Genomic DNA, 144179 nt, shown 5'->3' with positions numbered 1-144179 from the left:
TGCCAGGTTTGCAGAAGTGCCGCCCCGCGCGGGCACAGTCTATGTGGTCCGGACACTTATCCCCAGCTAAATGGAAAGAGAGAGGGCAGAAAAAGAGACATACGTTAGACGACACACTCTATTGCTCACATCCTCTGACAGCATATACTGAATCATGGTTTTCATGATTCGTATGGAGTGTGCGTGAGACATTATCCCCCAGGTGCCATGACAAAAGAGGCTGCTTGGAGATAACAAGACGACATGTAGACGCACCAGTCAGTGGCAGACTTACTTTTACTATGTACACTGATCAAAAAAATATAAACCAACATGTAAAGCGTTGGTCCCATGTTTCATGAGCTGAAATAAAAGATCCCAGATATTTTCCACATCCACAAAAAGCTTACTTCTTTCAAGTTTTGTGCACAAATTTGTTTACATTCCTGTTAGTGACCATTTCTCCTTTGCCAACATAATCCATCCACCTGACAGGTGTGGCATATCAAGAAGCTGATTAAACAGCATGATCATTACACTGGTGCATCTTGTGCTGGGGACAATAAAAGGCCACTCTAAAATGTGCAGTTTTGTCACACAACACAATGCCACAGATGTCTCAGGTTTTGAGAGAGCGTGCAATTGGCATGATTGCAGGAATGTCCACCAGAGCTGTTGTTCATTTCTTTACCATAAGCAGCCTCGTCCAACCTGCCTGAGAACCGCAGACCATGTGTATGGCGTCGTGTGGGCGAGTGGTTTGCTGATGTCAACGTCACAGAAGGCTGCTGATGGGAGAAGGACTCATAATAACGGCCAGAACGGAGCAAATGGAATGGCATCAAACACCTGGAAACCATGTGTTTGATGTATTTTATACCATTCCACCTATTCCGCTCCAGCCAATACCACAAGCCAGTCCTCCCCAATTAAGGTGCCACCAACCTCCTGTGGTCAACGTTGTGAAAATAATGCCCCATGGTGGCGGTGGGGTTATGGTATGGGCAGGCATAAGCTATGGACATCGAACACAATTGCATTTTATTGATGGCAATTTGAATGCATAGAGATACCGTGACGAGATCCTGAGGTCCATTGTCGTGCCATTCATCTGCCGCCATCACCTCATGTTTCAGCATGATAATGAACTGCCCCATGTAGCAAGGATCTGTACACAATTCCTGGAAGCAGAAAATGTCCCAGTTCTTCCATGGCCTGCATACTCACCAGACATGTCACCCATTGAGCATGTTTGGGATGCTCTGGATCGACGTGTACGACAGCGTGTTCCAGTTCCCACCAATATCTAGAAGCTTCGCACAGCCATTGATGAGGAGTGGGACAACATTCCACAGACCACAATCAACAGCCTTATCAACTATGCGAAGGACATGTGTCGCGCTGCATGAGGCAAATGGTGGTCACACCAGATACTGTCTGGTTTTCTGATCCACGCCCCTACTTTTTTTAAAAGGTATCTGTGACCAACAGATGCATATCTATATTCCCAGTCATGTGAAATCCATAGTTTAGGGCCTGATGAATTTATTTCAATTGACTGATTTCCTTATATGAACTGTAACTTGTTGCATGTTGCGTTTATATTTTTGGTCAGTATACAATTTACAGGGATTTCTAATAGCAAAAAACTACTTACTGAGCGTGCTGTTGTTTCCATTGCCTCTGCACATTGAAAAAGCAGTCTTTCAAACCAGCATTGTCATCTATCAAAATCAATGTAGGAATATACAACTGCACCTTCAAGGCCTAGATCGTGAAGTTCTGCTGACGTCAGAATTATACAGTATGACAGGTTGAATGACAGCCTGAGTGATTGAGTGATTCTCCAATCTGTGACAGACACACACACACACAAACACACACAAACACACACACACACACACACACACACACACACACACACACACACACACACACACACACACACTGAGAAAGTGGGTCACCAGGTGTGTTTTGTTGCCGAGGCACACTAGGCTCTTTGCAGGAGGAATAATAATGGACTTAGCAGCCTATCAGGGCTTAAAGAGGCAGAGTGGTACAGTAAGCATGGGCAGGTAGGAGGGCATAGTACAGAAGGAGGGTATTCATAGAAACTCATGCCCCCTAGGCTGCTGCAGAGCTACAGCATTTGTTGCTATAACGACCTCCATGGCAACCGGAGGCTGTAGCAGAACTACACGGTGGATGGATTATCTTGGTAAAGGAGAAATGCTCACTAATAGGGATGTAAAAAAAAAATTGCACAGAATTTGAGAGAAATAAGCTTTTTGTGTGTATGTAACAGTTCTGGGATCTTTTATTCAAGCTCGTGAAACATGGGAACCAACACTTTACATGTAGCGTTTATATTTTTGTTCAGTTTAAGACAGACATAAACAGACTCTGTCAGGAACTGATGTGGATGTGGTGTGAGAGTCAGGCGGAGGACACAGAGGCTTAGTCCAACAGACTTTACTAGTCATCAAGTGATCAAATACAAAACACGGGCCTCGAACAAACAGAGGCGAGCGATTACGCAAACAAAATAAACAGAGCAGAAACACGCAGCTCCTACCGACAGGCGGACAATAACACACAACACAAGACTAACCAAACGAGAAACTTATAGGAGACATAATCAACCAAACAGGAAACAGGTGTACACAATCAGACAAAACCAAACAGACATCGAAAACATCAAACGGTGATAGCTAGTACTCCGGGGACGACGACCGCCGAAACCTGCCCGAACAAGGAGGAGGAGCAGCCTCGGCCGAAACCGTGACACTCTCTCTCTCTCTCTCTCTCTCTCTCTCTCTCTCTCTCTCTCTCTCTCTCTCTCTCTCTCTCTCTCTCTCTCTCTCTCTCTCTCTCTCTCTCTCTCTCTCTCTCTCTCTCTCTCTCTCTCTCTCTCTCTCTCTCTCTCTCTCTCTCTCTCTCTCTCTCTCTCTCTCTCTCTCTCTCTCTCTCTCTCATTGATCCTGTTGCCTGTATGGGATGTGTGTCTGAGTGATGCAAGTGTCATCTGAAAGGTTGGATGTGTATGTTTGAGAGTATGATCATGCTTGTGTATGCATGTTAGTATGTGTGCATGTGCCTGTGTCACAAGACCAATTCAGAACATAGGGCTAGGTACTCGTGATAAACCAAGGTGATACCATTTGGTATCATACAAAAAAGGACCACACACAGAATGACAATAGACAATCACACACATTTCCTCACCCTCTTCTGGTATTCTGGCATTGTCTCAAAATTATAAAGTCTCTGAAATGTATTCTTAATTGTTTCGATAATGAAAGGTAACCTAGCAATGTTGTCTCCCCTGCTCTCACCGATCCTGCCAAATTACTCAGTATCACAATAGCCTTTGGATGCACATGTGCAAGCCTCCTCCATCCCTCCATCCTGGATTAAATTAATATTATCCTCCTCCCTCCCTCTCTTTGTCATCTCTCGTATTTTGGCCTGGCATGTGCCACTCTCCCTAATGTTCCTCTCCTCTGATCCTTCCACATCTCATCTATCAAACTCCCTATTGTAGAAGATCATGTCTAGGTGGTGTGTATGTGAGATGATGTCTGTATGTGATAGAATTTGAGTGTATGTAAATTCCCTCATGGGAAAAAGAGAGAGAAAGATAAATATATTCTGTATATCTGCTCATATGATCGTATTAGTCTGGATTTGTATATGATGGTGTGTGTGTGTGTGCACGTGCGGGTGAGAGAGTCTGAGTATGTGTTTATGTCAGTGTGTATGTGTGTATAAATCTGATTATTAAGTGTGTGTGTATGAAATAATTGTATATTGGTGTCTTCTCTCAAGGAGTGCCCTACTGAGCCGCCCAACTCCAGCCTGTCTGTCAGCCCTTCTCAGTGTCCTGTCTGTCACGGTTTCGGCCGAGGCTGCTCCTCCTCCTGGTTCGGGCAGGCTTCGGCGTTCGCCGTCCCCGGAGTACTAGCTGCCACCGCTCTATGTTTCTGTGTTCCATTGCTTTTGTCTGTCTGTCACACCTGTGTTTGTTTTAGTGTTGATTACGTGTCTTATAAGTTCCATGTTGTAATCTAGGGGTTTTGTGTGTTGTTGTCCGTTGCCACGTTGTTTGATATGTGTTTATTTTTCCGTGTCTATTTTGCCTTGTTGAAGTGTTTTACGCGTGTGCGTAATGTTCCTCGCCTCTTCGTGTTTTCTAGGTCGGGGCTTGTACACTTACTTTGGACACTATTAAAAGTCTTGTTGGACTAACCTCTGCTTCCTGCACTTGACTCCTCCACCACATCCACGACGGCTCATGACAGAACAACACACCATCATGGAGTCAGCAGGATCAGCGGCGTCTCCCGAATCCCTGCTGGACCGGATCAATTTCCAGGACGCCATGATCCAGCAACTCGGGACCGCTATGGACAAGGTGTCCAACACCCTGCGCCGTTTGGTGAACTCTGAGGACCCTTACAACATCGCATCACCAACGGCCAGTCCTCCTCTCTCAGTACCGGAACCCAGTGGCATTCGGCTCTCACTCCCGAGGGCATATGACGGTTCTGCAGCCGGGTGTCAGGGATTCCTTCTGCAGGTAGAACTGTACCTTGCCACTATACACCCGGCGCCCTCGGGATACGAGAGCGTCTCCGCCCTCATCTCCTGTCTCTCCGGCAAAGCGTTGGAATGGGCCAACGCCGAATGGAGGGGAATAGACGCCGCTACCATCACCTACGCGGAGTTCTCTCGCCGCTTCAGGACTGTTTTCGATCATCCCCCTGAGGGGAGAGCGGCGGGAGAGCGTCTATTCCACCTCCGACAGGGGAGGAGGAGCGCACAGGAGTTCTCACTGGAGTTCCGGACACTAGCGGCGGATGCGGGGTGGAATGAGAGGGCCCTCATCGACCAGTACCGATGTAGTCTACGCGAGGACGTTCGTAGGGAGCTGGCCTGCAGGGACACCAACCTGTCGTTTGACCAGTTGGTGGACGTTTCCATCCGTCTGGATACCCTGCTGGCTACCCGCGGACGTCCCGAGTGGGGGTCGTCCAGTCCACCCTCCAGCGCCCCCGAGCCGATTCCCATGGAGCTAGGGGGTGCTGGCGCTAGAGAGAGGAGGAGAGGGAACCCGAGGGGGGCCATCCACTGCACCACCTGCGGTCGTGGAGGACACACTGCGGCCAGGTGCTGGGGAGGGTCTCCTGGGAGAGGTGACAACAGGCCCCGCACTGGGGAGTCATTTCAGGTGAGTAGACGCTCCACTCACCCAGAGCTCTCTGTTGGTCACATGAGCATTCCTGTGAGGTTTCCACAGGTGGCACCTCATTCCCAGCATAAGGCGCTAGTAGATTCAGGCGCAGCTGGGAACTTTATTGATCGGGCATTTTGTAGTAGGTTAAGGATTCCCCTTCGGCCGGTAGACAATCCATTTCCTGTCCACGCACTAGACAGCCGGCCGTTGGGGTCGGGCCTAATCAGGGAGGTCACAGCACCACTGACTATGACGACGCAGGGGGGTCATGAGGAGAGCATTCAGTTTTATCTGATTGACTCTCCTGCGTATCCCGTGGTGTTGGGCCTTCCCTGGTTGAGCACCCATGATCCTACTATAGCGTGGCAACAGAGGGCTCTTATGGAGTGGTCTGCTCAGTGTGTAGGGAGATGTCTAGGTGTTTCCGTAGGGGCGACCTCGGTAGAGAGTCCGAACCAAGGGCCCGCACTGCGCATTTCCCCCGAGTATGAGGATTTAGCACTCGTGTTTAGCAAATCGAGGGCAGCACGGCTACCTCCTCATAGACAGGGGGACTGTGCGATAAATCTCCAAACAGGAGCGGCTCTTCCTCGGAGTCATGTGTATCCCCTGTCTCAAGAGGAGACAGCGGCTATGGAGACATACATAGCCGAGTCCTTGGCACAGGGATACATACGGCCCTCTACTTCCCCAGTCTCCTCGAGTTTCTTCTTTGTGAAGAAGAAGGACGGGGGATTGCGCCCGTGTATTGATTATCGTAGTCTCAATCAGATCACAGTTAAATACAGCTACCCACTGCCACTGATTGCGACGATGACGGAATCATTACGCGGAGCGCGATTCTTCACAAAGTTGGATCTCAGGAGCGCGTACAATCTGGTGCGCATTAGGGAGGGGGATGAATGGAAGACAGCATTTAGCACCACCTCGGGTCATTACGAGTATCTCGTCATGCCATACGGGTTAATGAATGCTCCGTCTGTCACGCCCTGGCTCTGGGGACAATGTTATGTTGAGCCAGGGTGTGAAATTCTATGTTTGATATTTCTATGTTGGGCTGAGTGACTCCCAATCAGAGGCAACGAGTGTCTGCTGGGTGTCTCTGATTGGGAGCCATATTTAACTATCTGTCTTTCACGTGGTGTTTGTGGTTTCTTGTTCTAGTTGGGTTGTGTTAAACTGTAGACGTCACGTTTTCGTTTGTTATTTTGATCGTGTGATCATTTATATAATAAAAGATGTTCGCCTTCAACGCTGCGCATTGGTCCTCATCCTTAGACGATCGTGACAGAAGAAACCACCAAGATATGACCAAGCAGCGTGTCCAGGAGCCATCGCCAGGGAGATCCCTCACAGATCTCCTTCGCCTCCTGGACTGGGTCAAGCCGAGTGAGGAAGAGAAGGGCTTGACATTATGGCAGAAGGGCGAGAGGCTGGCGAGGGACATGGAGACCTGGTCCACGGGTAGGAGAGACGCCCCGAAAATTTTTAGGGGGGGGCTCACGACGTCGGACCAGCAGGAGGCCGCGATAGAGCGGCCCAGTGGGTTGCCGGAGAAGGCCGCCGGGTTACGGGGGCCACTGGTCGAAGAGGGGATGGAGGAAGTAGAGGCACGGCGAGAGGTACTGGCGTGTGTTGCCAGTCCGGTCCGGCCCGTTCCAGATCCCGGTGTAGGGCCAGTGGTGTGTGTCCCCAGTACAGTCCGGCCCATCCAAGCTTCCCGCACCAAGCCAGTGGTGTGCGTCGTCAGTCCGGCACGGCCCGTGCCTGCTCTCCGCACCAAGTCTATGGTGCGTTTCGTCAGTCCGGCACGGCCCGTTCCTGCTCCCCGCACCAGGTCTGTGGTGCGCGTCGCCAGCCCAGTCCGGCCCATTCCTGCTCCCCGCATGAAGTCTGTGGTGCGTCTCGTCAGCCCGGCTCTGCCCGTTCCTGCTCTCCGCACCAGGTCTGTGGTGCGCGTCGCCAGCCCGGTCCGGCCCATTCCTGCTCTCCGCACCAAGTCTATGGTGCGTTTCGTCAGCCCTGTCCGGCCCGTTCCTGCTCTCCGCACCAAGTCTGTGGTGCGCGTCGCCAGCCCAGTCCGGCCCATCCAAGCTCCCCGCACCAGGTCAGTGGTGCGCGTCGTCAGCCCGGTCCGGCTCATTCCTGCTCCCCGCACAAAGTCAGGGGTGCGCTTCGTCAGCCCGGTCCGGCCCGTTCCTCCTCCACGCATCAAGCCAGGGGTGTGCGTCGTCAGTCCAGCACAACCCGTGCCTGGGTCATATCCGGAGCCGGATCCGCCGCCGAGGCGGAGTGCCCACCCGGTCCCTCCCCTGTTGTGGTTGTTTGGCGCGGCCGGAGTCCGCGCCTTTAGGGGGGGGGGTACTGTCACGCCCTGGCTCTGGGGACAATGTTATGTTGAGCCAGGGTGTGAAATTCTATGTTTGATATTTCTATGTTGGGCTGAGTGACTCCCAATCAGAGGCAACGAGTGTTTGCTGGGTGTCTCTGATCGGGAGCCATATTTAACTATCTGTCTTTCACGTGGTGTTTGTGGTTTCTTGTTCTAGTTGGGTTGTGTTAAACTGTAGACGTCACGTTTTCGTTTGTTATTTTGATCGTGTGATCATTTATATAATAAAAGATGTTCGCCTTCAACGCTGCGCATTGGTCCTCATCCTTAGACGATCGTGACACCGTCAGTCTTCCAATCCTTTGTTGACGAGATTTTCCGGGACATGCATGGGCAGGGTGTAGTAGTTTACATCGACGACATCCTGGTGTACTCTTCTACACGAGCCGAGCATGTAGCCCAGGTGCGCCAAGTATTGAGAAGACTGTTGGAGCATGACTTGTATGTCAAGGCAGAGAAATGCCTGTTCTTCCAGGAGTCCGTCTCCTTTTTGGGTTATCGGTTGTCCTCGGCTGGTGTGGAGATAGAGGTAGACCGGGTATCGGCCGTGCGTAATTGGCAAACTCCAACCACTGTAAAAGAGGTGCAGCAGTTCTTGGGTTTTGCTAATTACTACCGGAGGTTTATTCGGGGTTTTGGACAGGTTGCAGCTCCCATTACGTCCCTGCTAAAGGGGGGTCCGGTTCGTTTGCGGTGGTCGGCTGAGGCGGACAGGGCATTTATCAAGCTTAAGAACCTGTTCACCTCGGCTCCGGTGCTGGCGCATCCGGATCCCTCTTTACCATTCCAGGTTGAGGTGGACGCGTCCGAGACCGGTATTGGGGCAGTCCTGTCACAGCGGTCCGGCGCGCCACCTAAACTCCGCCCCTGTGCTTTCTACTCGAAGAAGCTCAGCTCGGCGGAGCGCAACTATGATGTTGGGGATAGGGAGTTGTTAGCCGTAGTCCAAGCCCTAAAGGTGTGGAGGCATTGGCTTGAGGGGGCTCAACACCCTTTTCTCATTCTAACTGATCACCGTAACCTGGAGTACATCCGGGCAGCTAGGAGATTGAACCCTCGTCAGGCTAGGTGGAATATGTTCCTAACCCGATTTGTTTTTAAGATCACATACATCCCTGGGTCCCAGAATGTTAAGGCAGACGCACTGTCCCGGCGGTATGACACGGAGGAGAGGTCCAACGAGCCTACTTCCATATTGCCGGAATCTTGTTTGGTGGCTCCGGTAGTATGGGAGGTCGATGCGGAAATCGAGCGGGCACTGCGTACCGACCCTACTCCCCCCGCGTGTCCTGTGGGGCGGACGTACGTTCCGCTCGAGGTCCGCAATCGTCTTATTTATTGGGCTCATACATCACCCTCCTCTGGACATCCAGGTATTGGCCGGACCGTGCACTGTCTTAGCATGAAATACTGGTGGCCAACGTTAGCCAGGGATGTGAGGGTTTATGTCTCCTCCTGCTCGGTGTGTGCCCAGTGTAAGGCGCCTAGACATTTGCCCAGGGGTAAGCTACATCCCCTGCCCGTTCCACAACGACCATGGTCCCACCTATCGGTGGATTTCGTAACTGACCTACCCCCCTCCCAGGGAAATACCACCATATTGGTCGTTGTGGATCGGTTTTCTAAGGCCTGTCGTCTCCTTCCCATGCCGGGTCTCCCTACTGCCCTACAAACCGCTGAGGCTCTCTTTACCCATGTGTTCCGGCACTATGGGGTCCCCGAGGATATTGTGTCTGACCGAGGTCCCCAGTTCACTTCCAGAGTTTGGGGAGCGTTCATGGAACGGTTGGGGGTCTCGGTAAGCCTTACCTCGGGGTACCACCCAGAGAGTAATGGGCAGGTGGAACGAGTCAACCAGGATGTGGGTAGGTTTTTGAGGTCCTATTGCCGGGACCGGCCGGAGGAGTGGTCGAGGTTCATCCCCTGGGCAGAGATGGCCCAGAACTCTCTCCGCCACTCCTCCACCAACTTAACACCTTTCCAGTGTGTTTTAGGTTATCAGCCGGTCCTGGCTCCGTGGCACGAGAGCCAGATCGAGGCCCCTGCGGTGGACGAGTGGATTCGGCGCTCGGAAGAGACGTGGGACGCTGCCCATGTCCATCTGCAGCGTGCCATCCGTCACCAAAAGGCGAGCGCCGACCGTCACCGCAGTGAGGCACCGGTGTACGCACCGGGAGATCGAGTCTGGCTCTCGACTCGAAACCTGCCCCTCCGCCTGCCCTGCCGGAAGCTGGGTCGGCGGTTTGTGGGGCCCTTCAACGTCCTGAGAAGATTGAACGAGGTGTGTTACAGATTACAACTGCCTATAGAGTATAAAAATATTAACCCCTCGTTCCATGTGTCTCTTCTCAGGCCGGTGGTAGCTGGCCCACTCCAAGAGGATGAGATAGGAGAGACCCCTCCGCCCCCTTTGGACATCGAGGGGGCCCGGGCGTACAGAGTCCGGACCATCTTGGACTCGAGACGCCGGATGAGTGGTCTCCAGTATCTCGTGGAGTGGGAGGGGTACGGTCCGGAGGAACGGTGCTGGGTGCCCAGGAGGGACATACTAGATCCATCCCTCCTGACTGAGTTTCACCATGGGCATCCCACGCGCCCGGGTCCGCGTCCTCCTGGCCGTCCCCGAGGCCGGGGTCGGCGCGCGGCTGGGGCCGCGCGTCAAGGGGGGGGTACTGTCACGGTTTCGGCCGAGGCTGCTCCTCCTCCTGGTTCGGGCAGGCTTCGGCGTTCGCCGTCCCCGGAGTACTAGCTGCCACCGCTCTATGTTTCTGTGTTCCATTGCTTTTGTCTGTCTGTCACACCTGTGTTTGTTTTAGTGTTGATTACGTGTCTTATAAGTTCCATGTTGTAATCTAGGGGTTTTGTGTGTTGTTGTCCGTTGCCTCGTTGTTTGATACGTGTTTATTTTTCCGTGTCTATTTTGCCTTGTTGAAGTGTTTTACGCGTGTGCGTAATGTTCCTCGCCTCTTCGTGTTTTCTAGGTCGGGGCTTGTACACTTACTTTGGACACTATTAAAAGTCTTGTTGGACTAACCTCTGCTTCCTGCACTTGACTCCTCCACCACATCCACAACGGCTCATGACACTGTCCTGAAGGCTACAGCTCGCCAGTTGTCCTGCCCACTGGAGTAAGCCAGTCTGTCACAGTGGAGCCACCTACATGTTGATCCTCATAACTCAATACACTGCAGGAGGCCACGTATCCTGCCCTTTGAAGTATTTTAATCCCTCCTTCCCTCCATGTATCTCTGTTTGTCCACCTCTCTCCATCCATGGTTCCTTTCATCAAACTGTGGCAGATAATTTGTCTTCTCAGACTCTTTGATCAAACAAATCTATAGATCAAGGAAGAGCAGAGCACCAAGATGACCCAGATAAGGTGTCACACAATGGCACCTGGATCAGTGTAACACAATAGGACCCGGATCATGGCACAACAATGCAGTGCGTCTTTAGACAAGGAACTATTTCCTTGATCAAATGACACACCCATTACTCTCTACTGCTCCATGTCTCCTCTTTCTGTCTGGCTTGGTTTAGGTCATTATGGTTAGCAAATCATAGTTTTACTTAGAATAGATATGGTACCAAATAAATATACAGTGAGCTCCAAAAGTATTGGGACACAGAATTATTATTTTTTTGTCTCTACTCCAGAACTTTGAAATTATACAATGACTATGAAGATAAAGTGCAGACTGTCAGCTTTAATCTGGGGGTATTTGTGTGTTTGTAACTTTTTCACTCATCATTATTCACGATTAATTCAGGAATTCATCCATAATCATGGTAGCATCCATATTAATGTAGAAGCGTTTAGAAACATTTTCTATTATTATTTACAATAAAAGTGACTCCAAAATGACACAATACATTATTTACCATTCATTTCTATTGGGCACAAAATAATCTGAAAAGCAACCAAAACAAACAGCAAACGCATCCAAGTTTTTAGAGTCACAAGCTTGATGTAATCATTGTGTGCTAGGAATATAGGCCAAATACTAAACTTTTCACTACTTTAAGAAACATATAAATGAATTTGTCCTAATACTTTTGGTGGGGGGGGGGGCTATGTACAAAAAGTGCTGTAATTTCTAAACGGTTCACCCGATATGGATGAAAATACCCCCAGATTAAAGCAGACAGTCTGCACGTTAACTTCATAGTCATTGTATCATTTCAAATCCAAAGTGCTAGAGTACAGAGCCAAAACAACAAAACATGTGTCACTGTCCCAATACTTTGGAGCTCACTGTATCTAAATGCATTGTTCGAATCATATGATCTGTTCTGTCTCTGTACGTTCTGTGGCATAAGCATAGTTAGCCTACACTGCTGCATGTGGTTTTCCCATAATGTGGGAAGTTAATGTTGCACAGACAATTGCAGCCCCAGGGACTGTGATCTTTACGCTTAACACATATACACACACACAGGCATGCACAAGGGCACAAGGGCACGCAGGCATGCACAAGGGCACAAGGGCACGCAGGCATGCACAAGGGCACAAGGGCACGCAGGCATGCACGAGCATATACACGTGCACACACCCCACACACAGTCACGCCTCCAAGTGCATCTTCCCCAGCTGTGAATTATTCACTGTAATGGAGATAGTGAATTAAGAGATAAGTGCATGATCAGCCCAAGGTACTGCAGCATAAAACAAATAAAGGAGAATAGTATGAATCATCACCCCTAAGGCACTTAATTGAACCTGCGACAGAAGAGGTAGTTGGAAAGAAAGAATGGTGAGAGAGAGAGAGGCTTTAAACAGCGCTCCAACCAAAATATTGCTACAGCATCAATATCAAAAGATGCTCATCATCACTATTAGACATCGCCCTACACACTTTCCCTTTTTAGTCCTCATTTTGTTGATGGCCACAAACACAATGTGATTACAGAAGGAGGGAATGTCAAGAAACAATAGGAGGTCACGTCACCTCACCATGCCTCCCACACCACTCACTCATGAAGATGCAAAATAAAAAAATGTGTTTCCCCTTAAACTACTCGAGTGTTGCTTTAGCAGTATTCTTAGGTCATGGTGTTCTCGGGGTGATGAGAAGTGTTGGGTTTGTGCCAGACAGCGTTTTCCTTGATGGCCAAAAAGCTCAATTTTAGTCTCATCTGACCAGAGTACCATATGTACTCTTTTAGTCTCCCACATGCCTTTTGGCGAACACCAAACGTATTTGCTTATTTTTTTCTTTAAGCAATGGCTTTTTTCTGGCCACTCTTCCATAAAGCCCAGCTCTGTGGAGTGTACGGCTTAAAGTGGTCCTATGGACAGATACTATGACTGTGATATGTTGTTGTCTCACCTAGCTACCGTAAAATGAACGCACTAACTGTAATTCGCTCTGGATTGGTGCCATTTCCCAGCTTTTCTCATGACTTCTGATCATGCCTCATTAAGTCAATAAAAAGTAAACACTGCCACGTCAGTGCCTTTTCCCATCTGTGGTACAATAGAATGCCATGGCACTGTTTGCTTCTCTGCCCTTCTTGGAACTGTTTATGATTGCACAGCCTGGCAGGCAGCAGATGGCTTGAATAGCCATTTTTCATGTCTTACATTGACTTTCTGGCGTTACATACAGTGCCTTGTAAAAGTATTCATCCCCCTTGGTGTTTGTTGCATTACAACCTGTAATTTCATGTCATGGACACACAAAATAGTCCAAATTGGTGAAGTGAAATGAAAAAAATAACTTGTTTCTAAAACATAAACATCGGAAAAGTGGTGCATGCATATGTATTCACCCCCTTTGCTATGAAGCCCCTAAATAAGATCTGGTGCAACCAATTACCTTCAGAAGTCACATAATTAGTTAAGTAAAGTCCACCTTTGTGCAATCTAAGTGTCACATGATCTGTCACATGATCTCAGTATATATACACCTGTTCTGAAAGGCTCTGAGTCTGCAACACCACTAAGCAAGGGGCACCACCAAGCAAGCGGCACCATGAAGACCAAGGAGCTCTCCAAACAGGTCAGGGACAAAGTTGTGGAGAAGTACAGATCAGGGTTGGGTTATAAAAAAATATCTGAAACTTTGAACATCCCACGGAGCACCATTAAATCCATTATTAAAAAATGGAAAGAATATGGCACCACAACAAACCTGCCAAGAGAGGGCCGCCCAACAAAACTCACGGACCAGGCAAGGAGGGCATTAATCAGAGGCAACAAAGATACCAAAGATAACCCTGAAGGAGCTGTAAAGCTCCACAGCGGAGATTGGAGTATCTGTCCATAGGACCATTTTAAGCCGTACACTCCACAGAGCTGGGCTTTATGGAAGAGTGGCCAGAAAAAAGCCATTGCTTAATAAGCAAACACGTTTGGTGTTCGCCAAAAGGCATGTGGGAGACTCCCCAAACATATGGAAGAAGGTACTCTGGTCAGATGAGACTAAAATTGAGTTTTTTGGCAATCAAGGAAAACGCTATGTCTGGCGTAAACCCAACACCTCTCATCACCCTGAGAACACCATCCCCAGAGTGAAGCATGGTGGTGGCAGCATCATGCTGTGGGGATGTTTTTCATCGGCAGGGACTGGGAAACTGGTCAGAATTGAAGGAATGATGGATGGCGCTAAATACAGGGAAATTCTTGAGGGAAACCTGTTTCAGTCTTCCAGAGATTTGAGACTGGGACGGAGGTTCGCCTTCCAACAGGACAATGACCCTAAGCATACTGCACTCGAGTTGTTTAAAGGGAAACATTTAAATGTCTTGGAATGGCCTAGTCAAAGCCCAGACCTCAATCCAATTGAGAATCTGTGGTATGACTTAAAGATTGCTGTACACCAGCAGAACCCATCCAACTTGAAGGAGCTGGGGCAGTTTTGCCTTGAAGAATGGGCAAAAATCCCAGTGGCTAGATGTGCCAAGCTTATAGAGACATACCCCAAGAGACTTGCAGCTGTAATTGCTGCAAAAGGTGGCTCTACAAAGTATTGACTGGGGGGGGTGAATAGTTATGCACACTCAAGTTTTCCGTTTTGTTGTCTTATTACTTGTTTGTTTCACAAGAACAAATATTTTGCATCTTCAAAGTGGTAGGCATGTTGTGTAAATCAAATGATACAAACCCCCAAAAAATCAATTTTAATTCCAGGTTGTAAGGCAACAAAATAGGAAAAATGCCAAGGGGGGTGAATACTTTCGCAAGCCACTGTAGTTAGAGCTGGCCGTCTACACTCATCATATTAATGGAAGCCTGGACAATGTATCGTGGGATGGGTACCAAATGGCACCAGGGCCCACAGGGTTAAAAGTATAGTGCACTATAAAGGAAGTGGCGTGCAATTTGGAATGAAACCATGGTTTACTTTATTTGTTTTTGTTTTTTTTGAGTGGAAAAAAGTCCCTATCAGACCAAGCTGTTCCTATTCTCAGGATACAGGTTCAGTCTGGTGATTCAACCATGACCCTGATACAGGTGAACAAATACCTTATCAGCGTTCAACACCATTGTGCCCTCCAAGCTCATCACTAAGCTAAAGACCCTGGGATTAAACACCTCCCTCTGCTACTGGACCCTGGACTTCGTGACAGGCCGACTCCAGGTGGTGAGGGTAGTCAACAACACATCTGCCACGCTGACCCTCAACACAGGGGCCCCTCAGAGGTGAGTGCTTAGTCCCCTCCTGTACTCCCTGTTCACCCACCACTGTGTGGCCGTGCATGACTCCAACACCATCATTAAGTTTGCAGACGACACGACGGTGGTAGGCCTGATCACAGACGTCGATTAGACAGCCTATAGGGAGGAGGTCAGAGACCTGGCAATGCGGTGCCAGAACAACAAGCTCTAACTCAACTTCAGCAAGACAAAGGAGCTGATTGTGGACTACAGGAAATGGAGGGGCTGTTGTTGAGCAGGTCGGGAGCTTCAAGTTCCTCTGTGTCCACATCACTAAGGAACTATCATGGTCCACACACATCAACACAGTTCTGAAGAAGGCATGACAACGCCTCTTCTCCCTCATGAGGTTGAAAAGATTGGGCATGGGCCCTCAGATCCTCAAAACGTTCTACAGCTGCACCATTGAGAGCATCTTGACTGGCTGCATCACCGCTTGGTACGGCAACTGCTTGGCATCTGACCACAAGGCACTACAGAGGGTAGAGGGTACGGTATAGAGGTCCTGCCATCCAGGACCTCTATACCAGGCGGTGTCAAAGACTCCAGCCACCCATACACTGTTCTCTCTGCTACCACACGGCAAGCGGTACCGATGCACCAAATCTGGAACCAACAGGACCCTGAACAGCTTCTACCCCGAAGCTATAAGACTGCTAAATAGGTAGTTAAATAGTTAACCAATAGCTGCCCGGACTATCTACATTTACCCCTTATCTATTTAAAAATGTTTACCCCCAATTTCGATCTTGTCTCATCGCTGCAACTCCCCAATGGGCTTGGGAGGCGAAGGTCGAGTCATGCGTCCTCCTAAAGATGACCTGCCAAACCGCACTTCTTAACACCCGCCCGCTTATCCCAGAAGCACCAATGTGTGGCAGGAAAAACTGTTTAACTGACGACCGCTAGAGCGCGATGAGCCAAGTAAAGTCCCACCAGTCAAACCCTCCCCTAACCCAGATGATGCTGGGCCAATTGTGCGCCGCCCTATGGGACTCCCGATCACGGCCAGTTGTGATACAGCCTGGGATTGAACCCGGGTCTGTGGTGATGCCTCTAGCACTGCGATGCATTGCCTTAGACCGCTGCGCCACTCAGGAGGCCCTGCACTAACTATTTTGACTCATCACATATGATGCTGTTACTGTTTATTATCTATCCCGTTGCCTAGTCACTTTATTCCTACCTATATGTACATATCTACCTCAATTACCTTGTACCCCTGCACATCGACTCGATACTGGTACCCCGTGTATATAGCCAAGTTATTGTTACTCATTGTGTATTTATTCCTTGTGTTATTATTTTTCTATTTATTCCTTGTGTTATTATTTTTCTACTATTTCATTTTTTTCTCTCTCTGCATTGTTGGGAAGGGCCTGTAAGCATTTCACTGTTAGTCTGTACATGTTGTTTACGAAGCATGTGACAGATACAATTTGATTTGATTTATCTTCAGTGAAAAAAGCCTGACAAGAGACTCTGTCGCAATAGCACTTTCTTGTTAAGTACTTCAAAACTGTCAGAGGCATAGATAGCCCTTGAGGCTCACACAGCACATTTACAGTGTAAGCAGATGCACTCACAGTCACACACAACCTCACAACTACACTGAACAAAAATATAAATGCAACATGCAACAATTTCAAAGATTTTACTGAGTTACAGTTCATTAGACTGTAAACTCTCCTTCCAGACTCACATTAAGAATCTCCAATCCAAAGTTAAATCTAGAATCGGCTTCCTATTTAGCAACAAAGCCTCCTTCACTCATGCTGCCAAACATGCCCTCGTAAAAATGACTATCCTACCGATTCTTGACTTCGGCGATGTCATTTACAAAATAGCCTCCAACACTAGCAAATTGGATGTAGTCTATCACAGTGCCATCCGTTTTGTAACCAAAGCCCCATATACTACCCACCACTGTGACCTGTACGCTCTTGTTGGCTGGTCCTCACTACATATTCGTCACCAAACCCACTGGCTCCAGGCCAACTATAAATCACTGCTAGGCAAATCCCCGCCTAATCTCAGTTTATTGGTCACCATAGCAACATCCACCCGTAGTATGCACTCCAGCAGGTATATCTCACTGGTCATCCCCAAAGCCAACACCTCCTTTGGCCGCCATTCCTTCCAGTTCTCTACTGCCAATGACTGGAACGAATTGCAAAAATCTCTGAAGCTGGAGACTCTTATCTCCCTCACTAACTTTAAGCATCAGTTGTCTGTCACGCCCTGACTCAGGGGACGTTTATTTGTTGAGTCAGGGTGTGTATGTTCCGTGTGAGGTATGTTGTTTGTCTACCTTGGACTTCATGTTTCGTTTCATTTGTTGTTTTGTCGGTTGTTTATTCATATAAATAAACATGTATGCATATATCGCTGCGCCTTGGTCCGTCCCGTCTATAAACGATTGTGACAGAAGATCCCACCAAACGAGGACCAAGCAGCATGCCCAGGAAGAGAGAATAGCCATGTCACAGGTGGGTAAATTGTGGTCATGGGAAGAGATATTCGCGGGGAAAGGGCCATGGGCGAAGGTAAATACCTAGGCAGGAAAGGAACGATGGCAACACGGAAGCCGGCCGAGGAGGAGGCCTGAGAAGCAGCCCCAAGAAAAACAAATTGGGGGGCTAAAGGGGTGGTCGGGGAGCGATAGAGAAGAGCCCCGACCACTGCACCCGGTTGGGTTTCGGATTGGGTCCCTATGACCTTGGGAAGAGGAGTGGGAACAGTATTACACTGAGGAGTCGGAGGATGACGACGACGACGAGTATCTGTTCCCTAACTCGTGGGGGCTCCCGGAGGAGTCCTCACGGGAAGAGGAATGCCGACGACGGAGACCCGAGAGGCAACCCCAAGGACATTTTTTGGGGGGGCACACGGTGTGGACGACGAGGCAGCAGGAGGCAGCGACAGGGCGGATCTGCAGGTTAGGAGAGGAGGCCAACATGTTACGGGGGCTATTGGTTCAGAGGGAGCAGGAGTTATTCGGTCAGAGGGAGGAGCTACAGGAGGCTAAAAGGGAGAAAAAAGGTGTAGAGGCACGGCGAGAGGAGCTGATTAGGCAGCAGAAGGAGCGGGGGTTAATAAAGGAACCCAGTCCCGCTCCTCGCACCAAGAAAGTGGTGCGTGTCGCCAGTCCGGTCCGGCCCGTTCCTGCTCCCCGCACTAAGCCAGTGGTGCGTGTTCCCAGTACGGCCCGACCCGTTCCTGCTTCCCGCACTAACACAGTGGTGCATGTTCCCAGTACGGTCCGGCCCGTTCCTGCTCCTTGCATCAAGCCAGTGGTGCGCATCGCCAGCCCGGTCCAGCCTGTTCCTGCCCCTCGCACCAAGCCAGTGGTGCGCGTCGCCAGCCCTGTCCGGCCTGTTCCTGTCCCTCGCACCAAGCCAGTGGTGCGCGTCGCCAGCCCGGTCCGGCCTGTTCCTGCCCCTCGCACCAAGCCAGTGGTGCGCGTCGCCAGCCCGGTCCGGCCTGTTCCTGTCCCTCGCACCAAGCCAGTGGTGCGCGTCGCAAGCCCGGTCCGGCCTGTTCCTGTCCCTCGCACCAAGCCAGTGGTGCGCGTCGCCAGCCCGGTCCGGCCTGTTCCTGACCCTCGCACCAAGCCAGTGGTGCGCGTCGCCAGCCCGGCCCGGCCTGTTCCTGCCCCTCGCACCAAGCCAGTGGTGCACGTCGCCAGCCCGGTCCGGCCTGTTCCTGCCCCTTGCACCAAGCCAGTGGTGCGCGTCGCCAGCCCGGCCCGGCCTGTTCCTGCCCCTCGCACCAAGCCAGTGGTGCGCGTCGCCAGCCCGGTCCGGCCTGTTCCTGTCCCTCGCACCAAGCCAGTGGTGCGCGTCGCAAGCCCGGTCCGGCCTGTTCCTGTCCCTCGCACCAAGCCAGTGGTGCGCGTCGCCAGCCCGGTCCGGCCTGTTCCTGACCCTCACACCAAGCCAGTGGTGCGCGTCGCCAGCCCGGCCCGGCCTGTTCCTGCCCCTCGCACCAAGCCAGTGGTGCACGTCGCCAGCCCGGTCCGGCCTGTTCCTGCCCCTTGCACCAAGCCAGTGGTGCGCGTCACCAGCCCGGTCCGGCCTGTTCCTGCCCCTCGCACCAAGCCAGTGGTGCGCGTCGCCAGCCCGGTCCGGCCTGTTCCTGTCCCTCGCACCAAGCCAGTGATTCGCGTCGCCGGCCCGGCCTGTTCCTGCCCCTCGCACCAAGCCAGTGGTGCGCGTCGCCAGCCCGGTCCGGCCTGTTCCTGTCCCTTGCAGCAAGCCAGTGGTGCGCGTCGCCATCCCGGTCCGGCCTGTTCCTGCCCCTCGCACCAAACCAGTGGTGCGCGTCGCCAGCCCGGCCCGGCCTGTTCCTGCCCCTTGCACCAAGCCAGTGGTGCGCGTCGCCAGCCCGGTCCGGCCTGTTCCTGTCCCTCGCACCAAGCCAGTGGTGCGCGTCGCAAGCCCGGTCCGGCCTGTTCCTGTCCCTCGCACCAAGCCAGTGGTGCGCGTCGCCAGCCCGGTCCGGCCTGTTCCTGTCCCTCGCACCAAGCCAGTGGTGCGCGTCGCCAGCCCGGCCCGGCCTGTTCCTGCCCCTCGCACCAAGCCAGTGGTGCACGTCGCCAGCCCGGTCCGGCCTGTTCCTGCCCCTTGCACCAAGCCAGTGGTGCGCGTCGCCAGCCCGGTCCGGCCTGTTCCTGCCCCTCGCACCAAGCCAGTGGTGCGCGTCGCCAGCCCGGTCCGGCCTGTTCCTGCCCCTCGCACCAAGTCAGTGGTGCGTGTGTCCAGTCCGGCACGGCCCGTGCCTGTCCCAATATATATATACAGTGGGGAGAACAAGTATTTCATACACTGCCGATTTTGCAGGTTTTCCTACTTACAAAGCATGTAGAGGTCTGTAATTTTTATCATAGGTACACTTCAACTGTGAGAGACGGAATCTAAAACAAAAATCCAGAAAATCACATTGTATGATTTTTAAGTAATTAATTTGCATTTTATTGCTTGACATAAGTATTTGATCACCTACCAACCAGTAAGAATTCCGGCTCTCACAGACCAGTATAATATTAATACTTATATTTTGGAGAAATTATTTGCCTTCTGTCGTCTGGTGGTCAAAGTAAGACTATCAAAACAGTCTGGATAACCCCTCACTCTCTCTCTCTCTCTCTCTCTCTCTCTCTCTCTCTCTCTCTCTCTCTCTCTCTCTCTCTCTCTCTCTCTCTCTCTCTCTCTCTCTCTCTGTCTCTGTCTCTGTCTCTGTCTCTCTCTCTCTCTCTCTCTCTCTACCCCATAATGACAAAGCAAAAACAGGTTTTTATAAAATTTTGCAAATTTATAAAAAATGAAAGACTAAAATATCACAAGTATTCAGACCCTTTACTCAGTGCTTTGTTGAAACACCTTTGACAGTGATTACAGACTCGAGTCTTCTTGGGTATGACGCTTCAAGTCCGGGCTCTGGCTGGGCCACTCAAGGACATTCAGAGACTTGTCCCGAAGCCACTCCTGCGTTGTCTTGGCTGTGTGCTCAGGGTCGTTGTCCTGTTGGAAGATGAACCTTCACCCCAGTCTGAGGTCCTGAGGCTCTGGAGCAGGTTTTCATCAAGGATCTCTCTGTACTTTGCTCCGTTCATCTTTCCCTCGATCCTGACTAGTCTCCCAGTCCCTACAGCTGAAACACATCTCCACAGAATGATGCTGCCACCACCATGCTTCACTGTAGGTGGCAGGTTTCCTCCAGACGTGACGCTTGGCATTCAGGTTAAAGAGTTCAATCTTGGTTTCATCAGACCAGATAATCTTGTTTCTCATGGTCTGAGAGTCTTTAGGTGCCTTTTGGCAAACTCCAAGTGGGCTGTCATGTGCCTTTTACTGAAGAGTGGCTTCCGTCTGGCAACTCTACCATAAAGGCCTGATTGGTGGAGTGCTGCAGAGATGGTTGTCCTTCTGGAAGGTTATCCCATCTCCACAGAGGAACTCATCTCCCTGACCAAGGCCCTTCTCCCCCGATTGCTCAGTTTGGCCGGGCAGCCAGCTCTAGGAAGAGTCTTGGTGGTGCCACTGTGTTCTTGGGGACCTTCAATGCTGCAGACATTTTTTGGTACCCTTCCCCAGATCTGTGCCTCGACACAATCCTGTCTCTGAGCTCTACGGACAATTCCTTCGACCTCATGGCTTGGTTTTTGCTCTGACATGCACTGTCAACGGTGGGACCTTATATAGACAGGTGTGTGCCTTTCCAAATCATGTCCAATCAATTGAATTTACCACAGGTGGACTCCAGTCAAGTTGTAGAAGCATCTCAAGGATTATCAATGGAAACAGGATGCACCTGAGCTCAATTTCGAGTCTCATAGCAAAGGGTCGGAATACTTATGTAAATAAGGTATTCCTGTTTTTTATTTTTTATACATTTGCAAAAAATTCTAAAAACCTGTTTTTCGCTTTGTCATTGTCGAGTATTGTGTGTAGGTTAATTAGGAAAAAAAATTATTTATCCATTTTAGAATGAGGCTGTAACGTAACAAAATGTGGAAAAAGTCAAGGGGTCTTAATACTTTCCGAATGCACTGTACATATCAGGGACCCATGATGTAATTCCGTTACCGTAATTACAGGGAGAATCAGCATAGAAGGAAGAAGTTAAAGAAGGGGCAGAGAGAGGATAATGCTTATTATGTGGTGTTGTTCATCAGAAAAAGCCAGGTGAATAAGACAGCAGGCATATTTACAGTGGAGTGGCTCTCAGAATACAAAAGTGGTGCCTGACAGTAGCGCTGCGTGGGTAAAATCACTGGGAAAGCCAATCCAGAAAACAATCCCATATTACAACCTATGTGTTGTGATAATTGCATTGTTTGCTCTATAACCTGTTAGTTCATATTCCTTGACACCGTGATATATAGGCCTAAGGCCGAGACAATAAGACGACACAGTGGCAGAATAAATTCAACCACACATTTGTTTCATTACAAAACCAGAGAGCATCCCCTGTCCGGTGAAGTCCACAAAGCATATTGCATGTAACAAACAATTACATGACCTACAGCATGGTCAAGCAAGGTAATGTTTCTGACATTTTTGGACTACAAAACAACTATTGATTTAGAACCAAGGAGAGTTACCGCAAGTCCCAAAGAAAACAGGAGCTGCCTCCACTATTCCAGCACCATTTCAACTTCAACATTTCACATCACCTCTGCTTAGTCTAATACAGTGACAACTAAAACATACCAAAAACTATTTAGTCCAATCAACGTAAGCTAAATATGATGTGGCTGTCCATGGTATTGATTTCTGTCTGTGTGTTTGTGTGTGTGTGTGTGTGTGTGTGTGTGTGTGTGTGTGTGTGTGTGTGTGTGTGTGTGTATGTGTGTGTGTGTGTGTGTGTGTGCGTGCGAGCAAGTAGGAAAAACATGTTGACTCCAGTGGAGGCTGCTGAAGTGTCACGCCCTGACCTAGAGAACTTTTGTTGGTTGGGTCAGGGTGTGAGTTTCAGTTGAGATCTATGTGATTGGTTGCCTACCTTAGTTGTGGGATCTTGTTTGTGTTCCTGTTAGGCTTGTTGTGTGTATAGCCCATAGGACTTCACGTTTTGTTATTTTGTCAAGTGTTTATTCGTCTTCATAAACATGTACGCATACCACGCTCCACCTTGGTCTGACCCGTCTCTCAACGAGCGTGACAGAAGATCCCACCAAACAAGGACCAAGCAGCGTGCCCAGGAGGAGCAGAAATCATGGACTTGGGAGGAGATATTAAATGGTAAGGGATCATGGACATGGGAAGAGATCCAGGCTGGGATGGATCACCTTCCTTGGGAGCAGACAGAGGCAGCAAGGGAGGAGAAACGGCGACTTAAAAGGACTCGGTCACGAAGAAAGACCTTGGCGGAGCCAGGGTTCAGAGCAGAGCCAACTCCCCGTATTCACGCTAAGAAGCGTGTGACCATGCAGGCTCCGTGTTGTGCGGAGATACGCAGTGTCGCCAGTGTGCCTGCACAGTCCAGTGCGTCCTGTGCTAGCGCCACGCACGTGCCATGCAAAAATGGTCATCCAGCCAGGACGGGTTGTGCCGGCTCAACGCTCCTGGTCTCCAGTACGCCTCCTCGGTCCAGCATATCCTGCGCCGGTTCTGCGTACTGTGTCTCCAGTGCGCGTTTACAGCCCAGTGCGTCCTGTGCTAACGCCACGCACGTACCGTGCGGAAGTGGGCATCCAGCCAGGACGGGTTGTGCCAGCTCTACGCTCCAGACCTCCAGTGTGCCTCCACAGCCTGGTACGGCCTGTGCCAGCTCCTCACACCAAACCAGTGGTGCCTGTCGCCAGCCCGGTACGCCCCGTACCTACTCCCCGCACCAAACCAGTGGTGCGTGTATCCAGTCCAGTACGGCCCGTATCTGCTCCCCGCACCAAACCAGTGGTGCGTGTCGCCAGCCCGGTACGCCCCATACCTGCTCCCCGCACCAAACCAGTGGTGCGCGTATCCAGTACGGTACGGCCCGTACCTGCTCCCCGCACCAAACCAGTGGTGTGTGTCGCCAGCCCGGTACGCCCCGTACCTGCTCCCCGCAACAAACCAGTGGTGCGCGTATCCAGTCCGGTACGGCCCGTACCTGCTCCCCGCACCAAACCAGTGGTGCGCGTATCCAGTCCGGTACGGCCCGTACCTGCTCCCCGCACCAAACCAGTGGTGCGTGTCGCCAGCCCGGTACGCCCCGTACCTGCTCCCCGCAACAAACCAGTGGTGCGCGTATCCAGTCCGGTACGGCCCGTACCTGCTCCCCGCACCAAACCAGTGGTGCGCGTATCCAGTCCGGTACGGCCCGTACCTGCTCCCCGCACCAAACCAGTGGTGCGTGTCGCCAGCCCGGTACGCCCCGTACCTGCTCCCCGCACCAAACCAGTGGTGCGTGTATCCAGTCCGGCACGGCCCGTGCCTCCTCCTCGCACCAAACCAGTGGTGCGTGTCTCCAGTCCGGCACGACCCGTGCCTGCTCCTCGCACCAGACCAGTGGTGCCCAGTCCAGCTCCGGTCAGCGGCTCCACTCCGGAGCCAGGACAGTCCACGCCACCGGGGTCCAGTTCAGCTCCGGTCAGCGGCTCTACTCCGGAGCCAGAGCAGTCCGCTCCACCGGTGCCCAGTCCAGCTCCGGTCAGCGGATCTACTCCGGAGCCAGAGCAGTCCGCTCCACCGGTGCCCAGTCCAGCTCCGGTCAGCGGCTCCACTCCGGAGCCAGAGCAGTCCGCTCCACCGGGGTCCAGTTCAGCTCCGGTCAGCGGCTCCACTCCAGGCCCAGACAAATAAACTATTTGGTACATTCTTAAAAAGAAAGAACGCACTGGTGAGCTCAGGAACACCAAAAGGCCCGGAAGACCACGGAAAACCACTGTGGTGGATGACAGAATAATTATTTCCCTGGTGAAGAAAAACCCCTTCACAACAGTTGGCCAGATCAAGAACACCCTCCAGGAGGTAGGCGTATCTGTGTCAAAGTAAACAATCAAGAGAAGACTACAGAGGGTAAATACAGAGGGTTTACCACAAGATGTAAACCATTGCTAAGCCTCAAAAACAGGAAGACCAGATTAGAGTTTGCCAAAAAAACATCTAAAAAAGCCTGTACAGTTCTGGAACAACATCCTGTGGATAGATGAGACAAAGATCAACTTGTACCAGAATGATGGGAAGAGAAGAGTATGGAGAAGGAAAGGAACTGCTCATGATCCGAAGCATACCACCTCTTCTGTGAAGCATGGTGGAGGTAGTGTTATTGCGTGAGCATGTATGGCTGCCAATGGAACTGGTTCCCTTGTATTTATTGATGATGTGACTGCTGACAAAAGCAGCAGGATAAATTCTGTATTATCTGCTCAGATTCAGCCAAATGCTTCAAAACTCATTGGACGGCGCTTCACAGTGCAGATGGACAATGACCCGAAGCATACTGCGAAAGCAACCCAATACTTTTTTAAGGCAAAGAAGTGGAATGTTCTGCAATGGCCAAGTCAACCACCTGACCTGAATCCAATTGAGCATGCATTTCATTTGCTGAAGGCAAAACTAAAGGCAAAACGCCCCAAGAACAAGCAGGAACTGAAGACAGCTGCAATAAAGGCCTAGCAGAGCATCACCAGGGAAGAAACCCAGCATCTGGTGATGTCTATGGGTTCCAGACTTCAGGCAGTCATTGACTGCAAAGGATTTGCAACCAAGTATTAAAACTCACAATTTAATTTATGATTATGTTAGATTGTCCAATTACTTTTGAGCCCCTAAAATTGGGGGGCTATATATAAAAATGGTTGTAATTCCTACACGATTCATAAAATAATTTTGACAAAACCCTTAAATTAAAGATGAGTCTACAATTAAAGGACATCTTGATTGTTTCCTTTCAAATCCATTGTGGTGGCGTACAGAGCCAAAATGATGCAAATTGTGTCACTGTCCAACTACTTATGGACCTGACTGTATATACTGAACAAAAATATTAACCCAACATGCAACAATTTCAAAGATTTTACTGAGTTACAGTTCATAGAAGGATATCAGTCAACTGAAATAAATTCATTAGGCCCTAATCTATGGATTTCACATGACTGGGCAGGGGTGCAGCCATGGGTAGGCCTAGGAGGGCACAAGCCTACCCACTTGGGAGCCAGGCCCACCCACTGGGGAGCCAGGCCCAGCCAATCAGAATGAGTTTTTCCGCACAAAAGGGCTTTATTACAGACAGAAATACAGTATCTGGTGTGACCACCATTTGCCTCATGCAGTGCGACACATCTCCTTTGCATAGTTGGTCAGGCTGTTGATTGTGGCATGTGGAATGTTGTCCCACTCCTCTTCAATGGCTGTGCAAAGTTGCTTGATATTGGCGGGAACTGGAACACGCTGTCGTAAACGTCGATCATCCTGTGGTTGGCAGTTGCAGTAAGAAAATAATAAATATATGTTGTTGTTTCTTTACTTTTTTTTTGCTGCCTCTTGGGCCCCCCACGGGCCTGGGTCCAGGGGCTTCAGCCCCGTTAAGCCCCTGCATTAAGCTGGCCCTGCACAATCCATGTCTCAATTGTCTCGAGGCTTAAAAATCCTTCTTTAACTTGTCTCTTCCCCTTCATCTACATTGTTTGAAGTGGATTTAACGGGTGACACCAATAAGGAATCATAGGTTTCACCTGGATTCACGTGGTCAGTCTAGGTCGTGGAAAAAGCGGGTGTTCCTAATGTTTTGTACACTCATTTTACATTTGACATTTTAGTCATTTAGCAGACACTCTTATCCAGAGCGACTTACAGTTGGAATTTTTACATGTTGGAGTAGAGCGTGTCAGCAAGTGGAACAGCATGTGTGAATGAGATTTAAAGAGGGAATGTATGCTGCTGCTAATGTATGCCACTGCTAACTGGTCTACGCAGAGTTCTTGCCTGGTTTAGATCTTATCTGTTGGAAAGGTATCACTTTGTTTCTGTGGATGTTTTTTTCCACAATTCGAAGGTAATTTCCTGTGTTCCTCAAGGTTCAGTTTTAGGACCTCTACTGTGCCAACCCTTGCTGTCTCTGCCTGGCTATCCACTCGCCACTGGGATTCTCTGCCTCTGACCCTATGACGGGGTCTGAGTCACTGGCTTGTAAAAAGAATGGACAAAGTCATCCATGACGTAACTCCATTGTTTCCTATGTGAAGTCTCCGTGGCGCATTTGAAGATCGGGAAGTGTCATTTTAGCGTATCACCATCTTGCTTCTTGGAGGAGTTTTTGGAAACATTGCATGTGCAGTTTGAGCTGCTCTAGGAAGTGACGTTGCAGGCTAGCTCAGTGCTGCCCCCTCTCATTGAGTATCTCAAGTTGAAGGCCGACCGGGGTACTGCAGGCTGCAAATGATCCTTCTAACTTCTTCTGTGTGTGATTCGGAAAAATAATATATATAATATAGCTAAGGTGTTTGGTGCAGTATTTCCTAAGTAAAAAAGTAAGTTGCTGCTGGCTGTGCTCAGGACTGCTGTTTTTCAGTGCCCAAAATCACTAGCTAACTAAGTTCCATCTCTGTGTTTTTTCAATTAAGATAGCTAGTAGTAGCTAGCAGGCACATTGAGCAGGCAGGCCACGTTAGCTAAATCAGCTTATAAAGTCACTGGTGAGTGGCGACGTGTGTGCTTCAGTGCTGTTTCATTTTTTACAACTTTCTCACTATCTATTACCAGAGTGTGCATCTGACTGGCAGTGTTTCATAGGGAATCATGTTATAAAATAGGTCACAGGGGGACACAAGAAACTCGCGAATGGATTTAGAATTTTAGAATATTGACAAGTGGCAGTTGGGATGCTAGTGTACATCATCTCAATTCTCATTTTGTCCATAACAGTGGCAGACTCAAGTGAACACTATCATAAAGGGGTTAGGGGCCAAGTGTACTTTCAACATAATATTGGGAGAAGTGTTGTCTTATGTAAACAAGTGCGAGGCGCTGCTTAATGGGCAGGTCTGTCTCACTGTCTGGAGGTTCTACTGCTACGATTAGATAGAACACAATCAGCACAGTTGTTTCTCGGCCAAGCACCGAGAGTTCTGCTAATTATCACCATCTACATGGGAGGTGTGAATTGCAGGATTTTACCATGTGCTCAGGTAGAACAATTAGCCTACCCATTAGCCCAAACAAAGAAAACCATGTTTCAAAGTTGATACATGTGCATCAGGTAGGCTATACTTATGTGGGTGAGTCAACTTATTTGAATGACATTATTTCATATGATTTAATACACGTTATTAACAAAGTGTGCTCCGTTTGAACAAAACACACTTTATTACAAGAAACAAAACTTTAATCATTTTGAGACTACAGGAAATAGGTTGACTGCTATGTTAAACAACTGCAGTCATGGCTGCTTTGGTTGTCAACAGCCTTGTGGCTATTGTAGTCTTTTGACTGTAGAAAAACAGGAATCTCTGAAGTTGTCCCAGAACAGGCAAGCACGCGAGGGAAGGGGCAACTGCGAATGCGCAATTAACCATATTAGCAAAGGAACACGGCCAGTATCCGGGGTGCTGCTTTTCAAACAGGTTTGTAATTATTTTAATTCAGTTTACTAAATAGTTTTTCAGGATTAGCTTTAGTTTTAGTTTCTGTTTTAGTTTACTATAATAACATTGGTGGGTTGAGTCACTGACATGATATTCCTGTCCGGTTTTGCGCCCCCTTGGGCTCGTGAGGTGGGGGAGATCTTCGTGGGCTATACTCGGCCTTGTCTCAGGGTAGTAAGTTAGTGGTCTGTTGATTTCTCTTTGGTGGTGTGGGGGCTGTGCTTTGGCGAAGTGGGTGGGGTTATTTCCTGCCTGGTTGCCCCCCATTCTCTGTCCCCAGTATCTAAGCAGCAATAGCCTATGTGCTGAGGGGCTAGGGTCAGTCTGTCCTATCTGGTGTACTGTGTGATGTCAAACTCTCTTGTCCTATCTGGTGCCCTGTGTGATCTTAGACATGCTCCCTCTAATGCTCCCGAGTGTCTCTCTGTCTCTCTCTCTCTTCCTCCCAGAGGACCTGAGCCCTAAGGACCATGCATCAGGACTACCTAGCTTGACGTTTCCTGTCTGAAACAGCAGGTCCAGGCCAAGGTAGTTCCATAGCCGCAGGCAAAAAAAGCAGAACTGGAACTGAGACTCGGACGTGCTACTTTGTCCCAGCCCTTCTGTTTTCGACATGCTCCCTCTTAAGGCGTCAGCATGCTTCAGTTCGGCTGGCGCCTAGCCGAACTCGGCTAGCCGAACCAAACGAGCGTGCTCACATACTCCCTTAAAAGACCTTCGCTTGAAAAAGCGGCAATAGTAGTTTGTCCATTTTGAGATGCCGTAGCCAGTATACACTTCCTCAAAAGTCTGAATTAATCTAAGATAACTCAAGAAATCGGTCATTAATTTTGACGTTTTTGCCGAGGAGATCTTAGTCGCGCAATTTTACATCTAACTAAGATGTTTGGTGCAGTATTTCAATGAAAAGATGTGCATGAAAATGAGTCGTCTCTCGTTGAATGACAACGGAGACTTTATTGAAGAATCCCTACTGTTGACCAATCACAGACGAAGGGGCGTAGACTTCAGCTCCGAACTTCGGCTTGCCCCCCAAAAAATTTTGTGTGCCCGAACAGCCGTAAAAAACCCTCACCGAAGTCCAAAATGAACAAAAACATCACAAAATGTCGTCATAATATATGCATGAACTCTTCCGAAATGTTTCGGCTGGGAAGCATGCGGACGCCTTAATGCTCCCGAGTCGCTCTCTCTCTCTGAACCTCTGAATGCTTGGCTATGAAAATCCAACTGACATTTACTCCTGAGGTGTTATACTGTTGCACCCTCTATAACCACTGTTGTTATTATCTGAACCTGATGGTCATCTATGAATGTTTAAACGTCTTGAAGAACGATCTGGCCTAAATGGCACAGCCAGAGGAGGACTGTCCAAACCTCGGAGCCTGGTTCCTCTCTAGGTTTCTTCCTAGGTTCCTGTCTTTGGAGAGAGTTTTTCCTAGCCACTATGGTTCTACATCTGCATTGCTTGCTCTTTGGGTTTTTAGGCTGGGTGACTTTGTGACAGCTGCTGTTGTAAAATGGGCTTTATAAAATACATTTGATTGATTGAGTGGTGTGAGTGGTCAGTGAGATAATGATCATGTCTGTGTGTGTGTGTGTCCAGCGAGATGAAGAGGTTATGTGTGTAAGAGTGTCCAGCTGTTGTGATTCTCATAGGGCCTCAGTATGGAGAGCTTAGGAGAGATTATCTCTAATCACCAGTCAGTCAGTACATCTCATCTTTGGCACCAGATATCATCACACAGCGGGGGGATAGCCTCGCAGACACTACTATTCAAGATGCACTTTGGGATCTTACATATCACACGAATTGCAAAATGTGTATAATATACAAATTACTAAATTTGTAACATATCACATGAAATGGGTGACATAGTACACAATTGGATGAGGTGGCACACAAAAAACGGGGACCACTTTTGGCTCATGAGCACCACTTTCAAAACTACTGGCTAAAATTATATGAGAATGCATCTTTAATTCTCTAATTCATCCTTTTCAACCTCGTCTGATTCTTATATATGGGTGATTTAAATGAGGCCTACATGTTCGATATTTTCATGGAAATAACATTTGAATTAAAATCACTCAGTGTGTTTGATTAGATTTACCCAATGTGAAGTGTTTTTCCAATAACAATATGCAGTATAGGCTAAAACTGCGCATAATGATTTACTTAAAAAGTATAGATTGTTATATGAATGACAACACATGTCAAACAATATAGTACTACGTCCATTTGCTAGTGTATACACTATATTGAGAAGGCCATTTCCTGGATCCCTTTTCTTGGTTTGCGCTGTTACTTATCACAACACCTAGTGAAGCTAAATTTCACCGTCACGCACTAAGCAGTAAGCAAAGTGAGCGTTACATAAAAACAATTGATCTAACATATGCAATAGACATCTCAATTTAAGTGCGCTTTAGACAATTTTCAACCCAAAATGATCGGCCAAATAATGTTATTGTATATGTTATGTTTGCTGTTGTTTTTACATTGAATGCAGGCTGTTTTGAGAATCTGAAGACATTATAATAAGGCATAATCATCATAACTTTATACGAGACAGAACAAAACTATATATCTGTATTTTTTTTCTTTTTAAACAGTTTCACTTGTGCTGTAATAAAACGATATGCTTACCTGGCATGCTTGCACTGACAGTGGCGAGAATGACACACAGGAGAACCCCTGGCAGGAGCGAGGCCCGGGGTTGTCGTTCGATCCGATTCGAAGGCAGCATCCTTGAGAGGACTTCTTTAGGAACGGTGAGCCAGACACCGGGACATAGGCTTGGTCATCATTCCCCCTACTCGTTTTCCGTGACAAATAAATCCTGCGCTTGTGGGCAGTCCGGTTCACCGCCTATGAGCCGCTCATTAATCCGTGGCACTGCTAAAGATCGCCGTGCGCAAGTTGAAGCAAGGGGAGGTGTGGAATTCTGCAACAGAGAGGAGAGATCAGATGGAGAGGCACGGGTGAACTACTTCAAATATTGGTGTCTGCGTCATTACGCGGTTAGAAAACAGGCTTGGACTTTGCCAAATTCACAGACAGAGCGCAGGCAGGTAGGTGAAATCCAGGTGTATCCTGCTGTAGCCTCCAATGTTTGACCAAAACCGGTTTATTACATTGTCTCTGGTTTAACCACTATCAGTCACACAAAAATTGACGTAGGCTTTAATTCATGTTTTACCATCGCCAATGTTTTCATCACTGTAGCAAGGTAACCGCTGTAAATGATGTGCCCTGGAAACAAGATATAAGAGGATTTAGCCTAATCAGAAGGGGGAGGGGGGGGGGGGGGTGTTCCTGATGCATATTTGTTGGCAAGATAAGAAACGCAATGGAAAGTCCATGATTATAATGCCATAGAAAGGTTTTATGCATGTCTAAGCAGCTAGTTTGAATTTCCACTATTACCATGGTATTAAGTAAAGTCATGGTATTAAGTAAAGTGCTACCACAATATAAGCCAACCTGTTTATTTTCTTAGAAAATAACATTGATAACATTTGCATATTTTCATGCTTTGACAGTGTAAGTACCAGAAAGTGAGCACAGCATCAGTGCGTATTGGTGACTTCCTTATCAAATGGGTGTCAGTTGGAGCACTCCACATCTAGAGTTCCACTGTCAGGGCTGATGCAGCTGAATGTCTTCAGGCCTTCTCGCATCTGCTGGTAGCAAAAGGGGATATCTTTATTGCAGCCAGCCATACCGTACATACAGGGCTGGTTTCTCGGACGCAGATTTAAAGGCGCTGATTTAAAGGCGCTGCATAGTCAATCTGATGTCTGCATTGGCTGTGCAGCATTTACGGTGATACGGCTTCTGCAGAAGTCAGGGCATTCATACTCCGCAATTGCGTCACACCATCCATAAGGCGCCTCCGACCACATTTTCGGATCAAGCATAAATTGGCTCTAAGCCTAGTCCTGGACTAACAAGCAGGCTCAAAGGAAATTCTCCATTGAAATAGATTTCCAGTCCATAAATAGGCTTAATCTGTGTCCGGGAAACTGGCCCACATAGTTTCCGTAGCTGTATGGCTCATTGGGTGTGAGAATCATTATCAAAAGAACCCTATTCCCATGGCTACATATGACCTCCAAGATTTTACCCCTTTTACCTCAGAGTACTCTTATGATATAAAGTGTGAGTAGTGGTCTTCCTCATGGCGTGTAGGCCTGTCCGGCTGTTCCAGTGCTCTCCTCTTAGCAGAGTTCCTCTGGGAGTGACGGGAATGCTCAGACTGGGCTGAAAATATGTTGGCACTCTGGAGGACCACTGAGAAAACTGAAAAACATGATGGACTGGAGACAATGTGTGCATCGCTCAGTCTAAAGTGGCTTCTTTTCTTCATCTCCTTCCCTTCACCTGCACTGATGTGAAAGAGTGGAAACTATACTGTTTTCAGATCATTGCAGATGAAGGAGAGGACAGAGGAGAGGAAGCCACTTCAAAATTCAGCCGTTTGGACATTGGTCAAATTGAAGGCTCACATCTGATGGGGTGCTTCTTCTTTGAGGTGAGGGGCTTGGAGTGACCCAGACTGGGCAGGGAGAATGAGTGGGTCAGGGAGGACATCTGGGATCGTGTGAGAGAGCGCACCCTACTGATCAGTGTAGGGAGCAGAAGCTGCAATACAGATATTATTACTGATGTATTAGTAAAACCATCACCACAGTACTTATAGGAGTAGCAGTTTGCAAGGTTTCAAATATGATCAGAGGTAAATAAGCGCTTGACTTTGGCAGAAGCTCACCGGATGGGAGTACCGGCACCTAAAATGTTCTACTGCTTGAGCTCCTGCACCTCTTCTAGAATATTAGCTCTAAAGTATTGTGGAGCTCCTGCACCTAAATATAAACAGTACCGGCACCCAAAATGAGTACCGGCACTTATTTCAGTCCAAGTCAAGCACTGGAGTTAATATAAATATCAAACATATCTTTTTTGGTCACAGTCATTTGGGTGCGAAATAAAGTTGCATACCAAATCAAGCAATTGTAATATAGGCCTATGTTCCGCCAATTGTAGTACAGGCCCCATGTTCCTCCAGGAATGATGAGGATTAAGTAAGTAAATAACATAGGCCTAACGCTAATAGTTTGGTAAATAAGTCAAAAATAACACTTTTTTTTAACCTTACGTCCAGTGTCCTTGTGTGAGACCAGGTCAGTATACTGGGCCTGGCATAAAGCCTGTGGTTGGTCACCACTCTCCTCTGAAAGGAGAGGATTTTATCAGTCTCCAAACCTTACTACAAAGCAGTGAAACAAGTACTGAACTAAATGAAAAATCTACCTGGATCCTGGCTCATTGAGAAGCTACGAAGCACGCAGTCTTGTAATTTACTCTTGAAAGCAACATCTATGGTTAGAGTAAACCTTAATCCACACACATGCATCTGTAAAGTCAAAAGTCTGTTTTTGTTCTGTGTAAGGAAAAGTGATATATTGTTTGCATCCCAAATGGCACCCTATTCCCTATATAGTGTAATACGGTAGATGGGCCTTGGTCGAAAGTGGAGCACAAAATAGGGGATAGGGTGTCATTTGGGACACAAATTGTTGGGGCTCCCAGTAGTTTGAGCGGATACTCGGCTCCAAATTTGGTCTCTTTCATACAAAAATCCACGTCGGAGTGTGGTTGAATCCCCACAAACAAAAGGTGGTGGTTGTCGTCATTTAAAAAAAACATTTTAGTCATTTTAGCAGACGCTCTTATCCAGAGCGACTTACAGTTAGTGAATACATCTTTTTTTATACTGCCCCCCCCGTGGGAATCGAACCCACAACCCTGGCATTGCAAACGCTACATCCCTGCCGGCCATTCCCTCCCCTACCCTGGACGACGCTGGGCCAATTGTGCGCCGCCCATGAGTCTCCCGGTCGCGGCCGGCTGCGACAGAGTCTGGATTCGAACCAGGATCTCTAGTGGCACAGTTAGCACTGCGATGCAGTGCCTTAGACCACTGCGCCACTCATGACCACAAATGACACTCAATGGCCATTGACGTCATCCTGGAATAAAATGTGCGTTACATCACTAAGACCTCCTTTACAAATATACAGTACCAGTCAAAAGTTTGGACACACCTACTCATTCAAGGGTTTTTCTTTATTTTTACTATTTTCTACATTGGAGAATAATAGTGAAGACATCAAAACTATGAAATAACACATATGGAATCATGTAGTAACCAAAAAAGTGTTAATCAAATGAAAATATATTTAATATTTGAGATTCTTCAAATAGCCACCCTTTGCCTTGATGACAGCTTTGCACACTCTTGGCATTCTCTCAACCAGCTTCCCCTGGAATGCTTTTCCAACAGTCTTGAAGGAGTTCCCACATATGCTGAGCACTTGTTGGCTACTTTTCCTTCACTCTGCCGTCCGACTCATCCCAAACCATCTCAATTGGATTGAGGTTAGAGGATTGTGGAGGCCAGGTCATATGATGCAGCACTCCATCACTCTCCTTCTTGGTAAAATAGCCCTTACACAGCCTGGAGGTGTGTTGGGTATATTGTCCTGTTGAAAAACAAATGATAGTCCCACTAAGCCCAAACCACATGGGATAGCGTATCGCTGCAAAGTGTGCCTTGAATTCTAAATAAATCACTGACAGTGTCACCAGCAAAGCACACCCACACCATAACACCTCCTCCTCCATGCTTTACGGTGGGAACTACAGAGATACTACTAGAGATCATCCGTTCACCCACACCGCGTCTGACAAAGACAAAGTGGTTGGAACCAAAAATCAATTTGCTGTTGGCTGGGCTCCCTGCCTGTGCCATTAAACCCCTACAACTAATCCAGAATGCCGCAGCCCATCTGGTGTTCAACCTTCCCAAGTTATCTCACGTCACCCCGCTCCTCCGCACACTCCACTGGCTTCCAGTTGAAGCTCGCATCTGCTACAAGACCATGGTGCTTGCCTACGGAGCTGTAAGGGGAACGGCACCTCCGTACCATCAGGCTCTGATCAGTCCCTACACCCAAACGAGGGCATTGCGTTCATCCACCTCTGGCCTGCTGGCCCCCCTACCTCTGCGGAAGCACATTTCCCGCTCAGCCCAGTCAAAACTGTTCGCTGCTCTGGCACCCCAATGGTGGAACAAGCTCCCTCACGACGCCAGGACAGCGGAGTCACTCACCACCTTCCGGAGACACTTGAAACCCCACCTCTTTAAGGAATACCTGGGATAGGATAAAGTAATCCTTCTACCCCCCCTTATCCCACCCCCCAAAAAAAAAAACATATTGTAAAGTGGTTATCCCACTGGCTAAAAGGTGAATGCACCAATTTGTAAGTCGCTCTGGATAAGAGCGTCTGCTAAATGACGTAAATGTAATATGGACTTGGTCTTTTACCAAATAGGGCTATCTTCTGTATACTCCCCCTACCTTGTCACAACACAACTGATTGGCTCACACATTAAGAAGGAAATAAATTCCACAAATTAACTTTTAAGAAGGCACACCTGTCAATTGAAATGCATTCCAGGTGACTACCTCATGAAGCTGGTTGAGAGAATGCCAAGAGTGTGCAAAGCTGTCTTCAAGGCAAAGAGTGGCTATTTGAAGAATGTCAAATATAAAATATGTTTTCCTTTAACACTTTTTTGGTTACTACATGATTCCATTTGTGTTATTTCATAGTTTTAATGTTTTCACTATTATTCTACAATGTAAAAAAATAGTAAAAATAAAGAAAAACCCTTGAGTAGGTGTGTCCAAACTTTTGACTGGTAGTGTAGAATGAATTAAAAGTTATAGAGCCATTACTAGTTCATAAACCTACCTAGATACCTATTTATGAAGAAATGTGATCATTGAAAACATCCACATCGTAATATTTTGTTGAGGGATATGACTACACAAATGACTCACAAAAGAACAGAGATCATGATTCTTAATTTATTGAAAAGATCAGGTCACTTCAGCTCTCAAATAATACTTCTCAAAAAACAAAGTACATTAGAATCTGATACTGCGATCAGAAATAATCACTTTGGCACTTTTTGGAGCTACAGTTATCCCTATCGGTCAACATTTCCAAAAGGCAAATAAAATTTCCATAATAAATACCCCAAAAGACAACTACTTTTTAATGTCCCTTTCCTCTCTGAGTGAACAGTAATGGTCATAGAGGCCAGATACAGATTGACTTTGCCTTGAAATACACAAGTACTGTATATAGGCGGCCATGTTGGATTAAGACTTCAAATGAAGTGAGCAGCAACAATGGGAGGTCTACTACACTAATGTTAACTGTGAAGAAATCATATATTCTGTCATGACAAAACACTGCTTCTCTATACAAAACATTCCCATGTTTCCACAGGGATCATGGGTATATAAACCACTTTTACACCTTAAAATACATGTAATATAAAACCCATGCAAAAATGATTAAACATTTGGCAGATCAATATTGAGACTCAGGAATGAATGACACAATACGCCGATGTGAGTGACTACATCTGATCATACAAATTGAAATGTTATGGCTGCTGCATCTTAACTGTTCTTAGTACACACACACTCATGCCCAGGTAATATCATACGGAAAAAAAAAGATGAATGGAAAGAGACAAATAAGAACAGTCTGATGTTCTTACACTGTCCACACACAATCATACAAAGGCTGTTTGCAATGAGAAGACACCAACCAAAACACAGACAGACCGTGTGTTTGATGTGCTGTGAGCTGCTTGGGAAGCAGTCCCTGGGTGCATGCTCCGGCCATGATGATAGCTCTAGGAGGAACATGCCTGTGTGCTGAAGTGCATGGCACTATAGGAATCTGGTGGCACAGGGGCAATGGTGAAGATAGGCAGAGTACCAACCTAGAGGAAAAGACCTAGGAGGCAGTGTAGACAACTTAAAAGGTAGACTCAGCGTCATGACATTGCCACGAGCAGCTCTGCAAAAATGATGATAAGTGCAGTGCAAGACTTTCTCCTCACACAGTATCTGCGCATGAGCACGGGTGCGCTTCATGCTGTTACAACGTGGTGTATATACGGGACTAAAACAGTGGAAATCGGACCGATATATTGTATTTACCTAACCAACTGACATTTGAAAAATGAAATATGCATGACTAAGGTCTATAAAAGGTCTTGATTCGGTAGTGTAGTAATGATCACACACACGACACACATTCAAGTCTTTTTCACTCTTAAATTTCCCTGATGTAGCTACCAGTACAATATAAATAAGACTGAACTCATCGGTTCACCCAAACTGGCCCCTTATCCTTTGTCTAAAAGCATTCTTGTGAGTGATCACACATCCCTTTGGTCAGGAGAGCCCATTCCTCACCTATTCATCTTCAAACAACACTACTAGCTACACTGTAAATTAACACACACACACACACACACACACGTCACTGAATTGACAGGACACCATCTTGTTACAGGGGACAGTAAAGCGATCCCCTTGACATTGCAGCAGCTCAACACAGACTCAAACACAAGGCCTCAGACAAAGGTGCCCTTTAGCAGCCCAATATCCCCTCCTATGCTTACCTCAGCTATTTCTCTGAAATGTGCAAGTCATCAATTCTCGCCTACAATCATCTGACTAAATCTATGTCATCAACACAATACAACTGGGGATGAGGCTTGCGGCTACAGTAGCAAGGTAAGACTAACTAGCTATATTTGTGTAGCAATGCCCATCCCTTCCTATACATTAATACATACTGCAGTTCCAATAACTATCAACTATACGAGACCACCGTCAGGTTTTAGAAGGGGTAGTGAGTCAGTCAGTGGGATTGACTGTCACACTGCTATGCTCCCCTCTTGGTTAAAACTATCAGTCCAGTCCAGAGCGTGCAGAAGGGCAGAGAGGGCTCTCTCTGGCACAGCAACGTGCCTCTGGACACTGATTAGGGATCAGTGCTGGGGAGCCCAGGCCCTTGGTCAGTGGAAGGGTGTTGAGGAACCTGACTGTTCTGAGATCAGGGGTCTGTATTGGGGTCGTTGGGGCTGTGGGAGGGTGGCGAGGCAGCAGTTTGTCCGTTGGAACATGGCATATGATCGTCTCCAGGTGTTAAGCAGCTGTCTGCTTGCTGTTTGTACTCCTCTTCCTCCAACACTACCTCTCCCTTCTCCAGGAAAAACTGCAGGGTGGGGCCTCTGGCCTCCCCCTCCCCCAGCTCCCCCTCTTCCGCCAGGCGGAACTTGATGTTCATCTTCCCCAGGGGCTTGTCTGTTTTGTCTGGAGAATAAATCAGGAGGAAGACAGAGAGAGAACAAGAAAGAGAAAGGAAGACAGAGGGAGAGAACGAGAGTGGCAAACATGTAATCTGTTACACCTCAAACATCTAGCACACATTTAAAAGTTACCCAAACAACTGATACTAGAGTTCAACATGAAATGTCAGTTAGGCTTTTGGGCTGTTTCACCTTTGCTCAATTTAGAACTCTTCCCCCGCATAATGAACCCCTTTAGCTTCAGTCCCATTGGCAGGCCACCTCTTTTTTTACATTTTGTTTTGTACATTTTACGCTTGATTTAGACTGCTTGAAACAGAGGGGGAGTCAGGCAAGTGGGAGAACAGTATGATAGACGCAGGGATTGAACCCTGGTCTCCGGTGGGGAGCAGTATATGTGACTGACCGCTAGACCACGGGCCCTGCACAGGCCCCCTCTCTTACCTGTTGTCTTACCTAGCTGTCTCTCTTTGGGCAGCATCAGTACGTCTACGTTGCTGTGGTCCTCCAGAGCAGAGGTGAGCAGCGCCCCCTCCTGGCTGAATAGGAACACCAGGGGGATGGTGATGTCAGCCCTGGACGCGCCGTCTCCCACCATCTGGAACAGGGGCGTGTCTGCGCTGTTACTCCCCTCCCGGTGGTCTAGGAGGGACAGAGGAAATATGGGAAATTGAGTTTTTTAGAACACAAGTGGGGAGGGCTTGTGAGTGATATCAATCAAAGAGGAATGCCATATCAATCAAAGCCCTTTTGGGAACCAACTGATCTTAAGAGGTAAAACGCAGAGCTACTGTAAGCTCACAATAATAAAGTAGGTGATGGTACCCCAAAATCAACCATTTGGGATCTTTACTTCAGTAAGTAGTACACTGTAACAATGCAGACCGATACGTCCTTCTCAAACTAGGTTAGGCCCCACTAATCTCTTTCCCTAAGCTCCTCTTACAGCAGAGTAACAGGCGGTGTGCTGATATTATGGGCTATGAGTGGGTGTGTTGAGCAATGTTCCCTCTAATTGTTTTTGGCACTGAGCAAATTTCAGGTCTGCTGAGTGGAAACTTGAACATTGTGAAAATTCTGTACACACTTTAAGTTACAGTTCTAAGGCTGTACACACGAAGTTAGTGGCCAAGCAGGCTAGTGTGGCTATTTGATCATAATGTAGGCCTACCAGGGTGGCCTACCATCAAAAACTATTGAAAAAATGCATCCCATAAAATGTTCACATGGAAATAGCTATAGCAATAGCTATTCTATAATACAGCCTACATTAGCAGCCATGTGGGGTGTTCAATGTAGGTCTACATTCCATGGGACTTTTTAAAAAACATTATGCATGGGCTTGACATTAATATTGTCCTTCAGACAAGTCGGTGACTGAAAATGTTGTATTGTGTGATGCAAGAAACCACTTTACAAAGTAAAATGCATTATTATTCCCATACCATTAATATTACAGAGAATCAGATGAAAATGTAGGCTTTGCTACCCTCCGCCTTTTGGCTTCTTAGCTTATTCAAGCCTGTCTCTTAATACAACACTGCACCTTTAAAACATAGAAAAGCACTGTAGTCTTTTGCTGCGTTCACGTCATGTCGGAAACTTTGGACCTCCGAGTTAAAATGAACGTAAGTTATTTGCGTAAAGATTCCTATTGGTTGATTCTGACACTTCCCAAGTGGGATACTCGGGTATCATCTTTCTACAATGAGTAAGCAAGTCAGAAATGTCAGAGTTACCGACATGACAAGAACGCAGCATTTACCTGACTCGCTTTTGAAAGATGGATAGAAATGTGCACATTTTGTGCTCTTGTAGGAAGCAACCACTCAACTATTGCTGACTAGAAATGAGCTATTACTAGGCTAATAACTCACTAACTAGGAAAGAATATCAACAAATGTGCACACGCGGCTTCATGTGGCTCTGATCGCAAAACAAGCACATCACTTGTGACCACTCGTGCCTGTAAATGCAATAGAATCCCCCGACGATGTGCTCTGCCTACAACAAAATCACAGACTAAGTCTTGAATAGTTAGATTTGTTTTGGTATGTTGCATTGAAAGGGGCTAATATGTTAATTCGATAACAATACCCACAGTAGAGGGAAACATTGATAGTGTAAACTAACAGGTCAAAACTAGTAAAGTTGAGTGAAGTTCAATCTTGTGCTTCTCTGCGCGGGCTGGTGTTTCTTTTGCGCGGCAGTTCTGGGGGAGCTGCGCGGTGTTGAGGCGTGAGGGGGCATGAGAGAGCGAGAGAGAGGGTGACAGGCAGAATGTGTGTGTGTGTTCCATTCCCTCACCTATGAAGATGACTCCGATAGCCCCAGCCTCCTGTAGCCTGTGGGCCTTGGCAGCAAACATGCAGTCGCCACGCAGTGCCAGGGCAATGTGCCCGCTCAGCTCCTCAGCATTCTCTATGGGACCACACGCTGTGTAGGGGGAGGTCTTCACGATGCTGCCCTTCACCTGGGAGAGGAACAGGGTGTGTGTGCGAGAGAGAGAGAGGGAGAGAGAAGGGAAGAGAAATTCCTGTAAATACTCTGTACAGTATTGACACAGGCAGACATCCATTTGGGTCCTAAATGTAAGGGGACAAACAGGTGCATGCCCATCTCTTATAGTATCAATATTTTGAGTGACATAAAAAACGAATAGAAGTGAATGCAAGATTCAATAAAGCTCACCCCGTGCTCCTGCTTGGTAAGGTCCATTCCAAACTTGGCTGGTCCTGCAGTTAGGACCGTTCTACCCAGAAACGGGGGGGATATGAGCTGAACGACGAGGGGCTCTACTTCTTCCTCCTCTGTGGTCTGGGTCACCTCTGCCACCAGTTTCACCCTGTAAACACCTTTATGTGCCTCCTGAAAATAAGTACACTGGTGTTATTAATTACACAGGAGCATTAATGAGACAGGGCAATGTTGCTCCGCTAAACAATAGTCTGCATCCCAAATGGCACCCTATTCCCTAAATAGTGCAATACTTTTGATAGGACCCTGGTCAAAAATAGTGCATAGGGAATAAGGTGCCATTTGGGACACAGTCAGACAATAGAGAGCTAGAAATCAAATAGCTGCCCACCCTTCTTACCCCCTGTGTCCCTGTGTCCCCAGCCTCGTTCAGTGGGGTGAGGGAGATGCCCATGCTCTTCAGAAACTCCACAGGCTCCATACCGTGGTCGTGAAGTGGCAGCTCGATGCCCCTGCAAACACACACAAACTCATCAGTGACATACAGTGGCTAGGTCAGAGTCACCTAGCAGGGTTAACATAAAGAATGTGTTTCCATCAATCGGTTTTAGTGAATGTGTAGGTCTTTACAGCCACACAACATGAACGACCATATACAGTGCCTTCGGAAAGTATTCAGACCCCTTGACTTTTTCCACATTTTGTTACGTTACAGCCTTATTCTAAAATTGATTAAATAGTTTTTTTCCCCCTCATCAATCTACACACAATACCCCATAATGACAAAGAAAAAACAGGTTTTCACATATTTTCTGAAATATAACATTTACATAAGTATTCAGACCCTTTACTCAGTACTTTGTTGAAACACCTTTGGCAGCGATTACAGCATCGAGTCTTCTTGTGTATGACTCTACAAGCTTGGCACACCTGTATTTGGGGAGTTTCTCCCATTCTTCTCTGCAGATTCTCTCAAGCTCTGTCAGGTGGGATGGGGAGCGTTGCTGCACAGCTATTTTAAGGTCTCTCCAGAGATGTTCGATCGGGTTCAAGTCCAGGCTCTGGCTGGGCCACTCAAGGACATTCAGAGACTTGTCCCGAAGCCACTCCTGCGTTGTCTTGGCTGTGTGCTTAGGGTCGTTGTCCTGTTGGAAGGTGAACCTTCACCCCAGTCTGAGGTCCTGAGTGCTCTGGAGCAGGTTTTCATCAAGGATCTCTCTGTACTTTGCTCCGTTAATCTTTGCTTTCAAAACTAGTCTCCCAGTCCCTGCCGCTGAAAAACATCCCCACAGCATGATGCTGCCACCACCATGCTTCACTGTAGGGATGGTGCCAGGTTTCCTCCCGACGTGACGCTTGGCATTCAGGCCGAAGAGTTCAATCTTGGTTACATCAGACCAGAGAATCTTATTTCTCATGGTCTGAGAGTCTTTAGGTGCCTTTTGGCAAACTTCAAGCGGGCTGTCATGTGCCTTTTACTGAGGAGTGGCTTCTGTCTGGCCACTCTACAATAAAGGCCTGATTGGTGGAGTGCTGCAGATATGGTTGTCCTTTTTGGAAGGTTCTCCCATCTCCACAGAGGAACTCTAGAGCTCTGTCAGAGTGACCATTGGGATCTTGGTCACCTCCCGAACCAAGGCCCTTCTCCCCCAATTGCTCAGTTTGGCAGGGGTCGGCCAGCTCTAGGAAGAGTCTTGGTGGTTTCAAACTTCTTCCATTTAAGAAGTATGGAGGCAAATGTGTTCTTCCTTTGACCTCATGGCTTGGTTTTTGCTCTGACATGCACTGTCAACTGTGGGACCTTATATAGACAGGTGTATGCCTTTCCAAATCATGTCCAATCAATTGAATTTACCACCTGTGGACTCCAACCAAGTTGTAAAAACATCTCAAGGATGATCAATGGCAACAGGATGCACCTGAGCTCAATTTCGAGTCTAATAGCAAAGGGTCTGACTACTATGTAAATAAGTTATTTTTTATACATTTGAAACAATGTTTTTGCTTTGTCATTATGGGGTATTGTGTGTAGATTGCTGAGGATAATTTTATTTGTAATCAATTTTAGAATAAGGCTGTAACGTAAAAAAATGCGGAAAAAGTCAAGGGGTCTGAATACTTTCCAAAGGCACTGTACGCTCTCATAATGAAATCTACAAACACACACACAAACCTGACAGGCGAAGCGTGGAAGGCCCGGCCCACCCCAGTCAGGTACTTGTAGCTGTCCCTGATGGTCTTGGCGAAGGAGGGGTTGTTGGGAAACAGGGTCTGGGTGCTGGGGCAGGAGTAGGTAAACAGGTCCTCCTCCACGGCAGTGGCCGCTTCCTGGAACATATAGACACAAAATGGCGGATCAGTTTCAGCTCTTCTGACCATAACATAACTGGACAGCTGGTTCAAATAGACTCCATATGGCGGATCAGTTTCAGCTCTTCTGACCATAACGCAACACAACTGTTGGTAACTGACTGAGCCTCACCGTGTTGTTGCCCCGACAGGGGGGCTGTGAAGTGGACAGGGAGACAGGCAGCAGGTGGGCCTCGGTGGTGAAGATGTAGTCGTCGATGTCAAAGTGAAGCTGGTTCTTCTCAGAGAACAGAAGGTACAGGTACTTAAACATCTCCGCCAGGAAGAACGAGTCCATTCTACAAAGAAGGGGGAATGTTTGAAATCACTTGAACAGAGCAAATAATGTGCCAAGTAATGTTACGTAATTTGGGCTCTCTTACTCAAAGAGCACTATTTTCTTAAGACCAACACTTTCATTAGTCATATTGGCAAGCTGGAGTGAGAAGGAATCAGTGGATATGACCTGAGGTTTCAGATTTGAATCCATATGATTCGCTGCGATCCCCTACCTGTCCTCGTGGGCCCCTGTGCGGACGTCCTGCACAGCTGCAAATCCACAAGGCACCCTGGCATGGGCATTGAGCTTCTCCACTATGGACTGGCCCACCCTGAGGTAGTACGGATCGCCTGTGGCCTGTGGAAGGGAAAACATGGTCTATCCCATTCACAACCCCTTTCTCAACCAGTTCACTCATGTACACAGAGTATACCATTACTATGCACCTTTGGCTTTTCCCATTGGGAACTCAAACCAAACTGCATTACCTTGTAGAGGTAGTAGGTGCTTTCTGCAAACTCTGGCCTTAGAGGGTGTTGACCCCAGTGAACTCTGAACTCGGTGGTGAAAGCCTGCAACGTTAGGAAAAACACAGTCAAGCAAAGCTGAGAGCAGATATTATCATCTTGACTCAAATTTCAAATGTCACTTTGTCTTACCTCGGGGAGAAACTTGTGCTGCTTGGTGACTTGGTAGAGCATCTCATGGGTCTCTATGGCTGGCTTTAAGTCTCCTCTCAGAACCTATGACCAAGGGTTGATAACGCAGTCTTTATTATGAACGATTCACTTTCATAGCGTATACCTGTTCATACAGCTGATAGAAACTCAATAAAAAAAGTAAAAAAACAGAACTGTCTTCTGCTGTAGTGGATAGATCTGTGGTCATGAAGATGTCATGATACAAGCAGAGGGTCTCATGAATTTATGTGATATTAGCATACAAAAGTAGTGCACTATATAGGGAATAGGATGCCATTTGGAATGCAGCCTATGTCATATTGTTAGAGGCAGAGGGGCTAACCATGACAAGTGGTGGCGATAGAGGCTGTGTTAATGGGACTCACCTGCAGGCCGGGGAAGAACGCGAGTAGGGAGTCCATCCAGCTGCGGACGCTCACCGTGGGGTTGTGCATGTGCACGTTGAGCAGCAGCGGAGGCTGGCTGATGTACTTCATGATGGCGCTGTAATGCTGTAGGAGACACACCAGACAGCAGGTGTCACTAAATACACTTACATTATGTATGATGTGTAGAGTTGATATGGGGGGTTAGATCAGTGATGTGACTGAAACACCGTTTACACTCCATAATCAGTGTTTCCCCTAGGATTTTCCCTCAGCAGCGGTGGTAAAGGGGTGGGAGCGTGGTAGTGTCCGTGGCCAATGACACGGTTTAAGAGTCCCTCCTCTTGGCCGCAGAAACAAAATGTTTCTGTTTTAAAGATAATTTCATGCAATTCTACACATTTTGTCATGGGGCTGAGAGAAAAATTGCAGTTTCAAAGCTAATTCCGCCGCTGCTAAATGCCTATAGGGGAAACACTGACAATAATATAGGCCTTGTGATATCTGATTACTTCCATCTGATCACCATCTGACCACAGAGCATTTACATTTGAAATGAACATGCATGTATTTGTTATCTGGTTCTGCAATCTGGATGCAGGTAGCATTTAAATGGAAAACGTAAAAACGCTGTCTGACAAATTGGAGTGTTCTCTACAAGCATAGAGCAATGCATTGTAATATATCAGCAGCTAGTGAGAGTAAAGTAGAGAGAGTGGGTCTCACAGTGTTGAACCTCTCCAAGTAAACGTTGTCTCCCAGTAGAACGTAAGCCTTCATCAGGTACTCATAGTAGGAGTCAATGCCAGCACCCACACCACTGTCTGGAGACGCAAGGGAGAGAGGAGGAATACACTGTTAATATAGAATCTGACTGAGCTAATTGGGAATAACAACCAGGCAGAGACACACGTATTCAAAACCAAACCAAGCTAGTAGTATTGGAAGTGACTAATGGCTGATATAAAGGAACTGAGTGGGACGATGTGTTATCACATGATGCGAGGTGATAAAATGTTTGTTCCTACTGCAACATTTTGACTTTTAAACGTGAGAGTTGGTGACCATGTGTGCTGGTGTAGGTGAGTGTGTGTTGTCTGAGTGGTTGAGTGTGACAGTGGAGTTCTGGCTCACCCCTGCGTACCCAGTCTCCATTGTGGATATTAATGACTGTGCCCACAAGGTCACTTCCTCTCTGTCTCTTCTCCCACAGGACGTCCAGTGCTTTCCTAGCATTCTCCTGTTGGTCACAGAAACACATCTTCATACACACAGGTTAATAAGTACAAAACAACACTATTCATTATTAATGGAATTACTAATGTACCTCGAACACAGCCTCCCCAGACAGCCGACTGAGAGCAGCAAACTCTAGAATCATGGTCCCTGCACAGGCTGTACAGGTGTCCGACTCAGTGCCTGTGCGTGACAGGGGATTAAGGACACCGTACCTCAGGTTTACCTGCATACAAACAGAAGTAGTAAGTATTTTGTAAGCATATTATTGTGGCCCTGGCGGCACAGAATAATGAAACGGTCTGACTGCTCAGAGGTGCTTGGGAAGATGGGTCACAACGGGGGACCAGCGTGTGTGGGTATCCAAGCTCCATCTTCCCGTTCCTGCTCAATTTGGCATGCCTTCTTAAACAACCAAACTGTATACGCATTCACACATCAAGTCTTCTCTTGAGTTGGATTCAGGGATGGAACAACTGTTAAACATTTGAGCTTGTGGTTATGTGTGTGTGAGCAGCGTGTGTGTGTGTGTAGGTCGATCTATGGGTGGAAGGGGAGAGAGGGGCAGAGGTGTTTGTTTGGGAGGGGTGGGGTCAGTGTATGCATCCCACATCTGTTGACAAAAATGTAGAATTCGTACTACCAGCCCTTGTTATAGGTGTCATATGTGTTATAATCCTTCGTAGAAGTGCTTATATAATTACACATATTATTAGTCAATTAAGATATGCAAAATGTGTATATACAGTGGGGAGAACAAGTATTTGATACACTGCCGATTTTGCAGGTTTTCCTACAAAGCATGTAGAGGTCTGTAATTTTTATCATAGGTACACTTCAACTGTGAGAGACTGAATCTAAAACAAAAATCCAGAAAATCACATTGTATGATTTTTAAGTAATTAATTTGCATTTTATTGCATGACATAAGTATTTGATAACCTACCAACCAGTAAGAATTCCGGCTCTCACAGACCTGTTAGTTTTTCTTTAAGAAGCCCTCCTGTTCTCCACTCATTACCTGTATTAACTGCACCCGTTTGAACTCGTTACCTGTATAAAAGACACCTGTCCACACACTCAATCAAACAGACTCCAACCTCTCCACAATGGCCAAGACCAGAGAGCTGTGTAAGGACATCAGGGATAAAATTGTAGACCTGCACAGGGCTGGGATGGGCTACAGGACAATAGGCAAGCGGCTTGGTGAGAAGGCAACAACTGTTGGCGCAATTATTAGAAAATGGAAGAAGTTCAAGATGACGGTCAATCACCCTCGGTCTGGGGCTCCATGCAAGATCTCACCTCATGGGGCATCAATGATCATGAGGAAGTTGAGGGATCAGCCCAGAACTACACGGCAGGACCTGGTCAATGACCTGAAGAGAGCTGGGACCACAGTCTCAAAGAAAACCATTAGTAACACACTACGCCGTCATGGATTAAAATCCTGCAGCGCACGCAAGGTCCCCCTGCTCAAGCCAGCGCATATCCAGGCCCATCTGAAGTTTGCCAATGACCATCTGGATGATCCAGAGGAGGAATGGGAGAAGGTCATGTGGTCTGATGAGACAAAAATAGAGCTTTTTGGTCTAAACTCCACTCGCCGTGTTTGGAGGAAGAAGGATGAGTTCAACCCCAAGAACACCATCCCAACCGTGAAGCATGGAGGTGGAAACATCATTCTTTGGGGATGCTTTTCTGCAAAGGGGACAGGACGACTGCACCGTATTGAGGGGAGGATGGATGGGGCCATGTATCGCGAGATCTTGGTCAACAACCTCCTTCCCTCAGTAAGAACATTGAAGATGGGTCGTGGCTGGGTCTTCCAGCATGACAACGACCCGAAACACACAGCCAGGGCAACTAACATGCTCCGTAAGAAGCATCTCAAGGTCCTGGAGTGGCCTAGCCAGTCTCCAGACCTGAACCCAATAGAAAATCTTTGGAGGGAGCTGAAAGTCCGTATTGCCCAGCAACAGCCCCGAAACCTGAAGGATCTGGAGAAGGTCTGTATGGAGGAGTGGGCCAAAATCCCTGCTGCAGTGTGTGCAAACCTGGTCAAGACCTACAGGAAACGTATGATCTCTGTAATTGCAAACAAAGGCTTCGGTACCAAATATTAAGTTCTGCTTTTCTAATGTATCAAATACTTATGTTATGCAATAAAATGCAAATGATTTACTTAAAAATCATACAATGTGATTTTCTGGATTTTTGAGTATCTAGTTGAGTATCTTGAGCATCAGCAATTGTGGGTTCGATTACAGGCTCAAAATAGCCAGAAACAAATAACTTTATTTTGAAACTCGTCAGTCTATTCTTGTTCTGAGAAATGAAGGCTATTCCATGCGAGAAATTGCCAAGAAACTGAAGATCTCATAGAATGCTGTGTACTACTCACTGAACAGCGCAAACTGTCTCTAACCAGAATAGAAAGAGGAGTGGGAGGCCCCGGTGCACAACTGAGCAAGAGGACAAATACATTAGAGTGTCTAGTTTGAGAAACAGGCGCCTCACAGGTCCTCAACTGGCAGCTTCATTAAATAGTACCCGCAAAACACCAGTCTCAACGTCAACAGTGAAGAGGCGACTCCGGGATGCTGACCTTCTAGGCAGAGTTGCAAAGAAAAAGCCATATCTCAGATTGCCCATCTTAATCTTTTATTTTTATTGGCCAGTCTGAGATATGGCTTTTGCTGATTGCTGATGCTCCAGCTACTCAACTAGTCTCAAGAAGGCCAGTTTTATTGCTTCTTTAATCAGCACAACAGTTTTCAGCTGTGCTAACATATTTGCAAAAGGGTTTTCTAATGATCAATTAGCCTTTTAAAAATGATCAACTTGGATTAACAAACAACGTGCCATTGGAACACAGGACTGATGGTTGCTGATAATGGACCTCTGTATGCCTATGTAGATATTCCATTTTAAAAAAAATCAGCCGTTTCTACCTACAATAGCCATTTACAACATTAACAATGTCTACACTGTATTTCTGATCAATTTGATGTTATCTTAATGGACAAAAAAATAGCTTTTCTTTCGAAAACAAGGACATTTCTAAGTGACCCCAAACTTTTGAACGATAGTATATTGTATGTACTACATGCATATTGTCAGATAATTATAAGACTACAACGCCATCTTGAATCTTCTATTCATATTCAGCTTGACAGTCCTTTCAGAACTGAATCTTTTGGCATTTTTCCGACATTGTAGAAAAAACGAGTTCTGATAAACAAGGCTTTGCACCCAGGGGTACCGCAAAAAAGAGAAATGTGGAGAGTGAGGCGTGTTACCCTGGGGTAGGGAAGGCCACTGGTGGTGTTAAAGGCAGGGAGCAGTCTGTGGCCCAGCTCCTTGGCCATGTGGAGCAGCTCATCTCCGTACCACTGCATCCTCTCCCCCCGCTGACGGAGCATGTCCGCCATCACATGCGCCCCCAGCAGTCCCCTGTAGTGACAGCAAGATTATGGTGTGGTGAGCATGTGGCAATGCCCAGACAATTTCCTACTCATCTAAACACTGACAGCACTATATTATAAAGTCATACAGTTATTAGATCATAATGTCAATTAGACATTTGAACCAGTATCATACACGATCTTGGAGAAGTTCTGTGTAGTAGTGAGACAATGCATTGTATTGGTTTGTACCCCAGGACTCGGATGTTGGTCTCAAACACAGACACCACCACATCGTTGTCCAGCCTGACATCCCTCAATGTCCTCCTCACTGCATCCTCAAACTCGTCCAGCTTGTTCAACACCTGGAAACACGGACAAGCAACATTTGTTAATAGGGGAAAAGACTAAAGAAATAGGTGTTTAAACACTTAGACTAAACAAATGATAAACATGAATTATTCCTGTGAATTACTACATTTCAATGATTTTTGCTAGGGTTTCCATTACCATTAGAAAGAAGGGCTATCCATTTTGTCTATACTGCCATTTACTTTATGTGTGTGGCTCTGAGGTGTTGTCGGGAAAATGGATCCCATTTGCTCATTGATTTCTCTATAGACATTTGTGGTACTATAGCTGACAACGATTATAGCCACACAGACAGGATCAGATACTCACCACCAGAGTATCCAGGGTGTCGATCAGTGTGAGGGAGAACCTAGGAGAAAACAAGGTTATATTTGTTAGGGCACACCATATCAAAAATGTTTGCAACAAAACCCTGAAAACAGACGTTTCTTATTTGGCAAGTTCAGATAGTCCATCCCTGTTTCAGCCAGTCTTCTTCCATTTGGTGCTTAATGAATATGACCCAGGTCAGGAGGATGGCCTTCTGCACACACACAACACAGAAACTAGATTCTGCTCCATGTCAGCTTTATCATAGTCATCATCTATTGTGTTTCCAGGCTAAGTGTGTTATATAGAAGGTCTTAAGGAAGAACCAGAGAGGGTTCGGATAGGTCACGTCAAACAGAGTATAACAGGCTTTCCCACATCATCTCACAACACGTCCAAATTAATTTCATTTTCCTATGAGCATTACATATTGAGAAACGTGGGGTTGTACTCACTTCCCCAAAGAGTCATCGATGTCTCCCCTGTTTGGCTCCAGGCCACGCACCCTCCCCCTGCAGCTCAGGGGCATCAGCTCGTCCGCTGGGTATGCATATTTCTGTGGCAGAATCAGGGAACAGGTGCAGTCAGGGTACGGTACACATACTAATTAGGAGGGACATTTGTTTAGATACCTTTCGACTTAGAAGTATAGGCCGAGTGGATGGCACACAGTCAAGTCAGAGAGCCGTTTGAGCAATAATAAGATATCAACAAAACAGTAAACAGCAGCATGCCCTGCTACATGGTCAGTAACAGGCTGACAGCCATAGCTATGGGCTGAAACATCCAATTTTGCCCAATGTAGTTGATAGTGACAATAATAATGTAAATGGCATACATATGATATATTACTATAAATGATGTGGTCAGACAGACTTACCATATAGCTGCCATAGGCATGATCGAACATCTCAACGATCTGGTCCCTGTAACAGAAAGAAATATACTACATCTACATAACCAAGTAATTTCTAACAGACAAGAGGATAGATGGGTAAAGCGCTGGTGTGTTCAATGATTTAGTCCCTTCGTCTTCACAGTATGGACTTTGCCACTCAGTAAAGGTGGGCATTGCGCAATACTGGAGTGTGATCACACACAGTTGATATCTCACCTGATTTTGGTCTTTTCTTCAGGTAACATGGCCTGACCTTCCTGGCCATTGGCCCAGCTAAGAAGGCTTGTGAGCAGTAGGGCTCTCAGCATCATGGAAATGCCAGGAGAACCCTGTGGCCAGCAAAACAGCTTTGCGCCCATTTAATCTTTGACACGTCTGTACACAAGTGGCTGTTCCTGTGCTCTCAATGACGTCCCTGAAAAATCATAGTCCAATGCATTTCTTCTCCCGGAACGTGCATGGGGTGGCCTCATGGACAAGCACAAGAGTTCAGAGAGTTGACAACTGGTTGTCTCCACTACAGTTGATGGGTTTAGCTGTCAAACTAGTTGTCAAAATAGCTAATTGACAACAACGTGTTACATAAAACTATACCAAGACTGGAAATAATTATCAGGTTACTTGGCATGTTACCCCTGGCAGGATCAATAATTAGCGAGCCTCACGAGAGAACCACTGGGTACGTTAGAGATAGTTGACAATTGACATCTGTAGGTGTAACTAGCTTGTTAGCTATCTAACAGTAGCTATGTCCATATACTTTGAATCACACACGAAGCTCCTCTTCTGTTCACTAGCGTGATTTCCCAGTCTATAATCAGGCGTATACTCAACAGGACAGGAAGGAACTCCATCAGCTTAGCTGGCTAGCAGCTAGTTAGCGAACTTAGCTAGCTAATGAACAAAGAGGAGCCGGTGGTGGTCTTCTTTCGTATTGCAACACATCCCTCTTCTTCCGTGTCAGTAGTCCCAGTCACACGGACAACGCCTATCTCCAGACCCAAAGAGTTTTTTCAATCAAACCGTCGATGGGAGAAACCAGCTCAGCTTCTTTGGTGCTACTTATTTAGCTAGCAGTCTACTAAACAACAAGCTTTGAGGGTACCTCTTGATGCTATTGGTCGAGGCAGAAGAAGTATAAGGAAGACATTGGCCGTGTTCGAGAGGATCAAAACCGTCATGTATCATGGGTCAATTCTGACAGACTGATCTACAAATAATAATGAGTAGTTATTTATGATACAAGGTTCGTTTTTTTCTTTTTTAGGGGGTAGATCAGCTTTAATATTGCAGATAGATTGTAACTTCCATCAATGTAATTGTCTGCATCACTTCCAATCCCCCATGTTTTTTTCTCTCGCAAATATATATACATACATATACATACATACACATACATACATATAAATACATATACATACATATATAAACACGTGTATGTGACGAATATAATTTCATATATATATACATATCCTTTAAAAATATATATATTTCCCTTTATTACTTTCCAACCCCACCACCCCTTCCCTAATTTGAGTAAACTAGTGAACAACAATGCTTAGGCCTCTACCTCCAGTTTATACATACTATATACATTTTATGGACAGAGTCAATTTTACAATAATTCTATTTTGTTTGTTTTTACTCATGAACTTCCTCTACCCTCAACCTCTCTGATCATTTTCATGATGTCCATCCGGTTTGCTTCTATATGCCATATCTTTCTAACTGTGCTCTTTCACAAAAGCTCTCAATCTATAACCTATATACTTATTATGGACACAGTATGCTTTACATTAGTTATCTTGTTGTTATTAGTTGTTGTTAGTTGTTATTAGTCCCATCCTTCAACTCCATTCAACACCACCCACTATCTCTTAACTCCATCCATATTGGATTTCTATTTGCCATATATTTTTCAACTGTACTGTGATGTTTTACAAAAGTTCTGAACCCTTCTATTCTCATTGTTTCTACAGATTGTAAATTGAAAATAAACATTTTTGCTAAATGTATTATTATATTATTGATCGATTGACTATGACTTTTTAGATCACCCAGTAGTGCTATCTGCAGGGTTAGCTCCAGGTAAATATTGCAATCCCTAGCCATTCCTGAACCTGTGTCCAAAAACAAGCTACAAATGGACAGTACCAAAACAAATGATCTAATGATTCTGTCTCTTTGCAGCAAAATCTGCAGAGCTGGGAAGATTGTATCCCCCATATAAATAACATTCTATTGGTAGCAATAATTTTATAGAATAATTTAAATGGAATCCGGCGTCGTTTTGCGCATCAGTTCATAAACACTATGCCATGGAATCAGTACATAAAAAATTTCTTCCCAACTAATTTGCAATCTATATGGGACGGTTGTCAATCCTTTGGTCCTTAAATGAAACTGGTATACTTTTTTATTTATCACAATTTTCTTTAACCAATTATGTTCTTTAATGCAGGGCCGACAGACAAGTTCCTTACTTTTTCCCCCTTCCACTTTCCTCTTCCATTTTTGCGGTAATGCTGCAATTATTTGGTTGTAATTTTGGGTAGAGCAGACATTTCCATATGTTTTTGTTAGTTGCATGTGCGACATAACTCCACCAGTCCTATTTATGATATAATTTACGAAGATTATACCTTTTTAAACATTTTTTTCCAAAAATAATGTTTTTTTAAAATCTATTATTATATTTGAGTTTAACCACAATATTTGTTGCATTATTTGTTCTGTCATTTCTGGAGGATCAAATTGAAATTGCAATCAACTTTCTATGGCTTGTTTTAGAAATAGTGATATTTGGGAGATTATTTCCTTTTCAAATTACTGAAAGTGAGAGGTTGTAATCTGAATAAAGGGGAAAAGGCCATTATTGAACATTGGGTGAGACAATTTTACTAATTTGCTAGAGAACCAATTCGGATTTAAGTATAACTTTTGTATGACTGAAGCTTTTAGTGACAGTTCTAATGCTTTAATATTTAATCATTTCTGTCCTCCGAATTCATATTCATTATATAAATAGGCCGGTTTAATTTTGTCTGGTTTGCCATTCCAAATAAAATTGAATATTTTATTCTCATATAATTTAAAAAACTGTTCGCTAGGCGTAGGCAAGACCATAAGCAAATAGGTAAACTGGGATAAGACTAAAGAGTTAATCAGGGTGATTTTTCAACAAATTGACAGGTATTTACCTTTCCATGGTAGCAATATTTTATCTATTTTTGCTAACTTTCTATTAAAATGTATTTGAGTGAGTGTGCTCCTCTGTAGCTCAGCTGATAGAGCACGGCGCTTGTAACGCCAAGGTAGTGGGTTCGGTCCCCGGGACCACCCATACACAAAAATACATGCACGCATGACTGTAAATCGCTTTGGATGAAAGCGTCTGCTAAATGACATATTTATTTAATTTGGGATATGTATTCCGAGTATATCCACATCACCATACATAATATAGTACATTTATCATAATTTGGTTGTAATCCAGAGAGGTTAGAAAACAAGGTTCTTTGTGTATTAGTCAATCGGCAGTCGCCTGCAATGTCGAACAAGCCCAATTTGCGTCGTTTGTATCACGATAAGAATGGTGACATCAAATGTTGCAGGTTTCCAAAGTTACATTGTTATCAGTTATGGCCATAATATTGAGTTACAATGTAGGCCTATCCATAAACCTACTTTTATAATTTGAATATTTTAAGTAGCTAGATCAACCGGAGAAGCATGGTCATTTTAAAACAACACTTTGCAATATGCCTTTCCTTTCATATGCATGAATTATTAGACTATTAATTATGCCTAAATGTAGGTTCACATCCCTCAACCTGCCTTTCTCTCACCGGACACCTCTGATCTCCAGCACCATGGGTACCCTTACAGTTTACACACACAACTTTTTCCACCGATTCTACACATCTAGGAATCTCCCTCCTACACATCTATCGTTGCAACCCAGTGCTAATTTGTACATATAGTACATAATTAATGAGAGACTGGGTTGCAACTTAATGACGTGCACGAGACTACATCTACCATCTGCCCTTGCGGCATTTTATAACGTCATGTTGTGCGGCGGCTTCATCATCGTCACGCTGTGCAGAGCAGAAGTATGTTGATGGTAGCCTGCTGCCCTGCGATCAGAAACGAGAAGAAGTGGAATGCAACTAAATCCCGTCAAAACAACGACTGCAGTTCGCTGTCGTCGGTGATGGGGAGTCAAAGGGCCTGAGGATACCCCCCAAAATCTCTTATTTGTCTGCTCATGTTGATCAATCATGTCTGTAAGTAGTTTCTTCGCATAGTCTTCTATTGTTGTGTTGCATTTGTTTTTTGTTGTTTTGGTGAAAAAACAATCATATGTAGGTCATATTTTCGCAGAGCATTACACAATTTAACTGTTTTGCATAACAGAGTGAGAGCAAACGAACATGTTGTAGACTACTGTAATGTGAGTGCTGCTGGCACTCATGATACTTTATCATATGGAAAGTGACCTGCTATGTTATGGAAGAGGCTGAATGCTTGGAGCCATACATAGACCAAATGCCTAATTGTATGTCCACAATTTCTCTTATGTCACTACATATTAAAATCTGATAATGGATCATGGGCTATATGTTTCCATAAATCACAGGCAAAGGCTCCTACTGAGTATTTCAAGAAGAAAAAAGTGTATGTGTGCACCTATCTCACTGAACCACGTTTCCCTTCACTGGCCTTGAGACACTGCATCCAGTTTAGCAAACAGTACGCTCTCTTGACAATCAAATTGTCTGATAAGCTCACATGGGACTGCAGGGCTGTCTTTCCATAGTACTGCTACTGTATGTCAGTACAAGCAGCAACTGTGCTCTAAGAATGGTGGTCATTGTCTTTAATTGCCACAAACTACTTGGTCTATTGGTTTTGGTTGGAAGAACGAGAACACCATTGTCTTGGAATGCAAAATCTGTTGTGGTTGCTTCCTATGGAAAGACACATTTACAGTATGTCCTCCAGGGGAAACTTGATGAGTTTCTGCGAGCCCTGTAGTTAAGTTTTATAGGAGATGTGCAAATATGTTATTGATAATTATGTTATTCTGTAGCCTGTAAATCCGTACTATTTTGTAACCTTTAAGTGAAAATGAATACATACAGGAATTTGTGTGGGTGGTAGGGAGAGTAGGGAGGGGGTGGAAAAGGATGTACATTGAGAACTCTTATATATACATTTTCACTCTTATTTTTTGGAAGATGTTGGATTATTTGCCAGGAAAACTATAAAAACGAATTGTCAAAAATAAAATAACAATTTAGAAGAGTAATGAGCTGAGTATAATTAAATTATATTATTTGCTTGTAACATCTTTGACTTTTTTTTTTTTAGAAGAACTCGATATCACTGTTGCTTTGTGCTATGTATTTTGTGTGTTTTGTGTATTGTATTGTTTTATATTGTTGGTGGTGATTGTGTGTTTTACGTATATGTGGTTTGTTGTTGTTGGTGACAGATATATTAAAAATATAAAATAAAATCATTGAAAGGATTGCAAAACCTGACAAAGGTAGGTAGATGGGCATATAAGGAGAGGTTTTGAGATTGTACAGCTTGCTTTAGTGTGTCTGTGTTTGTATATTTGTTTGTTTCTGTTTATTTTTTTACATTTGAGTAATTTAGCAGACACTCTTATCCAGAGCGACTTACAGTTAGTGAGTGCATACATTTTCAGATAGATAGGCGAGACAACCCAATTGAGATGATTTGGGATGAGTCGCATGAAATTCATAGAATGGACCTATCCCCTCATACCACTGCAATTTAGCTGGTACACCATTGAAATTGAAATATAATTTTCAGGTTTCAATTACTACCAGAAAGAGGCCACTCCACCCACCGCCGAATGTCAACTTGAATGGGAATGTCTATTCTATTATCAAAATGTCTATGATTTCAATATGTTTCCTATGGAAGATTTACAGTTTAATTTAAAACAATGGATATTCCCACTCAAGTCAACATTATCTGATGTATGGACCTCTAACCATCTTTATGGTACCATTTGAAAGTTGATGTTTCAATTTTGACATTTTAGTTAATTTATCAGCCAAAACATGACAACCACCCTGTATTCAAGAGCATGTTGTGTCTCAACCAATGGCGGGCACAATACAAAATCCTCTGATTATATAAAATAGGGTCTAAGCTAAAACATATATGAACAAGTTTACATATTTTGATGTTAAAGGTTAAACAAAAAAACATTATTAAACAATTTGACAACCCTGTTTGTAAGCTTTCAAATGATATCAAACTCAAACATGTATCTTTTCCAGTGATGAAGACATGGATGTCTCATGGTAGAGTGGGGTATGCAAAATGGGTCAACTTTGAGCACCTCTTCTGAATGTTTTGGCATTCAAGTCCAAAAAGTTACTTTCTGACCACTTCTACCATGGGCAAACATTAATGGAAGGTTTCATTCAAATCAAAAGGGGTGCAGTCAGAAAGTGATTGAAATCATCTGGAACGACCCATTAGTATTTTTATTTTTACAGCTTACTAATCAATTGGATTGGCATACTGTGTTGTCATTATCTACCTGACCAAGCTTTATAGATTATATTTCACATACGTGGATGTCCACGTAACCACTCTTAATTGGTTAAGGATTTGCTGCACAGGTCCCATATCTGGTCTGCTTCCTTGCAGTATATTGCTGCTTTACTCATGCATATTCTTTATTGTAGTTCAATTGCTTTTTTCTCATACAGATGACATTCGAGGCAGGGAGCAGCGTGACGCTGCTGTTTGACTTCTGGGATGTGCAAGGACCTGCAGGTAGGCTAACACTGATGACAGACCTGTGTCCTCAGGATAATCTAAATCATATATTTTAGAACCTGTTTGTCTGGTTGACTCTATTGTATTTTTCAAGTACAGTTCAGCCCCTCCATTCTGCATAGTGCGTTTCAGGTAACAACAAATTAACTTGTTGCAAATTAGTACTTAGTTGCTTATTTAGACCTGTTTCAATATGGGCCCCTAGCGATGCATGCACTGGTTTCTTACACTCTTAAATCAGGTCACTGTTGTTGTCTGTACAGTACGATAAGTATAGCAGACACTGTGGTGACTTCACTGAGTTCCAGACTGACACAATTGGGGTCACTGTTGATGACCATCATTGCTATCAGCCATGATAAGCTCTGTGGTCAATGTGTTATGTGTTTGCAGGGATGGTGCTGTCTGTGTTCGTGGTCCTCCTGTTGACCGTGTTCTACGAGCTGCTGAAGGTGTGGAGGGTCTGGCTGGGGAAGCGCCCCACTCCCTTCCCCTCCTCAGACTGCCAGGGAAGCAGCGCCGCATTAGCCAGTAGCCTGTCAGAGTCCTCTCTGGCCCCCATGGAACAAACTGGCCCCACTCCCTCCCCCATGAACAGGTAGGATTCACACAGGAGCAGCCCTGCCCATGTAGTTGTCTGTGATTACCATGTTCCAGGGATGCTGGCTTTCATCTACCAGGTCACAAATTGGCCAGAGAGTGCATGCACCTGGTTTCACAGGCCTACACAAAGCACTGATCAATTATAAGAAGAAAGACGAGCAGGTCATTTAGATCCATGAGAACCTGAACTGTGCACCTGTATATAATGACTCCAGAGAGACTACTGCAATAACACTGTTCTCTCTGTCTCATTTCCCCCAGATGGCTACTCCGTGGGATCCAGACAGCCCTGCACATCCTGCAGGTAACCCTTGGCTACATGTTGATGTTGTGCGTCATGTCCTACAACACCTGGATCTTCCTGGGGGTCATCTTGGGCTCTGTCCTGGGATACTTCATAGGGTTCCCTCTACTGGGTCAAATCTGATCAAACAGAGGAATCAACAGAAAGAGAAGAATCCTTTTCCTGGACTATAGATCTATAGGCACTAGTTATCCTGTACCTGTTGGTTAAAGATGTGCTCTGAAGAACATATCATAGCACCTCTCATGGTTTTGTCATTCTGAACCTGTTGTGCACTCAATGTGCAATAGATCTCCCTGTGACTGTGTCGCTTTTCAAGTTACCTGAAGTGGAAGGTGGTTCCAGTATTTCTTCCCTACTTCTACAGTCTCTTAAAGCAGATGTGTGAGAAGTAAAAAGCAAGATGGGGACTTCCATAGTGTGACACAGATGTACAAAGAGTACAGCATGGTAGATGAGTGATCGAGCACACCCATTGTACCTTATTATCACAAGAGAAGTCTCATGAAGTTAATGCTTTTTTGTGTTCAAGACATTGTGCTACACTGTATGACCTACTGTACTATGCATATCCACCATCTATGTGGTCCCAAGTTTGAGTATGGCCCTCGAGTTCAACCTGTGGCTGCTTGACCTGAGGTCTCATTCTACCATCTCACTCCAAGGTCAGACTACTTGCAGAGGGAACTGAGATTATGCATTCCCAGTCATAAGACAACATTTTCTGGAATTTCCACTTTGACAGCACAGAAGCATGTGATTGAGTGTTGTAACTCCATAGATACTGTATGTCAGGCTCAGTGGGTAACAGTTTGTTTAATTGCTCTCAAGTACATAAGAGGAGAACTGAAAGTGTGGGTCATGTGGCTTTTGTTAATCATTTGTGAGAGAGAGAGACACTTGAGATAGTATCCACCAACCTTTTAGTGCCTTTGATATCCAAAATACATTTGAGACATATTTTCAGTAGAATTATGCAGTAACCTAATCATGTGAAATCATGAACGTAAAGCTTTTTTTCATACGCTATTGATCTAAAGTAAACTGAAAGTAGATAATGGCCTACTCATACAAGGCTTTTAAACTTTTCATCTGAACCACTTTTAGAATGGTGCTTCTCAATAGGGACTTTATATGAACATGTGCTTACTACTGTTGTATTTTAGTGTTTTATTATAACTATCAATAAAATACCACTAACCTTTGTTAACATAATTTGATAAAAAAATATATGATTTGATTGGCTTAAAAACAGTTTATACCATTTGTCTAGATACAGAGGAGAAATAGGAAAACCATATCAAATCAATGTATTTATTAATCCATAAGTATACTCTGTCATACATATAGCAAAATACAATCATAAAAAGCTCTTGCATAGGGCTTTACACAAAATAAAGAATATAGCTGAGGATAGTGCATTGGGCACCATACACACATACAGTATTTGTCATAAATAGAGGAAGGAAACAGAAGGACTCCGTCTTAAAGGAATAGTTCACTGATAGTTTGATTGAACTATCCCTTTAAGTCATGGAGATACATGGACCTATTTTCCCCAAGACTACAAACGCAGCCTGGTTAAGAACAAATATATACAGTGGCCATAGCATGGATAGAAAATAATCATAATTCAATTTCCCTCATTTTGTAGAGTGGGGGAAAATTAACAAATATAGACTTGGTTATATTCCCTTAGTGTGGCCAGAGGAGACTGTGGACAAAGAGTAAGGTGTGATGGGTCCGCACTCATTTTTCAATGTTTTTAGATTGTGACACAGAGGCCTCTTCATGACAAGGTACATGAAGTCAGTCATCTATGTGGTCCCATGTAGCTCAGTTGGTAGAGCATGGCGTTTGCAACGCCAGGGTTGTGGGTTCGATTCCCACGGGGGGCCAGTATGAAAAAGTATGAAAATGTATGCACTCTGGATAAGAGCGTCTGCTAAATGACTAAAATGTCAAATGTAAATCTAGACAACACACTCCCACACGCACACTGAGCATCCCATCTTAATGAGAGATTCTGATGCGTCACAGTCAAGACAAGATATCAGCAGAGCAAGTCCCTTTAGTAATAACTAAGCATGCCCATGGCAGTGGCTTGTCAGTAGCACTGTGGCTGACATAGGACCTCTAGCATCTATAATAAGACTAGCAACTGCTACCATTTGAGCAGCTCCGCTCACACTAAATAAGGGTTAGACTAACACACAGAAAAGTAAGCAAGTGCCTTGTCATGCTGACGTCATGCACTGTAAAAAGATAGTGTTGAAACCATAAGGCCGCTTGTGAAAATAAAAAGATAATTGTTCAAAAGAAGGCTTAACATACACTTATTTCAAGACAAAATCTCTCTGGCTGGTTTTATACAATCGTGTGACAAGTCATTGTTAAAATATGTTAAAAAGCAGATCTCCCAGACCCTGAATGCAATGATAGCTGAATCACTATAATGATATGTTATACAACAATGCCCATTACAGTAAGATGTCATGACAAAGAAGTAAAACAGAGCCGTTTGTGTCAAGAGCCAGCTTACAGTGCCCCCTAGTGCTCAGTAAGAGGTCATGCAATGACCAGTGAGTGTGACCATACCCATGCACCATAGAGTTACCTCTATCATGCCATGCATCTCTGTGAACATATCCTTAGGGCCCTTGCAGATGGTCATCTGTAGTGTAATGTGTATCTTCTGCGCCTACAATCCTCCCCACATCCCTTATCCAATTATGACCTTTAAAAAGGGCAATTCCGCCACTTTTCAACCTCAGTTCATTACCTCCATCACCATACCAGTGTCTACATGGGAAAACAGTGGGTTTCTATGAGCTGTGGTTAAAAAGATAAGGTCCTAAAAAAATGCTTCTCTGTGACATCACAGGGTAGGATTAAAAGTAAAAAACAGTGATTTTTCAAAACCTGCAATAAGTTTCTAACCCAAGGGAGGGTATTTTCTTGCTCCGCACGTCACTGCGAATCTCAGTGTTTTTTTCCTTCCACTTTTATTTTAAACTTTTGATGATGTCATCGGGTAGAACGTTATATATTTTTTTTATGTCTTCCCATTCAAATCTCATATAGAATTTCGGTCTCGTACTCCTCTGTTTTCCCAGCAAAGTCTTCCCCGGTCTCAGAGTCGTCGTGAAGTGCAGTGTTTCCCTGCTCTACAACCACCACCACCTCACCTGGGTCGGTTAGAGAGTCCTCTGTTTTCAGAGCATCCATCATTGGCTGAGCTTCGCCCTCATCCAAGGCCTCATTGGTAAGTGACTGGAAGCCGCTGTCGTTGTGGTGCCGGGGGATGGAGTCTACGGCACACTCCGTTATCCTCTCTTCGTCCTCTTCCTGTACAGCCATCTCTATTTCCAGTATGGCGTTCTCAATAGCCTCCTCCTCTTCTCCCTCGATGGATGACTCACCCTCAATGGCTGCCTCCACCTCCTCCTGCCTCTCCTCCTGTAAATCTCCGACCTCTTCCTGTATCACTATTTCCTGTAAGGTGTTCTCAATGGCCGCCTCGCCCTCCTCCCCCTTGCCCTCAATAGCTGCCTCCCCCTTTTCCTGAAGCTCCCCCTCAGCTTCCTGGTTTGGACCTGTTTCTATCAGCTGCTCGCTCACTTCCTGTGGGGCACTTTTCCACTGCAGTGACTTACTGTGCACCTCCTCCACCACGGTGGTGATGAGTGTCACCTCCTCCTCCCCATCCTCCAGAGTCAGCATCCTCGGCTCTGTCCCATTGGTGAGAACAGCCAAGTCCTCCTCTGAGGCCGGGACTACCATCTCCACCACCGGGTTGATGAGGAAACGGATCTGCTGCACGCTGTCTGGGGAATCAGGCTCCTTGGGGGGGTCTAGTTCCGTGGGGGTCTTTGGATCTGGTTCCATGGGGGTCGCTCCCACCTCCTCCATCTCCCCCTCCTCGGGGATGAAATCCACTCCCGGCACCTCCAAGCACGACTCGTAGGGCATCGGGCCCATCCCGTCCAGCTGGATCATGGAGACCACTTGCCTGCGCCGCCAGTTGGACCGGCCACCTCCTCCCAGGGACCCGTCAGGCTCCTCATCCCCACCACCGAACTGGGCGGCCCAGTCTACCGAAGGGCTCTCCCCCAGCAGGTGGAGGTTGGGGTCGCTGTTGGTCAGGATCATGCTGTCTCTGTACAGGTTGTGTCTCTTCTGGACCGCCGCCTCTTTCACAGCTGTAGGCACACAGAGGGGAGAGAGAATCACTACCATGCTATGATTATAACAGTTCAGTTGTATCAGATTTACATCAGAGCCGTATTCACAAATCGCCTCAGAAAAGCACTGCTGAATCTGCTGATCTAAGATCAGGTCCTCCCTGATATAATCATATTCCGTGTGCTCTAAAAAACAAAAATGATCCTAGATTAGCAGTCCTACCCTGCGATACTTTACGAATAGTCTAGTCTATGCCAGGCCAGTGTCTCCAATGCTTGTCCAGTGTCCACCACTCACCCATCATGATGTCCTTGGTGACAGACTGCAGCACCACCTCCTCAAACACGTTCTCCACCAGGATGAACCGGGAGAAGTCCTCAAAGATCATCTCCTGGAAGGAAGGGAAGTCCTGAGAGAGAGGAGAGGAGAGGTTACAGACTAATGCACTAGACATAGGTAACGTCCCAAGTGGCACCCCAGTCCCTATATAGTGCACTACCAGAGCCTGGGTCGTAAGTTGTGCACTACATCGACTATAGGGTTCCATATGAGACTGAACCATAGAGTAAAGGGGTGGCTAGAGTCTGAGGGGTATCTGTCTTAGGGAGACGAGGATAGCTGGTAAAAGACTATAATCAGTGAGCCTCACCGGATGGCAGGAGGGAGTGAGCTGCTTCAGCATGTAGGGGATGATGATCTGTAGCAGGGCCTCTCTGAAGAACTTCTTACGCACCGTGCTACTGTCATAGTCATATTTCTGACAGGGACAGACAGAGGGACGCAGACAGAAGACATTAGACTCTTTTATCCTTGATGGCAAGGGTTGCAAAATTGCGGTACATTTCCAAAAATGTCCAGGGTTTCCGGCCTCCTGATTGGAATATTCCCGGAATCAGAATAAGCAGGAAATCTGAAATCCTCCAACCAATATTATTTAGGGAAAAACTTTTGCAACCGTATTAAATGGGCAATCTATTCTTAATCAATCATTCAATCAAATCAGTCATTCTCCTTCATCCTAATCCACCCTCAGTCTAACTAACTAACCTTGAGCACTCTGTCCTGACAGCATTGGATGGTCTTACAAAGGTTCTCTCCTCTCTGGCCCTTTCCCTCCAGACTCTGGTGCAGCAGCTGTTCAAACGTGTACACAGCGTTGTCCATTTGCTGTTACACAGAGGAGAGAGGTTATTAGTGATACATTGGGGAAAAAGACAGATTGTCACTGATCTCACGTAGCCCATATAGACATTGGGTGGTTCCATTTTATGCTACATAAGTTCCTATGGTGTTCCTGAAATACCCTCTCACGCCACCAGATGGGGCCACTACAATCCGTCACAAAGTGCAGTAAGAAAAAGAATGTCAAAGTGCAGTAAGAACAATAACTACAGTGTTGGTGGTCTGGTGTGGCAGAGCAGATCCATGCCTACCAGGTAGTGGGATTTGTGGGTTAAGATCTCACCTCTCTCATGAGGATCTGAGCCCTTTGGATGAACACGGAGGGGCTGGACACATCAAATCTCTGCTGCAGCCCTTCCAGACTCAGCTGCTCCACCTTCTCATAGCAGCTCTGCATCTTCACCGGGTGGAATGCCAGCATAGAGATCTTCTCCATGTGCTGAGAGAGAGAGAGAGAGAGAGAGAGAGAGCGAGAGAGCGAGAGAGAGGGGAAAGAAAGGAATGGGGGGGGGGGGGGGGGGGGTAGAGAGAGGGTAGAGAGTAGGGAGAGCGGATGAGGACATGGCAACACCGAGCACTTAAATAGATCCTCCAAGACAGAGCTACAGTACATTTTATGGAACAGTCACAGAGGTCACCAAGGAGTGAACTCCAACTTGTGTTTTCAAGCCCTCCGGTCGTCCACTCACCTCCCCCAGTTTGTCCTTGCCCTCTCCGTTGAGCGTGTTCTTGCTGACCTCCACCAGCTCTCTGAAGAAGACGTCTCGGACCTCTGAGAAGCCTCTGCTGGTGGGCTCCATCAAGGCTTCCAGGATGGAGCTGAGGTAGGGCTGGACGCTGCCCCGCAGGAGCTGCTCTGCCCTGGGCAACACCAGAGCTACGAAGGGGGGGAGACAAGGAGGAGTACGGTTAGTCACCATGGTGAGTAGACAGTAAACACCCACACTTCCAGACCACAGTAATACCAAGCATTACCCAGAGACAGACTGAAAAGTCTGGTTAAAAGGAACCAAAATATCATTAGCCATCAAACCGGTGACTGTGAAATAATGCAGCCATGACCTAAAGCAACCCTACTAACCTGGCTGCTATTGTAGGCCTAACAATGTCCAACTAACAAAGTCATGAACAGTTTTCAGTCATTTACACACAAAACATGTAGGTATTTTAGTCAGATCCCAATCAACTGTTCTGGCACAGAGGCAACCATGACAAAGTGAAGGTGGAACAGAGAGACTACTATGCCAATCGTGGGTACAGAGTAAGCATTGCCAAACCGCTGGTAATAACTACATCAGTCGATCAATCACATTTATTTATAAAGCCCTTTTTACATCAGCAGATGTCACAAAGTACTTATAGAAACCCAGCCTAAAACCCCAAACAGCAAGCAATGCAGATGTAGAAGCACGGTGGCTAGGAAAAACTCCCTAGAAAGGCAGGAACCTAGGAAGAAACCTAGAGAGGAACCAGGCTCTGAGGGGTGGCCAGTCCTCTTCTGGCTGTGCCGGGTGGAGATTATAAGAGAACACTGCCATTAACGCCAGAGTATTATGTCAAAGTGGAATTATGTTTTTCGAAATGTTTACAAATTAATAAAAAATTCAAAGCTGAAATGTCTTGAGTCAATAAGTATTCAACCCCTTTGTTATGGCAAGCCTAAATAAGTTCAGGAGTAAAAATGTGCTTAACAAGTCACATAAGTTGCATGGACTTACTCTGTGTGCAATAATAGTGTTTAACATGATTTTTGAACGACTACATCTGTACCAAACACATACAATGATCTATAAAGGTCCCTCAGTTGAGCAGTGAATTTCAAACACAGATTCAACCATAAAGACCAGGGAGATTTTCCAATGCCTCGCAAAGAAGGGCACCTATTGATAGATGGGTAAAAATTAAAAAAGCAGACATTGAATATGCCTTTGAGCATGGTTAAGTTATTAATTACACTTTGTATGGTATATCAATACACCCAGTCACTACAAAGATACAGGCGTCCTTCCTAACTCAGTTGCCGTAGAGGAAGGAAACCGCTCAGGGATTTCACCATGGGGCCAATAGTGAATTTAAAACAGTTACAAAGTTTAATGGCTGTGATAGTCGAAAACTGAGGATGGATCAACAACATTGTAGTTACTCCACAATACTAACCTAATTGACAAGAGTGAAAAGAAGGAAGCCTGTGCAGAATACAAAATATTCCAAAACGGGCGGCAGGTAGTTTAGTGGTTAAGAGCGTTGTGCCAGTAACTGAAAGGTCGCTGGTTCTAATCCCCGAGCTGACTAGGTGAAAAATCTGTCGATGTGCCCTTGAGCAAGGCACTTAACCCTAATTGCTCCTGTAAGTCGCTCTGGATAAGAGCGTCTTCTAAATGACTAAAATGTAAATATATTCTGTTTGCCCAAGGCACTAAAGTAATACTGCAAAAAATGAAAACAAAGTGTTATGTTTGGGGCAAATCCAATACAACACATTACTAAGTACCACTTTCCATATTTTCAAGCATAGTGGTGGCTGCATCATGTTATGGGTACTAGGCTTGGGTGGTATACTATATATACACCGTATACCGGGGTATTTGGGAAAAGTCATGGGATGGTTTTTCAATACCGTCAAAACTGTTTTATTTGAAGTTTAATACTTTCGAATATTTGTAGCTACTTCTTAAGTAAATACCTGCAGTCAACTTGTGCAATATCTTTGGAGATAAAGAACATTGCGTTCTTAATTTCACCTGCCACATTATTATCAATCATACGGTAGTCCCCAGTCACGTGGTGTTTGTTTACCAGCACAGAACGACGAGAGACCGGAGCCTTGTGAGTCATTCACTGTTGTGCAGCATGTGCCAGGTGATCTAATTACAGTATGGAATTCACAACTCAAATAAAATAAAATAAAATAGTATTGGTCGCATACACATATGTAGCAGATGTTATTGCGGGTGTAGCGAAATGCTTGTGTTCCTAGCTCCAACAGTGCAGTAGTATCTAACATTACGCAACAATACACACAAATCTCAAAGTAAAATAATGGAATTAAGAAATATTGAAATATTAGTAACAGCAAAGCCGGAGTCCGGAGTATGTATGTATGTACTGTGACTTCGGAAAGTATTCAGACCCCTTGACTTTTTCCACATTTTGTTACGTTACAGCCTTATTCTAAAATTTATTAAATAAATGTTTTTTGTCAGCAATCTACACACAATACCCCATAGATTGATGAGAGAGAAAAAAATGTTTTAATCAATTTTAGAATAAGGCTGTAACGTAACAAAATGTGGAAAAAGTCAAGGGGTCTGAATACTTTCCGAAGGCACTATATGTCTGTGTATGTAAATGTATGTATGCATGCGCACACACATGTGCGCACACACACACACACACATATGTATATACATACAGTGGGGAAAAAAAGTATTTAGTCAGCCACCAATTGTGCAAGTTCTCCCACTTAAAAAGATGAGGCCTGTAATTTTCATCATAGGTACACGTCAACTATGACAGACAAATTGAGAAGAAAAAAAATCCAGAAAATCACATTGTAGGATTTTTAATGAATTTATTTGCAAATTATGGTGGAAAATAAGTATTTGGTCACCTACAAACAAGCAAGATTTCTGGCTCTCACAGACCTGTAACTTCTTCTTTAAGAGGCTCCTCTGTCCTCCACTCGTTACCTGTATTGATGGCACCTGTTTGAACTTGTTATCAGTATAAAAGACACCTGTCCACAACCTCAAACAGTCACACTCCAAACTCCACTATGGCCAAGACCAAAGAGCTGTCAAAGGACACCAGAAACAAAATTGTAGACCTGCACCAGGCTGGGAAGACTGAATCTGCAATAGGTAAGCAGCTTGGTTTGAAGAAATCAACTGTGGGAGCAATTATTAGGAAATGGAAGACATACAAGACCACTGATAATCTCCCTCGATCTGGGGCTCCACGCAAGATCTCACCCCGTGGGGTCAAAATGATCACAAGAACGGTGAGCAAAAATCCCAGAACCACACGGGGGGACCTAGTGAATGACCTGCAGAGAGCTGGGACCAAAGTAACAAAGCCTACCATCAGTAACACACTACGCCGCCAGGGACTCAAATCCTGCAGTGCCAGACGTGTCCCCCTGCTTAAGCCAGTACATGTCCAGGCCCGTCTGAAGTTTGCTAGAGTGCATTTGGATGATCCAGAAGAGGATTGGGAGAAAGTCATATGGTCAGATGAAACCAAAATAGAACTTTTTGGTAAAAACTCAACTTGTCGTGTTTGGAGGACAAAGAATGCTGAGTTGCATCCAAAGAACACCATACCTACTGTGAAGCATGGGGGTGGAAACATCATGCTTTGGGGCTGTTTTTCTGCAAAGGGACCAGGACGACTGATCCGTGTAAAGGAAAGAATGAATGGGGCCATGTATCGTGAGATTTTGAGTGAAAACCTCCTTCCATCAGCAAGGGCATTGAAGATGAAACGTGGCTGGGTCTTTCAGCATGACAATGATCCCAAACACACCGCCCGGGCAACGAAGGAGTGGCTTCGTAAGAAGCATTTCAAGGTCCTGGAGTGGCCTAGCCAGTCTCCAGATTTCAACCCCATAGAAAATCTTTGGAGGGAGTTGAAAGTCCGTGTTGCCCAGCGACAGCCCCAAAACGTCACTGCTCTAGAGGAGATCTGCATGGAGGAATGGGCCAAAATACCAGCAACAGTGTGTGAAAACCTTGTGAAGACTTACAGAAAACGTTTGACCTGTGTCATTGCCAACAAAGGGTATATAACAAAGTAGAGAAACGTTTGTTATTGACCAAATACTTATTTTCCACCATAATTTGCAAATAAATTCATAAAAAATCCTACAATGTGATTTTCTGGATTTTTTCCCCTCATTTTGTCTGTCATAGTTGACATGTACCTATGATGAAAATTACAGGCCTCTCTCATCTTTTTAAGTGGGAGAACTTGCACAATTGGTGGCTGACTAAATACTTTTTCCCCCCACTGTATATACACATATATATATACACATACATATATACATATATACATATATACATATATATATATATATATATATATATATACACACATACATATATACATATATACATATATATATATACACACACACACACACACAAAACCGGTCAAACATTTTAGAACACATATTATGGCAAGAACAGCTCAAATAAGCAAAGAGAAACAACAGTCCATAATACTTTAAGACATGAAGGTCAGTCAATACGGAACATTTCAAGAACATTGAACGTTTCTTCAAGTGCAATCGCAAAAACCATCAAGCGCTATGTTGAAACTGGCTCTCATGAGGACCGCCACAGGAATGGAAGACCAAGAGTTACCTCTACTGCAGAGGATAAGTTCATTAGAGTTAACAGCCACAGAAATTGCAGCCCAAATAAATGCTTCACAGAGTTCAAGTAACAGACACATCTCAACATCAACTGTTCAGAGGAGACTGTGTGAATCACGCCTTCATGGTCGAATTGCTGCAAAGAAACCACTCCTAAAGGACACCAATAAGAAGAAGAGACTTGCTTGGGCCAAGAAACACGAGCAATGGACATTAGACCAGTGGAAATGTGTGCTTTGGTCTGGAGTCCAAATTTGAGATTTTTGGTTCCAACCGCCGTGTCTTTGTGAGACGTGGTGTGGGTGAACGGATGATCTCCGCATGTGTAGTTCCCACCGTAAAGCATGATGGAGGAGGTGTTATGGTGTGGGAGTGCTTTGCTGGTGACACTGTCTGTGATTTATTTAAAATTCAAGGTACACTTAACCAGCATGGCTACCACAGCATTCTTGCAGCGATAAGCCATCCCATCTGTTTGGCCTTAGTGGGACTATAATTTGTTTTTCAACAGGACAATGACCCAACACACCTCCAGGCTGTGTAAGGGCTATTTTACCAAGAAGGAGAGTGATGGAGTGCTGCATCAGATGACCTGGCCTCCACAATCCCCCGACCTCAACCGGACTATTTGCACTGCCCCCCCACCCCATCCTTTTTACGCTGCTGCTACTCTGTTAAGTATTTATGCATAGTCACTTTAACTCTACCCACATGTACATATTACCTCAACTACCTCAACTAGCCGGTGCCCCCGCACATTGACTCTGCAACGGTACCCCCCTGTATATATAGCCTCCCTACTGTCATTTTATTTTACTGTATATATAGCCTCCCTACTGTCACTTTATTTTACTTCTGCTCTTTTTTTCTCAACACTTTTTTTGTTGTTGTTTTATTCTTACTTTTTTTGGTTAAAATAAATGCACTGTTGGTTAAGGGCTGTAAGTAAGCATTTCACTGCAATGTCTGCACCTGTTGTATTCGGCGCATGTGACCAATAAAATTTGATTTGATTTGATTTGATTTGAATTGCGATGCTTTGGAATGAGTCAGACCGTAGAGTGAAGGAAAAGCAGCCAACAAGTGCTCAGCATATGTGGGAACTCCTTCAAGACTGTTGGAAAAGCATTCCAGGTGAAGCTGGTTGAGAGAATGCCAAGAGTGTGCAAAGCTGTCATCAAGGCAAAAGGTGGCTATTTAAAGAATCTCAAATATATTTTTATTTGTTTAACACTTTTTTGGTTACTACATGATTCCATATGTGTTATTTCATAGTGTTGACATCTTCACTATTATTCTACAATGTAGAAAATAGTAAAAATAAAGAAAAACCCTTGAATGAGTAGGTGATTTAAAACTTTTGACCGGTAGTGTATACACATTCACACTGAACAAAAATATAAACGCAACATGTTATGTGTTGGTCCCATGTTTCATGAGCTGAATAAAAGATCCCAGAAATGTTCCATTTGCACAAAAAGCTTATTTCTCTCTTATTTTGTGCACACATTTGTTTACATCCCTGTGAGTGAGTATTTTAGCCTTTGTCAAGATAATCCATCCACCTGACAAGTGTGGCATTTCAAGAAGCTGATTAAACAGCATGATCATTACACAGGTGCACCTTGTGCTGGGGACAAAAGGCCACTCTAAAATGTGCCGTTTTTTCACTCAACACAATACCACAGATGTCTCAGGTTTTGAGGGAGCGTGCAATTGTCATGATGACTGCAGGAATGTCCACCAGAGCTGTTGCCAGATAATTCAATGTTAATTTCTCTACCATTTCCCTGCCCTCCCAGGCCCACCCATGGCTGCGCCCCTGCCCAGTCATGTGAAATCCATTGATTAGGGCCTAACACATTTATTTCAATTAACTGATTTCCTTATATGAACTGCAATTGTTGCATTTATATTTTTGTTCAGTATATATACATTTAACATTTACATTTTAGTCATTTAGCAGACACTCGTATCCAGAGCGACTTACAGTTAGTGAGTGCATACATTTTTTTTCAAATTTTTAGTTTTTTCATAAATATACAGTGCCTTCAGAAAGTATTCAGACCCCTCGACTTTTTCCACATTTTGTTATGTTACAGCCTTATTCTAAAATTGATTAAATAAAAAAAATCCTCAGCAGTCTATACACAATACCCCATAATGACAAAGTAAAAACAGATTCTTAGAAAGTTTTGCAAATGTATTAAAAAAAAAAAAAAACAGAAATACCTTATTTACATAAGTATTCAGACCCTTTGTTATGAGACTCGAAATTGAGCTCAGGTGCATCCTGTTTCCAATGATCATCCTTGAGATGTTTCTACAACATGATTGGTGTCCTCCTGTGGTAAATTCAATTGATTGGACATGATTTGGAAAGGCACACACCTGTCTATATAAGGTCCCACAGTTGACAGTGTATGACAGAGAAAATAACCAAGCCAGGAGATCGAAGGAATTGTCCGTAGAGCTCCGAGACAGGATTGTGTTGAGGAACAGATCTGGGGAAGGGTACCAAAAAATGTCTGCAGCATTGAAGGTCCCCAAGAACACAATGGCCTCCATCATTCTTCAATGGAAGAAGTTTGCAACCACCAAGACTCTTCCTAGAGCTGGCCGCCCGGCCAAACTGAGCAGTCGGGGAAGAAGGGCCTTGGTCAGGGAGGTGACCAAGAACCTGATGGTCACTCTGACATAGCTCCAGAGTTCCTCTGTGGAGATGGGAGAACCTTCCAGAAGGACAACCATCTCTGCAGCACTCCACCAATCAGGCCTTTATGGTAGGGTGGCCAGACGGAAGCCTCTCCTCAGTAAAAGGCACATGACAGCCCGCATGGAGTTTGCCAAAAGGGACCTAAAGGACTCTCAGACCATGAGAAATAAGATTCTCTGGTCTGATGAAAACAAGATTGAACTCTTTGCCCTGAATACCAAGTGTCACGTCTGGAGAAAACCTGGCACCATCCCTACGGTGAAGCATGGTGGTGGCGATGTTTTTCAGCGGCAGGGACTGGGAGACTAGTCATGATCGAGGGAAAGATGAACGGAGCAAAGTAAAGAGAGATCCTTGATGAAAACATGCTCCAGAGCGCTCAAGACCTCAGACTGGGGTGAAGGTACACCTTCCAACAGGACAACAACCCTAAGCACACAGCCAAGACAACGCAGGAGTGGCTTCAGGACAAGTCTCTGAATGTTCTTGAGTGGCCCAGCCAGAGCCCGGACTTTAACCCGATTTAACATCTCTGGAGAGACCTGAAAATAGCTGTGCAGCGACGCTCCCCATCCAACCCGACAGAGCTTGAGAGGATGTGCAGAGAAGAATGGGAGAAACTCCCCAAATACAGGTGTGCCAAGCTTGTAGTGTCATACCCAAGAATACTTGAGGCTCTAATCGCTGCCAAAGATGCTTCAACAAAGTACTGAGTAAAGGGTCTGAATACTTATGTAAATGTTATTTCAGTTTTATAATTTGAATAAATTAGCAAAAATGTGTAAAAACATGTGAGGGAAAAAAAACAATGTAATACATTTTAGAATAAGGCTGTAACCTAACAATATGTGGGAAGAGTCAAGGGGTCTGAATACTTTCTGAAGGCACTGTGTGTGTGTGTGTGTATATATATATATATATATATATATATATATATATATATATATATATATATATATATATATATATATACACATACACACACACACACACACACACACACTGTATATGTGATGGGATGTATAGACAATATGGACAGTATGTGGATAGAATGTAGTATATCTGAAGAATACATAGGATATAATAGTATATGTACAGCAATAGCGAAATAGGATGGTCTTGACTAGAATACAGTATACATATTAAATGGGTAAAACAGTATGTAAACATTATTAAAGTGACCAGTGTTCCATGTCTATGTACATAGGGCAGCAGCCTCTAAGGTGCAGGGTTAAGTAATCGGGTGGTAGCCGGCTAGTGACAGTGACTAAATTCAGGGCAGGGTACTGGGTGGAGGCCGTCTAGTGATGGCTATTTAACAGCCTAATGGCCTTGAGATAAAATCAGTTTTTCAGTCTCTCGGTCCCAGCTTTGATGCACCAGTACTGACCTCACCTTCTGGATGATAGCGGGGCGAACAGGCCGTGGCTCGGGTGCTGAGGTCCTTGATGATCTTCTTGGACTTCCTGTGACACCGGGTGCTGTAGATGTCCTGGAGGGCAGGCAGTGTGCTCCCGGTGATGTGTTGGGCAGACTGCACCACACTCTGGAGAGCCCTGAGGTTGCGGACGGTGCAGTTGCCATACCAGGCGGTGATACAGCCTGACAGGATGCTCTCAATGGTGCATCTGTAAAAGTTTGTGAAGGTCTTAGGGGCCAAGCCAAATTTATTAATGTGTACGCCGAGGAACTTGAAGCTTTTCACCTTCTCCACTGCAGCCCCGTGGGCGTGCTCCCTCTGCGGTCTCCTGAAGTCCACGATCAGCTCCTTTTTGTTGACGTTGAGGGAGAGGTTATTTTCCTGGCAACACTCTGCCAGGGCCCTCACCTCCTCCCTGTAGGCTGTTGTGTCATCTGCAAACTTGATGATTGAGTTGGAGGCGTGCTTGGCCACGCAGTCATGGGTGAACAGGGAGTACAGGACGGGGCTGAGCATGCACCATTGTGGGGCCCCTGTGTTGAGGATCAGCGTAGTGGAGGTGTTGCTGCCAACCTTCACCACCTGGGGGCGGCCGTCAGAAAGTCCAGGACCCAGTTGCACAGGGCGGGATTCAGACCCAGGGCCCTGAGCTTAATGATGAGCTTGGAGGGCACTATGGTGTTGAAGGCTGAGCTGTAGTCAATGAACAGCATACATAGGTATTTCCTCTTGTCCAGATGGGATAGGGCAGTGTGCAGTGCGATGGCGATTGCATCATCCATGGATCTATTGGGGCGGTTGGCAAATTGCAGTGGGTCTAGGGTGACAGGTAAGGTGGAGGTGATATGATCCTTAACTAACCTCTCAAAGCACTTCATGATGACAGAAGTGAGTGCAACGGGGCGATAGTCATTTAGTTCAGTTACCTTCGCTTTCTTGGGTAAATGTTTGCCAGCTAGATATCTTATAACTATTGACTGTCTAAAATGTGCTAAATGCTCTGTAGTTGTGCATTTGGTTTGCTAATTTAGTAGCTAGTTAGCTATCTAGCTAAGTGGTTAACTTCTTCCAAAATCAAGTATTCGCTTGGTAACAGCAGAGAATCCTCTACAGGATCAGGAACCTTGCCGGCTAATATTTGTTTTGTGCGGGCAGCAAACCGTGAGTATCATTTTTTAGTTACTTGGACACTTGTATAGTTTAGGTCAGAAACTGTACAAAATGTTTGCATTGCGCTCGTTAGAATTTAGTTAGCATTCTCTATGGGATTTGACATGTACTTGTCAGCATTGCTAACATTCGGATTACAGAGTATCTGTAGGGTTTGAAAACAGTGCCCCTTGTGTTCAGTATGGCACAAGGTTGGTATGAAGGTATGACAATCTGGATACCGCCCAAGCCTAATGGGTATGCTTGTAATCGATAAGGACTGGGGAGTTTTTCAGGATTAAAAAGAAAGCGCAGGCAAAATCCTAAAGGAAAACCTGGTTCAGTATGCTTTCCACCAGACACAGAGATTAATTCACCTTTCAGCGGGACAATAACCTAAAACACAAGGCCAAATCTACACTGGAGTTGCTTACCAAGAAGAAAGTGAATGTTCCTGAGTGGCTGAGTTACAGTTTTGACTTAAATCTACTTGAAAATCTGGCAGGACCTGAAAATGGTTGTCTAGCAATGATCAACAACCAATTTGACTGAGCTTGAAGAATTTTCAAAAGAATAATGGACAAATGTTGCACAATCCAGTGTGAAGAGCTCTTAGAGACTTACCCAGAATGACTCACAGCTGTAATTGCTGCCAAAGGTGCTTCTACAAAGCATTGACTCGGGGGTGAATACTTATGTAAATGAGATACGTCTGTATTTCATTTTCAATAAATGTGCAATATATTCTAAAAACATGTTTATACTTTGTCATTATGGGGTATTGTGTGTAGATGGGTGAGAAAAACAATCTACTTAATCAATTTTGAATTCAGGCTGTAACACAACAAAATGTGGAATAAGTCAAGGGGCATGAATGCTTTCTGTAGGCACTGTATGCTGTATATGACCAGTTCCTGAAGAGTAACTACATACAAAACCTAATAAAAACACAGTAATGGACTAAAATCGTCCTGATTATTCCATACACACACACACACACACACTAATACACACACACACACACACACACACACACCAATCATCACATAGTGGACCTGTGAGCCCTGGCCTCCAGTGACATCCAAGGAATGCAGTCCTTCAACATTGTCTCCATTGGAAACAAAACACGAGAGAGAAAAGGTTAGAGCAGGCAGGCAGACGAGAGAAAGTGAGGAGGTGAAGAATGACAAAGAGAGGGAGAGAGATGAGAGTAAGGGATGAGAGTAAGGGATGAGAGAGAGATGAGAGTAAGGGATGAGTGTAAGGGATGAGAGAGAGATGAGAGTAAGGGATGAGTGTAAGGGATGAGTGTAAGGGATGAGAGAGAGATGAGAGTAAGGGATGAGTGTAAGGGATGAGAGAGAGATGAGAGTAAGGGATGAGTGTAAGGGATGAGTGTAAGGGATGAGAGAGAGATGAGAGTAAGGGATGAGAGAGAGATGAGTAAGGGATGAGTGTAAGGGATGAGAGAGAGATGAGTGTAAGGGATGAGAGAGAGATATGAGTAAGGGATGAGTGTAAGGGATGAGAGAGAGAGATGAGTAATGGATGAGTGTAAGGGATGAGAGAGAGATGAGTGTAAGGGATGAGAGAGAGATGAGTAAGGGATGAGTGTAAGGGATGAGAGAGAGATGAGTGTAAGGGATGAGAGAGAGATGAGTAAGGGATGAGAGAGAGATGAGTAAGGGATGAGTGTAAGGGATGAGAGAGAGAGATGAGTAATGGATGAGTGTAAGGGATGAGAGAGAGATGAGAGTAAGGGATGAGAGAGAGAGAGAGAGATGAGAGTAAGGGATGAGAGTAAGGGATGAGAGAGAGATGAGAGTAAGGGATGAGAGAGAGAGAGAGATGAGTAAGGGATGAGTGTAAGGGATGAGAGAGAGAAAGTGGCATAAAAGTAAAGAAAGGAGAGGTTTGAAACGTGAAAAGGAAAGGGAGAGTCGGTTACAGTAGAGGACCCCTCTAATGCCAAGTGGCCATAGAAATTCACCAGTAACATGATGCCATAGGCTACTACCATAGTAGTATTCAATGGGTATATCCCAAATGGCACCCTATTCCCTACATAATGCACTACTTTTGACTAAGGCCCATAGGGATTGTCAAAAGTAGTGCACTATGTAGGGAATAGGTGCCGTTGGGGATGCAATCAATGACTGGTCTGACTGCTTTACTGTGCAAATAAAGCCCTTAGCTCTGAACTCAACAAACCACAACCACTAGAAATGACAAACAGTAGCTAACAATTGCCCCTCCGTTGGGGATCATTACAGCATTGCTAATATTACAGCATCAACACATCGGTAATTCACCTGACTATACTATACAGACGCTTGGACAGAAAAAGTGCCATGGTTGAGAGAACTAATGCACTGTGATTAAGTCGACATACTGTATATCAGCCTATGTGAAAAGTGTAAGGAGTGCTTCTGTGTCACAACATCTGAGGTGAGAGGGTGTGTCAGGACCCAAAAAATGTGCGTGCATATGTGTGCGCACGGAGGCGCCTCTCACCGCGGATCTTGCCGCTGATGTGTTCCTTGGAGGTGACAATCTGGTCCATGTCTGTGCGTAGCGCGGCGTCTAGCTGGGGCATCTCTACCTCACAGGCCTGGACTAGAGCCTCGTAGTGGGCCTGGGTCTGAGACAACACCTGCTTATACACTGCCTCAGAGATCTGGAGAGGGACAGGAAGAGAGAGAATGGGTTGAATACACCGGCGGTGTCCCAAATGGCATCCTATTCACTACATAGTGCACTACCTTTGACCAGGGCACATAATGCACTATGTAGGCTGGTCAAAAATAGTGCACTATGAAGGGAATAGGGTGCCATTTGGGATGCAGCCGCAATCAGCAATATGATCAGGAATGGTAGGGCCAGGAGTTTTCCAGACTATGTGACCTGAACAGGAAAAACTGAGTGTGCTCAGGGAAAACTCTGGGTCCTAGGAAAGTGCAGCACGTAGGTAGAATGACTCACCAGCATCCAGTTCCTCTGTCTCTGTTGCATCTTCCCCTTCAGACGAGGACCAATCAGATTCCTCAGCTCTGGGTAGAGGGTCTCCATCACTAGGTTGGCTAGGATCTAAAACACACACACACACCGAAACACTGCATTAATCACTTACACAATCTTTAAAGTGTGTGTATAGGATGTACCTGTATAAGTAACCAAGAGAAGTAACTAGTGGTTGGCAGAACTTGGCACTAAGTTAAAGAATATGAGACTTGAGAGGCTTTGTTGTTTGAGTTCGGTGTTTCCACAATCTTAATCTTTGTGGCACTACAAACAGAACGGCAACAAACACACAACTAACTGTCAACCTGTGGAGTGCAGGAACCACTTCAGAGTCACCTATATGAATGGGTTGAGTGGTGTGTGCACATGAGTATGCAGGTTCAGTACATGAGTCTATGGGTATGTCCCAAATGGCACCATATTCCCTATATAGTGCACTACTTTTGACCAGGGCCCACAGTAATATGTGGCTCCTCTACACAATATAATGTTCCTATTTTGTATGTTGTATTTATTATGGATCCCCATTAGTTCCTGCCAAGGCAGCAGCTACTCTTTCTGGGGTCCAGCAAAATTAAGGCAGTTTTACAATATTATAATACATTTCATAACAGATTTCATAACACATTAAGTGTGTGCCCTCAGGCCACTATTCTACTACCACATATCTACAGTGCATTTGGAAAGTATTAAGACCCCTTGACTTTTTCCACATTTTGTTCCGTTACAGCCTTATTCTAAAATGGGTAAACAAAATTTTAAAAAAGTATACAGTGGGGAAAAAAAGTATTTAGTCAGCCACCAATTGTGCAAGTTCTCCCACTTAAAAAGGTGAGAGAGGCCTGTAATTTTCATCATAGGTACACGTCAACTATGACAGACAAAATGAGGAAAAAAAATCCAGAAAATCACATTGTAGGATTTTTAATGATTTTATTTGCAAATTATGGTGGAAAATAAGTATTTGGTCAATAACAAAAGTTTCTCAATACTTTGTTATATACCTTTTGTTGGCAATGACACAGGTCAAAGTTTTCTGTAAGTCTTCACAAGGTTTTCACACACTGTTGCTGGTTTTTTGGCCCATTCCTCCATGCAGATCTCCTCTAGAGCAGAGATGTTTTGGGGCTGTCGCTGGGCAAAACGGACTTTCAACTCCCTCCAAAGATTTTCTATGGGGTTGAGATCTGGAGACTGGCTAGGCCACTCCAGGACCCTTGAAATGCTTCTTACGAAGCCACTCCTTCGTTGCCCGGGCGGTGTGTTTGGGATCATTGTCATGCTGAAAGACCCAGCCACGTTTCATCTTCAATGCCCTTGCTGATGGAAGGAGGTTTTCACTCAAAATCTCACGATACATGGCCCCATTCATTCTTTCCTTTACACGGATCAGTCGTCCTGGTCCCTTTGCAGAAAAACAGCCCCAAAGCATGATGTTTCTACCCCCATGCTTCACAGTAGGTATGGTGTTCTTTGGATGCAACTCATCATTCTTTGTCCTCCAAACACGACGAGTTGAGTTTTTACCAAAAAGTTCTATTTTGGTTTCATCTGACCATATGACATTCTCCCAATCCTCTTCTGGATCATCCAAATGCATTCTAGCAAACTTCAGACGGGCCTGGACATGTACTGGCTTAAGCAGGGGGACACGTCTGGCACTGCAGGATTTGAGTCCCTGGCGGCGTAGTGTGTTACTGATGGTAGGCTTTGTTACTTTGGTCCCAGCTCTCTGCAGGTCATTCACTAGGTCCCCGCGTGTGGTTCTGGGATTTTTGCTCACCGTTCTTGTGATCATTTTGACCCCACGGGGTGAGATCTTGCGTGGAGCCCCAGATCGAGGGAGATTATCAGTGGTCTTGTATGTCTTCCATTTCCTAATAATTGCTCCCACAGTTGATTTCTTCATACCAAGCTGCTTACCTATTGCAGATTCAGTCTTCCCAGCCTGGTGCAGGTCTACAATTTTGTTTCTGGTGTCCTTTGACAGCTCTTTGGTCTTGGCCATAGTAAAGTTTGGAGTGTGACTGTTTGAGGTTGTGGACAGGTGTCTTTTATACTGATAACAAGTTCAAACAGGTGCCATTAATACAGGTAATGAGTGGAGGACAGAGGAGCCTCTTAAAGAAGAAGTTACAGGTCTGTGAGAGCCAGAAATCTTGCTTGTTTGTAGGTGACCAAATACTTATTTTCCACCAAATTTGCAAATAAATTCATTAAAAATCCTACAATATGATTTTCTGGATTCTTTTTTCTCAATTTATCTGTCATAGTTGACGTGTACCTATGATGAAAATTACAGGCCTCTCTCATCTTTTTAAGTGGGAGAACTTGCACAATTGGTGGCTGACTAAATACTTTTTTCCCCCACTGTATATATATATATATATATATATATATATATATTATATACAGTGAGGGAAAAAAGTATTTCATCCCCTGCTGATTTTGTACGTTTGCCCAATGACAAAGACATGATCAGTCTATAATTTCAATGGTAGGTTTATTTGAATAGTGAGAGACAGAATAACAACAAAAAAATCCTGAAAAACGCATGTCAAAAATGTTATGAATTGATTTGCATTTTAATGAGGGAAATAAGTATTTTACCCCTCTGCAAAACATGACTTAGTACTTGGTGGCAAAACCCTTGTTGGCAATCACAGAGGTCAGACGTTTCTTATAGTTGGCCACCAGGTTTGCACACATCTCAGGAGAGATTTTGTTCCACTCCTCTTTGCAGATCTTCTCCAAGTCATTAAGGTTTCGAGGCTGACGTTTGCCAACTCGAACCTTCAGCTCGTTCCACAGATTTTCTATGGGATTAAAGTCTGGAGACTGGCTAGGCCACTCCAGGACCTTAATGTGCTTCTTCTTGAGCCACTCCTTTGTTGCCTTGGCTGTGTGTTTTGGGTCATTGTCATGCTGGAATACCCATCCACGACCCATTTTCAATGCCCTGGCTGAGGGAAGTAGGTTCTCACCCAAGATTTGACAGTACATGGCCCCGTCCATCATCCCTTTGATGCGGTGTAGTTGTCCTGTCCCCTTAGCATAAAAACACACCCAAAGCATAATGTTTCCACCTCCATGTTTGACGGTGGAGGTGGTGTTCTTGGGGTCATAGGCAGTATTCCTCCTCCTCCAAACACGGCGAGTTGAGTTGATGCCAAAGAGCTCGATTTTGGTCTCATCTGACCACAACACTTTCACCCAGTTCTCCTCTGAATCATTCAGATGTTCATTGGCAATCTTCAGACGGCATGTATATGTGCTTTCTTGAGCAGGGGGACCTTGCGGGCGCTGCAGGATTTCAGTCCTTCACGGCGTAGTGTGTTACCAATTGTTTTCTTGGTGACTATGGTCCCAGCTGCCTTGAGATCATTGACAAGATCCTCCCGTGTAGTTCTGGGCTGTTTCCTCACCGTTCTCATGATCATTGCAACTCCACGAGGTGAGATCTTGCATGGAGCCCCAGGCCGAGGGAGATTGACAGTTATTTTGTGTTTCTTCCATTTGCGAATAAATCGCACCAACTGTTGTCACCTTCTCACCAAGCTGCTTGGCGATGGTCTTGTAGCCCATTCCAGCCTTGTGTAGGTCTACAATCTTGTCCCTGACATCCTTGGAGAGCTCTTTGGTCTTGGCCATGGTGGAGAGTTTGGAATCTGATTGATTGATTGCTTCTGTGGACAGGTCTCTTTTATACAGGTAACAAACAGATTAGGAGCACTCCCTTTAAGAGTGTGCTCCTAATCTCAGCTCGTTACCTGTATAAAAGAGACCTGGGAGATGGGGTCAAATACTTATTTCCCTCATTAAAATGCAAATCAATTTATAACATTTTTGACATGCGTTTTTCTGTATTTTTTTGTTGTTATTCTGTCTCTCACTGTTCAAATAAACCTACCATTAAAATTATAGACTGATCATTTCTTTGTCAGTGGGCAAACGTACAAAATCAGCAGGGGATGAAATACTTTTTTCCCTCACTGTATATATCTATATATATATATATATATATATATATATATATATATATATATATATCGACACACAATATCCCATAATGACAAAGTGAAAACAGGTTTTATTACAAATAAAAAACAGAAATACCTTATTTACATAAGTATTCAGACCCTTTGCTATGAGACTCAAAATTGAGCTCAGGTGCATCCTGTTTCCATTGATCATCCTTGAGATGTTTCTACAATTTGATTGGAGTCCACCTGTGGTAAATTCAATTGATTGAACATGATTTGGAAAGGCACACACCTGTCTATATAAAGGTCCCACAGTTGACAGTGCATATCAGACCAAAAACCAAGCCATGACGTCGAAGGAATTATCCATAGAGCTCCGAGACAGGATTGTGTCGAGGCACAGATCTGGGGAAGGGTACAAAAACATTTCTGCAGCATTGAAGGTCCCCAAGAACACAGTGGCCTCCATCATTCTTCCTAGAGCTGGCCGCCCAGCCAAACTGAGCAATCGGGGGAGAAGGGCCTTGGTCAGGGAGGTGACCAAGAACCCGATGGTCACTCTGACAGAGCTCCAGAGTTCCTCTGTGGAGATGGGAGAACCTTCCAGAAGGACAACCGTCTCTGCAGCAATCCACCAATCTGGGCTTTACGGTATAGTGGCCAGATGGAAGCGACTTCTCAGTCAAAGGCACGACAGCCTGCATGGAGTTTGCCAAAAGGCACCTAAAGGATTGTCAGACCATAAGAAACAAGATTCTCTGGTCTGATGAAATAGAGATTTAACACTTTGGCCTGAATGCCAAGCATCACGTCTGGAGGGAACCTGCACCATCCCTACGGTGAAGCATGGTGGTGGCAGCATCATGCTGAGGGGATGTTTTTCAGCGGCAGGGACTGGGAGACTAGTCAGGATCGAGGGAAAGATGAACGGAGTGAAGTACAGAGAGATCCTTGATGAAAACCTGCCCCAGAGCACTCAGGACCTCAGACTGGGGTGAAGGTTGACCTTCAAACACGACAACAACCCTAAGCACACAGCCAAGCCAACGCAGGTGTAGCTTTGGGACAAGTCTTTGAAAGTCCTTGAGTGGCCCAGCCAGAGTCCGGACTCAAACCCGATCGAACATCTGAAAATAGCTGTGCAGTGACGCTCCCCATCCAAACTGACAGAGCTTGAGAGGATCTGCAGAGAAGAATTGGAGAAACTCCCCAAATACAGGTGTGCCAAGCTTGTATCGTCATACCGTAGAAGACTTGAGGCTGTAATTGCTGCCAAAGGTGCTTCAACAAAGTACTGAGTAAAGGGTCTGAATACTTATTTAAATGTTATATCAGTTTTGTATTTGTAATACATTTGCAACAAATTCTAAAAACCTGTTTTTGCTTTGTTATTATGGGGTATTGTGTGTAGATTGCTGAGAAAAAATATATATTTTAGAATAAGGCTGTAACGTAACAAAATGTGGAAAAAGTCAATGGGTCTGAATACTTTCCGAAGGCACTGTATAACACAACATCCATCCAGGGTTAACCTTAAAGAAACATTGAGGTCAGAGTCTCTGAGAAAAGATTTAGTTTGATCACTATGATAACTGTAATATCATGTGTAATTAATTAATTAATCCATTAATTCTGCATTAATTAATTAAGTAATGTAATATCGTATGTATTCATCCCAATGGTGGAACAAGCTCCCTCACGACGCCAGGACAGCGGAGTCACTCACCACCTTCCGGAGACACTTGAAACCCTACCTCTTTAAGGAATACCTGGGATAGGATAAAGTAATCCTTCTACCCCCCCCTTACCCCACACCCCCCCAAAAAAAAAATGTGTAAAGTGGTTGTCCCACTTGCTATCATAAGGTGAATGCACCAATTTGTATGTCGCTCTGGATAAGAGCGTCTGCTAAATGACGAAAATGTAAATGTTAATGTATTCATATACAGTATTATGTTATTTTACTCCCTAATCTCTCACCCAGAACCAGAATGTCATGAGACTATTTTCTCCCTAACATGCAGTAAAATACTCACACTCCAAACACACATAAATCTGCTGGGATTGGGTTTGTCAGAGGGCCAGTTCTCCATTTCCCTATGCTCATTAGTGGGCCTGCATTATAAGGTACCAACAGGCACACACGCACACTAGCCTGCTTTTTATCTGCAGTGCATCCAGCAAACATTTAAAGGCAAGCACTCAAACACTGAACACACACGCCTCAGTCCACCCCTCCTCCAACCCAACCCATCATACACAGTCACTCACTTGAATTGCCATTTAAAGAGATTCTCTTGTATTGTTGGATCATGTTCTTGTTTGATAGAAGAAATTATCGAAGAAAGGGAGTACTAGACAGTACTGTACTAATAGTACACCTCACCCGTCTAGTTGCTCTCGGTTCTTAGTCAGAATCACATGGGGGTATATTCAAAACATATTCCAGCATACATTTCACTGGCAACAACTGCCAATAAATGCCCCCATAGTCGGCTTTCATTTCTATGCCAACATATGTGGGAGGGGTTGTCACAGGTGTAGGCCAAAATGATCCTGAACCCTAAGAAAAACAAGCAAGCAGCCCCCGCCCTGCAGCACAAACACTGGCCTATGGCCCCCTTATCCTGTGTTGCGTGTGTGTAGATACACTGGGGGCGATTGAAACTAGCCGGAGGGAGACAGGAAAGGTGGTTACTGCCCCTACCCAGGACCCAGCCCATGCACACACTCTGACAAACATCTCTCTGTGCTCAATAACTCTTTATTTACCTCCCCAAAGCTCCTCCAATAAGTCTCAACTGGGATTCATTCATTAGGAACTAAAACGGAAGAAAGAAGACAAACAGGGTGGGACTACCAAAAAAATACTCATTTTGTTTTTCCATTGCAAAACGTTTTGCTACCACGTAGCCTAATGAATACGACCCTAGACTAAACACTCAAAAATGTCACCTGACGGCTAGTGATCATTCTAAACACACTGTTGGTTCATTCACATGGGGATGACCAAATCTATGGATAAAACACACACAAGCCAGAGTTCAAGTGAAATCATAAGAGAAACTGAAAACAAACAAGCTTGGCATGATGATAGTTCTGAGGAAATCCATCTCTAAAGAGGGCAACAGGGATACAGGATGGGGCACTCAAAGCTGCCAACAAGTCGGCTAGGAGGAGACTTTAAAACTGCCATACCTTGACATTGCCTGCGGCTTGATCTGTGTAATGACATTGAGCACAATACACAGCTCTCCCAAGAGTAAATAATAGTAAATGGAAAATAATTCTGGGTATAAGATATTAATAATAAACACAGCATTTCAGTCAGTATCCATCTAAATGTGCAGTAGCCTTGGCTGCAGAATATAAAACCATAACTCAAGTTTGAATATGATTTAATATACTTGGACCAGGGCTCGACTTGGCCCTCTCTGCTTTAGACATACTTGAATAATCATCTCAATGCGGTCCAGGCAGCATATTGGAGCTGAACACAGCGGCTAGCTACATGACATTCTGACGTTTTTTTCCTTGTCTCTAGACTTTCATAGAAGCCTACTGTGTGGTTGGTGAGGTACATGCTTTAGGAGGCCTGTGATTCTCTGGGCAAACTCTACCTAGTCTATGAAGGCTAGAAACACACTACTACTCCTTCCAGGACAGCTGTTATTACATATGGTGCCCATCTGAATAGCACCCTATTCCTTATACAGTGCACTACTTTTGACCAGGGTCCGCATAGGGTGCACTATATAGGGAATAGGGTGCCATTTCAGATGCGGGCCTACTGTCTTACTGGGTAAGTCAGATCACTTCAGGACTTCAGAGTAACAGTGTCTGTGTCCCAAATGGCACCCTATTCCATTTACAGTGCAATACTTTTGACCAGGGCCCGTAGGAATTAGGTGCACCCAGAGCGATGTGATTCAGGGCATGACACCACTTAGGCTGCGTTTACACAGGCAGCCAAATTCTGATATTTTTTCCACTAATTGGTCTTTTGACCAAGCACATCAGATCTTTTCACATTAGATATTTTTCAGAACTGGTCTGATTGGTCAAAAGACCAATTAGTGGAAAAAAATCATAATTGGGCTGCATGTGTAAACAAAGCCTTAGTCCCTACTGCTACCTTTACACCAAGCAGAAACACCATTCCCAGTCCCACAAACAGATCTACAAAGACAGAGGGAAGAGAGGGAGAGAGCTCTGAAAAGCCATCTTTCCCTTCATCTGTGTTTATGAGAATCGGGAGGACAATGAGTGAAATGGAGCTAGTGAGAAAGAACCCAGACTATTTGAAAGGAAGGCCACCCAGGCAGGGCCACACCTGAGCCTGATTAGGGGACTGTTCCTACCCAAGCAGGGGTAAGTAACAGAGAGAGGGGGAATTTGAAAAAGTCTCTTTCAGAGGAGACCCCACCCAGATGAGCAGGGGTCTGACCAAACTGTGACAGTGGGAGGGGGTGAGGCACAAGAGGTGCTCTACACTGTTCTCTTTCAATTATTCGTTTTGATATCGCACATGAGGGATTCACCAGATTCTCATAAGCTCGAAGAACCAAATCACACACGTCTGTCGGAGACTTGGGTGACTTTACCGAAAGGAAAATATTTGCGTCGGATAAGAATGAGCTTTTGCGATTTTTCTTCCCTTTGTCTCCTGTATTGGCTAGCGTCACACAGCTAGCTACTGAGACGTGGCTAGCTTAGCTGCAAGGCTTAGCTAACCTGGCTAGCTTGCCACAAGGCTAGCTATCCTAACAACTGTTTTTTCTACCTGGAAGGGTAGATTTACTAGCTCGCTCTCATTTAGCTCAACCCACTACCGTGCAGCGTTGACTAGACCGACCGTACTAGCGTCACTGCTTATCAGTCGAGAGCCACGCTTTTGTTCATTGCAAGACTAACATAGCACAATGTTAGCTAAAGGAAAGTAGCGCTAACTAGCTAGGCTACTAGCCCACGAAGCGAATACTAGCGACGCTCACATTGTTAACGGATTAGCTTCTCAGGCTAGCACTGTGCTAACTAGCTAGGCTATTAGCCCACGTGGCGAACGCTAGTTACGTTTCGCTTTGATCTCAGATTAGCTGTTTTTTGGAGCCATGGAGCCTGCTATCTCAGCCCAAGGAGTACTGAGCAAGTACCCCAGCACATCCATGTCCATGCGGGGCAATCATATTAGGCAAGGACACACGCAAGCAACGTTCGACAGTCATGTGTCCATTGTAGGGATTTTCCTGCTAATACCATATTTTGAGTTGACTGTATAGGTTACTATACTAAAGATCTATCCGAGTTCAACTTTAAGGCATCTTTTAAAACTATTTTTATACTCACTTCATGTCTTGATAATATGAGAATGTAGTCGACTTTGTTTTGAAATCAGTATTTGTCCATCTCGCCCATTGTTCCCATTTTCAAAAAAAAAATATGCATGACAGATTCACAATACTATAACATTTGAATGTTGTAAAGTGCTGCCCTACCCTGGCTGGCTAGGACACAGGTACAGTGCCTTGCAAAAGTATTCATCCCCCTTGTTGTTTTTCCTGTTTTGTTGCATTACAACCTGTAATTTAAATTGATTTTTATTTGGATTTCATGTAATGGACATACACAAAATAGTCCAAATTGGTGAAGTGAAATAAAAAACATTACTTGTTTCAAAACATTCTAAAAAATAAATAATTGAAAAGTGGTGCGTGCATATGTATTCCCCCCCTTTGCTGTGAAGCCCCTAAATAAGATCTGGTGCAACCAATTACCTTCAGAAGTCACATAATTAGTTAAATAAAGTCCACCTGTGTGCAATCTAAGTGTCACATGATCTCAGTATACATACACCTGTTCTGAACGGCCCCAGAGTCTGCAACACCACTAAGGAAGGGGCACCACCAAGCAAGCGGCACCATGAAGACCAAGGAGCTCTCCAAACAGGTCAGGGACAAAGTTGTAGAGAAGTACAGATCAGGGTTGGGTTATAAAAAAATATCAGAAACTTTGAACATCCCACGGAGCACAATTAAATCCATTATTAAAAAATGGAAAGAATATGGCCCACCAAAACCCACAGACCAGGCAAGGAGGGCATTAATCAGAGGCAACAAAGAGACCAAAGAAAACCCTGAAGGAGCTGCAAAGCTCCACAGCAGAGATTGGAGTATCTGTCCATAGGACCACTTTAAGCCGTACACCCCACAGAGCTGGGCTTTACGGAAGAGTGGCCAGAAAACAGCCATTGCTTAAAGAAAAAAATTATCAAACACGTTTGGTGTTCGCCAAAAGGCATGTGGGAGACTCCCCAAACCTATGGAAGAAGGTACTCTTGTCAGATGAGACTAAAATTGAGCTTTTTGGCCATCAACCCAGCACCTCTCATCACCCCGAGAACACCATCCCCACAGTGAAGCATGGTGGTGGCAGCATCACATCATGCTGTGGGGATGTTTTTCATCGGCAGGGACTGGGAAACTGGTCAGAATTGAAGGAATGATGGATGGCGCTAAATACAGGGAAATTCTTGAGGGAAACCGGTTTCAGTCTTCCAGAGATTTGAGACTGGGACGGAGGTTCACCTTCCAGCAGGACAATGACCCTAAGCATACTGCTAAAGCAACACTCAAGTGATTTAAGGGGAAACATTTAAATGTCTTGGAATGGCCTAGTCAAAGCCCAGACCTCAATCCAATTGAAAATCTGTGGTATGACTTAAAGATTGCTGTACACCAGCAGAACCCATCCAACTTGAAGGAGCTGGAGCAGTTTTGCCTTGAAGAATGGGCAAAAATCCCAGTGAAGTGTTATGCACGCTCAAGTTCTGTTTTTTTGTCTTACTTCTTGTTTGTTTCACCCCAAAAAATATTTTGCATCTTCAAAGTGATAGGCATGTTGTGTAAATCAAATGATACAAACCCCCCAAAAATCAATTTTAATTCCAGGTTGTAAGGCAACAAAATAGGTAAAATGCCAAGAGGGGGTGAATACTTTCGCAAGCCACTGTAAAGCCATTGAATAAAATGTATTACGTGGAAATAACTATTTGTAGATTTTGAACCGGTTTTAAAAATGCTTTAGGCCTATATTTGTAGCCTGTATAGTTTGGACAATCCTTTTCCTGACATGTGAGACATCAAAACATTCTAGAAAAACTTTGCTTGCTATCACCACAGCTGTTCACTTTACTGTCATTCTGAATTTTTTTTATCTGAAATAGCTGATGATTGTTGAAACAGGGTTTAAGTTCAATGTCTAATTTCACAGATAAACGCTTATTATATTGATAGGCAAACAACACTGCCATTAATACAAGGAACTCCCAAGACTGTTCTAGTTTTAGGTCATACTTAAATGTAAAATAATAATAGGCACAAAAACTAAAGTACGCTGCTAATGAACAGTAAACTAGGCCCAATTGATTACCTTTGAAACTATCCTCTTTGAACTGCCGGATCTGAATAAATGGGTTGGATGGATGGCTTCGATAGTCCAGCAATCGAATTGCAAGTCATTCATATGCTAATAATCCAAATATTCTGCTTAAAAAGATCTTGCTCTGCTATCCTCAGCATTCATTATTCTTAGAGGAGGTCAGAACAAGCAATGGAACCCAAACGTATCCCCTCTGTGCATGGAAAAAATATCCTGGAGCATGAAGGCTACACCTACAGACGGGAACGACAGACGGCAAATAAGTCCTTCTGGAAGTGCACCGAATATAATGCTTTCGAAAGCAGACGTCGCATAACCCTCACTGATGGGGTTATCTCCAAGTTATCTGGAGAACACAACCATATCCCAGACAATGCTCGGATTCGGATCCGAAAGGTGATGAATGGCCTGAAGGAGAGAAGTCAGTATCTGGTGTGACCATTTGCCTCATGCAGTGCGACACATCTCCTTCGCATAAAGTTGATCAGGCTTTTGATTGTGGCCTGTGGAATGTTGTCTCACTCCTCTTCAATGACTGTGCCAAGTTGCTGGATATTTGAAGGAACTGGAACACGCTGTCATACACGTCAATCCAGAGCATCCCAAACATGCTCAATGGGTGACATGTCTGGTGAGTATGCAGGCCATTGAAGAACTGGGACATTTTCAGCTTCCAGGAATTGTGTACAGATCCTTGCGACATGGGGCAGTGCATTATCATGCTGAAACATGAGGTGATGGCGGCAGATGAATGGCATGACAATGGGTCTCGTCATGGTATTGCTGTGCATTCAAATTGCCATCGATAAAATGCGATTGTGGTTGTTGTCTGTAGATTATGCCTGCCCATACCATAACCCCCGCCACCATGGGGCACTCTGTTCACAACAGTGACATCAGCAAACCGCTCGCCCACTTGATACCATACACGTGGTCTGCGGTTGTGAGGTCGGTTGGACGTACTGCCAAATTCTCTAAAACGACATTGGAGGCAGCTTATGGTCGAAAAGTGAACATTCAATTCTCTGGCAACAGCTCTGGTGGACATTCCTGCAGTCAGCATGCCAATTGCACACAATTGACAAAACTTCACATTTTAGAGTGGCATTTTATTGTCCCCAGCACAAGGTGCACCTGTGTAATGATCATGCTGTTTAATCAGCTTCTTGATATGCCACACCTGTCAGGTGGATGGATTATCTTGGCATAGGAGAAATGCTTACTAACAGGGATGTAAACAAATTTGTGCAAAACATTTGAGAGAAATAAGCTTTTTGTGCATATGGAACATTTCTGGGATCTTTTATTTCAGCTCATAAAACAAGGGACCAACACTTTACATGTTGCGTTTATATTTTTTTTAGTGTATAAGAAACATTAATGTGTGGAAAATTCCTAATTGTTTGCATAGTTAACTTACATACAGCACTGACACACTTACCCCACCAGACATGCCACCAACTTTTCACAGTCCCCAAATCCAGAACGAATTCAAGGAAATGTACAGTCTTATATAGAGCCACAATTGCATGGAACTCTTACATCTCATATTGCTCAAGTGAACAGCAAACCTGGCTTTAAACCTATTTGACCTAAATATTTTATGTGTATGTACTGATAGATGCTACTGAATGTAAATGTAATAAATGAAAATAAATGATAAATGTAGGCTTAGAATAGGTCTGTGTGATTTTTCTTCTCAGTATTGAGTCAGTACAGAACCTTTGTTATATTTTTATATTTTTACATTTCAGTAGTTCTGTCCTTGAGCTGTTCTAGTTTACTAATGTTCTGTATTATGTCATGTTTCATGTTTTATGTGGACCCCAAGAAGAGAAGCTGCTGCTATCGCAACAGCTAATGGGGATCCTAATAAAATACCAACAACACAAATACCAAATACCCAAGTGGTGAAACAGATCTGGGAGAGATACGGTCAAGCATCCGTAGATCTCTTCGCATCGCACGAAAACGTGCACTACCCGCTATTCTCCGCAGTAGCTGGAGACACCACTCGGATATGCTGGCCACACCCTTGGCAGAGGGTGTTGCTTTACGCTTTTCCTCTCCTCAGCCTCAAACTCCCCAATCTAGCTAGAGTGAGGGAAGAAGGCTCATCCCTCAACTTGGTAGCCCCTCAATGGCCAAGCAAGCTCTGGATAGTGGAGCTCATTTTCCTGCTGTACGTCGAGCCCTGGCAACTGCCATTATGCAGGGACCTGCTGACCCAAGCAAATTTTCCAACCTTACCCGGACACCATGGTCCTCTGGGCCTGGCCCGTGAGAGGTTAAATTTGGATGTGACAGGCCTGCCTCTCAGAGTCATTGAGACGATCCAGAGTGCTAGGGCTCCTTCTACACAGCCACTGTATGGAAACAAGTGGTGCGTTTTTGAGAAGAAGTGTGATGGAAACAAGTGGTGCATTTTGTGACCAGAAGCAGATCATTCATGACCAATGCTCTGTATTTTTATGCTTCAGGACCTTTTGAACAGAGGGAACGCTTTCTCCACTGTTAAGGTCTATCTAGCCGCTATCTCGGCCTGTCATATAGGCTTCGACAATAACACGGTGGGGAAACACCCCTTGTTATTGCGTTTCATGGAGGGGGCGTGTCGCTTACGGCCAGTTCCCAAGCCTTTAGTCCCGTCATGGGATTTGTCTATTGTGCTCGAGGCCATTTCACAGCAGCCTTTTGAGCCGCTGGAAAGCGTGGGGATGAAATATCTCTCCTTTAAGACTGCTTTACTGGGGCTTCCGAGTGGCGCAGCGGTCTAAGCCACTGCATCGCAGTGCTAGAGGCGTTCGTTCCCGGGCTGTATCACAACTGACCGTGATCGGAGTCCCATAGGGCGGCGCACAATTGGCCCAGCATCGTCCGGGTTAGGGGAGGGTTTGGCCGGGGGGGCTTTACTTGGCTCATTGCGCTCTAGCGACTCCTTGTGGTGGGCCGGGCGCCTGCAGGCTGACCTCGATCGTCAGGTGAACAGTGTTTCCTCCGACACATTGGTGAGGCTGGCTTCCGGGTTAAGCAGGCAGGTGTTAAGAAGCGCGGTTTGGCGGGTCAGGTTTCAGATGACGCATGACTTGACCTTTGCCTCCCGAGCCCGTTGGGGAGTTGCAGCGATGAGACAAAGGCGGCGGGTGGAAAATAAAATAAAAAAATAAGATTGCTTTACTGGTCACCCTTATATCCGCCAAGCAAGTGAGAGATTCATGCCTACCATTGGCACGGGGCTTTTCCAAGGTTCCCTTGTTTCCCAACCCTGCCTTTATGCCTAAGGTCAGCGGCAATTACAATTGTCTCGCCATTAGACCTTGTGGCTTTCCACCTGCCGCCTTTCCCTTCTACAGAAGATAAGCGGCTCCACCATTTTTGTCCAGTATGCGCAGATAGAACGAGAGCTTTGCGCAAGAGCAACCAACTCTGTCATGGGCGCCTCCCTGCAAGGGGAGGCCCGTCTCTCGTCAACGGTTATCACATTGAATGATGGAAGCTACACTGCTCAAAAAAATAAAGGGAACACTTAAACAACACAATGTAACTCCAAGTCAATCACACTTCTGTGAAATCAAACTGTCCACTTAGGAAGCAACACTGATTGACAATACATTTCACATGCTGTTGTGCAAATGGAATAGACAACAGGTGGAAATTATAGGCAATTAGCAAGACACCCCCAATAAAGAAGTGGTTCTGCAGGTGGTGACCACAGACCACTTCTCAGTTCCTATGCCTCCTGGCTGATGTTTTGGTCACTTTTGAATGCTGGAGGTGCTTTCACTCTAGTGGTAGCATGAGACGGAGTCTACAACCCACACAAGTGGCTCAGGTAGTGCAGCTCATCCAGGATGGCACATCAATGCGAGCTGTGGCAAGAATGTTTGCTGTGTCTGTCAGCGTAGTGTCCAGAGCATGGAGGCGCTACTAGGAGACAGGCCAGTACATCAGGAGACGTGGAGGAGGCCGTAGGAGGGCAACAACCCAGCAGCAGGACCGCTACCTCCGCCTTGGTGCAAGGAGGAGCACTGCCAGAGCCCTGCAAAATGACCTCCAGCAGGCCACAAATGTGCATGTGTCTGCTCAAACGGTCAGAAACAGACTCCATGAGGGTGGTATGAGGGCCCGACGTCCACAGGTGGGGGTTGTGCTTACAGCCCAACACCATGCAGGACGTTTGGCATTTGCCAGAGAACACCAAGATTGGCAAATTCGCCACTGGCGCCCTGTGCTCTTCACAGATGAAAGCAGGTTCACACTGAGCACATGTGACAGACGTGACAGTCTGGAGACGCTGTGGAGAACGTTCTGCTGCCTGCAACATCCTCCAGCATGACCGGTTTGGCGGTGGGTCAGTCATGGTGTGGGGTGGCATTTCTTTGGTGGGCCGCACAGCCCTCCATGTGCTCGCCAGAGGTAGCCTGACTGCCATTAGGTACCGAGATGAGATCCTCAGACCCCTTGTGAGACCATATGCTGGTGCGGTTGGCCCTGGGTTCCTCCTAATGCAAGACAATGCTAGACCTCATGTGGCTGGAGTGTGTCAGCAGTTCCTGCAAGAGGAAGGCATTGATGCTATGGATTGGCCCGCCCGTTCCCCAGACCTGAATCCAATTGAGCACATCTGGGACATCATGTCTCGCTCCATCCACCAACGCCACGTTGCACCAGACTGTTCAGGAGTTGGCGGATGCTTTAGTCCAGGTCTGGGAGGAGATCCCTCAGGAGACCATCCGCCACCTCATCAGGAGCATGCCCAGGCGTTGTAGGGAGGTCATACAGGCACGTGGAGGCCACACACACTACTGAGCCTCATTTTGACTTGTTTTAAGGACATTACATCAAAGTTGGATCAGCCTGTAGTGTGGTTTTCCATTTTAATTTTGAGGGTGACTCCAAATCCAGACCTCCATGGGTTGATAAATTTGATTTCCATTGATAATTTTTGTGTGATTTTGTTGTCAGCACATTCAACTATGTAAAGAAAAAAGTATTTAATAAGATTATTTCATTCATTCAGATCTAGGATGTGTTGTTTAAGTGTTCCCTTTATTTTTTTGAGCAGTGTATTATATTGGCCTATAATAGTAAAGCGTTACAGCCTCCGGAAGGCCTTAGGGCTCACTCCACCAGAGGTATGGTGACTTCTTGGGCGCTGTTTAAGGGCATCTCCTTGCAGGAGAATTGTGATGCAGCTTGTTGGGCGTCCCCTCATACCTTTAGGAGGTTCTACTGGCTAGATGCCAAAGAATGTGCAGTGACGCATACGGTCCTTAGTGTCGGGGCCTCTGAGGGTTGATATGTTTTGGCTTCGGAGAGCATGTTGCGATACGGGAGTTGGCCAGAGATATTGAAACTAATAATGGAAAGATAAACAAGTAACCTTAAGTTAACGCCAGTTCTCTGATATTATGAGTGAGATATCTCACCGTATTCCCCTACTCACAAGAGTGTGAGGAAGTTCGGCATGCTCGAAAATGACGGGTGAGTGGCTCTTTAGTATGAGGGGAGGGGCTCACCTCATTCGTCACTCGACCTGTCCTTCTCCGACAGATTTGTGTGATTGGTTCTTTGAGCTTATGAGATTCTGGTGAATCCCTCATGTGAGATACAGTATCTAACTCATAATATCAGAGAACTGAGTTTACGCAAGTAACCTTACATTTTGCCAGGAGGAGAGTCCAATTCCTCCTTCCATCTGTACTCTCAGAGAAACAGTCAACAAATCCTCAACAAACAGACACACCAGCTGCCTGACTGACATCCATCATGGACACTGACCACTCAAGAGGTTTAGCTAAGGCCGGGACTCAACAAACCTGCTGTAAGTACTGTAAGGTGTTAGCATCACTTATTCAGAATACAAATTAAATGAGGTTGACTAAATGTAACAAAATCCTCAAGAGGTAGAGCCAGCTCCATAATGTTCCTCTCACCTGTGGTGGCCCTCCACACATCATGTCCCAGGTGCCGTAGTGTCCCTGAGCCTGCTTGTAGAGCCGCACTGCATCCGTGAAGGCAGGGGTCTGCACCCTGCACTCCTCTGACAGACCTGGAGGGGGCAGGCGAGAGCACAGTTACGATAGGCTGGAGCGTCTGTGGTGGAGGTGATGTTTGAAATGTTTTAGTATGAACACTGAGGTTGAGTCTCAAATGGCACCCTATTCCCTATATAGTGCACCGTTTCTGACCAGGTCCCATAAGGCTCTAGTCATAAGTAGAGCACTATATAGGGAATAGGGTGCCATTTGGGAAGGCCCTGAGAGATACAGACAGTTTGTTTGGAAGATACAAAACAGGCGTCAACTGTACTGAGCGACCAGCTATCAAACTGTTCAGGTGATAGAACAATTAAAAAAATATATTCTCAAGCTTTTACATGGCTTTTCAAAACACCCTTTTCGGTTGCTCAAGGAAATTGCTAGAACATTATCAATGACCTCTTGGCCCTACATAAACCAGCCATGTTCTACCACAGTGGCTATTCGTTAATAATAGTGACTTGACTGTGGGACAACACAGGAACCACAGCCCTCGTCAGGCAGCGGAGTCATGCCCAAAACAGGAAGTGACAGAGAAGGTGTGGTTACTATGGTTACAGCCCCTCCCAGGAGCAGCAGGGACAATGGTAGACAGCTGAAGAGGAGTCAACACACAGTCTTGTACAGCTAACCTTGTGGGGACACACAATTCAGTCCCATTCAAAATCCTATTTTCCCGAACCCGTAACCCTAACCGATACTCTTACCCTAACCTTAACCTTAACCTTAACCCAAAAACCTAACCTTAACTCTAACCCTACCTCCTAACACTAACCCTAAATCTAACCTTAACCCTAAACCCCCTAGAAATAGCATTTGACCTTGTGGGGACCAACAAAATGTCCCCAGTTGGTCAAATGTTTGTTTGTTTACTATTCTTGTCCCACAATAATTGTTACACACACACACACACACGGCTGTTTCGCTTTCAGGAAGTCATCACTCATCATGTGGGTTTGTAAAATGTGGTGAAAATACACCAGCATTCAAGGTCAGGGGATCCTGAAATAAGGCTGAAATCTGTTTCTCTCAGGGTCTCTGTACTGAAACACTGTCTAGTAGGGAGTGTGTTGAGAGGTATGGACATTAACTGAATAGCAAGCAAGCAGATGTGCCTGCCTCTGCCTGCTATATGAATGGATGGATGGGACAGAGCTTCACAGCATGCATACAAAGAATACACAATGTGCCCACATGTGCATACAAATCACTATTACAGGTAAACAACAGACAGGTGAGGAGCCATTGATTGCAACAATGAACATGTGCGACCTAACTACTACAACCCTCCACACAATCAGTAGAGGATGGCTCTCAGCTTAGTAGAAGTCAAGCAACCAACTGAGAAAGGACTGGATGTAGAGGAGACCCCTGCTAAATGGAAATGTTTGGGGAAAAATGCTCTCTTACATAACAGAATCACATATCACCTCATGACTCCACAAGAATCAAGCGTACAGGAAAGACCCACTTGAGTGTGTCTGTGATGTAGTCTAGTCATGCGCAAATGTGTGTGTGTGTGTATATGTGTGCTCATGTGTGTGTCTATCCCGCATGCTTTGGCTGTGGGTTTGACAAAGAGGAAATAAGGGAGAAGGTTGGGGGAGGGGCAGACAGACAGACAGGAAGCCCTCTCTCTACCCCCATGCCCGCTGTGCCAACTCTGGGCTGATGGGTGAGGGTGAAACAGGGCTAGTTTGTCTTGGCATTGGCACTCATGAGAACACAATGGACATGCAGGTCAGCTGGCCACGTCTGCATCCCAAATGGCACCCTATTCCCTACATATAGTGTACTTCCCTATATAGTGCACTCAAAAGTAGTGCACTATATAGGGAGTAGAGCGTCACTTCGGACGCACAGCAAGAAAAATGAGTCACTAGGGATAAAGAGGGACGGACCCCTTTTAAAACAGGATTGCTATGATTTCCCTTCTTCATAAAAATAACAATTTCTCATTCCATGTTCCCCTTGAGACATGTGGAGCAGTGTGAACTTTTACTAAGCTACAATACATGTATATACGCTCAAAGTCACTAAGGTCACTCGTTTTGCCCATTCTAACATTCAATCGAACAGTAACGGAATGCCTCGATGCCCGTCTGCCTGCTTTATATAGCAAGCCACGGCCACGTGACTCACTGTCCGTAGGAGCTAACCATGTGTGAACGGGGTGGTGTACCTAATAAACTGTATATATATCAACACACATTAACACCCACACATGGGAAGCATATCTTAGTGCTTGGAGGCAATACCCTGGAAAAGGGAATAATGTTTAAATTCACAATAAGGCTTGTTGGAAACCTTTACTTCTACCAAGATCAGGGAGCAGATTACAGCCAGACTCAGAGTAGCAGCAGGCATGAGAAAGTGTGTGTGTGTCTGTGTGTGTGTGTGTTTTGTAAAAATAGAACATGTGGTAGCATTTACCAATGTCTCTTTATTTGAGACATTTCCCTCTCTCTCTCTCTGCACTACTGTGGTTGGTGTGACTCCTGAGTCCCACCCCAGCCAGATCCCAGGACTTCACATCCAGTCTGTGTGTGTGTACAGTGGCTTTCGAAAGTATTCACCCAACATGGCATTTTTCCTATTTTGTTGCCTTACAACCTGGAATTAAAATGGATTTTGGGGGGGTTTGTATCATTTGATTTACACAACATGCCTACCACTTTGAAGATGCAAAATATGTTTTATTGTGAAACAAACAAGAAATAAGACAAAAAAACAGAAAACTTGAGCATGCATAACTATTCACCCCCCCAAAAGTCAATACTTTGTAGAGCCACCTTTTGCAGCAATTACAGCTGCAAGTATCTTGGGGTATGTCTCTATAAGCTTGGCACATCTAGCCACTGGGATTTTTGCCCATCCTTCAAGGCAGAACTGCTCCAGCTCCTTCAAGTTGGATGGTTTCCGCTGGTGTACAGCAATCCTTAAGTCATACCACAAATTCTCAAATGGCTTGAGGTCTGGGCTTTGACTAGGCCATTCCAAGACATTTAAATGTTTCCCCTTAAACCACTTGAGTGCTGCTTTAGCAGTATGCTTAGGGTCATTGTCCTGCTGGAAGGTGAACCTCCGTCCCAGTCTCAATTCTCTGGAAGACTGAAACCGGTTTCCCTCAAGAATTTCCCTTTATTCAATTTCCCAGTCCCTGCCGATGAAAAACATCCCTACAGCATGATGCTGCCACCACCATGCTTCACTGTGGGGATGGTGTTCTCGGGGTGATGAGAGGGATTGGGTTTGCGCCAGACATAGCGTTTTCCTTGATGCCAAAAAGCTCAATTTTAGTCTCATCTGACCAGAGTACCTTCTTCCATATGTTTGGGGAGTCTCCCACATGCCTTTTGGCGAACACCTAACGTGTTTGCTTATTTTTTTCTTTAAGCAATGGCTTTTTTCTGGCCACTCTTCTGTAAAGCCCAGCTCTGAGGAGTGTACGGCTTAAAGTGGTCCTATGGACAGATACTCCAATCTCCGCTGTGGAGCTTTGCAGCTCCTTCAGGGTTATCTTTGGTCTCTTTGTTATCTCTGTGAATAATGCCCTCCTTGCCTGGTCCGTGAGTTTTGTTGGGCGGCCCTCTCTCGGCAGGTTTGTTGTGGTGCCATATTCTTTCAATTTTTTAATAATGGATTTAATGGTGCTCCGTGGGATGTTCAAAGTTTCGGATATTTTTTTATAACCCAACCCTGATCTGTACTTCTCCACAACTTTGTCCCTGACCTGTTTGGAGAGCTCCTTGGTCTTGTGGTCCTCTGTAGCTCAGCTGGTAGAGCACGGCGCTTGTAACGCCAAGGTAGTGGGTTCGATCCCCGGGACCACCCATACACAAAAATGTATGCATGCATGACTGTAAGTCGCTTTGGATAAAAGCGTCTGCTAAATGGCATATTATTATATTATTATTCATGGTGCCGCTTGCTTGGTGGTGCCCCTTGCTTAGTGGTGTTGCAGACTCTGGGGCCTTTCAAAACAGGTGTATATATTCTGAGATCATGTGACACTTAAATAAAGTCCACCTGTGTGCAATCTAACAAATTATGTGACTTCTGAAGGTAATTGGTTGCACCATATCTTATTTAGGGGCTTCATAGCAAAGGGGGTGAATACATATGCACGCACCACTTTTCCATTATTTATTTTTTAGAATTTTTGGAAACAAATTCACTTCACCAATTTCAACTATTTTGTGTATGTCCATTACATGAAATCCAACTAAAAATCCATTGAAAATTACAGGTTGTAATCCAACAAAATAGGAAAAATGCCAAGGGGGATGAATACTTTTGCAAGTCACTGGATATGCACTATGGTAGACAAACCCCACTATGTCAAAAAGATGCCCCAATCAGTCTGTTTACTATTGCTAAACATGTCTGCTAAGAGTTAAAGCAGTGATGAGGCGGTGTGGTGCTCAGGCCAGAGGGGTAAACTACGACACTAGTTAGATATGTTCAGGACTTTATCAAGCTAGCCAGCCTCAGCTAGAGTCACATTCCAGCTCAGGCTTTATCCATTACATTTACATTTTAGTCATTTAGCAGACGCTCTTAACCAGAGCGACTTACAGTTAGTGATACGAAGGTGGACATTGATCATGTACCTGTCACTCACTCAAGCCAAGCTCGTAACTGTGTGTGCATGTCGCTTGTGACTAGTCAAACACCGAACTCTTCATTGAGACAACGCTGAAACAGCAATTCATGGGGGAGTCAGTGCGGTACTGTGTGTATATGTTAGTGATGGGAAAATAAAATAAATCGATAGTAAAATATTGCGACATAAATACAGTACCAGTCAAAGGTTTGGACACACCTACTCATTCCAGGGTTTTTCTCTTGGCATTCTCTCAACCAGCTTCATGAGGTAGTTACCTGGCATGCATTTCAATTAACAGGTGTGCCTTCTTAAAAGTTAATTTGTGGAATTTCTTTCCTTCTTAATGCGTTTGAGCCAATCAGTTGTGTTGTGACAAGGTAGGGGGGTTATACAGAAGATAGCCCAATTTGGTAAAAGACCAAGTCCATATCAGGGCAAGAACAGCTCAAATAAGCAAAGAGAAACGACAGTCCATCATTACTTTAAAGACATGGAAGGTCAATCAACAGGGAACATTTCAAGAACTTCAAGAAGTTTCTTCAAGTGCAGTCGCAAAAGCCATCAAGCGCTCTCATGAGGACCGCCACAGGAAAGTAAGACCCAGAGTTACCTCTGCTGCAGAGGATAAGTTCAATAGAGTTACCAGCCTCAGAAATTGCAGCCCAAATAAATGCTTCACAGAGTTCAAGTAACAGACACATCTCAACATCAACTGTTCAGAGGAGACTGCGTGAAATCAGGCCTTCATGGTCGAATTGCTGCAAAGAAACCACTACTGAAGGACACCAATAAGAAGAAGAGACCTGCTTGGGCCAAGAAACACGAGCAATGGACATTAGACCGGTGGAACTGTGTCCTTTGGTCTGGAGTCCAAATTTGAGATTTTAGGTTCCAACCGCCATGTCTATGTGAGACGCAGAGTAGGTGAACAGATGATCTCCGCATATGTGGTTCCCACAGTGAAGCATGGAGGAGGTGGTGTGATGGTGTGGGGGTGCTTTGCTGCTGAAACTGTCAGTGATTTATTTAGAATTCAAGGCACACTTAACAAGCATGGCTACCACAGCATTCTGCAGTGATAAGCCATCCCACCTGGTTTGCGCTTAGTGGGACTATCATTTGTTTTCCAGCAGGACAATGACCCAACACACCTCCAGGCTGTGTAATGGCAATTAAACCAAGAAGGATAGTGATGGAGTGCTGCATCAGATGACCTGGCCTCCATAATCACCCGACCTCAACCCAATTGAGATGGTTTGGGATGAGTTGGACCGCAGAGTGAAGGAAAATCAGCCATCAAGTACTCAGCGTATGTGGGAATGCCAAGATTGTTGGAAAACCATTCCAGGTGAAGCTGGTTGAGAGAATGCCAAGAGTGTGCAAAGCTGTCATCAAGGCAAAGGGTGGCTACTTTGAAGAATCTAAAATATATTTTCATTTGTTTAACACTTTTTTTGGTTACTACATGATTCCATATGTGTCATTTCATAGTTTTGATGTCTTCACTATTATTCTACAATGTAGAAAATAGTAAAAATAAAGAAAAACCCTTGAATGAGTAGGTGTCCAAACTTTTGACTGGTACTGTATGCATTCGGAAAGTATTCATACCCCTTGACTTTTTCCACATTTTGTTACATTACAGCCTTATTCTAAAATGGATCAAATAATTTTTTTCCTACACACAATACCCCTTAATGACAACGCGAAAACAGGTTTTTAGAAATGTTTGAAAATGTATTACAAATAAAAAACAGAAATACCTTATTTACATAAGTATTCAGACCCTTTGCTATGACACTCGAAATTGAGCTCAGGTGCATCCTGTTTCCATTGATCATCCTTGAGAAGTTTCTACAACTTGATTGGAGTCCACCTGTGGTAAATTCAATTGATTGGCCATGATTTGGAAAGGCACACATCTGTCTATATAAGGTCCCACAGTTGACAGTGCATGTCAGAGCAAAAACCAAGCCATCAGGTCGAAGGAATTGTCCGTAGAGCTCCGAGACAGGATTGTGTCGAGGCACAGATCTGGGTAAGGGTACAAAAACATGTCTGCAGCATTGACGGTCCCCAAGAACACAGTGGCCTCCATCATTCTTAAATGGAAGAAGTTTGGAACCACCAAGACTCTTCCTAGAGCTGGTTGCCCGGCCAAACTCAGCAATCGGGGGAGAAGGGCCTTGGTCAGGGAGGTGACTGAGTAAAGGGTCTGAATACTTATGTAAATGTGATATTTCCATTTTTTATATTTGATACATTTGCAAACAAATTCTAAAAACCTGTTTTTGTATTGTGTGTAGGTTGATGAGGATTTTTTATTTCAAAATAAATAAATTTTAGAATAAGTCTGTAACGTAACAAAATGTGAAGGAGAGAGAGAGACATTTGAAATGTCTTTATTCTTTTGGAACATCTGAGTGTAATGTTCACTGTTAATATTTATTGTTTATTTCACTTTTGTTTACTATCTGCTCTTGATTTTGGAATGAGATGTTTGACGAGCAGGTATCCACATACTTTTGGCCATGTAGTGTATCAAGCGCCAACAATACAATCACCTGCTACAGGTGAACCAACAGGAACAAGTGGTTGTCATGGACACCAGGTATAACAGCCAAGAACAGCAACAAAGACATTTCTGCCCACAGTGACAACCGCCTGTGAGTACTCTATAACTCTCTACGAAAGGGAAAATAGAGAATTCTGCCATTTTCTTCAATTCACTCTACTAGCTTTGTGCCAAGGCCTCAGGTTTTAGTGGGGTATTATGTTTCTCAAAGGCTTGGATTTAAATAGCACTAAGGCATTTCATGCATCTACACTAAGCCACAAGCACTAAACCAGCTCTAAGGCTTCCTCCCAAGCGGCACCCTATTCCCTATATAGTGCACTACTTTTGAAAAAGCAGAGCACTATAAAGGGAATAGGGTGCCATTTTGGATGAGCCCTTAGAACTCAGTCCTACCCCAGCAAACAATCCATCCTCTGAATGTGATGCAAAACACTTTTATTGGACTGCACTTTATGATAACCAATTCCCCTGCAAGCCCAGAATTTGCAGCAAGCCACACAATGTGTTTGTATCTGTGGTTAGACTTATGAGGGAAGACTGAATGGTGTTTCTGTACTGGTCAGACTATATCACCTTGCAGCATCTTCACTGTGTAAACGCTCTGGTTAGCACTTTACTGCTCTCAAAGAACTGCTTTGAATAGTGGTTTTCTGCTCCCTGCAACTTATCCTCAGTGATATGCTAAGTAATTAGAGACACTATACACTGGACCATACAGTCCTAGAAAGAAAGAGTGAAATACCAACTGGAATTCTGACCAATAAAGTTCCTCTAACTACTACTTCCAGTTCCTCTAAGTACTACTTCTCAAATACAGTTGACTACACCTGCAGCAAATGACACATGCATTACAACATGCACATGAGTCATGTTATGTTGCCTTTCTAGTTATGTACATGAGGAGTACTGTCCTAAGTGTTATATACACGCACATGCACGGATGCATAGAAACAGACACACCCCATCTAAACACTGGGGGCCTATAAGAGGAGTGAAACCTAACCTAGGGGGCTTGTCTAGTACACTACACTACAGACCCAAGAGCATGAAGCTGAGGACACAAACCGAATAGGCCCCAAAAAAACAAATACCATCCCAGCATTTCCCCTTCGTACCTTAAATTAAATTACTATCAGCTGTAACTATTGCCAGCTCAGCGTTCTTAACAGCCATGGGCAGAAGAGAAGACAGTTAAACTGTTAATGAGCACTCTCACTCCTCCACTGCAGTGGAAGGAAGCGCACAGCAGGAATGTCTTTAGAGGAGTGACTGGAGGGCTAGCAGGCCTGGACAGGTAGGGAATGTACGATGGCTCCACTTGGCTCCAGAGACGGGCCAATGAGGGGTGAAGATTCTGGAGCTTCTTCATGTTTGTAAAGAAAGTCGAAGACACTAGTCAATGTGCAGTTGAAGTGGATGTGTTAAGCCCACCCAATGTGGTGTGTAGGTGTTACTCATGAAAAGGCTATAAACAGGCAAATGATGGGTCTGAGAGACAAATGATGCACTTGTAGTTCTGGTAACTATATACTGCATGGATCTAATAAAACCAACATACAAAAATGATTTAGGACGCTTTATATCAATCAGCAGAATAAATATGAGAAGACCTCTTCAAAAGGCTGAAGTCTAAAATGGACACAAACACTGTGTCAGCACCCTTGTGTGTGTGTATGCATGTGTGCTTTGATCCCAAGTAAACACGGGTCAGATCCTCCCAGGGCGTGGGGTGTTAGTGGCCCAGACTCAAGTGTGTGTTTATTTAAAGGGCATTATGAGAAGGTGCTGAGGTGATGTCTGAGGACCATCAGTGGATGATAACAGTGCAGTGATCCCCATGTTATTGTTGAGCTGCTTCTGCCACCTGTGGGATCCCAACAAGTCTGTTCATGTGATTTCATCGGCGTGCTCTACTTCACTCAATATAAGACCACAGGTATAACAGCCAAGATTTCTGTGAAAATGACCAATCCGGCTCCGTGCGTGCGCATGTTGAGTTTGTCTATCCCCACCAGACGCAAATCAGGACACGCAGGTTGAAATATCAAAACGAACTCTGAACCAACTATATTAATTAGGGACAGGTCGAAACACATGAAACATTCATGGACATTTAGCTAGCTAGCTAGCTAATTTGTCCTGAGATACAGTGGGGAGAACAAGTATTTGATACACTGCCGATTTTGCAGGTTTTCCTACTTACAAAGCATGTAGAGGTCTGTAATTTTTATCATAGGTACACTTCAACTGTGAGAGACGGAATCTAAAACAAAAATCCAGAAAATCTCATTGTATGATTTTTAAGTAATTAATTTGCATTTTATTGCATGACATAAGTATTTGATCACCTACCAACCAGTAAGAATTCCAGCTCTCACAGACCTGTTAGTTTTTCTTTAAGAAGCCCTCCTGTTCTCCACTCATTACCTGTATTAACTGCACCTGTTTGAACTCGTTACCTGTATAAAAGACACCTGTCCACACACTCAATCAAACAGACTCCAACCTCTCCACAATGGCCAAGACCAGAGAGCTGTGTAAGGACATCAGGGATAAAATTGTAGACCTGCACAAGGCTGGGATGGGCTACAGGACAATAGGCAAGCTGCTTGGTGAGAAGGCAACAACTGTTGGTGCAATTATTAGAAAATGGAAGAAGTTCAAGATGACGGTCAATCACCCTCGGTCTGGGGCTCCATGCAAGATCTCACCTCGTGGGGCATCAATGATCGTGAGGAAGGTGAGGGATCAGCCCAGAACTACACGGCAGGACCTGGTCAATGACCTGAAGAGAGCTGGGACCAAAGTCTCAAAGAAAACCATTAGTAACACACTACGCCGTCATGGATTAAAATCCTGCAGCGCACGCAATGTCCCCCTGCTCAAGCCAGCGCATGTCCAGGCCCGTCTGAAGTTTGCCAATGACCATCTGGATGATCCAGAGGAGGAATGGGAGAAGGTCATGTGGTCTGATGAGACAAAAATAGAGCTTTTTGGTCTAAACTCCACTCGCCGTGTTTGGAGGAAGAAGAAGGATGAGTACAACCCCAAGAACACCATCCCAACCGTAAAGCATGGAGGTGGAAACATCATTCTTTGGGGATGCTTTTCTGCAAAGGAGACAGGACGACTGCACCGTATTGAGGGGAGGATGGATGGGGCCATGTATCGCGAGATCTTGGCCAACAACCTCCTTCCCTCAGTAAGAGCATTGAAGATGGGTCGTGGCTGGGTCTTCCAGCATGACAACGACCCGAAACACACAGCCAGAGCAACTAAGGAGTGGCTCCGTAAGAAGCATCTCAAGGTCCTGGAGTGGCCTAGCCAGTCTCCAGACCTGAACCCAATAGAAAATCTTTGGAGGGTGGCTTGTTCAAATCCACTTCACCACGAAGACTGGGCCAAGGTGGTTACGCGAAAGGGCCCGAGGGAGCCACAACCTGTGAAGTCCTTTCCTACCTTGGAGGATCCACTCCACCTGGCAAACAGATTTGCACCGCTGGAAGTGGACTATCTGGCCCCAGGAGGCCACTCTGGTCCTGGAGACCCCGATGCAAGGCAAGTGATCGCCAACATCAAACAACAGGGCGACAACATCAGTCTCTCTACCCATGTCCACCTTCAGCTGGCAGCCAGACTGTGCCCTCTGTCCCAAACAGGGGACCGCCTCACCTCTGGATTTCCACGACTTTGGAACACCGAGCCAACGGAGGCCCTCGTCACCCCCCGTAACACCCCCTCTCTCCCACGGCGCTCCTCGCAGCACCGTGCAGTCCCTAAATGATTGTTGGGGGAAACTATACTGCGGAACAATGATATAAACACTGATTGTAAAAATCTCTGGAATACCTTCAATGAAATTCTAGGCAATAAAGCTAACTCAGCTCCATCCTTCATTGGGGCAGATCGCAATGAAAACCCTTTGATATTGCCAACCACTTGAATAACTTTTTTGTTGACTCAGGCATGACATCCAAACAACAAACGCTGAGCCTTCATAATCATGCATATCTGACCAAATAACGAAAGACAAGCACTGTAGTTGAGTTTCCGCAAAGTTGTTGCTATCTATAAAATAAGGACAAGCCACCTGGTACCCTACAATCTGGATGGTCAATTGCTGAGGTTGGTAGCGGAATACATTGCGACTCCTGTTTGCCACATCTCGAATTTAAGCCTAGAAGACAGTATGTGCCCTCAGGCCAGGAGGGAGGCAAAGGTCATTCCGCTGCCCAAGAATAGCAAAGCACCCTTTAATGGCTCAAACAGCCGACTAATAAGCCTGTTACCAGTGCTTAGAAAACTGTTGGGGAAAAATAGTTGACAAAATACATGTTATTTTACATAAAACAAATTGGCAAAGGACTTTCAGCATGGTTATAGTGAAGGGCACTCAACATTCTCGGTACTTACACAAATTACTGATGATTGGCTTAAAGAAATTGATAATAAGAGGATCGTGGGAGCTGTTTTGTTAAGACTTCAGTGCAGCTTTTGATATCATTGATCATAACCTATTTACATCCTCTGCCTTCTCATGGATTGAGAGTTACCTATCTAATAGAACACAGAGGGTTTTCTTTAATGGAAGCCTCGCTAATGCAAAATCGGTTGAGTGTGGTGTATCGCAGGGCAGCCTGTTTGGGACATTATTATTTTCAGTTTTTCCTAATGACCTTCCACTGACCTTTAATAAAGCCTGTGTGTGTGTGTGTGTGTGTGTGTGTGTGTGTGTGTGTGTGTGTGTGTGTGTGTATATACAGTGGGGGAAAAAAGTATTTAGTCAGCCACCAATTATGCAAGTTCTCCCACTTAAAAAGATGAGAGAGGCATGTAATTTTCATCATAGGTACACGTCAACTATGACAGACAAATTGAGAAAAGAAAATCCTGAAAATCACATTGTAGGATTTTTAATGAATTTATTAGTCAATTATGGTGGAAAATAAGTATTTGGTCACCTACAAAAAAGCAAGATTTCTGGCTCTCACAGACCTGTAACTTCTTCTTTAAGAGGCTCCTTTGTCCTCAACTCGTTACCTGTATTAATGGCACCTGTTTGAACTTGTTATCAGTATAAAAGACACCTGTCCACAACCTCAAACAGTCACACTCCAAACTCCACTATGGCCAAGACCAAAGAGCTGTCAAAGGACACCAGAAACAAAATTGTAGACCTGCACCAGGCTGGGAAGACTGAATCTGCAATAGGTAAGCAGCTTGGTTTGAAGAAATCAACTGTGGGAGCAATTATAAGGAAATGGAAGACATACAAGACCACTGATAATCTCCCTCGATCTGGGGCTCCACGCAAGATCTCACCCCGTGGGGTCAAAATGATCACAAGAACGGTGAGCAAAAATCCCAGAACCACACGGGGGGACCTAGTGAATGACCTGCAGAGAGCTGGGACCAAAGTAACAAAGCCTACCATCAGTAACACACTACGCCGCCAGGGACTCAAATCCTGCAGTGCCAGACGTGTCCCCCTGCTTAAGCCAGTACATGTCCAGGCCCGTCTGAAGTTTGCTAGAGTGCATTTGGATGATCCAGAAGAGGATTGGGAGAATGTCATATGGTCAGATGAAACCAAAATATAACTTTTTGGTAAAAACTCAACTCGTCGTGTTTGGAGGACAAAGAATGCTGAGTTGCATCCAAAGAACACCATACCTACTGTGAAGCATGGGGGTGGAAACATCATGCTTTGGGGCTGTTTTTCTGCGAAGGGACCAGGACGACTGATCCGTGTAAAGGAAAGAATGAATGGGGCCAGGTATCGTGAGATTTTGAGTGAAAACCTCCTTCCATCAGCAAGGGCATTGAAGATGAAACGTGGCTGGGTCTTTCAGCATGATAATGATCCCAAACACACCGCCCGGGCAATGAAGGAGTGGCTTCGTAAGAAGCATTTCAAGGTCCTGGAGTGGCCTAGCCAGTCTCCAGATCTCAACCCCATAGAAAATCTTTGGAGGGAGTTGAAAGTCTGTGTTGCCCAGCGACAGCCCCAAAACATCACTGCTCTAGAGGAGATCTGCATGGAGGAATGGGCCAAAATACCAGCAACAGTGTGTGAAAACCTTGTGAAGACTTACAGAAAACGTTTGACCTGTGTCATTGCCAACAAAGGGTATATAACAAATTATTGAGAAACTTTTGTTATTGACCAAATACTTATTTTCCACCATAATTTGCAAATAAATTCATAAAAAATCCTACAATGTGATTTTCTGGATTTCTTTTTCTCATTTTGTCTGTCATAGTTGACGTGTACCTATGATGAAAATTACAGGCCTCTCATCTTTTTAAGTGGGAGAACTTGCACAATTGGTGGCTGACTAAATACTTTTTTTCCCCACTGTATATGTACGCTGACGACTCAACAGTATACACGTCGGCTACGAAAGTAAAATAAATAACTGACAGAGCTCCAGTCGGTTTTAGAATGAGTAACTAGCAATAGGCTGGTGCTTAATATCTCAAAATCTAAAAGCATAGTTTTTGGGACAAATCACTTGCTCAACCCTAAACCTCATATAGATCTATTATTGAATAATGTGGTGATTGAGCAAGTTGAGGAGACTAAACTGCTGGGTGTAACCCTAGATAGCAAGCTGTCATGGTCAAAACATACTCAATGGTTGCTAAAATGGGAAGAGGTCGTATGTCCATGACAAGGCGCTGCTCTGTTTTCTTGACGTCTCAATCAACCAGACAGGTCCTACTGGCCCTAGCTTTGTCGCACCTGGACTACCAGTTGTGTGGTCATGTGCGGCAAAGGACATAGGCAAATTGCAGTTGATCCTGAACAGAGCAGCACGTACTGCACTTAGATGTACACGGAGCGCTAATCTCAATGACATGCATGTCAATCTCTCCTGGCTCAAAGTTGAGGAGAGATTAACTGCATCACTATTGGTCTTTGTGCGAGGTGTTGAAGGTACCGAACTGTCTGTTCAAGCAGTTGGCACACAGTTCGGACACTCATGAGTACCACACAAGACATGCAACCAGAGGTCTCTTCACAGTCCCCAGGTCCAGAACAGAGGCTGGGAAACACACAGTATTAAATAGAGCCACGACTACATGAAACTCTCATAGAGCCATGACTACATGGAACTCTCATAGAGCCTTGACTACATGGAGCTCAAGCTAGCAATACAACCAGATAAAGAAAACACCTTACGGCAGGACGGGGATTGTGACGAGACACAGACTGTCAAAGTTAACATGTTTTTTTGACGCCGTTAACGCATTTTGTTCATTTGACCCCCTATACCATCCATAGTTCAAATTCAAGCCCCTGCAGCTAATGTGCTAGTTTGACAACCGCTTTAATGGCTAGCTACTTGTATGACTGAATGATGGGGAACGCTAGTAAGGGGCTTTTAAATGGAAAATTCTATTTCAAATCCCTCCCAGATGGTTCTCTGGATAAAACAAAGACATTTGCATCTACTGCAAGGCTGAATGTGTTCATCACCGAAGTACATTGAGTCTTCGTCATCATTTACAAGCGAAACATACTGTTGATGCCAGCAATACACATAACTAGTAGCAATGGAGGACATCTTGGGCAGGATAAGCTAGAAGAGTGCGCGCGGGAGGCCTATGGACAAGTCGAGCAATAGCTAAGTGGATAGCTACAGCTTGCAGGCCAGTCCACACTGTGACCGACAAAGGCTTGAGGGATATCATTCGGATTGCATCGAACGACTCAATGTAGGAGTTACCCTCGAGAGCCACCGTCGTTACAAGAATAAACAAGCTGTATGAAAGCGAGAGGGCTACGAAAGCAGAGGAATTGAAACATGCAATGGCTGTTGCTCTCACGGGAGACCACTGGACTTCGGTGAGTAACCACAACTACCCTGGGGTTACTGCGCACCATATTGATGAAAACTGGAAACTGTATTCACATGCTCGGGCCGTAATGAAGACAGAAGAGATGCACTATGCTGAAACGTGCGCCGAGCATTTCATGGATGTAGCAAAGCAGTGGAACATTGAAAACAAAGTTACCACACTTTGCACAGACAGTGAACAGAAAATGATTACAGCTGCGAGACATCTGCCTTTTGAACACCTGCCCTGCGCACAGTCTCCAAAGGTTAATCACAGTGTCCCTACAGAACAGCCAAATGCTGAAAAATTGTTGGGCATTTAAACACAGCAAGTTGCAAATTTGCTAAAGAAGGAGTCACTCGCACAAGACGTCACAACAAGATGGATTTCCACTCTGGAAATGGTAAAGAGTGTCCACAGAAACCAACAACCACAGAGATGCTCTGGCCCAACAGAAAACAAACATCACCATGCCAACCACAGCTGAACTGGAGACACTGCAGAAGCTGGAGGCACTACTGGGCCCTGCAGGTAAAATTCTTTATCACACTATTAGTGTTATAATACGATTGTGTGTGTGTGTGTGTGTGTGTGTGTGTGTGTGTGTGTGTGTGTGTGTGTGTGTGTGTGTGTGAGAGAGAGAGAGTGTGTAAATTGTGTGTTTGAGAGAGCGAGTGTGTAAATTTGTGTGTAAGAGAGTGTGTGTGTGTATAACAAGTCTCTCATAATTGACTGAAGTGATTTTGAATGACCTTCCACTGCAGGTACTTGACTGAACTTGCTCAGTAGTGTTGCCTGCATTGTGCCGTCTCCTTTGGGTGATGGAAAGCTCCAATGATGACCTGCCTACGTGGTAAGATTCAAGCTGACATTCACAACAGACCTGGAGAAACCCAAGGAAAACACCAACCTCACATGGCTGAAGATCGCACTCGACCCAAAGTTTAAGGATAGGACGTGCCTTCCCAGACCTGAGAGGGGTGAGGTGTGGGCTTTGGTCAGCAACTTGCTGAAGGAAGAGAGGCCTGCAGAGCATCCTGATAAAGCAACAGAGTCTGAGCCACCGAAGAAGAAAGCTTCTTGTTGAGTTCTTCTGAGTCTGATGAAGGAGGAGGAGTACATTGAGAAATGTGTGGAGCGTTACAAAGCAGAGCCCAGCATCAACATGGAGGACTGTCCACTACAGTGGTGGTCACAGCATGCAAGGGCACACACCAGGCTGGCCTGCATTGCACAAATGTACCTGGCAACGCCTGCCACATCAGTACCTTGTGAGAGGTTGTTTTCACTCTCTGGGCATATCGTACAGAAGAAGAGAGCAGCTTTATTATCTGAAAATGTCAACAGGCTTTTTTGTCTTAGCAACTGGCTCAGTGAAAAGAAATAGGAAGACGACTGAAGTGTATAGTCATAGGCTTAGGTTCTGTGGAATTCATGACATTGTTGGACAGGTTTATGCTCTTTGTATCCATAGAGACAGTTGTTTCTTATAGCCAACCCTCCAATCAGTAATTGGTAGAACAATCATTTGGAATGGCTGAAGCTTTAACAGTGTGTGTGTGTGTGTGTGTACTTCAAGAAAATGTATGAGGGAGTAGGCCCACTGGGAGCATTAGTAAGTTACAGGATTTTTGTATTGCTTAACTTGTTTATGGTGAATATGCCATTAAAAACATTATTATACAGAATATATTTTTGTGTTTCAGGCCCTTAATGTCTATAACTCAATACATAGCTTTTTTTATTTTTTATTAAATGGACAAATCTTTATTTATCAACATATTTGAGCAAATAAAAAATGAGCGATTAATCACGATCAACTACAGAATTTAATGTGATTCATTGCAATTATTTTAATCGTTTGACAGCCCTAATTTGTATATATTCTGTATTGTATTATGTTTTGTATTATGTAGTGATGTATATTATGTATTACATTTGTTGTGTTGTTTCCTGCAGCAGGTAATTGGGGATCTTAATTAAATACTAAACAAATATAAGTGTCTCTTTATATGCTGCGCGAGGTATAGGAATACACAGAAACACACTGCACATTTACTACTGTCATTGTGGGGAGGGGAGTTTCACCTCATCCAACACCAATGTGTACTGTGTAGCACCCTGCACTCACCACACAAGGCTGATGACTCCTTGCTGACCCCAGTCCACCTGGTCGTGCTGCTGCTCCAGTTTCAACTCTTCTGCCTGTGGCTATGGAACCCTGACCTGTTCACCGGACATACTACCTTGTCACAGACCTGCTGTTTTCAACTCTCTCTCTCTACCGCACCTGCTATTTCAACCTCTAAATGGCCGGCTATGAAAAACAAAGTGACATTTACTCCTGATGTACTGACCTGTTGCAACCTCTACAACTACTGTGATTATTATTTGACCCTGCTGGTCATCTATGAACGTTTGAACATCTTGGAGAAAAATCTGGCCTTAATGGCATGTACTGTTATAATCTCCACCAGGCACAGCCAGAAGGGGACTCAGAGCCTGGTTCCTCTCTAGGTTTCTTCCTAGCGTCCTGCCTTTCTAGGGAGTTTTTCCTAGCCACCGTGCTTCTACATCTGCATTGCTTGCTGTTTGGGGGTTTAGGCTGGGTTTCTGTATAGCACTTTGTGACATATGCTGATGTAAAAAGAGCTTCATAAATACATTTGATTGATTGATGGATTAATCTGGTGTGTGTGCAAGTACAGATCAAATGACTGATTGGTTAACGGAGCATCCTGTCTGGGCGGTTTACTTGTACATCAAAGATGCATCGTGCTATAGAAAAAAAGATTATAGGTTCCTGCCCTATGGATGGTTCTGGCTTGGACAAGGCTTACTTACTTTTACTTAATTGAGAAAATAAAGAATTAGGCCACACCCTGCCACTCACATGCCCTCCAGGACTCAGAGTAAAGAGGAACACCGCTTCAGATCAACATCATAACTTTAAAAAAACACATTCCTGCCTGGCTACGTTTCACTCTCACTGATAGACCAGCTCATTGAGATGGTATGCAAATGCTCACACAGTGACACACTCACACACCCTGGTCTGTGTTGTGAACAATGGCAGTGAGGCAGAAGAGCAATAATGGGCCAGGGTGGAGCTGAGGGAGAGAGTCTATATGTTGTTCCCTACCTGCGATGGGTAATCACTCCTCTGTCATCCAGAAACACCAAATGGCTGTGTGTGTATGTGTTAACTGTGTCATGTGTTCACACAGCTCCTCACCATTGTTGCTGTGTCTGACACAGTCCTGGAGCACAGCGTGCCACTTCTTCTGCTCCTTCTCTGTCAGCACGCAGAAGTAGTGGTGGCGGGCATACGGGTGCCACAGGATCAGGGGGAACTCGGTGGCACACTTCACAAATGGACCGCTGCCCATCTTAGCCTTTATACCTGAAAACACACACATTCACATTTATAGTGTCCATAGCCTCATCATCAGGGTTATATTCCCTAGTCACCAAACTGAAGAAAATGGACTGATTGCTAAACGTTTGCTACAGTGTGCCCTAGGGCTCTATTCACCCCTTATTGCGGAAGTTCAGTTACAGCGTGATTGAAATTTAAAGGTAATATTCCAGCATTAGCGGTGACTGCATTTGCGGCTCAATCGGAAATTACCTTTCCATTTCTATTGCGCAATCTGTAATGCTTACAGATTGAATAGAGCCCCTAATGAATACGGCCCAGCTAGCCACTGCGGACTTTAGTACTTGATCTCACATTGGATGAAGTGCTGGTTCAACCACAATCCAACAGTGTTTCTCACGATCGGCCCTTTATTATACACAATCAACTGGTGTTACCAAATCATATCTCTCACCTGGCAGGCTGGTGTTGACCAGATCCAGGTATTCCTCCATGGAGGTCAGAGCTTTGTATCCAGCACAGTTGATGGTTCCTTTAGGGTGCAAGCCCCTCTCGTGAGCCTATCAGAGAGCACAGAGTGAGAAGGGGGTAGTTTCAAGGAGAGAGGGTGAAAAAACATACAAGCCGTTCAGAACCATCAACCCACAGCTAAAGTTGTGACCCAAATGATTCAGACTGGCTGACATTGAAATCTGTCTGGTTATGAAGTTAAACATAAAACAAGCAAGAAAATAGATAGTTTCAGCTTTCCGACCACCCTCACCACTTTGTTCTCGTGGAAGCTGATGTTGTAGGTGTCGGCCACAAAGACAAAGCGGTTTCTCCATTTCTTGTTCTCCTCCAAGTACTGGAAGAGACTCCCAGAGAAGATAGAGTGGTCCTCTAGAGGGTCCTACCACAACACAACAGACACAGTTAGCGCTAGGGCTATAGTCAAAAGCATAGGGATGCCATTTGAGACTCTTCCATACAGTAATGTCAGGCCTAATTCCATTTTACACGCTGGAGGCGGTTGATACCGGAGGGCTAAAGTGAGTCGTATAGTGTTTACACAACCACACAAGTGTCGTATAGTGTTTACACAACCACACACCACCCACTTTGTTTTTAGATTTCCTGTTGTAGATCAAATACTGTAACTCAAACAGCTTAGTCCCAGCTGAGGAAGGAAGGAAGGAGGGGGAGAGAGGGAAGCTGGAGAAGAAGAGAGGTTTTGTGTGCTTGGAAGGTGCTAACTGGCAGTGCTCTGTAAAATGTGGTGCCTGTGCGTTATTCAGAAATAGTTTTTGTGTGTAAATAAAAGTGTGTATGTTTCGGTGTGTGTGACTACCCGGGGCATCACTCGGGTAGTGAGGAGAATAGACGAGGGAGACAGACAACATTCTTAGCACCATCACGGTTTGTTCATGTGTGAAATCTGCTCCACTTTCCCTCCGGTGACTGGATGGTGGAGACTAACACAGAACTCAACTGTACTGAAGTGGAGATGGCTACAGTATGGTGCTTCCTATCCGTGTCCATAGCTTTTGACTGTTGGAGTGTAAACACACACATGACCTTGCACTCAGAGATAAAACCTTAAGGGAGACTCCGAGGAGGATGGTGAGGAAAAGAGATACAAAGGGGGGATAAAGAGGGAAGGAGGATGAGAAGGAGAGAGTTGCAGACGGTGTGGGAATACTGTGAGAGAGAGAGGAAGTGAATAAAAGGAAGAGAGACAGATGGAGCGAGAAGAGGGAGAATTGGGGGGGGGGGGGGGGGGTGACACAAAAACGGCAACAGAGGGGTGAACAAGTGCAATAGACAGACAGTCGTCCCCGGGCCGGCCTCTTGCCTTGCGGTGCAGGAGCTGTGACTGGGGACCTCCTCCCCCCTCAATCTCAAAGCGGACACTGTTGAAGAGGGCCACAGCATACTGCTCCTTGTAAACATGGCCAAATTTCCCCATCACCTGCCTGGAACGAGCTGTGAGAAGAGATAGCGAGATGACAGTTAGAATTTACAGTTTGAGAGTAACACAGTCACTGGACGGACACAACACAACTGAAGAGCGCGAGCGAGAGCACAGCTAGAACACAGTCCCAGAAACTCAGTCTCAGCTGGCAGCAGAGCCAGAGAAGCATGACACATCAGTAATGTGACTCGTTAGATCACAGAGGATTTGGCTAAGAGCTTGGTCTAGAAGAGTAGCCATTAGTATGAGACTACCGAAGCGGGCATTGAGGACAGGCTTATGGAGGTGACTCTTAACTAGGGTTGGACTGGACTGGACTCAGACAGGAAAAGCAGAGAGAGACTGGAAGAGAGGGCATTAACCCTCCAGTATCTTTACCACCCTTCTATCAGCCGTATATGAAAAGAGCCAAGCAGTAAAATTAAAATCGCTATCCACGTCATTATAAGGAAAGTTAGCAAGTCAGTAGCTAAGGCAGCTTTCACTGAGAAAACACTACATACAGTGCATTCGGAAAGTATTCAGACCCTTTGAATTTTTGCACATTTTGTTACGTTACAGCCTTATTCTAAAATGTATTAAATAATTTTTCCCCCTCATCAATCTACATACAATACCCCATAATGACAAAGCAAAAACAGGTTTAGATTTTTTTGCAAATTCATACAAAATACAAAACTGATATCACAGTTACGTAAGTATTCAGACCCTTTACTCATTACTTTGTTGAAGCACCTTTGGCAGTGATTACAGCCATCTTGTTGTCTTGGGTATGACACTACAAGCTTGGCATACCTGTATTTGGGGAGTTTCTCCCATTCTTCTCTGCAGATCCTCTCAAGCTCTGTCAGGTTGGATGGGGAGCGTCGCTGCATAAGGTATCTGTTTTTTATTTTTTATGAATTAGCAAAAATTTCTAAAAACCTGTTTTCGATTTGTCATTATGGGTTATTGTGTGTAGATTGATGAGGGAAAAACAAATGTAAATCATTTTAGAATAAGGATGTAACGTAACAAAATGTGGAAAAAAGGGAAGGTGTCTGAATACTTTCTGAATGCACTGTATAATGGTGGTACAATAACTTAATTCTCAATTGGTACAGATAATGAAGATCGCTTTTGCATACCTTAAGTTACAGTCAAGTAGCATAAGAGTCTAGAATAGCATTATGCCAAATGTATCGTATTTGTAGCACACTATCTGGAGTAGGGTTGCAAAACATTTTTGAAATATTACCTGAATTTTGTAACCCTAATATGGAGAATCAAGCATCAGGATGTTGAATGGTGAAATACCATGGTCTTACCCAGAGTAATCCTTGAAAGGACTTTTTCAACATTTTCAACAACAACAAAAATCGCTCACAGTCCAGTTAGGCTTGGCTTGTGGTGGTTCAGTGTTCTCAGCTCAACATGACCCCAGTCTATGAGATGTTTATGGCAAAGGCGCCACAGGAAAGAGAATGGAGCCTTTGAGTAGGAGGGCAGGAAGGAAAGAACTGACAACAAGATAAGAACGAGAGGAAGATCCAAGGAGGGAACAGAGACAGAGAGAACTAAACAGGATTTATCCTGTAAACTCAAACACACATTTACTCACTTTCTGTAATGCACTGTATAAAAACATAATGAGAGGGATCTAGACAGAATGTACTCTCACGTCACCCCGCTCCTCCGCACACTCCACTGGCTTCCAGTTGAAGCTCGCATCTGCTACAAGACCATGGTGCTTGCCTACGGCGCTGTGAGGGGAACGGCACCTCCTTACCTTCAGGCTCTGATCAGTCCCTACACCCAAACGAGGGCATTGCGTTCTTCCACCTCTGGCCTGCTGGTCCCCCTACCTCTGCGGAAGCACAGTTCCCGCTCAGCCCAGTCAAAACTGTTCGCTGCTCTGGCACCCCAATGGTGGAACAAGCTCCCTCACGACGCCAGGACAGCAGAGTAACTGACCACCTTCCGGAGACACTTGAAACCCTAACTCTTTAAGGAATACCTGGGATAGTATAAAAATAATCATTCTACCCCCCCCACAAAAAAAATAGAATAATTTATTTTTACGATTTAAACACACATAAAAACGAGATTTATATATATATATATATATATATATATATATATATATATATATATATATATATATATATATATATATATATATAAAACAAATGAACATTAAAAATATACACTACAAATAAAACATTTGAATTTTTTTTTTACAAAATATTGTAAATTGGTGAATGCACCAATTTGTAAGTCGCTCTGTATGAAAGGGTAGGCAACAATATCTCCGCCACACTGACCCTCAACACGGTAACCCCTCAAGTAGGCTTGGGAGGTATACTGTATATTCTGAAGTTTCTTTTATAAATGTGAATATTTGTAGCTACTTTTTAAGTAAATACCAACTTCTGCAAAGCAGATTGCATTCTTCATTTCACCTGTCACATTATTTTTCATTATGAAGCTTAACAGTAGTCCCCAGTCACATTGTTTTGTTTGCCAGCACACAACGACGAGAGACCGGAAGCCTTGTAAGTCACACTCACTGTTGTGCAGCATGCGCCAGGTGATTTAGTTACAGTATGGAAATCCAAACTTTTTTTGTTGTTGTTGTTATTATTATTATTTTTAAACGTTTGCTAGCTAGATAGCTTATAACTATTAAGTTAACTGTGTAAAATGTGCTAAATGCTTTGCAGTTGTACATTTGGTTTGCTAACTTAGTAGCTAGTTATCTAGCTAGCTAAGTGGTTAGCTTCTTGCAAAATTAAGCTTCTCTTGGTAACAGCAGAGAATCCCCTACTGGATCAAGAGCCTTAATGTCTAATATTGGTTTTGTGGGTGCAGCAAACTGCGAGTAGCATTAAAAAAAATATTTTATAACTTTATGAGCTGGGATGTCTGTCCTGTAAATAGTTTGTCAAAGACTCATTAGCATTTAGCTAACATTCACTATGGGATTGTACATATACTTGTTAGCAATGCTAACCTGATTACAACGGTTCAGTGGAGTTCGGGATGGCACAAGGTCGGTATGAAGGTATGCAAAACACAGCATCATGATGCAAAATGCATCATATGGGCCAGAGTTCTGTATTTTGAAAGTTACACATCTTGAAAACTTGATTGATGACATTCAAAACATTTTGGGACTATATCAACAATGGACTAATGAAACAAATACCAAAAGATAGTTTTTGTGTGAAGTTTTCCTTTAAGTTTGCTGATGTCATGAGGGTGGTAGGCCTGATCACCGATGGAGATGAGACCGCCTATAGGGAAGAGGTCAGAGACTTGGCAGTGTGGTGCCATGACAACAACCTCTCCCTCAACGTCAGTAAGACCAAGGAGCTGATCATGGACTACAGGAGAGAGGGGAGAGCATGCCCCCATCCACAGGGCTGTAGTGGAGCGGGTCGGGAGCTTCAAGTTCCTTGGCGTCCACATCACTAAGGTCTTAACATGGTCCAACAGGCTCCGAGAATGCTTCTACCCCAAGCCATAAGACTGATAAATAGCCATAAGATTTCTAAATACTTAATTAATGGTTACACGGACTATCTGAACTGACCCTATCTTGCACTGACTCTATGCACACTCACAAGGCTATATATACAAACTCACTCACACACAGACAAACAACACACACGCATACCGACAACACAAACGTGCACACACACACACAATCCCACACACATCATATGCTGCTGCAACTCTGTCCTTTATTTTACTCTTAATAATAATAATAATAATAATATCTATCCTAATGCCTAGTCACTTTCCCTTGCCTTCATGTACAATAATATCTATCCTAATGCCTAGTCACTTTCCCTTGCCTTCATGTACACATCTACCTCAAATACACTATATATAAACACAAAAATATGTGGGCCCCCCTTCAAATTAGTGGATTCGGCTATTTCAGCTACACCCATTGCTGACAGGTGTATAAAATCGAGCACACAGCCATGCAATCTCCATAGACAAACATTGGCCTTACTGAAGAGCTCAGTGACTTTCAAAATGGCACCGTCATAGGATGCCACCTTTCCAACTAGTCAGTTTGTCAAACGTCTGCCCTGCTAGAGCTGCACCGATCAACTGTAAGTGCTGTTATTGTGAAGTGGAAACGTCTAGAAGCAACAACGGCTCAGCCGCGAAGTTGTAGGCCACACAAGCTCACAGAACGGGACCGCCGAGTGCTGAAGCGCGCAGCACGTAAAAATCATCTGTCCTCGGTTGCAACACTCACTACCGAGTTACAAACTGCCTCTGGAAGCAACGTCAGCACAAGAACGGTTCGTCGGGCCAAAGATCACCATGCGCAATGCCAAGCGTCGGCTGGAGTGGTGTAAAGCTCGCCTCCATTGGACTCTGGAGCAGTGGAAATGCGTTCTCTGGAGTGATGAATCACGCTTCCCCATCTGGCAGTCCGACGGAGGAATCTGGGTTTGGCGGATGCCAGGAGAACGTTACCTGCCCGAATGCATAGTGCCAACTGTAAAGTTTGGTGGAGGAGGAATAATGGTCTGGGGCTGTATTTCATGGTTCGGGCTAGGCCCCTTAGTTCCCGTGAAGGGAAATCTTAACGATACAGCATACAATGACATTCTAGACGATTCTGTGCTTCCAACTTTGTGGCAACAGTTTGGGGAAGGCCCTTTCCTGTTTAAGCATGATAATGCCCCCGTGCACAAAGCAAGGTACATACAGAAATAGTTTGTCGAGATCGGTGTGGAAGAACTTGACTGGCCTGCACAGAGGCCTGACCTCAACCCCATCAAACACCATGACAGCATGATCATTACACAGGTGCACCTTGTGCTAGGGACAATAAAAGGCAAATCTAAAATGTGCAGTTGTCACACAACACAATGCCACATATGTCTCAGGTTGAGGGAGCATGTAATTGGCATGCTGACTGCAGGAATGTCCACCAGAGCTGTTGCCAGAGAATTTAATGTTAATTTCTCTACCATAAGCCACCACCAACATCATTTTAGAGAAGGTAGTAGTACGTCCAACTGGCCTCACAAACGCAGACCATGTGTATGGCGTTGTGTGGGCAAGCGGTTTGCTGATGTCAACGCTGTGAACAGAGTGCCTTATGATGGTGGTAGGGTTATGTTATGGGCAGGCATAAGCTACGGACAACGAACACAATTGCATTTTAAATCTATGGCAATTTGAATGCACAGAGATACAGTGACGAGATCCTGAGGCCCATTGTCGTGCCATTCATCCGCCGCCACCACCTCACGTTTCCGCCTCAGTTCTTCCTTGTTCTGCATACTCACCAGACATGTCACCCATTGAGCATGTTTGGATGCTCTGGATCGACATGCAAGACAGCGTGTTCCAGTTCCCACCAATATCCAGCAACTTCGCACATGCATTGTAGAGGAGTGGGACAACATTCCACAGGCCACAATCAACAGCCTGATCAACTCTATGCGATGGAGATGTGTTGCGCTTCATGAGTGAAATGGTGGTCACACCAGATACTGACGTTTTTGTTTGTTTTTGACCCCCTTTTTCTTCCCAATTTCGTGATATCCAATTGCGATTCAATTACGATCTTGTCTCATCGCTGCAACTCCCCAACGGGCTCGGGAGAGGCGAAGGTCAAGTCATGCGTCCTCCGAAACATGACCCGCCTAACCGCGCTTCTTGACACCCGCCCGCTTAACCCGGAAGCCAGCCGCACCAATGTGTTGGAGGAAACACTGTTCAACTGACGACCGAAGTCAGCCTGCAGGCGCCCGGCCCGCCACATGGAGTCGCTAGAGCGCGATGAGTCAAGTAAAGCCCCCTGGCTAAACCCTCACGACGCTGGGCCAATTGTGCGCTGCCCTATGGGACTCCTGGTCACGGCCGGTTGTGACACAGCCTGGGATCGATCCCAGGTCTTTAGTGACTCCTCAAGCACTGCGATGCAGTGCCTTAGACCGTTGCACCACTCGGGAGGACCCTGACTGGTTTTCTGATCCACACCGCAACCTTTTTTTAAAGCTATCTGTGACCAACAGATGCATATCTGTATTCTCAGTCATGTAAAATCCATAGATTAGGGCTTAATTAATTTATATCAATTGACTGATTTCCTTATATGAACTGTAACTCAGTAAAATCTTTGAAATTGTTGCGTTTATATTTTTGCTCAGTATATTTCATTCACGTACTGCACTTTCGACAGGCTGGGTTAGTGTGCCAAAGCCAGCTTACTGGCCACTCTCACAATGAGTTAGGTCAACTACACACTTCCCCACTGGAATGAAGGCATGGCTTGACGGACGGAGTCTGCAGCAGACTAAACTGATGGAGACTTGATTACACTCTAGGCCTAAGTTAGGAAACTGTGTGTGTGTCCACTGAGTGCCTTGTCATCTTGAGTCCAATTCAAACCTGTCTTTGATCGCATCAGATCAAAGGAGCAGTCGGTCCCAGCGCTGGGGGTTAGACTGACAGCACCCCCACCTAGCTCCAGCCTGTGTGTGTGTGTGTGTGAGAGAGAGAGAAGTACAGTAGTCAGAATGCATTGAACATTTTCCTTCCTGTTTCCATTGGTTGCAGACTGTGTCGACTCTTTACAGCTGTAAAACTACACTGACTGGAAAACTCCAGTAGCTTGAATGGTATGTACTGTCACTGGGTAGGCTAGGCCTACTGTATTGTATATTGTATGTATTAGGGGATGAGGGAGTTATGGACTAGGTTTAAGTGGTTCACTGAAAACTGATTAACACAAGTCTAGGAGTAGGAAAGAAAACAGCAATGTGTGTGCGTGTGTCAGCTGGTGAGAATGTACCTTGACAGCAAATGTGGAGACAACCCCCAGTACAGCTAACTACTCCAAACAGTATACTCCCAATGGAGAAGAGCTGACTAACCACTCCTCCCACCCACACGCACACAGAGCGGTCACCTTAAGTAGTTGGTTGGGTCGTGTTTGTGAAATAGACAAAAAGGTATAAGATGAAAAGAAAAGAAAGCCATATAGACAGAATGAAGAGAGAGAGGGTCACTTTTCATTCTACTGTGTGTCAGAACCAGACTGGCTTTCTGCTCATTATTAACAAGCCATGTTCCTACCTGCTTTCTCTTCTGTACACACTTACTCGCTTCTCTCTTTCCTTCTAAATCTGCAGCTTTGGACATCTTTAGAAGATACAGCTACTATCTGGTTTCTGCCCGATGTCTCTTTACCAGACTAAAATACAGTCAGACTTATCAATCAGTGGAGGAAGAGTTCACTATTATATCAACTGGCTAGGCTTTCTATTTTAGTATTAGGTAGTGTGTGTATAACTATGAACAGTGATGAACTATACTCTTGCAGTAGTAGGGAAAGAATTGGCCTACTCTAGCCCTGTTTATACCTGGTGCTAACTAGCGTCCTTTGTCCTGATCTTGTCCACATTTTGATTGTGCCCACATTTTTAGACAGGTGTAGATCATTAAAATATGCATTGTAATCTGATTGTGATCTTCCTTACCACCTCCGAGGTAGTCAGGGACCCATTGTATCTGGATATCAAACAAGTGTAAACCGATCTGGATGGTCTACACTCAAACCATTTGAAATCATCCTTATACCCACCTCTAACATAATTGACAGGAAGCACCAATGACTTATGGCATTAATAATTGTCTTAAAACAATTAAATGCATGTTATTTTGAAATAATATCTGTCAAATAATTTATATACAGGGAGGCTCCAGGAAATCTGGTCACAATGCAGACACAGTGGACGTATAAGATAAATGTTAATACCATGATCAGTTAGTGATTGGATCATATTGATCAGGTCACAAAACTCATGTTACCGGGAAGGACTCCCCTAGGAGAGTTTCCATCCCAAATGGCACACTATTTCCTAGAGAATAGGGTGCCAATTGGGATGCATCCATTCTGATGTGGGGAGACCACAGATATCTGTAAATCTGCCTCTTCTCTTGATGATAGGTCTTATAGAGGCCACATAAACACAGCCATACATGGTGGAGAGAATCAACTGTGTCAGGGATGAGGGTGAGTCTGGGGGGAAAGTGGCATACATTGTTTCCAGCCACAACCACAGACACATATCCTGGATTCTGAGGTCAGAACCCCAGACAGAGTGGTTAGCTATTGAAAATACAAGTATGGAGTAGCCTGATCAGACCTCACTTCACCCAAGCAAATGTATATCATCAACTCAACAGGATTGAACTGAGGACTGGTTCAGTGAATCACACATAGCCCACACTCATTCCAGCTCTCACCCGTTTCTCTTTCAGAAGGACACATTTCAACATGAGAAGTTACAAGACCAATGCTCAAGCAATAGAACATAACTTCTACAAGAGGGATTACATTTCTCAAACCTAAATAGTTCAGTCCATGTGACAGTTTAGCCTACTCTGCTGCTTAAATTGACATAAAAATAATCTGTGGGAGCGAGAGGTTGGGCAATACATGCTTTTAATAGACATATGTATGGTCCAAACTACTGCACAACATTATGATCAAGCCGACTGTCGTCGGGAAAGCAGTTATTATCTCTGAGAAATAAGGACTTTCACTTTGGGCTTGCTTCAAGCAGGGCGAGATTGACTCTTTAGAATGTAGTTCAGCTGAGTCTTATGCGAGGCAATTTGATATTTTGTAACATTCTGTAATTGATTGAAACAATGTAAAACTATGTAGCTTAACATTCGAGGGATGCTGACTGTCGAGTAAGTTTCCTGTGAGTGGGGAAGGACGTATCCTTTGAAATCAATTGTCTTGTATCCCTCTTCACATTTTATGCAAATATATTAGGCAGCAAATCAAGAGGGAAATTAGTGGGAAATTCAACTTTATTCCCACGATTTCAGTTGTCATGAGAAGGAAGAGCTTACCTGTAATCATCTCTCGCTTTCCCTCATCCAGTTGAGTGGAAATAACATCCCCCATGGCTACACCCGCTTTGGTGAACTAACAACAATCCCCGACGAAAGCGACCCCAAGAGAAGGGGCAAGAGAGGCGCGTTGGCCAATAAAGGACAATATCTGAAACTAGGTGAGGAAGAAATACACTAGCCTACTGCGTATCACTTTGCCCTCCACCGAAACGACCCCAAATTCAATGTTTCAAAAGCAAGTTGGTCGCTTATCCTCCAGAAAACCTGTGTCGACAGGAAGTTGTGGAAGAACGTTGTTTCGTGTTGTACCTCATCTGGATGAATTGGTAAAGTTAGACAGTGGGCTAGTTCATTCTGACAAGACACACCCTCTGAAAATCATCACTTGTTCAACGTGTTCAACCTCCATTCAATGTCATGGGTGTGGCTTCCAAGATAATCTTCAGGGCCCAGTTTTTGAAAGATAATCTGGGTTTCACCTATCGGATCGGATTAAATGCATAGAAATAGAATGAATAGAACGGATGAATTATTGTTTTGAGTGGAGACTTCCGTTCTATTCATTCTATTTCTATGCATTAATCCGATCTGATTGCCGAAATCTGATCTGATTTCCTCAATCGGATAGGATTAAATGTTAGAATCGGGTTTTTCAAAACGGACAAATTAGATTCTAATCAAGATTAAATGCTATTTTTGCGTTTTTCAAAGGTGATAAGGATAGTTGATGCCTAAAATCAGGATTATTTTTATTCCACTGGAAAGGTGGATTTAGAAAAGTGAAAGGCTCTACAACCAAGAAATGTCAAAGTAATTAAGAGGTCAAGGCTTAGAAAACTTTCTCACATCTGAAAACTAAAGGTTAATTAAGTTAAATTGACCGCAGTATAGGTATGTGGTCAGTTGTTATATTGAGAAGTGTTAAATAAATGTTTGTACTTACTTATAAATGATATGCAGGCTCTATTACTTTTAATCTGGGTACCTTTATTCATGTGGTTAACTCATTTCTGTTTCCCTGTGACAGTGTAGTAGTACCCTAACCTGTCCAGTAGATGGCAAGGTGTAGCCCTGTTCAAAGCACTGAAAATCCGGATTCTGCGATATTGATAGGCTACGTTTACACAGGCAGCCCAATTCTGATATTTGTTCCACTAATTGGTCTATTGACCAATCACATCAGATCTTTTCACATGAGCTCTTTTAAAGACCTAATATGATTGGTCAAAAGACCAATTAGTGGGGAAAATATCAGTATTGAGGTGCCTGTGTAAACACAGCCATATTGTGATATCTGGATCAGAAAGATCTTCTCCGATTATTTGCTGAAAAACTGTCTCAAAAACAGCCAGATCGATCTGAACCTGGATTGCAAAAAAGGCTGTGTTTAGACAGGCAGCCCAATTCGAATATTTTTTTCACTAATTGGTCTTTTGACCAATCAGATCAGCCCTGAAAAAAAAATCTGATGTGAACAGATCTGATGTGATTGGTCAAAAGACCAATTAGTGGGGAAAATATCAGAATTGGGCTGCTTGTCTTAACACAACCAAAAAGGATTACAGAATCTGGATAATTCTGATCCAGATTAAACATTTTGTGTGGAACACGTAAAATAACCTTTTGTGATTTACAGAAATTATATCTAGCCCAAATTTCAACTTCATTATTGAGGTAAGGAAATGTTGCTTTTAGACCCATGGGGCGGCGCACAATTGGCCCAGCGTCGTCCAGGGTATGGGAGGGAATGGCCGGCAGGGATGTAGCGCAGTTGGTAGGGCATGGCGTTTGCAACGCCAGGGTTGTGGGTTCGATTCCCACGGGGGGCCAGTATGAAAAAAATAATTACAAAAATAATGTATGCACTCACTAACTGTAAGTCGCTCTGGATAAGAGCGTCTGCTAAATGACTAAAATGTAATGTAAAATGTTTTAACTTTGGAATAAAATGTAGGCTAATAATCATTTTTGATGACATGTCATTCTGTTAAATTTGTGTCAATTGTTTGACTTCTGTTTTTGTAAGAAAGTAATATTTGATACTGACAGGTAACAATGGAATTTTTAGGAAGAGGATGACGTGTGAGAGCGGTGGGGATGAGACTGCCCAAAAGAGTAGGTATACTGCGCCCCCGTGTGGACCATCTACATTGGCAAACGTTAAAAGGACCACCATGGATGATTTTCATCCAGTTTTGGCTGAAGAATTTTGGCAAATTCTAAAAAGGCTACAGCCAATTAAAATTCGTCGGTGATTCGTATAGGCTACATAACATAATTGCACTACAAATGTATTCGACTATTCAAAAGTTGCTGTGGGCCTATCAATAAAACACATACAGGTGCAAATTGACAATTAAAATATAGCATACAATTGTGTTTTTTCACATATTAAGAAAAAACGAAAGAGATGAACTACTTAAGGAATGAATAAGTAAATATGTAAAACATTAGAAAACGTATAATAATTAAATTGGCAAATGTATTACTGAATTGGCTAATATAGCCACTGATATGGGGGCGGAGGGATACGCAGTGACTTCTCCATTCGAAGCTCTGCAGTCAGCTACGATGTGAGGTGTGCACATTCGGTCGAGCAGAGAAACGAGAGGAATACTGCGAGGGAGAAAGAGGGAGTCAAAGGGAGAGAATACGGTCAAACACACAAGAGCATCATGGCACCCATAGGACTCAAGGCGGTGGTCGGTGAAAGTAAGAATACCTTATTATATTTATACATCGCTTTTGCCCATTTGATATGGAATAAACATCCATTGATATGCATCGTTGGGATGCACTGTGCATTTTTCTCAATCCATTGATACGCATCGATGGGACACACTGTGCATTTTTCTCGGATGGCGTGGTGATGTGACTGTGTGGATGAGTGTTTTTCTTCAGGATGCGTCTGGTTGTTGTGCGCTGATTTACCATTGTGCAACTGTGGTTATCAGCATGAGCCAGGGACCTATAGCTGTGCCATTTATCCCAGGGCTCCAGCGATGCTGATGCGCATTAATATATCCTGCACATGGGTATTCTTCGCACGCTGCAGCCAATGATCAATGATAAAAAATCTAACTGTGCATGAGAAGGTGCTTTGGTCGAGAAAGACAGATACACCCATATATACTTCCAATCGGAAATTAAAATACAAACTGTGCGGCATTGGGGCGACATTAGGACACAGCGTCTAAAATCATAGGCTGTTCCAGGCCAGTGCCTTTTTATTTAGGCACAATGTTAACCGCACAATGGAACGTTGTAGGCCGTTAACAATTATATTATTTAATGTAATTTATGATTAGATGGATCGTAAATGAATATTCTCCATCCAGGAGCGCTGAGTCTACAGCGCCTACGGGATTCCCCTGTTTCAGCAATGCCTCCCCCTATGATGGATCACCAGTGCAATACGCTGCGTAGAAAGAACATCATCCTTCAGGTTGAACGGTTCAAACAAGAACATTAAGGTTGAACAGTCTGATGATAGTTTGGTCTGCAGTATTAGATGGATAATGGCGGAGGGTGTGTCCTGTCCTCTGAATGAAGGAGAGGAATAGGATGGACAGTAAAAACACATAGGCCTAGAGAAAAATCCGCATTCGGTATGGTAACACACCTTTTCGAATACAGGTTTTACTGTGCTTTCATCCGCATATACTATGCGCCTTAGCACATAGGCCCACTTGGCCCACGATGAAGGCTACAAGCATAATTTATGCAGCATGAGTAGCAGTTGTAAAACAGCATCGGTGTATGGTTTCAAAACAACCATCAATGGTTGTTTTCTGACAGACCTACTACTAGGCCTATTGCCCAATCCCCTAGAGGTTGAGGTCCATGGATGTTGTAGGCCATGTAGGGGCTTTTGGACATCTCTCTCTAACTGTTCAAACAAAATAGCAGTAGGCTATCAATCACTGGCAAAATGTGGGCGCAGCTTAAACACAAACCAGATTTATGACGGGGTGAGGCATTTTCCTCAGCCTGAAGGCTCACCAAATATCGGTCGTTATATTGTAAGATAAAACATGTTCTTCTCGGATAAAGGCAAGTATGCAGATAGCCCCTTCTCGATAAATGTGCAATCAACAGCAACGGACTTATCTCCAGAGGTTATTATGGATGTGTAGGCCAAGGCATAGCCTACAAGGCCGAAGCCGTCAGACCAGTCATAAACGAAGCTTTGGAATACCCATGTCACTTTGATCAACGAGGTATACAAATCGATTACTTCAGTAATGGTAGTGTAATTATGCAAATAATATTCAATAAATGAACCCAACAGCTTGATTCTCAAGAGATCTTGATCAGGTTAGGCAACGCATTCAAAATATGTAGGCAGGCGTGTATGACCATTGCAACCCAATTGGCCTACTTTGATTTGGAGTGATGGACGCTTCGAGCACCTGCGCGCTGTTTACTGGGGTGATGCTGATGAGATTGGCTCGGATTGGTTTACAGCGGGGACGTGCGCAGCACGCGCAGTAGCTGCTTCTGATCTGTTGAAGGGGGATGGGATTTTCAGCAGCATTCTGCCACATAAAGCCACCTCCTTTCTCTTTTTTATGGCCACTATTGAATCAGTGATACTACAGGTGCTAGGGCAACTGTCTGTGCCCATATTAAAAACACTGTGGGCAACAATCTTATCTGTGCTTCAGACATTGTGCTCTGAAATGGATGCCTCAGACAAGAGGGATGTCACACATGCTGTACACACATCTTTTAATTCTCACCCCAGTTATATGAGGCTGTATTAATAAAGAGACCGATTTCTCTTTTACATATTGGAAATATGTAGCCTAAAACATGCATTTCAATATTATCAGACTGCGGTCTACAGGGTATGATGTGAGTCTTGTATAGCTAGCCTGACACTGCAGAGGAGGAAACAGGGAGTAGGTTAGTGTGTGATCATGACTGTAAATCCAGTGTGACACGTGCCAGGAAGAGAAACAGCAGACAAACTGGGCCAAGAGACTGCATCTTACTGAATGATTCATGGTATTTATCCTGCTTTATTACTCCTGCTGCTTGAGTGTGTATTTTTAAATCACACAATTTTTTTAAAATTGTTTGGATCGCCATGACAGTTCTTCATTCAACATATTTGACTGGAATCAGTCTTGATTTACGAGATATTAATTCCAGAAGCCAAGGAAATGATATGTGTGTATGTCAGAAAACCACTTTCATTCCATTTTATTCAAACAGTCCATTACATGAACATTTGAAAGCAAAGGAGATTCACAACACATGGCCTAGTAAAAGTATCGCTATAAGACATTTAAAATGCGCTTATAACAAGTAATAAATATTTACCTCTTGGTAAAGTGTTACCCTAGTTTCTTTTTATCTATTTCTGAAATCTAATTCATAAGTCCAGTGAATTCTCTAATGTTTTTCACACACTTGACTGCCCCTTGCCAGACCAATTTTCTTAATTGCAGTAATGGCAACCTAAAGGTGACAGGTATAATGACTTATTACTTGTTATAGTGACTCGTGGTCTACAGTGGACACTTAGTCAGTTTGTTTGAGAAATAGCTCAATAGCAACCCACATCCCCATGTGAACTATGACTCCTGCTTTGATCTCGCAGGACCATCCTTCCAAATCTCCAACAGAACGTAAGAAGCTTGGGTTTTCCGAGGCTTGCTAAGCTGTTATTTCAAAGTGAATCAGAAGGATAGAGAGGTGACCAGGCAGGGATAGGAGAGGGGTGGAAGGAGGGAGGTAAGGAGGGAGGTAAGGGATACCTCTCCCTGTAGGACTTCAGGGTTGACCAGGCTCTGCAGTATAGTGAGAGAGAGGTAGTTACTGTAAATCTCATTAGCCCACCCCCACCCCAAGCTCTCACCAGCTGCACAGCCCAACACCAGGACACACACACACACACATGCGCAAACACCTCCATTGACCTTGGGAGAGATACTCAGCCTACCTCACACACACTCATCTGGGCTCATTGTGTGACGCAGTGCCTGCAGCCTGCCACTGTAAATACACACAGACAGACCCGACATTGAATCTGTATTCTAAAGGCTGACTACACATGGATTAGCCCACTTGAATGCTAGATTAGAATAGTCATGATTATGAGCATTAATGAGCAGTCATAATAAAATCCCATTCTCCCTGATTGAGAAGCAGTGCTGCTGTGTAAGAGCTGGCAGGGACTCTTCCTCCTTTCTCCCACTCAACTCGCCAGCAGACCTCACTCACACACAGCAAAAACAGATTTAGCTTTGAGATCCTCTGTAGTGAAAAGCGCTATACAAATTAAATGTATTATCATATTTACCACAGAGATGCCAAAATATACCAGAGACAATTAAGAGGCCTGCTGTGGCGGGGCCAAGTAGCATTGGCCAATATTGTAGTTCCTGAGGAAGACAAAGAGGCAGAAAGATGAGGAGCAGAGAGAGTGATGGAGGAGAAGTGATGTAGTAAATTGTATTATTGCTGTATGGGAAGGGATTTAATCTAGAAGGAAATGTGCAGACAGAGTCATTAATATGATTGGGTGAAGCCTTTATATCTCAGACCTGATGAGATTGCAGAGCCCCTTCACCTATCACAGCCTCCCTCCCCTCGCTGCTCAGACCCCAGACACACACACGCACACACACACCCTGCTCAGACCCCAGACACACACACACACCAGACAGAGAGAGAAAAACCTTGTTTCAACGGATCTTGCCAGGACGTAGCAGCCTGCGGCATGGCAATGCATCACTGGCTTCTCCATTGCTGTTTTTTACTGCCAGCCATTTTCAGCAGTAGTCTAGGCAAATGGCTGTACCATTGAACATTGAGTAATATTAACTGTTTTGTTCCTACAGCTTCCTCAATAATAACCGTTTTAATAGCAAAAAAAATGACTACATATTAACAAGGCACACCTGTTAATTGAAATGCATTCCAGGTGACTACCTCATGAAGCTGGTTGAGAGAATACCAGGAGTGTGCAAAGCTGTCATCAAGGCAAAGGGTGGCTACTTTGAAGAATCTCAAATATAAAATATATTTCAATTTGTTTAACACTTTTTTGGTTACTACATGATTCCATATGTGTTATTTCATAGTTTTGATGTCTTCACTATTATTCTACAATGTACAGTGCCTTGCAAAAGTATTCATCCCCCTTGGCGTTTTTCCTATTTTGTTGCATTACAACCCGTAATTTAAATGGATTTTTATTTGGATTTCATGTAATGGATATAAACAAAATAGTCCAAATTGGTGAAGTGAAATGAAAAAAAAAACTTTTTTAAAATAAATAAATAACGGAAAAGTGGTGCGTGCATATGTATTCACCCCCTTTGCTTTGAAGCCCCTAAATAAAATCTGGTGCAACCAATTACCTTCAGAAGTCACATAATTAGTTAAATAAAGTCCACCTGTGTGCAATCTAAGTGTCACATGATCTGTTATATGATCTCAGTATATATACACCTGTTCTGAAAGGCCCCAGAGTCTGCAACACCACTAAGCAAGGGGCACCATGAAGACCAAGGAACTCTCCAAACAGGTCAGGGACAAAGTTGTGGAGAAGTACATTTACATTTTACATTTTAGTCATTTAGCAGACGCTCTTATCCAGAGCGACTTACAGTTAGTGAATACATATTTTTTTATACTGGCCCCCCGTGGGAATCGAACCCACAACCCTGGCGTTCCAAACGCCATGCTCTATCAACTGAGCTACATCCCTGCCGGCCATTCCCTCCCCTACCCTGGACGACGCTGGGCCAATTGTGCGCCGCCCCATGGGTCTCCCGTTCGCGGCCGGCTGCGACAGAGAGTACAGATCAGGGTTGGTTATAAAAAAATATCTGAAACTTTGAACATCCCACGGAGCACCATTACATCCATTATTAAAAAATTGAAAGAATATGGCACCACAACAAACCTGCCAAGAGAGGGCCGCCCACCAAAACTCACGGACCAGGCAAGGAGGGCATTAATCAGAGAGGCAACAAAGAGACCAAAGATAACCCTGAAGGAGCTGCAAAGCTCCACAACAGAGATTGGAGTATCTGTCCATAGGACCACTTTAAGCCGTACACTCCACATAGCTGGGCTTTACGGAAGAGTGGCCAGAAAAAAGCCCTTGCTTAAAGAAAATAATAAGCAAACACGTTTGTTGTTCGCCAAAAGGCATGTGGGAGACTCCCCAAACATATGGAAGAAGGTACTCTGGTCAGATGAGACTCAAATTGAGCTTTTTGGCCATCAAGGAAAACGCAATGTTTGGCGCAAACCCAACACCTCTCATCACCCCGAGAACGCCATCCCCACAGTGAAGCATGGTGGTGGCAGCATCATGCTGTGGGGATGTTTTTCATCAGCAGGGACTGGGAAACTGGTCAGAATTAAAGGAATGATGGATGGCGCTAAATACAGGGAAATTCTTGAGGGAAACCTGTTTCAGTCTTCCAGAGATTTGAGACTGGGACGGAGGTTCACCTTCCAGCAGGACAATGACCCTAAGCATACTGCTAAAGCAACACTCGAGTGGTTTAAGTGGAAACATTTAAATGTCTTGGAATGGCCTAGTCAAAGCCCAAACCTCAATCCAATTGAAAATCTGTGGTATGACTTAAAGATTGCTGTACACCAGCGGAACCCATCCAACTTGAAGGAGATGGAGCAGTTTTGCCTTGAAGAATGGGCAAAAGTCCCAGTGACTAGATGTGCCAAGCTTATAGAGACATACCCCAAGAGACTTGCAGCTGTAATTGCTGCAAAAGGTGGCTCTACAAAGTATTGACTTTGGGGGGGTGAATAGTTATGCACGCTCAAATTGTCTGTTTTTTTGTCTTATTTCTTGTTTTTTTTCACAATAAAACATATTTTGCATCTTCAAAGTGCTAGGCATCTTGTGCAAATCAAATTATACCAACCCCCCCAAAATCCATTTTAATTCCAGGTTGTAAGGCAACAAAATAGGAAAAATGCCAAGGGGGGTGAATAGTTTCGGGAGCCACTGTAGAAAATAGTACAAATAAAGAAAAACCCTTGAATGAGTAGGTGTGTCCAAACTTTTGACTAGTACTATACATACAGTGCATTCGGAAAGTATTCAGATCCCTTGACTTTTTCCAAATTCTGTTACGTTATTCTAAAATGGATAAAAAACATGTTTCCCTCATTAATCAACACACACTACCCCATAATGACAAAGCAAAAACAGGTTTTTAGAAATGTTTGCAAATGTACAGTGGGGAAAAAAAGTATTTAGTCAGCCACCAATTGTGCAAGTTCTCCCACTTAAAAAGATGAGAGAGGCCTGTAATTTTCATCATAGGTACACGTCAACTATGACAGACAAATTGAGAAAAAAAAATCCAGAAAATCACATTGTAGGGTTTTTAATGAATTTATTTGCAAATTATGGTGGAAAATAAGTATTTGGTCACCTTCAAACAAGCAAGATTTCTGGCTCTCACAGACCTGTAACTTCTTCTTTAAGAGGCTCCTCTGTCCTCCACTCGTTACCTGTATTAATGGCACCTGTTTGAACTTGTTATCAGTATAAAAGACAACTGTCCACAACCTCAAACAGTCACACTCCAAACTCCACTATGGCCAAGACCAAAGAGCTGTCAAAGGACACCAGAAACAAAATTGTAGACCTGCACCAGGCTGGGAAGACTGAATCTGCAATAGGTAAGCAGCTTGGTTTGAAGAAATCAACTGTGGGAGCAATTATTAGGAAATGGAAGACATACAAGACCACTGATAATCTCCCTCGATCTGGGGCTCCACGCAAGATCTCACCCCGTGGGGTCAAAATTATCACAAGAACGGTGAGCAAAAATCCCAGAACTACACGGGGGGACCTAGTGAATAACCTGCAGAGAGCTGGGACCAAAGTAACAAAGCCTACCATCAGTAACACACTACGCTGCCAGGGACTCAAATCCTGCAGTGCCAGACGTGTCCCCCTGCTTAAGCCAGTACATGTCCAGGCCCGTCTGAAGTTTGCTAGAGTGCATTTGGATGATCCAGAAGAGGATTGGGAGAATGTCATATGGTCAGATGAAACCAAAATAGAACTTTTTGGTCAAAACTCAACTCGTCGTGTTTGGAGGACAAAGAATGCTGAGTTGCATCCAAAGAACACCATACCTACTGTGAAACATGGGGGTGGAAACATCATGCTTTGGGGCTGTTTTTCTGCAAAGGGACCAGGACGACTGATCCGTGTAAAGGAAAGAATGAATGGGGCCATGTATCGTGAGATTCTGAGTGAAAACCTCCTTCCATCAGCAAGGGCATTGAAGATGAAACGTGGCTGGGTCTTTCAGCATGACAATGATCCCAAACACACCGCCCGGGCAATGAAGGAGTGGCTTCGTAAGAAGCATTTCAAGGTCCTGGAGTGGCCTAGCCAGTCTCCAGATCTCAACCCCATAGAACATCTTTGGAGAGAGTTGAAAGTCCGTGTTGCCCAGCGACAGCCCCAAAACATCATTGCTCTAGAGGAGATCTGCATGGAGGAATGGGCCAAAATACCAGCAACAGTGTGTGAAAACCTTGTGAAGACTTACAGAAAACGTTTGACCTGTGTCATTGCCAACAAAGGGTATATAACAAAGTATTGAGAAACTTTTGTTATTGACCAAATACTTATTTTCCACCATAATTTGCAAATAAATTCATTAAAAATCCTACAATGTGATTTTCTGGATTTCTTTTTCTCATTTTGTCTGTCATAGTTGACGTGTACCTATGATGAAAATTACAGGCCTCTCTCATCTTTTTAAGTGGGAGAACTTGCACAATTGGTGGCTGACTAAATACTTTTTTCCCCCACTGTATATAAAAAACAACTAAAATATAACATTTACATAAGTACTCTTTACTCAGTACTTTGTTGAAGCATCCTCTTGGGTATCACGCTACAAGCTTGGCACACGTGTATTTGGGGAGTTTCTCCCATTCTTCTCTGCAGGTCCTCTCAAGCTATGTCCGGTTGGAGGGGGAGTGTCACTACACAGCTATTTTCTGGTCTCTCCAGAGATGTTCGATCGGGTTAAAGTCCGGGCTCTGGCTGGGCCGCTCAAGGACATTCAGAGACTTGTCCCGAAGCCACTCCTGCGTTGTCTTGGCTGTGTGCTTAGGGTTGATATCCTGTTGGAAGGTGAACCTTCTCTACAGTCTGAGGTCCTGAGCACTCTGGAGCAGGTTTTCATCAAGGATCTCTGTTTACTTTGCTCCGTTCATCTTTCCCTCGATCCTGACTAGTCTCCCAGTCCCTGCTGCTGAAAAACATCCCCACAGCATGATGCTGCCACCCCCATGCTTCACCGTAGGGATGGTGCCAGGTTTCCTCCAGACGTGACGCTTGGTATTCAGGCCAAAGAGTTCAATCTTGGTTTCATCAGACCAGAGAATCTTGTTTCTCATGGTCTGAGAGTCCTTTAGGTGCCTTTTAGCAAACTCCAAGCGGGCTGTCATGTGCCTTTTACTGAGGAGAGGCTTCCGTCTGGCCACCCTACCATAAAGGCCTGATTGGTGGAGTGCTGCAGAGATGGTTGTCCTTCTGGAAGGTTCTCCCATCTCCACAGAGGAACTCTGGAGCTCTGTCAGAGTGACCATCTGGTTTTTGGTCACCTCCCTGACCAAGGCCCTTCTCCCCCGACTGCTCAGTTTGACCGGGTGGCCAGCTCTAGGAAGAGTCTTAGTGGTTCCAAACTTCTTCCATTTAAGAATGATGGAGGCCACTGTGTTCTTGGGGACCTTCAATGCTGCAGACATTTTTTGGTACCCTTCCCCAGATCTGTGCCTCGACACAATCCTGTCTTGGAGCTCTACGGACAATTCCTTTGACCTCATGGCTTGGTTTTTGCTCTGACATGCACTGTCAACTGTGGGACCTTATATAGACAGGTGTTTGCCTTTCCAAATCATGTCCAATCAATTGAATATACCACAGGTGGACTCCAATCAAGTTGTAGAAACATCTCAAGGATGATCAATGGAAACAGGATGCACCTGAGCTCAATTTCGAGTCTCATAGCAAAGGGTCTGAATATAAATGAAAAAAATGTATTTAATCAATTTTAGAACAAGGCTGTAACGTAACAAAATGTGGAAAAAGTCAAGGTCTCTGAATACTTTCCGAATGCACGGTATATGTATGTTTTTTTACACACATTTTCTCCTCTCCTTTGCTCCTGACTGCATGAACGGCCGTCCCCATTCAAGTCAATGATGGCATAATGGGTGGGCTGGCAGCCATTGCAAGTGTACACATAGAAGCAAAGATAGGTTGAAGATGACAATTACAGTATATTTTTGATCTAGGAGCAAAGCAGGAAGTAAAAGCAGGAAGCAAAAGTAGGAAGATTAGGCCTACCTACCCATCAATATGTGCTGTGATTTGTTGATTCAACTCAACTGACATAACAAAAAATATATTCCATAGTCCCAGTCGGTATTAGATAGAACTTGTGTGGAAAACAACCTGTGGCTCCCTAGGTTACCCCATTGTCTCACAGCAAAAACTTCACCTTTTTCAAATGCAATTTTATTTTTGTCTGCTTGTTTTAGTAAATTACAAAACGACATTTAAGAAAGTACAACATGTCTAAAAATTACTTTTCAACATTGCCTGCTCCCGAGCGTTCTCACTACTTAGAAAAACATAATATTGTAGGGCTTCCCTCATGCCCCTTTTCATGACGGTGCTAGCAGCCACTTGAGTGAGTGCTACCTAGCTACCGACCAGAACATTAAGCTAGCCAAGACAACAACACAATCAACCGGACTATACAGCTACAAGTAGTGTCACGACTTCCTCCGAAGCTGCCTCCCCTCATTGTTCGGGCAGGCTTCAGCGTTCGTCGTCACCGGCCTTCTAGCCAATGCCGCTCCTCATCTCATCATTCCATTTGTTTTGTCTTGTCAGTACACACACCTGGTTCATAGCCCCTCATTAGTACATGTATAAGTGTTCCCTCTGCCCCCCTTGTCCTTGTGGGTGATTGTTTTATGTGAGTTGAGTGTAGCTCGGTTGAGCTACCTGTACCTTGTATTTCCGGGGTATATTGTTCCCCATGTGCCTGTATTTTGTTGACGCTATCCAGCGTAACTGTGTCCTACTGAATAAACTCTGTATTCAGTGATTTACCCTCCTGCACCTGACTCCTTCAAATCACACTCTCACAAGTAGTGAGTGGAGTTACAAACGGACTATACTAAACAAGTAAATGTCTTACCTGTGATTAAAAGTTTTCCACACACATAGCTACGTGTAGCCTACTTGGACACCAGGTCCCCATATTTCCCATGCTGAATAGCCTGAAGCCACAGGACTCTTCTCACAGGCTCTATTTCCCTACGTGAGAGCATTGAAAACCATAGGTCGGGATTTTTGACCTGGTTACATGTACATTGAACAACACAGCAGCTTTTCGGCACGTTTTGTTATTTCTGTATAACAAAAAAGTGATGACGAAGTTGCTTCTTTTACACTGGGGGTCAATGGGAAATAATGTTTTCCCCAATTTGTGGGCGTGGTCGAGGTGAATTCCTTATTAATATGTGAATATTGACTCTGAGTATTACATGAGCCACATCAGTTAACATAATTTGAATGAACATTCTACATTACAATGGACATTATTTGATCACAATACCAGACAGCCATTGTGAGTATCCCCATGAGTTTACCAGCCAGCGTTAGAGGTTCCAAGCCCTGTCTATTCACTCTATTTTGATGTGTGATGCTGCTGCATTGTGGGTGGCATTGCCTAGGCAACCGAAGACTCATTTGCTAGTTTCTTGTTTCAGCAAGGAGCAACAAAGTTGAATTACGTTGATAGAGTCCATGTTCCACAGAAACGAACTCAACTGCACGAATGCCTGGCTGTCAGCTATTCGTAAAAAATAATAATAACGGTTATGACGATTATTTTAATTTCATGAGACTCTTCATCCATAACTATTGGTTATACGGTTATTGTGTCAGCCCTAGTTGCATGCCTTTAAAATAAATGTTTAATGCCAACATTTATATATTTTTCATGCCAATTGCATAATACAGTACACCAGCTATCATTACATAACACTGTGTTGTAGGAATATTGAAAATAGATGGACTATAACACCCAGACACACCAAGAAATTGTGGCAGAAAAATAATTCTCAATTTACCTCAACATACTAAGAATAAGATGCTTTTGTGAGGGATTGTTCAGGGTCTTCATCTTGTCTGCGCTTGTTAGAATTAGACCTCTCCTTATATTATTTTTCCTCTCACAGTGCCTTGCCCCTTTCCCGCTGGTCGTGGCTACAGCAAAGGGTCACACTCACATCCATCCATTTCCTGCTCTGAGTGAGTGGGCATGACCTAATGCCAGACTCTGACAACACAACCTTTGACCCCAGCTGAGATGGGGACGGGAGTTGTTGCTGCTTGCTTGTTATTTCTGTTCAGTTCTCCTGAGATGTATCTTAGCTGATCTGGGATCTGTTTGTGTTGTCAGAGTCTGGCTGCAGGTCATGCCCACTCGCTCAGAGCAGGAAATTGATGGATGTGAGTGTGACCCTTTGCTGTAGCCACGACCAGTGGGAAAAGGGCAAGGCATTGTGAGAGTTTGCGTAGCGGCAGACTGGGCTCACAGAGCTTACTGACTCTGTAAATGGCTACGTCTGTGGAAGGGCACTCTAAGACACTCTACTTCTTCTGTTACTGAGGATCACGCCAGGGAGAGCAGTAGTCAATAATTACATCTCTAATAGATTTTCCTCCGGTTTTTTATATTTGTTTTGTATACATACATGTTATAACTTTGTTTAGTATGTTCTATGAAATATGACCAGGGCAAAATGTAACCAAATATGACTATTTTACCAAATGTGTCTATTCTCTTGTTGTCTTTTCAAGAGCCATCCAAAATGTCAGCCAGGACCACACCAGTCAAGCTGCTAATCGTTTTTAACTGAGATAATGAAGAGTGAATGTAGCTCCTGCTGTTTGTCCTCCAGGACCAGGAGTATAGATACTCCATGGTCCAGAAGATGAGAGGGGAGATAAGATGGGAGGGGCTGTGTCCTGCTGAAATGGCCACCTGTCTCTTTAAGAGCAGGGGTGTTTCATTCCCTGGGGACTGATGCTGAGATCCAGAGAAAATGGCTCATGTAATCGTAGTCGCCGATCCCCAAGGCAGAACAGGAAGGCAAAGGGTTAAATTCACAGTATTGAGCAGCTAGGGCTAGGCAGTGCTTGTTGGGGTCAAGGTTGAGGATTCTTCAGGAGTGGAAGACATAATACACAACCATTACATAACCAATACACATCAATGACACAAGAAACAGCCAGCCAGCCTCTCAGTGAGACTAATTGTTCCTATGTGGATAAAAGGCTTACAAACCCTGTGCTAAGCACACTTATGAGAAAAAACATGCCTCAGGTCTGTCTATGAAATATTATACTGCTTCGATATAAGCAATAGCATAGTATGTTTTACCACATTTCTTTGTATTTTGATGGAGGATAATGTTTGATACCAAAGCATATTGAAGTGGAAAGGATAGTGGTCTCTGATATCCTGTTGGGTTTGTTACGTTATGTTGGCTATCTGTGTGAAGAGTGTGTTGAGTGACTCCTGTTGGAGCCTAGCATTGTGGTATGGGTTGATGCTAATGCTAGCCTAGACATATCAGCAGACCACTGCCTCCCTGTGAGGTGAATGGTTGGAAAACATCTGCATATGTCTAACCCGTTCCAATTCTTTCTGCTGTACTCTGGAAGACAAAAGTCAGTATCAGGTGAAGGTGATGTGTCCCCTTAATTTGAACATATGAGATGTGATATTTAGGGTCATTGTCCTGTTGAAAGGTGAACCTTCGCCCCAGTCTGAGGTCCTGAGCGCTCTGGAGCAGGTTTTCATCAAGGATCTCTCTGTACTTTGCTTTGTTCATCTTTCCTTCGATCCTGACTAGTGTCCCAGTCCCTGCCGCTGAAAAACATCCCCACAACATGATGCTGCCAACACCATGCTTCACCATAGGGATGGTGCCAGGTTTCTTCCAGATGTGATGCTTGGCATTCAGGCCAAAGAGTTCAAACTTGGTTTCATTAGACCAGAGAATCTTGTTTCTCATGGTCTGAGAGTCCTTTAGGTGCCTTTTGGCAAACTCCAAGCGGGCTGTCAGGTGCCTTTTACTGAGGAGTGGCTTCTGTCTGGCCACTCAACCATAAAGGCCTGGTTGGTAGAGTGCTGCAGAGATGGTTGTCCTTCTGGAAGTTTCTCCCATCTCCACAGAGGAACTCTGGAGCTCTGTCAGAGTGACCATCCGGTTCTGGGTCACCTCCCTGACCTTCTCCCCCTATTGTTCAGTTTGGCTGGGCGGCTAGCTCTAGGTAGAGTCTTGGTGGTTCCAAACTTCTTCGATTTAAGAACGATGAAGGCCACTGTGTTCTTGGTGATCTTCAATGCTGCAGAACTTTTTTGGTACCTTTCCCCAGATCTGTGCTTCGACACAATCCTGTCTTGGAGCTCTACGGACAATTCCTTCGACCTCATGGCTTGGTTTTTGCTCTGACATGCACTGTCAACTGTGGGACCTTATATAGACAGGTGTGTACCTTTCCAAATCATGTCCAATCAATTGAATTTACCACAGGTAATACTTATGAATACTTATGTAAATAAGGAATTTCTGTTTTCTAGTTTTTATACATTTGCAAACATTTCTAAAAACCTGTTTTCGCTTAGTCATTATGGGGTATTGTGTGTAGATTGATGAGGAAAAATAATGTAATCAATTTTAGAATAGGGCTGTAACATAACAAAATGTGGAAAAAGTCAAAGGGTCTGAATACTTTCCGAATGCACTGTATGTCCGTAAACACTCCAGCAGGCTGGTCGGCGCATGCTCTGTGGACACGGCTAGGGATGCAGTCTGGGCCGGCAGCCTTGCATTTACATTTACATCATTTAGCAGACGCTCTTATCCAGAGCGACTTACAAATTGGTGCATTCAACTTATGATAGCCAGTGGGACAACCACTTTTTTTATTATTTTTTTTATTTTATTTTTTGTGGCGGGGGGGAGAAGGATTACTTTTATACTATTCCAGTTATTCCTTAAAGAGGTAGGGTTTCAAGTGTCTCCGGAAGGTGGTCAGTGACTCTGCTGTCCTGGCATCGTGGGGGAGCTTGTTCCACCATTGGCGTGCCAGAGCAGCGAATAGCTTTGACTTGGATGAGCAGGAACTGTGCTTCCGTAGAGGTAGGGGGGCTAGCAGGCCAGAGGTGGATGAACGTAGTGCCCTCGTTTGGGTGTAGGGTCTGATCAGAGCCTGAAGGTAAGGAGGTGCCGTTCCCCTCACAGCTCCGTAGGCAAGCACCATGGTCTTGTAGTAGATGCCAGCCTCAACTGGAAGCTAGTGGAGTGTGCGGAGGAGCGGGGTGACATGAGAGAACTTGGGAAGGTTGAACACCAGACGGGCTGCAGCATTCTGAATAAGTTGTAGGGGTTTAATGGCACAGGCAGGGAGCCCAGCCAACAGCGAGTTGCAGTAATCCAGACGGGAGATGACAAGTGCCTGGATTAGGACCTGTGCCGCTTTCTGTGTAAGGTAGGGTCGTACTCTGCGAATGTTGCAGGATCGGGTCACCGCTTTGATGTTAGCGGAGAACGACAGGGTGTTGTCCAGGGTCACGCCAAGGTTCTTTGCACTCTGGGAGGAGGACACAATGGAGTTGTTAACCGTGATGGCTAGATCATGGAGCGGGCAGTCCTTCCCCGGGAGGAAGAGCAGCTCCATCTTGCCGAGGTTCAGCTTGAGGTGGTGATCCAACATCCACACTGATATGTCTGCCAGACATGCAGAGATGCGATTCGCCACCTGGTTATCAGAAGGAGGAAAGGAGAAAATTAATTGTGTGTCATCTGCGTAGCAATGATAGGAGAGACCATGTGAGGATATGACAGAGCCAAGTGACTTGGTGTATAGAGAGAATAGGAGAGGGCCTAGAACTGAGCCCTGGGGGACACCAGTGGTGAGAGCACGTGGTGCGGAGACAGATTCTCGCCACGCCACCTGGTAGGAGCGACCTGTCAGGTAGGACGCAATCCAAGAGTGAGCAGCGCCGGAGATGCCCAACTCGGAGAGGGTGGAGAGGAGGATCTGATGGATCACAGTATCAAAGGCAGCGGATAGGTCTAGAAGGATAAGAGCAGAGGAGAGAGAGTTAGCTTGAGCAGTGCGGAGAGCCTCCGTGACACAGAGAAGAGCAGTCTCAGTTGAATGACCAGTCTTGAAACCTGACTGGTTTGGGTCATTCTGAGAGAGATAGCAGGAGAGTTGGCTAGAGACGGCACGCTCAAGAGTTTTGGAGAGAAAAGAAAGAAGGGATACTGGTCTGTAGTTGTTGACATCGGAGGGATCGAGTGTAGGTTTTTTGAGGAGGGGTGCAACTCTCGCTCTCTTGAAGACGGAAGGGACATGGCCAGTGGTCAAGGATGAGTTGATGAGCGAGGTGAGGTAAGGGAGAAGGTCTCCGGAAATGGTCTGGAGAAGAGAGGAGGGGATAGGGTCAAGCGGGCAGGTTGTTGGGCGGCCGGCCGTCAAGAGTCGTAAGATTTCATCTGGAGAGAGAGGGGAGAAAGAATTCAAAGCATAGGGTAGGGCAGTGTGAGCAGGACCAGCGGTGTCATTTGACTTAATAAATGAGGATCGGATGTCATCAACCTTCTTTTCAAAATGGTTGACGAAGTCATCCACAGAGAGGGAGGAGGGAGGGGAGGAGGAGGATTCAGCAGGGAGGAGAAGGTGGCAAAGAGCTTCCTAGGATTAGAGGCAGAGTCTTGACATTTAGAGTGGTAGAAAGTGGCTTTAGCAGCGGAAACAGAGGAAGAGAATGTAGAGAGGAGGGAGTCTAGTTTTCCTCCATTTCCGCTCAGCTGCCCGGAGCCCTCTTCTGTGACCTCGCAATGAGTCGTCAAGCCACGGAGCAGGAGGGGAGGACCAAGCCGGCCGGGAGGATAGGGGACATAGAGAGTCAAAAGATGCAGAAAGGGAGGAAAGGAGGGTTGAGGAGGCAGAATCAGAAGATCGGAGGGAGAAGGATTTAGCAGAGGGAAGAGATGATAGGATGGAAGAGAGTGAAGGTTGCGACGGCGCAACTAATCATGTCCAATCAATTGAATTTACCACAGGTGGACTCAATCAAGTTGTAAAAACATTTCATAATGATCAATGGAAACAGGATGCACCTGAGCTCAATTTCGAGTCTCATAGCAAAGGGTCTGAGTACTTATGTAAATAAGGTATTTCTGTTTTCTAGTTTTTATACATTTGCAAACATTTCTAAAAACCTGTTTTTGCTAAGTCATTATGGGTATTGTGTGTAGATTGATGAGGAAAAAAAATAATTTCATAAATTTTAGAATAGGGCTGTAACATAACAAAATGTGGAAAAAGTCAAAGGGTCTGAATAC

General features: G+C 44.8%; 4 protein-coding genes across 6 annotated transcripts in view; 1 reads left to right on the top strand and 3 right to left on the bottom strand.

Annotated features, from left to right (window-relative positions):
• Window positions 1–31229, bottom strand: part of LOC311100257 (neural proliferation differentiation and control protein 1-like) — a 52634-nt gene extending 21405 nt beyond the window's left edge. The window contains exons 1-2 of the mRNA XM_084141100.1: window positions 30987–31229; window positions 1–66 (exon numbers count right to left, since the gene is read on the bottom strand). The exon at window positions 1–66 is cut by the window's left edge and continues 84 nt beyond it. Of these exons, the coding sequence (XP_083997226.1) occupies window positions 1–66; window positions 30987–31086 (166 nt within the window). The 5' untranslated portion in view covers window positions 31087–31229. The remainder of the gene's footprint in view (window positions 67–30986) is intronic.
• Window positions 31230–36263: 5034 nt separating this feature from the next.
• On the bottom strand, window positions 36264–52372 carry LOC311100313 (ER degradation-enhancing alpha-mannosidase-like protein 3). 3 transcript variants are annotated; one of them, XM_084141174.1, is made up of 20 exons: window positions 51420–52372; window positions 51186–51231; window positions 50761–50861; window positions 50306–50345; window positions 49877–49989; window positions 49520–49673; window positions 46309–46443; window positions 46116–46221; window positions 45708–45805; window positions 44982–45107; window positions 44575–44658; window positions 44404–44487; window positions 44148–44272; window positions 43769–43934; window positions 43460–43614; window positions 41678–41798; window positions 41281–41457; window positions 40897–41062; window positions 39034–39231; window positions 36264–38593 (listed from the first exon to the last, which is right to left on the bottom strand). In XM_084141174.1, exons 1-20 carry the CDS (start codon window positions 51560–51562, stop codon window positions 38334–38336), a joined length of 2598 nt encoding a protein of 865 aa, XP_083997300.1. In that variant the 5' UTR covers window positions 51563–52372; the 3' UTR covers window positions 36264–38333. The 3 variants fall into 3 exon arrangements, with proteins under 3 accessions (XP_083997300.1, XP_083997302.1, XP_083997301.1); XM_084141176.1 differs by having other exon boundaries at window positions 39046–39231; XM_084141175.1 differs by having other exon boundaries at window positions 41687–41798.
• A 2928-nt stretch (window positions 52373–55300) lies between these two features.
• Window positions 55301–60156, top strand: slc31a2 (solute carrier family 31 member 2). Its single transcript, XM_084140868.1, has 4 exons — window positions 55301–55492; window positions 57965–58031; window positions 58428–58632; window positions 58899–60156. Exons 1-4 carry the CDS (start codon window positions 55487–55489, stop codon window positions 59062–59064), a joined length of 444 nt encoding a protein of 147 aa, XP_083996994.1. The 5' UTR covers window positions 55301–55486; the 3' UTR covers window positions 59065–60156.
• An 86-nt stretch (window positions 60157–60242) lies between these two features.
• Window positions 60243–125026, bottom strand: LOC311100110 (protein Niban 2-like). The gene is made up of 14 exons (XM_084140866.1): window positions 124704–125026; window positions 115698–115828; window positions 114627–114755; window positions 114318–114423; window positions 113720–113887; window positions 95348–95463; window positions 77953–78057; window positions 77485–77647; window positions 64998–65185; window positions 64592–64747; window positions 64174–64293; window positions 63776–63883; window positions 63424–63535; window positions 60243–63143 (listed from the first exon to the last, which is right to left on the bottom strand). Exons 1-14 carry the CDS (start codon window positions 124756–124758, stop codon window positions 62011–62013), a joined length of 2790 nt encoding a protein of 929 aa, XP_083996992.1. The 5' UTR covers window positions 124759–125026; the 3' UTR covers window positions 60243–62010.
• Between the last annotated feature and the right edge of the window lie 19153 nt (window positions 125027–144179).

The sequence above is a fragment of the Coregonus lavaretus genome (genome assembly GCF_964263955.1).
Source record: "Coregonus lavaretus genome assembly, chromosome: 24".
Classification (NCBI taxonomy): Eukaryota; Metazoa; Chordata; class Actinopteri; order Salmoniformes; family Salmonidae; genus Coregonus; species Coregonus lavaretus.
Note: the sequence above shows the minus strand (reverse complement) of the source record. Positions and strands in the feature narration are given on the sequence as shown.

Excerpts from the sequence above, each read along its gene's own strand:
- slc31a2 (XM_084140868.1), top strand. Across the intron at positions 58,032-58,427 it reads GGATGTGCAAGGACCTGCAG|GGATGGTGCTGTCTGTGTTC; the intron begins GTAGGCTAACAC and ends ATGTGTTTGCAG. Across the intron at positions 58,633-58,898 it reads ACTCCCTCCCCCATGAACAG|ATGGCTACTCCGTGGGATCC; the intron begins GTAGGATTCACA and ends CATTTCCCCCAG.
- LOC311100313 (XM_084141174.1), bottom strand. The coding sequence starts at position 51,562 with ATGGGCGCAAAGCTGTTTTGCTGGCCACAGGGTTCTCCTGGCATTTCC. Across the intron at positions 49,674-49,876 it reads ACCAACATCCGAGTCCTGGG|GGGACTGCTGGGGGCGCATG; the intron begins GTACAAACCAAT and ends CTGTCACTACAG. Across the intron at positions 41,063-41,280 it reads TTACCAAGCAGGAGCACGGG|GTGAAGGGCAGCATCGTGAA; the intron begins GTGAGCTTTATT and ends TTCCTCTCCCAG.
- LOC311100110 (XM_084140866.1), bottom strand. The coding sequence starts at position 124,758 with ATGGGGGATGTTATTTCCACTCAACTGGATGAGGGAAAGCGAGAGATG. Across the intron at positions 64,748-64,997 it reads GCAAGGACAAACTGGGGGAG|CACATGGAGAAGATCTCTAT; the intron begins GTGAGTGGACGA and ends TCTCTCTCTCAG. Across the intron at positions 63,536-63,775 it reads TCACTCCCTCCTGCCATCCG|GACTTCCCTTCCTTCCAGGA; the intron begins GTGAGGCTCACT and ends CCTCTCTCTCAG.